This window comes from Spinacia oleracea, chromosome 3 (assembly GCF_020520425.1).
Source record: "Spinacia oleracea cultivar Varoflay chromosome 3, BTI_SOV_V1, whole genome shotgun sequence".
In the NCBI taxonomy this organism is placed as follows: domain Eukaryota; kingdom Viridiplantae; phylum Streptophyta; class Magnoliopsida; order Caryophyllales; family Amaranthaceae; genus Spinacia; species Spinacia oleracea.
The window spans coordinates 145,807,133-145,951,311 of NC_079489.1; the positions used below are offsets into that span (position 1 = coordinate 145,807,133).

A 144,179-nucleotide genomic window follows, 5' to 3' on the forward strand; every position below is an offset into this window, starting at 1 on the left:
TTGGAGGCTTTCCAAACCATAATTCGTATGGAGTCTTTTCGACAGCTTTAGACGGAGCTCTATTTATAGTGAGTGCAGCTGTATTTAGTGCATGTCCCCAAAATTCTAATGGAAGTTCGGCCTGACCCATCATTGACCTGACCATGTCTAGCAAGGTTCTGTTCCTCCGTTCTGACACACCGTTCCATTGTGGTGTTCCAGGAGGAGTCAATTCTGATAGAATTCCACATTCTTTCAGATGGTCATCAAATTCATAGCTCAGATATTCACCGCCTCTATCAGACCGCAGTGCCTTAATCTTCTTGCCTAATTGATTCTCTACTTCACTATGAAATTCCTTGAATTTGTCAAAGGATTCAGACTTATGCTTCATTAGGTAGACATAACCATACCTACTGAAGTCATCAGTGAAAGTGATAAAGTAGCTGAAACCACCTCTAGCATTTGTACTCATTGGTCCACATACATCTGTATGGATTAAACCCAATAGTTCATTTGCTCTTTCTCCGACTTTAGAGAAAGGTTGCTTTGTCATTTTGCCAAGTAAACATGATTCGCATTTACCATAATCCTCTAAGTCAAATGGTTCTAGAATTCCTTCCCTTTGAAGTCTTTCTAAGCGTTTCAAGTTTATATGGCCTAATCGACAATGCCACAGATAGGTGAGATCTGAATCATCCTTTTTGGCCTTTTTGGTATTTATGTTATATACTTGTTTGTCGTGATCTAATAAATAAAGTCCATTGACTAATCTAGCAGATCCATAAAACATCTCTTTAAAATAAAACGAACAACTATTGTCTTTTATTATAAAGGAAAATCCCTTAGCATCTAAGCAAGAAACTGAAATGATGTTTTTAGTAAGACTTGGAACATGGAAACATTCTTCCAGTTCCAAAACTAGCCCGGAGGGCAACGACAAATAGTAAGTTCCTACAGCTAATGCAGCAATCCGTGCTCCATTTCCCACTCGTAGGTCGACTTCACCCTTGCTTAACTTTCTACTTCTTCTTAGTCCCTGTGGATTGGAACATAAGTGTGAGCCACAACCTGTATCTAATACCCAAGAAGTTGAATTAGCAAGTATACAGTCTATAACGAAAATACCTGAAGATGGAACGACTGTTCCGTTCTTCTGATCTTCCTTTAGCTTCAAGCAATCTCTCTTCCAATGCCCCTTCTTCTTGCAGTAGAAGCATTCGGATTCAGAAGTGGGTTGACTGACCTTCCTCTTTGCAGATTTGGCGCCAGTTTGCTTAGTTGGGCTGGCCTTGTTGCCACCTTTCTTAGCATTCCTCTTCTTTCCAGATTTCTTGAACTTGCCCCCACGCACCATAAGCACATCCTGCTTATCACTTTTGAGCGTCTTTTCAGCGGTCTTCAGCATACCGTGAAGCTCAGTGAGCGTTTTGTCCAGACTATTCATACTGTAGTTCAGTTTGAACTGATCATACCCGCTATGAAGAGAATGGAGGATGGTGTCTATAGCCATTTCCTGAGAAAATTGCTGATCCAGCCGACTCATATTCTCAATGAGTCCAATCATTTTGAGAACATGTGGACTTACGGGCTCGCCTTTCTTAAGCTTGGTCTCAAGAATTTGCCTATGAGTCTCGAATCTTTCGACTCGAGCCAGATCTTGGAACATGTTCTTCAACTCACTGATGATTGTGAAAGCATCTGAGTTGATGAACGTTTTCTGCAGATCCGCACTCATGGTGGCGAGCATTAGACATTTCACATCCTTGTTGGCATCAATCCAACGATTGAGGGCAGCCTGAGTGACCCCGTCGCCAGGAGCTTCGGGCATCGCCTCATCTAGGACATACTCCTTTTCTTCCTGCATAAGAACTATTTGCAAGTTCCTTTGCCAGTCAAGGAAGTTTTTCCCGTTCAACTTCTCCTTTTCGAGAATTGATCGAATGTTGAATGAATTGTTGTTTGCCATATTAAAAACTACAATTGAAAAGAATAAACAAATAAATAACCATTCACAGTTTCTCTTAATAAACTTAAATTCTAGCATACATGCATAATTCAATGTTTATTAAGCATTTTATTCAAGTTACGTGTTCCGGCAGGTGTGAATAAAATGATTCCAAGATCCTAAAATCATTGAAGAACTAAGCACAGTTTGTCGACTTAATCCTAGAACATCTTAGGTAAGCAAAAGCCTTTTGCTAATAGTCTAGAAACTATTCTTGGTTGATAGGTACGTCTAAGAACTTATTAGGTAAACCTATCGAATTTGCCACGACATAAAAGGACTCCTTACTTATATCGTTGAGTTTCACCAAAACTAACTTGTACTCACAATTATTTGTGTACCTTGCCCCTTTAGGACCAATAAGTAACACCTCGCTGAGCGAAAACTATTACTAGATTGATGTAAAGGATATCCAAGCAAGTGTATATTTTGGCATGGCACCTTTTAACTCAATTTTTAAGTTTGGAACTTAAGGCTCTTACTATGTTGGTTAGATTTTAAGTGAACTAAAATCCTTAATCATGCAACATAATCAAGCTTATGATCTCATGCATTTTAAGACATATTTAAAACAATAAATAACTTAAAACATGCATAAGATATTTGTGATCTAGTATGGCCCGACTTCATCTTGAAGCTTTGACTTCAAAGTCCGTCTTGAAAATCTCCGTGGGAGGCACCATTTTCTTCAAATAGGATAAGCTATAACTAATTACAACTATTTGATGGTACGCAGACCATATTTGAATTGAAAAATAACTTTGGTGCTTTAGACCAATTACATTCAAATTAATGGTACGCAGACCATATTTTCTATCCTATTTGGGCCATACTAGTCACTTCATAACCTGCAAAACAGTACATATATAATATATACCATTCACCCATTCATTATCATGAATGGCCCACATAGCTGGTTAGTAAAACACATTATGCATCACGTAAACATTTGCAGCAATTAATCAAGGGCACCAATAATCTACCAATTATTCAGTCCTTATTAATTCTAATCGAGTTGTTTTAACCTTAAGGATTTGTAGACCTAATCAAGAGTTTATGACTAAAAAGCGCTCCCACTTAAACCAATAAATTCATATGCTTTACTAATTTTAAACATAAAATTGTATTTCTAGTCTAACCGGAAACATACAAATTTAATTAAAATTTAAAGCTCATATAAATTTATAATTGAATCCAAAAATTTAATTTAATTTCAGTCGCATTTAAATTAATTCATGATTTTAATTTTAGTAAAATAATTAGAATAAATTCCATTTATTATAATTATAATATTCAAAATTAAAATCCAAGAAATTAATTCAAATTAATAATTTTAAAATTAATTAAAATTACGTGAACTTGAAATTTTCAAATTAAACATTCAAAACGATCTAATCGTAACGCAAACACCCTACGCGTTGCACGCCCATGGGTCGCACGCACACAGCCATTGCTGGCCATGTGCGCGCAGCTCATGCGCTCGTCGCATAGCTGCTGCTATCCTATCGCAAGCCTCCGCACAGCGCCCCATCGCACGCGAGCTATCGCTCGCAGTGCGCGCGCGCGAGATCGCTCGCTGGGCGCGCTGGCTCGCTCGCTGTGCGCGCGAGCCATCGCTCGCTGGGGCGCGACATCGCTCGCTGGGCGAGCGACATCGCGCGCTGCGCGCGCGAGCCATCGCTCGCTGGGGGCGCGAGCAGTGCTGGGCGCAGCGCTCGTGGCACGCGAGCTTGCGCTCGCTGCGCGCGAGGCTGCGCGCACTTGTGCGAGGCAGCGCGCGTTGTGGCGCAGCTTGCTTGCTGCCCACACGCGACTGCCTTGGCTCGCCCCTCGCCCATGCCCATACGTTCATTGCTCGTGGCACACGACACAAGGCAGGGCTGCTGCCTTGCGCTCGTGCACTACGCCCTTGCTCATTGCATTCGTGCCGCACGGGCGACGAGCTCCCTTGCTCGTCGTCGCATGCCCGCATTATACAACACCCCTTAAGGGTAACACGAAGCGTCCATTGCTTCGTGCGTGCAAGTTATTTGAACGAATCGCATAAAAATTTAAAATTTATATTTAAAATTAATGACAAATTAATAAATATTATTAATTTCATAATTTTAGGGCGAAAAATCGAAAATTTATTATCCAATTGATTTCCGATTGATATGGATTCAAGTCTAGGTCATAAAAATTTAAAATTTATCGTAAATTTACAATTTTTATGGTGGTTTTTAATCATAGGTTTCTAATTAAATTACAATTAATTATGAAAATCAAATTAATTCTAAATTATTCTAATTTTCACCAAATTAATCATAATTACAAATTAGATTGCATAATTAACAAGACTAGGCATTCAAACTTGTTAAACATATGCAGTAGGTCAATCAAAAATTCAAGATTTATCAACAGGAATAGCAAATATTTAATTTAACATCTTAAATTTACGAAATTTTGCATTCGAAAAACTAAAACCTTCGAAAAGTCATAGTTAGGCTTCGAATTTGAGAATTCTGGGTTCGGCAGAAAAATACTATTTTTGTCAAAATTTTAGAATGCCTTTTACATGCGGAATTGACACAAAAATCACTCAATTCGGATGAGTAATGAAGAAACTGCCGAAAAACTGCGTACATATAATTAAATAAACGCAATTTGCAATTAATTAACAATTACGAAAATTAATCACCCCTTTTAATTCTTGCAAATTTGTAATATTTAACCATGTTCATGCAATTTAGATTATGAAAATAATAAGGGGCTCGTGATACCACTGTTAGGTTATGATACATATGACATTTACATAAATCATGCGGAAACAACCATTAACCCAGGAATCATATTATTTACACATAATCATATAGCATAATTAGATGCATACTCTTTGTTGCGTGCCCTCCCTAGCTGCGCCCGAACCGAACAAGAACAAGTCTTTTAGGACTCCAAATGTCGTCCCTCCGTAGATAGTCCACAGCACGTCCGGATCCGCCTTAAGATTGACCAACTAGAATCGCCCTTAAGGTACTAGAAAATTCGGCACTTTTATGAGCAAGATGTGTTTTAATTTTTTCTCAAAAACTCACTTTTGAATACTTTGAAACTTGTGTATAAATTATGACCCCTAGGCCTTTATTTATAGAGTTATGGAAAAGGAATCGTAATCCTAGTAGGATGCGAATTAATTGGAATTAGAATCCTACATGAATTCTATTTAATTAATTTATCCAATTAGGAATAGAAATTTAATCATACACTGACTCTTGTAGATTCAGGAATCACGCATGAGCACAAACTCACACACACACGGCAGCCACAAGGGCTGCCCATGCGCGTGCGAGCAGCAGCCCCGCGCAGCACGGCCCACGCATCCGTGGCCTTGGCGCGCGCTGGGCCTGCCTTGCGGTAGGCCTGGGCGCTGCCTTGGCTGGGCTTGTGGCGCGCGTGCTTGCTGGGCGATGGCCCCAGCTTCGTGCTGGGCCTTCGTCCGGCAAGCCTCGTCCGATGCTAATTCGTACGATACGCTTCCGTTTAAATTTCCATTTCCGGAATCTATTTCCGATACGAACAATATTTAATATTTCCGATTCCGGAATTAATTTCCGTTTCGAACAAATATTTAATATTTCCGTTTCCGGAATTATTTTCCGATTCCGGTAATATTTCCGATTCTGACAATATTTCCGTTTCCGGCAATATTTCCGATTCTGGTAATATTTCCATTTCCAATAATATTTTCCGATACGTACCATGTTTCCGTTTCCGGCAACATCTACGACTTGGATAATATTCATATTTCCGATACGATCCATATTTCCGTTTCCGGCAATATCATCGTTTCCGGAGTATTCATTTCTTGCCTGTGACGATCTTAGCTCCCACTGAAACCAAGATCCGTCGGTTCCGAATATTCATAGATGGAGTATTTAATGCCATTAAATACTTGATCCGTTTACGTACTATTTGTGTGACCCTACGGGTTCAGTCAAGAGTAAGCTGTGGATTAATATCATTAATTCCACTTGAACTGAAGCGGCCTCTAGCTAGGCATTCAGCTCACTTGATCTCACTGAATTATTAACTTGTTAATTAATACTGAACCGCATTTATTAGACTTAACATAGAATGCATACTTGGACCAAGGGCATTATTTCCTTCACAAAGATCTCTCTCTCTTTCACGGTTCTTCCTCTTTACAAGGTGATTTTTTTTCGATTTATTGTCTTTCTCCAGAATCTTTGCTGTTTTCTCCTTGTAATGCCAATTTGGAATAGGACGTTCATTGGCTTTCTGTTTAGTTGATAGCTCACATGAGATTTATGGCCAAGGAATTGAAGGGAACTGTGAAGGATATTCTGGGTACTTGTGTTTCTGTTGGGTGTACTGTTGATGGCAAAGATTCTAAGGATTTGCAGCAGGAGATTGCTGATGATGAGGTTGAAATTCCTGAGAACTAAATTTTATAGTTTTATTGTAATGTGATGTTTTTTTTAATGAAATTTTTAACCACATTTTGTGTGTTCTTAATGTTTATTTGATTTTGGTGAATTTCTGAAATCGGAGTATTGGTTTAGGTGATTTGGAGACATAGTTGTGGATGAGACTGGTCAGATATATGGTTCAATGAACAACGAAATCACGGTAGCTTTTTAATCGGTATTCCTAAAAAAAATCAATCATCCGCCGCATTTCTCAGGCTTCCCGGTCTATGGTTCTGCTATTTTTATCTTATGGTTTTGTCTAAAGTTCTTAAAAATTAAATCTTTCTGTTTTTGCAAATCTGTCTTTTTATACAATTGAAAAACAAATCAGATTCCATGGAAAACAGAGCTTAATTTGTTGGTTGATACGGAGAATATATATTCCTATTGACTCGTTCCCTTAAAACGTTCATTAATTCGTGGTGTTTTGATATTTGTAATGAACACATATTTCAATAAAGAAGAAGGAAATTTACAAATTAAGTTTCAAAAGTTGTATTATGGTATAATTTCACTTTTTAGAATTGTTTCATTTCGTAATATATTATTATCCATGTGTCTAGAATCCTTGAAAAGAAATACATAATACAAAATTAAAAAATAACGCATACGCCTTTAATTTAAATAACGCATACTCCTTTAATTTAAATAACGCATACGCCTCGAATAGTCTACGCATAATAAATCTGGTTGCAAATATAAATTTAGATAATTAACAAAATGATTATTACGACGAGTATTTTGGTCGCCAATATAACTATTCACGATGAGATAATAGACTCGTCGTAAAATAATATTGTAAAGTATTTATTTTCTAACATAAATACAATACTCCGTATTATTAGAATTAAAAGAACGTGTAGGAATTGAAATCTTTAATATTCGAATTTAAAATAGTTTATATAATTTATGACGAGTCACATCAAGTATAGATGAATCGAGTGTCCAATTAAAAGTAAACAAATGACAACTTATAATTTGAAATGGCATATTTACATATGGTCTTTTTGACAGTTTTGTTTTAAGAGTTATTCAAGTGTAAATAAATACGTATATGAAAGTCAAACCTTGAAACACTTATGTTTGTATCATATTTGATATTGCGGGTTATAAACAGTTTGAATTAAACGGGTTATAAACGGGTTACGGGTTGTAAACAGTTCGGGTTGTAAACGGTTCGGGTTGAAACAGTTCGGGTTGAAACAGTTCGGGTTGTAAACGGTCCGGGTTGAAACGGTTCGGGTTGTTAACGGTTCGGGTAGAAACAGTTCGGGTTGTGAACGGGTTTTCCCCGGGTTGAAACGGTTCGGGTTGAAATAAATCGGGTCATTAACGGTTTTCGGGTTCATTCGGTTCGGGTAGAAACGGTTTCGGGTTGATGCAAACGGTTTGTTATCGGGTATCGGGTCTTAATCGATTTAATATTTTCGTGACGGTTCGGGTTCGGGTTGATTGTTATCGGTTCGGTTAGTTTTCGGGTTCCAACTAACGGTCTATTAACAGTTCGGGTTCTTAACGAATCGGATTAACCCAGCGGGTTCAACGGTTCGGGTTGAGATTTGACAGCTCTAGTTGGGCCCTTTTATTTTTTGTACATGTGGGCATGTAGCCCAGGTCTGCCAAATGGGTTGCGTGATCTTCAACAGCAAACGAAATAAACGTAACTCCATTCTCCAGCAAAAGGATACAATCTTTTTCTTTCTTCCAACCAACCAACCAACCAACCATTTCCCTTTATCTCTACATCCACCTTGTTGACATTTGTGGTAATTGTTTTAATTTTGCTCTATATATATATACATATACATTTTTTTACATTTTATTTTTTTATGTGAAGTTTTTCCTTCTCTTTGGTAAAAGAAGTGCGGAGCAAATATTGTTCTCACCGCCAATGATAATGACCAATGTCTTCTACAATCTGATTCCAATGGTCTCAGTTATGTTCGCCGGTCATCTTGGCCAACTACAACTAGCTGGCTCTACTCTTGCCAATTCTTGGGCTGCTATCACTGGTATTGCTTTCATGGTCAGCTTTCCTCTCTTTTATTCCATATTAAACTAAGGCAAATTTGTCAAAAACTACCTTATAAAATTAATTATTTGTAAAAAACTACCTTATAAAAAAAATGTTGCAATTAACTACCTTATAAAAAATTTATGTAGTAAGATACTACATTTTTCCGAATTACGAACGTTTGATCGATATTCCAGGATTGACTTTACCATATATATGTCACGTGCCATTTAATTACATCTTTCCCGTTAGATGTCGCGTAAGATGCACCTAGTAAAGTCAACGTCGTAATTTTGAATTAATGCTCATAATCCGGCCAAAGGTAGTATCCTACAACATAACATTTTTATAAGGTAGTTTATTACAATATTTTTTTTATAAGGTAGTTTTTCACAAAAATCATATTCTATAAGGTAGTTTTTGACAAATTTGCCTTAAACTAACTTAACAATGGTTCCAGGTTCCTCTTCTTTTTCTTTTTGTCACAAACTTGTGGTTTAGGGTCTTTGGGTTGGCTTATTAATCTGCGGCCTCGCCATTCAATCTAGTTCGCTCTTTCTGATTACACGACTCCATAAATGGACAACACTTGAGGTTTCTCCTATTAGCAATGAAAATTCAGTTCCATAAAAATAAAATGCTTGATATTTCATATTTGAGCTTCTTTTGAGTTGTTGCGAGCTTAACCTAGATAAGCCAAGCTTGAGCTCAGCTAACTCTACTGACTGTTGCCGTTGTGGGAGAAATGCATTGACAAAAGAAGGTATGCAAAGTAGGATTGGAAAGAAAAGTATTCACCAAAATGAGAAGATGAAGAAACAATTTTTGTATTATTGTTTTTTCTAAGTTGCACCCATTGTTTTAAAGTTTCATGTATACCTCTCAACTACATCAATTGAAAAAACAGTATTCTATATAAGGATTTTTTGGATAAAATCACCTTTTAAAGTTCAACTTTTTGAAATAACCACCTTATATGTTTTTTTTAAAAAAAAAACCACCTTAAACTTCCAAAGTTTAAGAAATCACCACCTTCTGTTAACTTCCGTCAAATATTCCGTCAGTGGGGCCCACATCCAATGGCCAAACATTCAGATGTTAACGGAACATTTGACGGAAGTTAACAGAAGGTGGTGATTTCTTAAACTTTGGAAGTTTAAGGTGGTTTTTTAAAAAAATAACATATAAGGTGGTTATTTCAAAAAGTTGAACTTTAAAAGGTGGTTTTATCCAAAAATTCCTCTATATAATGATCCAATATGATGAAATGTTAAAAAAGTTAATCTTAGTACCGGTATGGCGGCTCGAAAATACACCAATACTAACTAACTAATACAATTACTAAACATCAAAGTTGAGAGAAAGGTTATGGTGCATAAAATAATTGCATCTGTGGAATACGACGTATTACTTTTCAAAATAATGGGTACAACTTAGAAAACTCAATAAAAGAGGGGCGCAACTAGGGATGTTAACAAGTCGAGCCTGCTCACCAACTACTTGATGCTCAACTCGACAAACTCGGTCAAGTCTCGCCTCGACAGGCTCGACTCGAGATCTTAACGAGTCAAGCCTGAGCTATCAATGACTTGGCTCGAAAGCTCGTAAACAAGGCCGAATTCTTTTTAATACATTTATTTTTTATAACGCATCAATTAATTTTTAATAGATATTTATTTTTAACATATAAAACCTGGAAAATTGAAAAACATATTTTTTTAATTAAATATTTGATAATCAACTTCGAACGCGCCTATCAAGTTTCGAGCCGAATCGAGATCAAACCCAATTTCCCAGACTAGACGAGCTTTGAGCTCGAGCTCGAGCCAACCCTGAGCTCACGAGCTTCGAGTTAACACCCCTAGGCACAACATAGAAAAACCCAACAATCTTCCATAAATCAAGCAACCAACTACCGGTTCAACTCATTGTACTAGCCGTGTATAAAGTGAATGCAACTCGCAATAGTTTAAACTTCCACAGGTTCCACACAATAATAAGAAACTCAAAAGAAATTTAACATTGTAAACTGCAAATTATCGATTAAACAAGACTAAAAGCTCTCCTAATTAGTTTTCAGTTTTTTGTTGTCAGTTTTCAAAATCAATATGATTATTATAAGTATGACTATTTTTTAAGTTCATGATTCAATCTAAATCACATAACTTTTAAAATCAAAAAAACCCCAAAAACTAGAAACTGACAGTGATACCGAACAAGTCCAAGTGCAATGTTCATTTTATGTTGTGTTAAAAAAATTAATATTCCACGTTTAACAACACTTTAATTTTTCCTTCTCCACCGTTAATGTTGGGCCCTTTTTTTTTGGGTTCATGTGGCCCAATCTATCAAGTAGGTTGTGTGATCTTCATCAGCAAACGAAATAAAAGTAACTCCTCCAACCAACTAACCAAGTATATCATCTCAATACTCAGTTGCAATCAGAAAACCAATCATTTCCCTTCATCTCTACATCGACCTCGTTGCTCGATTCCCGATACATTTGTGGTAATTATTTTAATTTTCCTGTATGTATATTTTTTTCCACATTACGTCTTTTTATATGTAAAGTTTTTGTGTGGAAACAGTAGTATATATAAAGTGGTTTACTTGTTTCTGCTCATTATTATTATTATAGAACGATTTTCGGAAATAATGTTAAAAGAACGAAACAATCAATTCATACTATGCCCTATATTATGTTAATGGATAATTATATAATAGTTACATTAAAATTGTAGCCATGGTAATCATTTCCAATCCATACTGTATATTTTAATATTTAATTTTGGTCATTCATAGAGTTCACCAACAATCAATTGAATCTTGGAAGGTTTTCTTTATTGAAGAGGGGAAATTGAATGAGGTTTTCTTTATTAATACAGACATGATTATCTTTACATCCACAATTAATTTGTAGGATGATCAGAAATAGAATATCAGATTCACATTTGACGAGGGGAGGTTTAATAAGTATAATTTTTAATTTTCAGGAGCAAAACCTAAGAATGGTTGAGATTATTCATTGGAATTTGACGGTTAATATGAACAGACTTATTATGACTACAATTTTATTGTAGCCGTTGAAAAACCTTCGTACGTTAATTATCATACTCCGTAACTTCTTTATTGCATTCACATGTACTCCCTCCGTCCCTTAATACTCGCATTTTTTAAATGATTTTTTGTAGGGAATAGAGGTGTAGGTGGGGTAGTAGGTAAGTGTGAGAAATAATATAATATTGGTAAAGATTTTCATTTATAGAAGCAGTGCAAGTATTAAGGGACGGCCCGAAAAGAAAAGCGGTGCAAGTATTAAGGGACGGAGGGAGTATCTCGTAACTTCTTTATTGCATTCACATGTATCTGGAGTAAGGTGTACATCAAAAGTAGACTTTTTGGGCTCATTTGGTGATTTCAAAATCATACTCTCCAAATGCAAATGAGAAAAAATAGAAAAAATAAAAAACAATCCTTTCGGTACACCTACCTCTCTTCCACTTGAAGTGTAAGATGGAGGTGCTCCCAATCCGACATCTATCTAGTGCACCTAGCTCTAGTCCACTTGAAGTGTAAGATGGAGATGCTACCAACCAGACATCTGTCTATCTATCTATCTATCTATCTATCTATCTATCTTATTCTGGTTATATATAGAATGATTTCACATTAACATGGTCTCTATATGATAATAGTTAAGTTGTTGTTATGTGCTATCAGTAGTGTGGTGTCACGCGTTGTTTATTTCCAAGCTCTAAGCACGCTGTCCACTAGCATTACAATCCCGGCGGATCACTAGTCAAAGCGGCTTTAGCATAAGAAGGGCGGCCGGATGAGAGGAAATGGAAGGAAATGGTTGGAGAAGGTTGTGAATGTGAAGGAAGCCAAGGAGCAAATATTGTTCTCACTGCCAATGATAATGACCAATGTCTTCTACAATCTAATTTCAATGGTCTCAGTTATGTTCGCCGGTCATCTTGGCCAACTACAACTAGCTGGCTCTACTCTTGCCAATTCTTGGGCTATTGTCACTGGTTTTGCTTTCATGGTCAGTTTCCTCTCTTTTATTCCATTCAACTAACTTAATACTTATTAGGGCTCTATTATGTATTACCTCCGTTTCAAAATGATTTTTACGGTTACTATTTGCACATATATTAACACCAAGTAGGAAAAGTGTGTAAAAAGGTGACTGACTGAGTGGATATAATAAAATGTCGATAAAGTATGGTAGATAGGTAAAAAGGTGATTAGATGTAATAAAACAATAAATAAAGTAAGAAAAAGTGAGTCGAAAGTTATAAAAATTGTAGGGTAAGATAGTAATTTTCCATGTCCAATAATTGAATAAAGCAAAGTGTAAATAACATTACGAAACGGACTAAAACGAAAAGTATAAATATCATTTTGAAATTGAGGTAGTACATCTTTATCATGTAATCTTAAGGGTGTTTGGTTCGCGGATTGTTGGCATGAGATGAAGTGACAAAATTTATACCTTTTGTTTGGTTTAGAAAACTTTATTTCCTAAATTTATACCTCAAACTCACAAGGTACGTTAGAAACCCAGCGGGGGAGATGAGTATGGCTCATATCAAACTTCTAGTTATCAAATAAAAGCAAAATATTCATTCTCAGATATAGCCAAACATATAGTATTAGTAATCAAGTTCCAACACCATACCATCGCAGTTTCATTCCTGATTTCAAACTCATACCAACCACTATGCGAACCAAATGCCCTCTTATAGTCTTTTACTACAGACTACTTATACCTTCCCTAGTTACAATTTGTCAACTTTTGTCATTGTAGGTTGGGCTGAGTGGTGCACTTGAGACATTATGTGGGCAGGGGTTTGGTGCAAACATGCACAAAATGCTAGGGATTTATCTCCAAGCATCATGCTTAATTTCATTCGTGTTCTCTGTTTTAATATCCGTATTATGGTGGTTTACAGAACCTATTTTAAACTTACTCCATCAAAACCCAGATATTTCAAAAGAAGCAGCACTTTACATTAGATTTCTAATACCAGGAATTTTTGCATTTGGCCTTTTACAAAACATATTAAGATTCCTCCAAACACAGTCTGTTGTTTTTCCCTTAGTTATATTCTCACTTGTTCCATTGCTCTTGCATTGTGGCCTTAACTATTTGCTGGTTCATTTCACGACCTTTGGTTATAAAGGCGCGGCATTGGCTACTTCACTCACGTTTTGGTTATCGGTTATACTTTTGATGATTTACGTGAGTTGCTCGAAAAAATTCGAGCATACATGGAAAGGGTTATCAAAGGAATCATTCCTTCATGTCTTTGCCAACTTGAAGTTGGCATTGCCTTCTGCTGCTATGGTTTGGTAAGTACATTTCCTTTAGTTTTGCCACAACTTGACACTATCATTTTTAATGTCTTATTCTATTGGAAAGCTCTGTTCCGTTCACTTTATTTTAGAAAAAATAAATTCAGATAAGATAAGTTCAGGAAAAATAAGAGTTACCCAAATGTAAGTTATAACTCAAATAAGTTCAGATAATTCCATTTAAGTTCAAGTAAAATAAGTGAAAATCAGGTGAATAAAAATAGACCCTTACTTAGTGCTTGTTTTTCCTCAGTTTGGAGTTCTGGGCATTTGAAATTTTGGTGTTATTGGCTGGTCTCATGCCAAATTCCAAAACAACTACTTCTCTCATTGCAATCTGGTAGGATCAATTCCTTTCTTCTCTTTTTCTCGACTTTTTTGCGAAAGAATCTTTGGTGTTGTTTGGTTGACATGAAAAGTGTAACTTCCTAAGAAGTGGAATATTGTGACGTTGTTACCTAGTCCCCTTAGGTAAGTTGAACTTCATAACATTTCTTACTTCCTAGGAGTAAAAAATGTCAATACATGGGAAAATCTCATTTCCAAGAACTTTACTTTCTACAGTCAACCAAACAATACATTTGATAAATACGCTAATCACGCACCTTCCTCTTAATTAACAGCGTAAATACAGAAACAATTGCTTATATGGTTACTTACGGCTTGAGTGCTGCAGCAAGGTATTATTATTATGGCAGCATAAATACATGATCTTTATTTTGTCAAGGTTTATTTTCTTTGATCACAATCCTTAAACGTTAAAAACTTGTGATGATATAGTACAAGAGTTTCAAATGAACTCGGAGCTGGACAAGTGAATCAAGCAAAGGTTGCAATGTGTGTAACATTAAAGTTGTCAATTCTCCTAGCAGCTGTTGTTATTCTTGCTTTAGGTTTGGGGCATGATATTTGGGCAGGCTTCTTCAGTGGAGATGCTAGTATAATCAAAGCATTTGCTTCTATGACTCCTCTACTCTGTATTTCAATATTCTTGGACTCGATTCAAGGCATATTATCAGGTCTTGTAATTATCAAATTATTCCAGTGTCATTTTTTCCTCGTAGGGAGTGTTTGGTTTGACGTTAAACCTTTTCACAGAAAACGATTTCCTCATTTTCAATCATTTTATGTTGTTTGTTTTGACAGGGGAATGGAAAACAATTTTTCATAACTCCCGCAAATGTGAAAAGACCTTTTTCATTTTTTTTTCCATTTGAAAGAAAGGGAAACCAATTTTCTATTTCTCATCCTTACCTCCCTTTTCCTTCTTCTCATCACTTTTCATCCATCTTTTTCCATTTTTCTCTTTCTTTGAATTTTCTTGCAAGGAATCAAACGAACGAGGGCTAGCTTGAAATTGTGCTTCTCCTTAAAAAAATTGATTTTTCATACATTTTTCACTGAAAACGTTTTAAGCCAAACCAACCAAAGCTTTAACTCCCTTGTTTATTCATCATTTTTTTGCTGATTTTTTTGGCATGAAACAGGGGTATGCAGGGGATGTGGTTGGCAGCATTTAGCAATGTTCGTAAATTTGGGAACATTTTATCTCATTGGTATGCCCATTGCATGTATAGTTGCCTTCAAGCTTCATTTGTATGCCAAGGTAATAACACAATCTTCATGGTTATGGTTTACCACATTGAATATTTCCTAACAATGGTTCCTCTTCTTGTTCTTTTTGTCACAAACTTGTGGTTTAGGGTCTTTGGATTGGCTTAATCTGCGGCCTCGTCATTCAATCTAGTTCGCTCTTTCTGATTACCCGACTCCATAAATGGAAAGCACTTGAGGTTTCTTCTAATGGCAACGAAAATTCGATTCCATAAAATGCTTGATATTTGAGCTTCTTTTGGGTTGTTGCGAGCTTAACCTAGATAAGCCAAGCTCGAGCTTGAGCTTAACCTACTGACTGTTGCCGTTGTGGCCTTGTGGGGGAAATGCCTTGACAAAAGAATGTATGTTTTCAGGATTGAAAAGAAAAGTATTCTTCCAAAATGAGAAGATGAGGAAACAATTTTGGAATTATTGTACCCAATGTTTTAAAAAGTTTCATGTATACCCCTCAACTTTATCAATTGAACAAACAATACTGTATATAATGATCCAATATGATGGAAGTTAAAAAAGTTAATCTTAGTATTGGTATGGCGGCTCGAAAATACACCATCATAGCACTCTACTCCCATCATGTGGCAATAGAGGAGATATAATAATCAATACTATTTTCGTTTCTGAAAGTTCTTTACGCTTTGGAATATGTGTCCAGATTATGGAAACTTTGACCGTAATTTCTCACTATTATGTACATCAAAACGTTACATGTAAGATCTTAGATTGGTCATGTTATGTATTTTTCAGAATATCAACTTTTTATAATTTTTTCACATATAAATTGGATATATTAATACCTCTTCGCAATGGGGTAATGATGAATGACGAATTGGATATATTAGTATTTAAATATTGCATTAGAATCCATGCAAATAGTAATTGTAAAGAACTTTATGAAATGGAGTAGTACTAACCAACTAATACTATTACTAAACATCGAGTTGAGAAAAAGGCTATGGTGCATAAAATAATTGCATCTGAGGGGTACCACGTATAACTTTTCAAAATAACGGGTACAACTTAGAAAATTCAATAACATAGGGGCACAACTGGGGGTGTTAACAAGTCGAGTTTGTTCACCAAACTACTCGATGCTCAGCTCGACAAAGCTCGGTTAACTTAACTCTCGCCTCGAGCAGGCTCGACTCGAGATCTTAACGAGCCAAGTCTGAGCGATCAATGACTTGGCTCTAAAGCTCGTGAACAAGTTCGGACTCTTTTTAATTGCATGTATGTTATATAAATATTTTTTTGCATCATTAATTTTTAATACGTACCAGATTTTTAGTTTGAACATATAAAACCTGGTAAATTTGATAAACATGTTTTTAATTAAACATTTGAATCTTGATAATCAACCTCGAACGAGTCTATCGGGCTTCGAGCCGAATTGAGCTCAGATTTAATGTTTCGAACTCGAGCCCAATTTCCCAGGCTAGACGAGCTTTGAGCTCGAGCCGAGCCTGAGCTCACAAGCTTCGAGTTAACACCCATACGCACAACATAGAAAACCCCAACAATCTTCCATAAATCAAGCCACTACCGGTTCAACTCATTGTACTATCCGTGTATAATATAGTGAATGCAACTCGCAATAGTTTAAACTTCAACAGGTTCCACACAATAATAAGAAACTCAAACCAAATCAAGAAATTTAACATTGTAAACTACAAATTATCGATTAAACAAGACTAAAAGCTCTCCTAATTTGCCGACTTGCACCCACGGCCATTGAAGATTTGAAGACTTTCTAGCTACATCATCCTCCACTTACGACTTACACCTAAACAAGAAACACTAAATTCTAAAAACATCACCACTAATCTCCATTTTCTTCCACAATCCACAAAACATGATGACCATTTTCCTCATAATACTCTCCATTACCATTTTAATGGCGGCCTCCCATTTCATCGGACATGTGGTGCGTAAATTCCGAAACCTCCCACCTAGCCCGTTTTCGTTCCCCATTCTCGGCCACCTCCACCACCTCAAAGACCCACTACATCGAACTTTATCAAAAACCTCTGATAGGGTGGGCCCGGTTACTCTCCTCTACTTTGGACAACGACGGGTACTCCACGTCAGCTCACCATTGGCGGCCGATGAGTGCCTGCGTCAAAACGACGTCGTTTTTGCCAACCGCCCCCGCCTTCTAACCGGTGATATATTCGGGTATAATTGCAAAACTCTAATATGGGCACCCTACGGAAATCTATGGCGAAATCTACGGCGAATCTCCACCGTCCATATATTCTCTCTCCCTTCACTGCAACTCTCCTCGGGAATACGATCAGAGGAGGTGAAGTCCCTGGTTAGAGGGATCAGTCAAGAATCGGAGAGAGAAAATGGAACAGTGGAAATCGGGGAGGCTCTGTTTGGGATGACTCAGAAAGTAATGATGAGGGTTTTGGCAAAGGAAGGGTATAAAGGAGAGGAAGCGAAGAGGTTTAGGGCGGTAGTGGAGGAGATAATGAGGGTTGAAGGGAGTTCCACCATTGTTGATGTGTTTCCATGGTTGAGGTTTTTTGGGGTGAAGTGGAGATTGAAGGAGAAATTCAGGGGTTTGGTTGAAGAGAAGGAGAAGTTTCTGGATGATTTGCTAGAGAAAAACAAACTATCTTTTAGTTCAAAATCGAATGGGTTGAAGAAGACATTAATTCAGGTTTTGTGGTCATTGCAGAAGTCGGAGCCTGAGTTTTACAGTGATGAAATGATCAAAGGCCTTCTACAAGTTAGTTCCCTTCCTGCTTTCTCTTTTCTCTCATGTTCGCTTTTCTGAAATGATCCCGGAATCTCCGAATTTGGCCAAAATTTTGGGAGATCCCGACACCGGGTCCCGGAAACTACGAGTGTAAAACTAGGCTTGTTAAACTAACTTCTAAAACTACGAAGTTTCTGCGATTTTTCACATTATTTCTAAGAGCTTCTATGAAGAAAGGGAAACAGGGTATCATAAGAAAAAAATAATGCAGACATATCTATAAAATAAAAATAAAAAGATGACATACAAATGACTGCCTATCCTGCTTTTAAATTAGAGCAAAATTTCACTTCAATAAGTAATGAATTAGATCCAAATGTCACATTCAGGCTCTGTTGTGTTCTACTTATTTTAACTTATTTCAAGACAAAATAAGTTCATATAAGATTAGATAAGTTTAAATAAGATGAGTTTTTTTCAGACATTTTCACAAACAAGTTTTTTTTTCAGATAAACAAGTTCAGATAAGTTCAGACAAGTTCGGAAAATATAAGTTTAGATAAAATAAGTCGAATAAAACGGAGCCCACATGATGATGATTAGCCTCGGGCCGGTAGCTCTGCTTCCTCAGCCGTAAGCCTTGCATTATCAACAAAGAGAATATAGCTACAGCCTACAGGCAACATATAAAACTAAAAGATAAAAACGCTAAAAATTGAGCAATATCTTAAACAGCTGACAAAACTCTAGGACTTTGGCAATCATCTCATGACTAAAGTTTTTTAAAGTATAGGTCCATTTAGCACATCTAATCTATCTTATTGCTCCCTTTAAAAAAGGTGCTTAATCCACCTTCCAAACTAAACTAAGGCTAATTAAAAGCATTTTGATGGTGAATTAGGTATTGCTATTGGCGGGAACGGACACTTCAGCAGGGACTATCGAGTGGGCGTTATCACTAATGCTCAACAACCCACTGATTCTCAAGAAAGCACAACATGAGATTGCTTCACAAGTAGGATATGATCGACTTATTGAAGAATCAGATTTGAGCTATTTACCTTATTTACGTTGCATTGTATACGAGACTCTAAGGTTATACCCTGCAGCTCCACTTCTAGTCCCTCACGAGTCATCAAAGATGTGTGTGGTCGGGGGATATACAATTCCACGTGGCACTATGCTATTGGTGAATGTTTGGGCTATTCATAACAGCCCAGACTACTGGGCCGAGCCTGAAGAGTTCAGGCCCGAGAGGTTTGAAGGGGTGGAGAAGGATGACGAGCAGATAAAGTATAAATTCATGCCTTTTGGGTTAGGAAGGAGAGCTTGCCCTGGAGAGGGCATGGCTATGCGGATGGTTGGGCTTACGTTGGGGTCACTACTACAGTGTTTTGAGTGGAAAAGACCGGGTCATGAGTTAGTTGACATGAATGTCAAGAATGGGCTTAGTATGCCCAAAGCAAAACCCCTTCGGGCCAACTGCCTGCCTAATAAAACCATGGTCCACCTCATCACACAAATTTCATAATATGATGGAATGATATGAAATACTATGAATTATGAATGCATGTATAGTTTGCTGGAATCTTAAACAAAAACAATCTCATATGATTATACATTTGCAAGTAGGAAATCAATGTTTTGGTTAGATACATCAAGCAATGCAAGAAAATCTTATCGGGTGAATATGTGTTCCCAGTACTGACTGTTGTAAACTAATGTTACACAAAAAACAATGGAGGCTCCGTGTTCTTCTTCCTAGGCCACATTGTATGATGAAGATGAATAGTATACTCTTTAAAAAATAAATACGCACCTTGAATTTTATGATGAATTTGGATCACGTGTTACGGTATTAGTACTGTCCTTCAAATAAAGCGGAATCTTAACACCTTGCTCTCTAAGCCGATCCACCAAGCCATAGAGGAACTCAAATGTAAGTGTCGATTGTGCATTTAGATCTTCTCTCACTTCCGGTTGCAACCGAAACCACTCCCCGAGCATCTTGTGGACGTGGGCCCGAACAATTCTCCATGGCACGGGGTACTTTTCACAAAGTCTTAAATATTCAACTAGCAGATCTGCTTGGTCTATATTTCCGTCTTTACAACTTTCTTCACCTTCATCTACCCATTCAGGGGTCCGAAACCCAGCAAAGAGGGCTGGGTTTTCAAGGAGAGCATCAGCTGAGAGTACCCCTTCTGCACCAGTTGCCTCCAAACAGCTGTGAACATCATCTATGTGTCTAATGTTCCCATTTGCAAGAACTGGAATCCTGACTGCATTTTTAACCTCCCTAATAGCACTCCAGTCGGCCCGAATTTTCCTTTGGTCCTTCTGATCTCTAGTTCGGCCATGAACAGCTAGAAGAGAGCACCCGGCTTCCTCCAACATTTTTGCATAGTTAATTGTATCTTGTAGATTTGGGAAGATTCTGATTTTGCAAGAAACGGGTACCTCGAGGTTTTGAGCCAGTTTTTCCACTAAAGATTTAACAATAGGGAGCTTCTCCATCAAAAAGGCTCCATAATTACCTCTTCGAGCAATACGCTGAGGACAGCTGCATACAGATCACATAATGATGTTACATCAAGGAAATAACACTAATACTCCCTCTGTCCCTAAAAGATTGCCCCAATTTCCTTTTCAGTCCGTCCCTTTAGTATGCCCCATACCATTTAAATTAGCAAAAAGACAAAACTACCAACCCACATGCTTTCATTTAGCATTCTATCTTAATAACGTGAAAAAAATGGTATGGAGCAATCTTTTAAGGACGGAGGGAGTACATGTTAAGTCTCATTACTAAATTCTTCAAAGTGGAACTATTAATGTTACCAAATTGTGATGGCACTTATCAACCGCATAATGCAATATACGGAGTAGTTGGAAACAAACTAGTACTTAAAAAGGACTAAAAAAATTATAAAAAACAAAAACAAAAATACGCTCTAACCAACTGACGGATGTGTAGATACAACCGTACAAGACACAAAACAATTATTCCTTCAGATCTAAATAAACTCAGCAATGGTCAGTCAACAATTCATACCCCAAATTGATATCAACGTAGTCACAAAATGGTTCCACCATTCGAGCTGCTTCAAGTAAAACATCTGGATCATTTGCACAGAACTGGACAAACAACGGCCGGTCCTCCTGTACGTATTCCCAAATGCACATCAGCTAAAGAATGAAACTGACATTTGAAAACAAGGACTCATGTAATCCCTTTGATATTTCATGAAAGAAACATAAAGTTTACTAGTCTATGACTGTGAAAGTGTTTAAGATGGGAGGTCGATGATCCGGTAGTTGTTAGCAAATATAGATAGTAATTTAAGTGAAAGGAAACCTATTTAGAAAGGTACTAAGGATGGCATATGGTGTTTTCTGTCTATATCAACTACTACAATGAAACTGACATTTGAAAACAAGGACTCATGTAATCCCTTTGATACTTCATGAAAGAAACATAAAGTTTACTAGTCTATGACTGTGAAAGTGTTTAAGATGGGAGGTCGATGATCCGGTAGTTGTTTGCAAATATAGATAGTAATTTAAGTGAAAGGAAACCTATTTAGAAGGTACTAAGGATGGCATATGGTGTTTTCTGTCTATATCAACTACTATGTAATTCTAAAATTCTTAGGATAAATTGTTTTTTACCACCCAAAAAAATCAAAAATTATTTTTTACCACTTTATAATTTGTTAGTTAATTAAAATTACTTGGAAAATTGGAAGAGAAATTGATTAAATTGGGAGAATTTGGAGAGAAAAAAAATGAGCAAGGTTTGTTAATGGAGGAACAGGTGAATTGGAGGAAGAAAGGAGGGAAAGTTAAAAGAATCGTTGGATGTGGGCCCCACTAACGGCAGTTTTGACGGAAGTTAAAATTGAGTGGCGAAAGTTTAAGGTGGTTATTTAAAAAAAGAACTTAAAAGGTGGTTATTTCAAAAGTGGTAACTTTAAAAGGTGGTTTCATCCGAAAAATCCAAAAACAATTGTCCAAATTCTTAAGGTGATCGAAGCTTTTCTGCCTACATCAAGGACATGACCAGCAAAATAGAAGTATATAAAGCTACCTCCTAGCAAAATAAAATCATGGAGACGTACTATTGCGACACAATGATGATCTTATAAACCAGACGACAAATAGAAGAAGTGAAACGAATCAACACAAGCAAAGTTCATGCATACTACATTACATCACTGATACAGCAATATGTCAGTAAAACAAGTACAAACTCGACCAAAAGTTTTCTCTCTGAAAGTGTACTTGGTTAGATCCTACCTTAGAAATCATAATTCTTTTATGAAATTTGAAATAGACCAAGGAAGCAACGCCAGTTAAGGCACGAAGAATTAATTATCAAACCAAATAATGGTACTACGCGCTAGATTCTGGCATTTGCTTGTAGGTCAAACCAGGGGGGGGGGGGGTTCAGTGGTATATATCTCAAATTTCTCAAAACTTAGGCGCCTTGCCGGTTGATATTCCTAGTTAAGCAACATATAAACCAAATATCAGCTGCTAATCCAAATAAACACCGCATACCAGCCGAGTACCGAAGGCAAATCAATGAGACCCCTAACGACCCGTAGCCGGCCATAAATGGTGTCAATGGGATTTGTTTGTAAATTTGCAAGGAAAATCAATATCCATTCCCATGGTAATGCTAATTCACTCAAAATTATCTCTTTTTTTTTATAAAGTTCCATTACCATCCATTACCATTTGGGGAGTGGTATTAGGTAAGGATGTAAATTTATGAAGAAAAACACCAAGTTTGAAACAAAATTTCATTAACATGGACATCATGATGTTATTTTCTTGCCAGATGATACTTAGATTTGTTCCCATACCCACCGTTTATTACCGGCTACCAAACGTGCCGTAAGTGCTCAAAGTCACATAGTTTACAACAAGCAAGGCAGGCCCATTTAATGTTCCCCATCATTTCTTAAAAATAATTCCTTGCTTAACTTTCTAAATCATCCTCAAAACCATTGAGCAAACTAGCAAAGCTTTTGCTCAACCCTACCAATTATACTTTGGATGTCGTTCTATAATTCACCTATTATTCAACTTTCAAGTAGTCTTTTACATCGAAAAGAACTAATTCTTCCCCGAATCACCCGAAAAAACAAATCCCCCTTTCCTTCGGACAGCTAGCACTCGTGTGGAGTTGAATAATTTCAATCAGGCAGCAAATCAAAAATTGAACAAATTTGCAAACAACAACAAATGCTTCGATGGTAAATTAAACTACTTCAATTACGCAATGAAACAAGTAAAGCCCTAATTCATAAATAGCATTAAATCAAGTAAGAAAGACTTTCAACAATTCATTAAAACCCTAATTTTAGTAAGGATGGAGGAAGAAAAACCTGGCAGGTGGTGAACTCAGCAGAGCGATACTTCTCAGTCTCAGAGAAGATTCTAGAATGCAACATTGGCGTATAAGCACCCTGTGCACCATACTTGCGACAAAGCATCCTAAAAGGAAGCTCAGAACAATCCACCATGGGAGCAACTATCAATTTAGGCCGACCTAATTTCTTCCAGTGGGCCCAAGCCCTCTCTATTCGGGCCTCCCCGCTTAAGTACCCATTTGGCTGACCCAAAGTGTTTCCGTTTTCATTCGCCTTCTCTTCTCTCCCTTCAGGAAGTGTTGTGCCGGACGAACAGATGAGGTCGTCAAGGTTTTCTTCTTGGGACGGCGGCGGCGGTGGTGGTCTTGGGTCTTGAGTAGTGTTAGAAGCCATGAATGACAGTTTTGGCAGTTGGGGGTGATGGTAGTTGCGGCGGAGGAGGGGGAATCTCATCAGCAACTCATTCCCGGCGGTTTCAGGTTTTTGGGAACAACAGTTTACTGAGGACAAGGATTTTTTGTTTTTTAATTTTATTTTAATTTTGTTTTAATTTGCTTTCGTGTATTTTGGACCTTTTTGGTGACTTATACAATTACTCTTGTGTGTTTTTAAGCCCAGTATTCTCATATCCCTAATTGCTATACCCAGGTACAGCCAAGATGGCTGTACCCCCTGCCCAAAACGACGCGCAGCGTCGTTTTGGGTAAAATACCCAGGTACAGCCAACTTGGCTGTACCCCCTGCCATTGTTAGGCGCGTGGAACCCACGCGCGGGTAAGTAAATATTGTGGCACGTGATGGGAATAAATTTCGCGCAAGAATCGCCTATAAATACAAAAAAAAAAGAGAAAAATCATTTCGAAAACATTTCAAATTCTCAGCACGCAAAAAATTTTCTCTCTCCTCTGCCCACTCTTCTACTTCGTTGTTTTCTCTCTCTTAAAACCGCCATTAAACTTCCTGCAACCACCTCAATCAACTTTCTCTCTCTTCAAACCGCTACTAATCTTCATTATTAAAGCTGAATTTCCACAAAATATCAAGAGAAGAAATCTGTGACTTCTTTTTACTGAAAAAAAAGAGAAAAATGGATGTTCGTGACGCAATTGACATGAACAAGCTTCAAAATCCACCGAAAAGCAAAAAGTAAGTAATTACAATTGATTCTGATGTTTCGATTTTATTTTCGAACTAAAATGAAATCTAATTTTGCTTATTTTCGTTCTATTTCAGAAAAACGAAGATGCCGAAAGAAAAAAAGGAAACGTATGTAATTTAATTTCAGATTTCGAACATGCAACTGTTTTATTACTTAAATATTTGTTTAATTCAGTTATTTTCAGTATTTTTCTTTATAATGTTCAAATAATTTCATTATAATGGTCAATTTTTTGGTTTATGATGTTAGCAAACCCTAACTTCTGATTTTTTGGCTATAGGACTGGAAGATCTAGTGAAGAGCAAAAAATCGGGAATGCAAAGCAACCAGACATGAAGGAGTAAGTTATTTTAAGTTTTCGTAGATAAATTCATTTTAATTTACATATGTTCAATCAATTTTATGTTAATGTTCAATCGTTTTTAATTTAATGTTCATTTTCGTTGCGTGATGATTTAACCAAACCCTAACTATTGGTTTTTTTATCACAGAACTGGAAAATACGAAATTGAGAAGGAAATTGAAGCTGAAAAGCAAATAGACACATTCCAGTAAGTAATTTTTATGTTTTTGAATATCTATTTCTATTTAATTTGCGAATGTGCCGTTTTTGACATTTGATACAATACAAATACAAATTAATGATACATTGTTCATATTCATAGAGATTTAACAATAATCTTATTGATGATTAAAATTTGGATTGGGAATGTCAATTAATTTAAATATTATTATAATAATGTAAATGTGATGAACTTTTGTTGAGTTTTTCTAATCTTATGTTAGATGTTCAATTTATGTGTAAAATGTTCATATTGTTTAAGCTAGATATTCATTTTGGTCCACTGAGTTTTGTTCATTCCTCTGTAAAATAAATTAAGTCTTGAGAACTCATGATAACTATCTTATGCAAAATGTTCAATTGATTATAGCAGAATATTCAATATCTTTTTGGAAAATGATCATATATTCCAAACTGGATATCCTTTTTGGTCTACTGAGATTTTCTTTAGGAATACTGAATTATTTCGAATGTTATATATATAATTAAAATAATTTGAACATTTGTTCATTCATATGTCCAAAAACTAAATCCAGAAATCATGGTAACTGTCTGTCTCCAAAATGTTCAATATATTTTGATAAAATATTCATTTTCTTTTTATAAAATATTCAATATATTTTGATAGTTCATTTTCTTTTTATAAAATGTTCAATTTTTTTTCTGGAATATATTTTGTTACAGAGTTTTGTTTTGGAATATACTATGAATTATTTCTAGTATTATATTCATAATGGAAATGTTCTTTGTACTAATATTCAATTTTTCTACAGTAAAATTTTAAATCTACACTCATCTGCGAAAAATGTTCAATTTATTTTGCTAAAATATTCAATTCTTTTTAATAAAATGTTCGTTTACTCTGATATACTAAGTTTGGTTTAGAAATCTTCAATTATTTCAACTACTATATTCATAATTTCAATGTTTGAACTTTTGTTCATTTCTTCAGTCCTTTTTATTATTAAAACTCATGATAACTGTTTTTATGTTAAATGTTCATTTTGTTTTCATAAAATATTCATTTCTTCAAACTGAATTTTGCTCTGGACACTCATTAGTTATACATTTATAAAATCTAGAGAACAACCACAAAGGTTAATACTCAAATTTAAGCGAAGACCAACTAAATCCCAGCCAGAGGTTCAGAAAGTATTAAGGTATAAGATAATATCAATTTTTTTATTAAATTTGAATGATTTTTAATATTATATAATATAATGTGTGCATTAACATCATATTAATAAAAAATACAGTGAAGGAGATGGGAAGGCATGTACAACTTCTGAGACAGAAGTTCAAAAACCATTGAGGTATAATATAATGTCCATTTTTTTACTACATTATGCATGTAATATAAATGTTCTTTTTCTTAAAGTTATTTGTTCAATTGTGTATGGCTTAATATTCATTCATAAATTGAAAGTTTATCTCATCTGCGTTTATGAATTATGTTCAAAAAATTTCCTCCTTGTGTTCAAAGTTTTTATGAATTATGATCAAAAAATTTACTTATTATGTTTAAAGCTTCTCCTATATGTTCAAAGCTTTTCTCCATTGTTCGTTCAAATTTTTTAACCTTTATGTTCAAAGTTTTTAGTCATATGTTCAAAGCCTTTCTTTCTGTTTATATCTCAGTCAAACTATTTGGTTATATGTTCAAAGCTTTTCTCCATTTTGTTCAAAGTTTTTAACCTTTATGTTCAAAGTTTTTAGTCAAATGTTCAAATTTACCTATTATGTTTAAAACTTTTCTCCATTTTGTTCAAAGTTTATTACCTTTATGTTCAAAGTTTTTACCCTAATGTTCAAGTTTTTAGTCATGGGTTCAAACTTCACAGTATAATATAATGTCCATTTTTAGCTTTTTAAATAATTTTTTATTAATTTTATATAAAATGACTTGTACGTTTACACCTTACTATTCAAATTACAGTGAAGGAGATAAGAAATCTTCATCAAAATCACAGCCTGAAGTTCAAAAAACATCAAGGTAAAAATTAATATGAATTTTCAATTTAGTTGAATCCTTCATAATTTTTATATAAAATAGCATGTATATTAAAAATATATTATTCAAATAACAGTGAAATAGATCAAGAAGAGTCTTCAAAATCTTTGGTACAAAGAAAGATTGCTACAAAAAATAGGTAGAATTTGGCATTTTTTTACAATTCATTTTCTTCTGCATATTTGTTCATAATGGTTTCATTGTTTGTTCATTCATTTGGAATTGTTTGTTCTTTATTTTTTATGGTTTATTCTTTATTATTGAACAACTCTTTCTTTCTTCTTTATTTGTAACTTTATATATAAATGATATTTTTCATACGTTTTCATATATATGATCACACATTTGTCGTTTTAATTTATTGAATTTTTTTGTTCTTTGTTTATCAGGGGCAACAACTTACTGAAACAACTTTTAGCAAAGAGCATAAAGCAGAACAACAAAAAAAGGCTGCACAAATGGTAGCTGCAGCTGCTGCTGCTGCAATGGCCAGCAAAGAAGCTGACAAAAGGATAGATACAGCTGCCGTTGCAGCACAAATAGAAGCTGAGAAAATGGCACCTGCAGCTGATGCAGAAGACAAAAGAGTCGCTCAGGAAAAGGCGTCTGCAGCTGAGAAAGAAGCCAAAAGAGTGGCTGAGGAAAAGGCATCTGCAGCTGATGCAGAAGCGAAAAAACTGGATGAGGAGAAGGCATCTGCAGCTGATGCCCAAAGAGAAGCTGAGCTGAAAGAAGCTGAAAACAAGAGGATCGAGGCTAATAAGAAGAAGGAAGAAGAAGATAAAGCTGAAGCAATGAAGAAGGATTTAGAGGAAAGAAAGAAAGAATATGAAGAAAAAATGAGCCAGCTTATGGCTAAAAACAACAAAGAGTTGATAGAGGAAGCGGAAAGGAAAGAAGCTGAGAGAAAGAAAAGAGAAGATTAGAGAAAGAAAAAAGAAGACGATGATGCCACAAAAGCAATTGCCATGGTGGTTGAAAATGTAAATGCTTCAGAGAGTGAAGCTCAAACCATTGGTGGTAAAGGCACAAAAAGAGGAAAGAAGACAACAGCTATCAAGAAGAACACCATTCTAAGTATTACTATGGATGAAGAACTACAAAAGAAGTTGCACAACATATCAGATTCATACAATCCGAGAAGAAGTACAAGATCAATAGTGAAAGTGCAACAAAATGTTTGTGCTGAAGTAGTTAGCAAAGAAGAATTTGAAGGCAAAGGTAACTATTTACATTGTTCAATCTTATTTCAATAAATATTCAAAATATATTATTATGTAAGTTGTACTTAGTATTTGTTAATAATGTAGATGTTTCTGGAGTTACTTCCAAAGTAACAAATACTCCAAAGAAAAGGAAAGCGGCTGAGAAAGAAGATGAGGATGAGCCTTTGGATGTTGAGATAATAAAAATAAAAAAATAAAAAGGTAAACATATTTACAAAAAAACATTGTTAAAAAATAATCTAAGATAATTGATAAAATGTTAATATGTTAAATACATTGTAATTTTTTTTACAGGAGTTGAAAAAAAAGCACCTGTTAAGGGAAGAATTCTTCCTCTTAGGAGTGCATTGAAAAGAAATAAGAAAAATGATATTGAAGAAGTGAAAGAAGAACAGAAAACAGGTATTACATTTAACATTGTTCAAAGTTTTTTCAAGGAACGTTCATTTGGTTATCATAAAATGTTATTTTTGTTTGGATAAAAATTCTTTCTGTTTTTATCTCACAGTTATTTAAACTATTTGGTTATATGTTCAAAGTTTTTCTCCATCATGTTCAAAAGTTTTCTATATTAAGTTCAAAGTTTTCTCCATTATGTTCCAAGTTTATTATCTTATGTTCAAAGCTTTACTATTTCGTTCAAAGTTTTTGGGTAATATGTTCAAATATTTTTACTATTTTGTTCTGTTCACGGAACTTGCAAAAGTCAATGTTAAAGGGAAAAGGAAAATGAAAAAAAGAAAGGAAGAAGAAGAAGAGGTTCAAGAAGAAGAGGAGTTAGAGGGAAATGATGAAGAAGAGCAAGAAGAAGAGGAAGAACAAAATGAGGAAGAAGAGGAAGAAGAGGAAGAAGATGAGGAAGATGAGGAAGATGAAGAATGGGAAGAAGAAGAAGAAAAAGAACAAAACAAGATGCCAAAAGGTATATTTAGTATACTAAAATATTAAACATTGTATTACATGTTTATCAAAACTTCTTAATTGTATGTTCTTCTCCAACAGAGAAAACCGTACCGGTGAAAGATAGGTTGGTTCAGTTTGAAAAACAAAGATAAAAAATAGGTAAAATTAAAATTTATTTGTTCTCCATAAAATTAAAAATTCTACAATTGTTATTAAAACTTACTTATATGTGTTCCTTTTCCAGCATCAAAAAGAACAGTAGCAAAAGCAAACCTACCTGCTGAAAGAAAAACAAAAAGGAAAATAACTGATGAAGAATATGAAGTGAAGGAAGAAAATATAGAAAAAGGTAAAATAAAAATACTTGAATGAATCTATGTAATTTATTTTTATTCTTATTATTCCTGCATTAATTTTTGGTTTTGTTAATCAGCTTTAATTGTGGAACGGGAGGTTTCCCCTTTGGCGATGATTACCAAAGAAGTTCCTACAAAAAAGAAACCAAAGAAATCAATTGCTGTTTACAAGGAAAATGTAGCAGAAGAAGAGGAAGAAAAAACTGGAGTTAGAGGAGGACATGGAAAATTCATCACTTTCATTTCCATGATGAATGAACAGAAGAAGGAGGCCGTTCGGAATATCGGTCTAGGAGCATTGCTAGATTTCTAGCTACCTACTTCATCCCAACAATTTGTTACATGGCTATGTAACAACTTTGAGGAAAACAGCCAATATCTTTATCTGCCGAAGAATGAGAAAATCCTGATAGAATTTGAGGACGTGAAAAAGATATATGGCCTTCCTAGCGGTGAAGTAGACATAGTTGAGGCAAAGTCTGACAAGGCTAGTGAAGAGTTTTCTGCATTCATGGCAAGGTAAATGATCTTAAATCTATACTTATATTTTCAATATATTATAGACTTCAAAAATCTAACTGCATTATGCATGTACTACAAATGTTCTTTTTCTTAAAGTTATTTGTTCAATTGTGTATGGCTTAATATACATTCAGAATTTGAAAGTTTTACTACAATTATAATGAGAAAAAGTTTTTTCTGTGTTTCTCATAGAATTACTCATAGTTTTTCCTTCTTATGTTCAAAGTTTTTATCAATTATGTTCAAAAAATTTCCCTAATATGTTTAAAGCTTCTCCAATATGTTCAAACCTTTTCTCCATTATGTTCAAAGTTTTTTTCCTTTATGTTCAAAGTTTTTAGTCTTATGTTCAAAATGTTTTCCTTAATTAAATTTTGTTCATTAACAAAAACAGATGGAAGAAGACAGTAATACATGAAAAGTGGAATCCTAAATAAATTTTGTTCATATTTAATTAAATTTTGTTTTTCTTAATTAAATTTTGTTCATATGTCTATGCTTGTTCTTTTTCTATAACCCTGATTCATATAATTGTTCATAATTGTTCATAGTTGTTGTTGAGTTTGTTCTTTCTTTTTATATTGGTTGTTCTTTCTGTTTGGGAATGTTTATCTTAATTAAATTTTGCTCATTTAAAAAAACAGTTGGAAAAAGATCTTTATAGATTCAAAGTGGAATCCTAATGGGAATAAGGTCCCATCAGTTCAGAAAATTTTAAAGTACTACAGTCAAGAAGACCAAATTGAGGCTGGACCGGATGCAAATTTCATTACAAGCTTCTTGGTGGTCACTGTCAACACGTTGATCAAGAGCACGTTGTCAAACCAAGCATACTTCAAATTTTTGTTCTCAATGATGAATCATGAGCAGATCCGGAACTTGAATTGGTGCAAGTATGTGTGGGAGGCACTGCTCTCAACTACTGCACAGTATAAGAAAAACCTCAAACAAAAGGACAAAGCAACATTTTTCACAGGACCATTGCCGTTATTGACGGTATAACTTCATTTACACCTTCTAAATTGATGATTTTAATGTACTTGATCAATCTTAGGGATTTTCTAACACTTATACTTTGTATGTCAGGTTTTCTATTTTGACAGAGTTCAAAGAATGAACTTTTTTCCTCCAAGACGAATTCCACTTGTGTCCTGCTGGACAAAGGAAATAGGACACAAACGGAATAAATTGGAGGAAAGTGGCTTTGGATTGGGGAAGGTGTTACCCAAAATCAATATTGAAGAAAAACAAACTCGCAAGGTATTACTAAATACATCAAATTCTAATAGATTAAATTTAATTCTTCTGCCAAATATAAATATGGGTAATATTAATTTTATGTTCCTTCCTTTAATATGTTAAATAATATTTTTAGAACATATATAAATAAATGCTCATAACCCTTTGCTTAAATGTTCTTTATTTTTGCATAAAATGCTCATACCTCTCTAAGACATATCATAACATAACATAATGAAGAATTAGTGCAATATATAAAGATAAAATGTTCAAACTTCTTAAGTTATTTATTCAAACTGTATCAATAAATGATAAAAAATAAGTGTTCAAGCCTATTTATTTATATATTGTATATGTGCACAAGTGTCATTCAGTATATATAGTTGTTCATACTTTTACTTTTAAATGTTCAAACTGAAACACCTAAAAGTTTACTATTCCCTAATATATGTCAATGGGTTTTAAAACACAGGAGTTTATGGATGAGTTTGTCGGTATAATTCAAGCTGTTGGTGACAATTTGTCAAAGCTTTCTGATTCACTGAAGAAGGCGCAAGAATTCTTCCCAGGAAATGAGTTGGTATCTAAAGTGGAAGAGTTCTTGTCAAAAATGGCAAAAGAACCATCATTAAGCCAAGATGAGTGGTCTGATGACTTCATTAAGGCTCTGTTGGAAAAAGAAAAAGAGTTGTTGGATGCAATTGAGCTGGAGAAAAACAAAGCAAAAAAGGATAAGCAGAGATATGAGTATGATATCAAGAATGCATTCGACTTGGGACTTTCACCATCACCGATAATAGATGATGACAAGTTGAAACGTGAGAAAGCTGGTACATCCACCTCTACGCCAAGTTTGTCACTTGAAGAAATAGATGAATCTTTGGCTTCTGCTATGCTGAATCTAAAACAAAGAAGGGAGGAAGAGAAAAAAGAAAATGAAATTGCAAAAGCTAAGAAAATGATGCAAGCAGAATCAGAAGTGAGTGAACCAGCTTCAGAAAAACCAAAAACAACAGTGGAGGAGATTGTTGTACAAGAAGAGAAGATTGTGAGCTCGGATGAAGCTACAGTGGAGCCTTAGTTGCATGTATCAGAAATGATGCCTGTAACTAATGTAATTGAAGAGGAGCCTGCACCAGAAGTGAGAAATGAAGAGGATTCCGCACCACAAGTGATTGAGAAGAAGGTTACACCAGATGGGGTCGAGGAGCAGCCTGCAAAAAATAAGACAAATGAAAGTGCTGAACCACAAGTGCTTGAGAACACGGTTGCACAACAAATGGTTGAGGAGCCAGCAGAACCTCATACTCCTACACAGTCGCAGGTGCAACAACCAGTGGAAGCTGAACTATCTGTTGGTGCAGAACAATCTTCTCTTCCTTCACCAAAAACTCCATTGAATGAAGTCTCAATATCAACATTAATTTCAAGCACAAAAACAGATTTGAAATTGGACGAAATTTTTGAAGACAAAGGAGAAAAAGAAGATGAAGGAGAAGGGTAAATTTTAACTGTATTAAAACTGAATTAGTATTTGTGAAACTTTGGTTATATTATGAAAACTATTTTAAAGACATAATAATGTTTTGGTTATTTAAAATGTCATAATAATATGTCATACTCTTCTAGTTTTTGTTCTATCTTTTTCAAACCTGTTAAATTTTTTTGGATCATTCTTTTTGAATGTTATGTTCTTTCTTTTTGTACCTTTTGTTCATTCTTTTTACTTTATATGTTCATACTCTTAATCTTATATGTTCATACTCTTAATCTTATATGTTCATTTTATAATTATGTTGATTTTTTGTTAAATTTTTGGTACTCTTAATCTTATATGTTCATATTATTAATCTTATATGTTCAATTTATAATTATGTTGATTTTTTGTTAAATTTTTTGTATATACAGAAATGAGAAAGGTGACAAAGGAAAAAGACCTCAAAGGATTCACAAACTACCGGCTGCCTTCTCTTCTCCATATTTGGTCAAGTATCGAGACTTGTTCAAAAATCTGGACACAATGCATCAAAGCCTAGCAGATTATGTCTTAAGTGGTCAGGACAACAGGTATTTTCTTTAATTTCACGTAAAAATAATTTAAAATTTAAATTCTTATACTTCCTCCTAATTTACTTCCTGTTTGTAGTGAGGTTCTTTATTTTGATGGATACAACTACATCAATAGAGAGGACATGAAAACACTGGTTGATGAAGCGGAAGTGGTTGACTGTGTGATTGATTCATGGTCAAAGTATCTAAATGCAAAGGGCCATAAAGATAAACTCTTCCTTTCAACAGTTCCATATGTAAGTATAATAATTGATGTTATTTAAAATGTTCATTTTGTTTATATAAAATGATCAATTTTCTTAAAAAGAATGTTCAATATTAAAACAAGTAATGTTTAATATATTTAAATAGAATGTTCATAATTACAATACATAATGTTCAAAATTTTGAAATACAATATTCATTATTGAAATAATTAATGTTCTACAAAATTAAGATAAAAATTACAAATGATTAAATTGAAATTTTCATTATCATTGTAACTAATTTTACATATATTTATAATTGAATGTTGATTATGTTTAAATGCAGCATATTATGTGCACAAACAAGGTGTGTCCAGCAGGATCCTCCTACGAAAAAAGGCTTGAGGATTTTAACAGAAGGGTTAACGAAGAACTGGTTAACTATAATTTCAAAAACATTCATCAATTTAAACAGGTAAACCTATATAACTACTAACCCATTCTTCAAACTTTAATGTTCATTTTAATGTATGTAATTTGTTCATTGTTTTTAAGTTAAATAATTACCTCTTTTTCAGATATTCATCCCTGTTCTTGCTGCAAAACACTTCTATCTCCTAGTCATCAACCATTACAATGCAACTGTGGATGTAATTGACAACAGGCCTCTACCAAGAAATGTAAAATTTGAGGATAAATATGAGGGACACCCAGAAGTTGTGGTAAGAAATAAATCATTCATAAAATGTATATTTGAAACATCGTAGATAATTATCTTACATTTATGAACATAAATTCCAGTTGGATGCTTTTGCAAAATATATGGGCACATTTGGTTATGAGGTAGAACCAATGCAAAAGTATGAAATGAATTTGGTCAAGATGAAATGGAGAAGCATGAAAGACTATACAAACTGCGGTGTGTATGTCATGAAGCACATGGAGACCTATACTTGTGATCCAGAACATGAATGGATATGTGACTTGAAGGCAAATGATGTAAGTTGAATTTTGTTCATTCTTCTTTTGTATTTTGTTCATTTATTTTTATTGTTTTGGTCTTTTCTGTTTTATTGTTCTGCCTGTTGAATTTCTTTTATATTCCTCAAATTTATAATTTAATATTTGGATTTTATAAAACATTTTTTATTTTTTTATTTTTATTTTGATATACAGACAAATCAAATAAGGAAGCTTCGTGTCACTTTCTGTGGTCTCCTAATGCTTTCAAAGCAAAATGAAATGCATGAGTCAAACATAAATGAAGCATGGAGGAGTTAATGAAAAATTAAGCAGATAGTATTTCAAGGTTAACAAACAATAGATAGATTTTTAGTACAATGTAAAGACAATATTTTGGTATTTTGGTGGTTTGTTCAAAAACATATAACTTGGTGTTCATTTCTTTTATGTTTAATATTCAGTTTCCTTTGCTGTAGAAAATCCAATGCACAAACAAATACTCCAAATCAATAATGCATACAAAATAAATGTTTTTTAACTGCTTGATTTATGAAAGTTACATATAATGATTAATATCGTTAAACAATGTTCATTGTAAAAATAGGTAATAATCAATATGATTCATACAACGTTCAATTATTAAATTACTGATATTTATTGTATTTCAATAAAATGTTCATTATTAAAATACTTAATGCTCAAAATTTTCATATAGAATATTCACTTTGAAATACGTATTGTTCAAAACCTTTAAAGAAAACACATTGACAAATACGTATTGTTCAAAATCAAGTGAACAAAAGTAGATAATGTTGAATATATTTGACTAAAATGTTCATAAACTTCAGAAGGATGCCTTAAAAAAAAAAAAATTCAAACATAAAATATTATGAAAAAGGTGATGTTCAAAATGTTTGACCTCAATGTTCATTCTATTAAAACTAAATGATCAAACAGAAAAAGAGCACGTACTACTTGAACTCAATGTTCATTCTATTAAAGCTATATGTTCAAAATGTTTGAACTCAATGTTCATTCTATTAAAACTAAATGTTCAACTCAATAATCAACAGTTACTAAATCCTTGACTTTTAATGGCTTCTTCAGCAGCCATTGATTCATCAAAAAGAGCTAAGAAAGCATCATACTTAAATTTCAAATAAGCTTGATCATTAGCAGATTGATGAGATCCTTTAGTACCCAACGGAGGTTTAGTAACCAATGAAACTTGAGGTCCTTGAACCTTAGATCCAACTTGAGTAATTTTTTCAGCCTGAATAGATCCGTGAACTGTAGGTACTACTTGAATAATTTCTGAAGCATGAATAGGTCCTTGTGAAGGAAATAATGCCCTTGGTCCAAGTATGCATTCTATGTTAAGTCTAATAAATGCGGTTCAGTATTAATTAACAAGTTAATAATTCAGTGAGATCAAGTGAGCTGAATGCCTAGCTAGAGGCCGCTTCAGTTCAAGTGGAATTAATGATATTAATCCACAGCTTACTCTTGACTGAACCCGTAGGGTCACACAAATAGTACGTAAACGGATCAAGTATTTAATGGCATTAAATACTCCATCTATGAATATTCGGAACCGACGGATCTTGGTTTCAGTGGGAGCTAAGATCGTCACAGGCAAGAAATGAATACTCCGGAAACGATGATATTGCCGGAAACGGAAATATGGATCGTATCGGAAATATGAATATTATCCAAGTCGTAGATGTTGCCGGAAACGGAAACATGGTACGTATCGGAAAATATTGTTGGAAATGGAAATATTACCAGAATCGGAAATATTGCCGGAAACGGAAATATTGTCAGAATCGGAAATATTACCGGAATCGGAAAATAATTCCGGAAACGGAAATATTAAATATTTGTTCGAAACGGAAATTAATTCCGGAATCGGAAATATTAAATATTGTTCGTATCGGAAATAGATTCCGGAAATGGAAATTTAATCGGAAGCGTATCGTACGAATTAGCATCGGACGAGGCCTGCCGGACGAAGGCCCAGCACGAAGCCAGGCCATCGCCCAGCAAGCACGCACGCCACAGCCCAGCGCGCACAAGGCCGCGCATGCGTGGGCCGCGCTGCGTGGGCTGCTGCTCGCATGCGTGGGCAGCCCTTGTGGCTGCCGTGTGTGTGTGAGTTTGAGCTCATGCGAGATTCCTGAATCTGCAAGAGTCAGTGTATGATTAAATGTCTATTCCTATTGGATAAATTGATTAAGTAGAATTCATGTAGAATTCTAATTCCAATTAATTCGCATCCTACTAGGATTACGATTCCTTTTCCATAACTCTATAAATAAAGGCCTAGGGGTCATAATTTATATACAAGTTTCAAAGTATTCAAAAGTGAGTTTTTTGAGAGAAAATTCAAACACCCATCTTGCCCCAAAAGTGCCGAATTTTCTGAGTACCTTAAGGGCGATTCTAGTTGGTCAATCTTAAGGCGGATCCGGACGTGCTGTGGACTTTCTACGGAGGGACGACACTTGGAGTCCTAAAAGACTTGTTCTTGTTCGGTTCGGGCGCAGCTAGGGAAGGCACGCAACAAAGAGTATGCATCTAAACTATGCTAAATGATTATGTGTAAATAATATGTTTCCTGGGTTAATGGTTGTTTCCGCATGATTTATGTAAATGTCATATGTATCATAACCTAACAGTGGTATCACGAGCCCCTTATTATTTTCATAATCTAAATTGCATGAACATGGTTAAATATTACAAATTTGCAAGAATTAAAAGGGGTGATTAATTTTCGTAATTGTTAATTAATTGCAAATTGCGTTTATTTAATTATATGTACGCAGTTTTTCGGCAGTTTCTTCATTACTCATACGAATTGAGTGATTTTTGTGTCAATTCCGCATGTAAAAGGCATTCTAAAATTTTGACAAAAATAGTATTTTTCTGCCGAACCCAGAATTCTCAAATTCGAAGCCTAACTATGACTTTTCGAAGGTTTTAGTTTTTCGGATGCAAAATTTCGTAAATTTAAGATGTTAAATTAAATATTTGCGATTCTTGTTGATAAATCTTGAATTTTTGATTGACCTACTGCATATGTTTAACAAGTTTGAATGCCTAGTCTTGTTAATTATGCAATCTAATTTGTAATTATGATTAATTTGTTGAAAATTAGAATAATTTAGAATTAATTTGATTTTCATAATTAATTGTAATTTAATTAGAAACCTATGATTAAAAACCACCATAAAAATTGTAAATTTACGATAAATTTTAAATTTTTATGACCTAGACTTGAATCCATATCAATCGGAAATCAATTGGATAATAAATTTTCGATTTTTCGCCCTAAAATTATGAAATTAATATTATTTATTAATTTGTCATTAATTTTAAATATAAATTTTAAATTTTTTATGCGATTCGTTCAAATAACTTGCACGCACGAAGCAATGGACGCTTCGTGTTACCCTTAAGGGGTGTTGTATAATGCGGGCATGCGACGACGAGCAAGGGAGCTCGTCGCCCGTGCGGCACGAATGCAATGAGCAAGGGCGTAGTGCACGAGCGCAAGGCAGCAGCCCTGCCTTGTGTCGTGTGCCACGAGCAATGAACGGATGGGCATGGGCGAGGGGCGAGCCAAGGCAGTCGCGTGTGGGCAGCAAGCGAGCTGCGCCACAGCGCGCGCTGCCTCGCACAACAGCGCGCAACCTCGTGCGCAGCGAGCGCAAGCTCGCGTGCCACGAGCGCTGCGCACAGCATCACTCGCGCGCACAGCGCGCGACGTCGCCCGCCCAGCGAGCGATGTCGCGCACCAGCGAGCGATGGCTCGCGCGCGCGCAGCGAGCGATCTCGCGCGCCAGCGAGTGATGGCTCGCGCGCACCAGCGAGCGATGCAGCGCCCCAGCGAGCGATGGCTCGCGCGCACCAGCGAGCGATCTCGCGCACCAGCGAGCGCGGTAACGCGCGCGCGCTGCGAGCGATAGCTCGCGTGCGGTGGGCGCTGTGCGGAGGCTTGCGTATGGGACAGCAGCAGCTATGCAACGAGCGCATGGGCTGCGCGCACATGGCCAGCAATGGCTGTGTGCGTACAGCCCATGGGCGTGCAACGCGTAGGATGTTTGCGTTTCGATTAGATCGTTTTTGAATGTTTAATTTGAAAATTTCAGTTCACGTAATTTTAATTGATTTTAAAATTAATAATTTGAATTAATTTCTTGGATTTTAATTTTGAATATTATAATTATAATAAATGGCATTTATTCTAATTATTTTACTAAAATTAAAATCATAAATTAATTTAAATGTGACTGAAATTAAAATTAAATTTTTGGATTCAATTATAAATTTATATGAGCTTTAAATTTTAATTAAATTTGTATGTTTCCGGTTAGACTAGAAATACAATTTTATGTTTAAAATTAGTAAAGCATATGAATTTATTGGTTTGAGTGGGAGTGCTTTTAGTCATAAACTCTTGATTAGGTCTACAAATCCTTAAGGTTAAAACAACTCGATTAGAATTAATAAGGACTGAATAATTGGTAGATTATTGGTGACCTTGATTAATTGCTGCAAATGTTTACGTGATGCATAATGTGTTTTACTAACCAGCTATGTGGGCCATTCATGATAATGAATGGGTGAATGGTATATATTGTATATGTACTGTTTTGCAGGTTATGAAGTGACTAGTATGGCCCAAATAGGATAGAAAATATGGTCTGCGTACCATTAATTTGAATGTAATTGGTCTAAAGCACCAAAGTTATTTTTCAATTCAAATATGGTCTGCGTACCATCAAATAGTTGTAATTAGTTATAACTTATCCTATTTGAAGAAAATGGTGCCTCCCACGGAGATTTTCAAGACGGACTTTGAAGTCAAAGCTTCAAGATGAAGTCGGGCCATACTAGATCACAAATATCTTATGCATGTTTTAAGTTATTTATTGCTTTAAATATGTCTTAAAATGCATGAGATCAAAAGCTTGATTATGTTGCATGATTAAGGATTTTAGTTCACTTAAAATCTAACCAACATAGTAAGAGCCTTAAGTTCCAAACTTAAAAATTGAGTTAAAAGGTGCCATGCCAAAATATACACTTGCTTGGATATCCTTTACATCAATCTAGTAATAGTTTTCGCTCAGCGAGGTGTTACTTATTGGTCCTAAAGGGGCAAGGTACACAAATAATTGTGAGTACATGTTAGTTTTGGTGAAACTCAACGATATAAGTAAGGAGTCCTTTTATGTCGTGGCAAATTCGATAGGTTTACCTAATAAGTTCTTAGACGTACCTATCAACCAAGAATAGTTTCTAGACTATTAGCAAAAGGCTTTTGCTTACCTAAGATGTTCTAGGATTAAGTCGACAAACTGTGCTTAGTTCTTCAATGATTTTAGGATCTTGGAATCATTTTATTCACACCTGCCGGAACACATAACTTGAATAAAATGCTTAATAAACATTGAATTATGCATGTATGCTAGAATTTAAGTTTATTAAGAGAAACTGTGAATGGTTATTTATTTGTTTATTCTTTTCAATTGTAGTTTTAATATGGCAAACAACAATCAAAACATCATCATGGGTTCTGAGCTTATGGTCAAGCTGAACCTGACAAATTTTCTTGAATGGGAAGCTAAGCTAGTTGAAATAGTCAAACTCAATGGACTTGAGTATGTACTATCACATCCCATGCCAAGCTACTATGCCAGAGACATGACCCCTGAGAGATTTTACGCCTGGGATGCGGATCTCAAAAAGGTTATGAGTCTCATGCTGAACAATATCCCTGATGATTGGGCTAGAAGGTTTGTAGCCTATGAACCTTTTACGCTCATCAAGAATCTGAGGGATATCTGTCGTGGAAGTACGGAGGACAGGGACCTGAACGTCCATGAGTTGATTGAATCAATGTCTGGACTAAAGGTTAGTTCTCCCAACAGGTGTTATAGGATGGAGGTCCAAGAAACACATGTTCAGCTCCTTCGCACTAAACAGAGGGTAGGCGTCCCACTGAGGTTCCATGTGGATCTTATGTGTTCATATTTTGATCGCCTAAGTCTACTAGGAACACCAATAAGCGAAAGGATGGCAGTCTCTGTCTTGCTCAATTCACTACACAGTGGGTTTGGTCGCTTCAAGCAACAATACCTAAGTGAACCAAGAGAAGAAACAGTTGCAGAATTTATTCACCTTGTCAGAAAGGCTGAAATAGTACTGGACTGTGAAGCCAAGGATTTACTCAAGGCTAGAAAGAGACCATTCAAGAAAGGTGGAAAGTCCAAGGGCAATGCTAAATCAAAGCAGGACAAGTCCACATCAAGCTGTCTTTATTGTGATGGAATAGGCCATTACAAAAGAGAATGTCCAAAGCTAAAGGAAGATCAGAAGAACGGAACAGTCGTTCCATCTTCAGGTATTTTCGTTATAGACTGTATACTTGCTAATTCAACTTCTTGGGTATTAGATACAGGTTGTGGCTCACACTTATGTTCCAATCCACAGGGACTAAGAAGAAGTAGAAAGTTAAGCAAGGGAGAAGTCGACCTACGAGTGGGAAATGGAGCACGGATTGCTGCATTAGCCGTAGGAACTTACTATTTGTCGTTGCCCTCCGGGCTAGTTTTGGAACTGGAAGAATGTTTCCATGTTCCAAGTCTTACTAAAAACATCATTTCAGTTTCTTGCTTAGATGCTAAGGGATTTTCCTTTATAATAAAAGACAATAGTTGTTCGTTTTATTTTAAAGAGATGTTTTATGGATCTGCTAGATTAGTCAATGGACTTTATCTATTAGATCACGACAAACAAGTATATAACATAAATACCAAAAAGGCCAAAAAGGATGATTCAGATCTCACCTATCTGTGGCATTGTCGATTAGGCCATATAAACTTGAAACGCTTAGAAAGACTTCAAAGGGAAGGAATTCTAGAACCATTTGACTTAGAGGATTATGGTAAATGCGAATCATGTTTACTTGGCAAAATGACAAAGCAACCTTTCTCTAAAGTTGGAGAAAGAGCAAATGAACTATTGGGTTTAATCCATACAGATGTATGTGGACCAATGAGTACAAATGCTAGAGGTGGTTTCAGCTACTTTATCACTTTCACTGATGACTTCAGTAGGTATGGTTATGTCTACCTAATGAAGCATAAGTCTGAATCCTTTGACAAATTCAAGGAATTCCAGAGTGAAGTAGAGAATCAATTAGGCAAGAAGATCAAGGCACTGCGGTCTGATAGAGGCGGTGAATATCTGAGCTATGAATTTGATGACCATCTGAAAGAATGTGGAATTCTATCAGAATTGACTCCTCCTGGAACACCACAATGGAACGGTGTGTCAGAACGGAGGAACAGAACCTTGCTAGACATGGTCAGGTCAATGATGGGTCAGGCCGAACTTCCATTAGAATTTTGGGGACATGCACTAAATACAGCTGCACTCACTATAAATAGAGCTCCGTCTAAACTGTCGAAAAGACTCCATACGAATTATGGTTTGGAAAGCCTCCAAATGTGTCTTTTCTTAAGATTTGGGGATGTGAAGTATACGTCAAACGATTAATTTCAGACAAACTTCATCCAAAATCTGACAAATGTATCCTTGTGGGCTATCCAAAGGAAACAAAGGGGTATTACTTCTACAATACATCTGAGAACAAAGTGTTTGTTGCTCGAGATGGTGTCTTTTTGGAGAAAGATCACATTTCCAAAATGACAAGTGGGAGAAAAGTAGACCTCGAAGAAATTCGAGTCGAACAACAAACTCTAGAGAATGCTCAAGATGACATTCAGGATGAAACTCAGAGATCTTTAGAAGAATCTGGTGAGAATCATGGTCAATCTAGAAATGTTACCCCGCGTAGATCGCAAAGATATAGATCTCAACCGGAAAGGTACTTAGGTATTTTGACGAACGAGAGCTATGACGTTCTATTACTTGAAAGTGATGAACCTGCGACTTACAAGCAAGCTATGACGAGCCCTAGCTCCAAGCAGTGGCAAGAAGCCATGCAATCTGAATTAGACTCCATGTCTGAAAACCAAGTATGGGATTTGGTCGATTTGCCAGATGGCTACCAAGCCATTGGAAGCAAATGGGTTTTCAAACTGAAAAAGGACAAGGATGGGAAACTTGAAGTTTTCAAAGCTAGATTGGTTGCGAAAGGTTACAAGCAAGTCCACGGTGTGGATTACGATGAAACCTTTTCACCAGTTGCAATGCTAAAGTCTATTCGAATAATATTAGCAATCGCTGCATATTACGATTACGAAATATGGCAGATGGATGTCAAAACTGCTTTCTTAAACGGCGTTTTAACAGAAACTGTGTTTATGACACAGCCTGAAGGTTTTGAGGATCCAAAGAATGCTAAAAAGGTATGCAAGCTAAAGAAGTCAATCTACGGATTGAAGCAGGCATCCAGGAGCTGGAATATACGTTTTGATGAAGCAGTCAGTGACTTTGGTTTCATCAAGAACGCGGACGAATCTTGTGTATACAAGAAGGTCAGTGGGAGCAAAATTGCTTTCCTAGTATTATATGTCGACGACATATTGCTTATCGGAAATGACATTCCTATGTTGAACTCTGTCAAGATTTGGCTTGGGAAATGTTTTTCGATGAAGGATCTAGGAGAAGCACAGTACATATTGGGCATCAAGATTTACAGAGATAGATCTAAAAAGATGATTGGACTTAGTCAAAGCACTTATATCAATAAGGTGCTTGATAGGTTCAAGATGGCGGACTCCAAGCGAGGCTACCTACCCATGTCTCATGGAATGACTCTAAGCAAGACTCAGTGCCCAAAAACACTTGATGAGCGTAGACGAATGAATGGGATTCCATATGCATCATTGATTGGTTCAATAAATGTATGCTATGATATGTACACGCCCGGATGTTGCGTACGCACTCAGTGCTACGAGCAGATACCAGTCAGACCCAGGAGAGGCGCATTGGACTGCTGCCAAGAATATTCTGAAGTACCTGAAAAGGCACAAAGATGACTTCCTGGTCTATGGTGGAGATGATGAATTAATTGTTAAAGGCTATACGGACGCAAGTTTCCAAACCGACAAAGATGATTTCAGATCACAGTCTGGGTTTGTCTTCTGCCTCAACGGAGGAGCAGTAAGCTGGAAAAGTGCTAAGCAAAGCACCATTGCGGATTCTACAACTGAAGCGGAGTACATTGCTGCACATGAAGCAGCAAAGGAAGCTATATGGCTAAGGAAGTTCATAGGAGAACTTGGTGTAGTCCCCTCCATTAAAGGACCAATAGCCCTGTATTGTGATAATAACGGAGCTATTGCACAGGCAAAAGAGCCTAGACACCACCAGAGAGTCAAGCATGTACTTCGTAGATTTCACCTTCTACGAGAGTTCGTTGAAAGAAAAGAAGTCGAGATAAGCAAAATTGGAACTGATGACAACATATCAGATCCATTAACTAAACCTCTGCCGCAAGCGAAGCACAACTCGCACACTGCAGCTATGGGAATCAAGCATATTGGAGAATGGCTTTGATGTCTCTGTTTAATGTTTTAAAGTTTTAGAGTTTAAATCTTTGTAAAACATTATTGGTTAATCATTCACAATAAATGAAAGGAATTCATTTTTCCATTTAATTTGTGGTTTATTAAATGATGAGTCCCTTCAACTTGACGATATATTCAAGATAGACTGTCAGGACCAGTCCTGTGACTAAGAAATGTCTATCAAGTGAACTTGAATGTCAAAGGTTGAAAATGGTCCCTAGTCGGAGTTTTCTATAAAATTGGACGCATAGAAAACGTTAGACGATTAGAATGCAAGATGACTAGTAGTTCTGTTTCTTGAACTATGTGGACATGGCAATGTTATAATCATTTGCATAGATACTTACTTTGGGAAGACTAGTATCGGACAAGACCTATGAAACTTTACTGTAAGAGATGAAAGTCTGTCATAAGTAAATTTCATTAAATTATTAGACACTAAATCCTCAATACCTGAGTGATTTGAGATTACTTGTTTGAGAACTGGTTGCTTTGACGTTGACCAACCGTCGCACCGTAAAAGGAGGCTATAAAGGCAACGCTCAGGTAATCACCTATCAAACGAAGTCTAATCTCAAGATCGCAAGATTGGGATTGTCCTCCCATAAATCGGGATGAGATGCTTAAAAGTTGTACAAGGCCACTCGGAGAGCTAGAAACTGTGAAATGCATGGCCGTGCTCGGATGAATCATAGGCTATGATTATCTGTTTATTTGATCAGTTGAACTCTGAAACCGAGGAACACCTCTGGACATAATAAGGATGACAACTCTTACCTTATGTTCAAGAGCAAGCATCGAGCGACAAAGGAATTAGGAAATGCACACTTGTCCCTAAGGACAAGTGGGAGACTGAAGGAAATAATGCCCTTGGTCCAAGTATGCATTCTATGTTAAGTCTAATAAATGCGGTTCAGTATTAATTAACAAGTTAATAATTCAGTGAGATCAAGTGAGCTGAATGCCTAGCTAGAGGCCGCTTCAGTTCAAGTGGAATTAATGATATTAATCCACAGCTTACTCTTGACTGAACCCGTAGGGTCACACAAATAGTACGTAAACGGATCAAGTATTTAATGGCATTAAATACTCCATCTATGAATATTCGGAACCGACGGATCTTGGTTTCAGTGGGAGCTAAGATCGTCACAGGCAAGAAATGAATACTCCGGAAACGATGATATTGCCGGAAACGGAAATATGGATCGTATCGGAAATATGAATATTATCCAAGTCGTAGATGTTGCCGGAAACGGAAACATGGTACGTATCGGAAAATATTGTTGGAAATGGAAATATTACCAGAATCGGAAATATTGCCGGAAACGGAAATATTGTCAGAATCGGAAATATTACCGGAATCGGAAAATAATTCCGGAAACGGAAATATTAAATATTTGTTCGAAACGGAAATTAATTCCGGAATCGGAAATATTAAATATTGTTCGTATCGGAAATAGATTCCGGAAATGGAAATTTAATCGGAAGCGTATCGTACGAATTAGCATCGGACGAGGCCTGCCGGACGAAGGCCCAGCACGAAGCCAGGCCATCGCCCAGCAAGCACGCACGCCACAGCCCAGCGCGCACAAGGCCGCGCATGCGTGGGCCGCGCTGCGTGGGCTGCTGCTCGCATGCGTGGGCAGCCCTTGTGGCTGCCGTGTGTGTGTGAGTTTGAGCTCATGCGAGATTCCTGAATCTGCAAGAGTCAGTGTATGATTAAATGTCTATTCCTATTGGATAAATTGATTAAGTAGAATTCATGTAGAATTCTAATTCCAATTAATTCGCATCCTACTAGGATTACGATTCCTTTTCCATAACTCTATAAATAAAGGCCTAGGGGTCATAATTTATATACAAGTTTCAAAGTATTCAAAAGTGAGTTTTTTGAGAGAAAATTCAAACACCCATCTTGCCCCAAAAGTGCCGAATTTTCTGAGTACCTTAAGGGCGATTCTAGTTGGTCAATCTTAAGGCGGATCCGGACGTGCTGTGGACTTTCTACGGAGGGACGACACTTGGAGTCCTAAAAGACTTGTTCTTGTTCGGTTCGGGCGCAGCTAGGGAAGGCACGCAACAAAGAGTATGCATCTAAACTATGCTAAATGATTATGTGTAAATAATATGTTTCCTGGGTTAATGGTTGTTTCCGCATGATTTATGTAAATGTCATATGTATCATAACCTAACACCTTGAACTTTAGCTTCAGTACAAGATGGAGCTTTAGTAACAGATGAAACTTTAGTAAGCATCGGTGTTGGTGAAAGTCCCAAGTCAAATGCACTCTTGATATTATACTCAAATCTCTGCTGATCCTTTTTTGCTTTAGTGGCTGATGTTAGCCAATGGTGCTTTATTAACCGATGGTGCTTTAGTAGCCGATGGTGCTTTATTAACCGATGGTGCTTTAGTAGCCGATGTTGCTTTAGTAGCCGATGGTGCTTTAGTAGCCGATGGTGCTTTAGTAGCCAATGGTGCTTTAACTTTTGTACATGCATCGGTTTTAGTACTTCCATGAACATATGAATCATTTGATGTTTCATTTGTTGAATTGTTTTCCTAAAATTGACACAAAATGTAAAGACATTCAAAAACAGAAATTTAAATATTCACTTTAAAGAATTAAATATTAATATCTACCTTGTCCGATGATTCTACATTTTTATCAACAGCAGCACCTCTTCTAAAATATTTTGGAGGTGGCTTCGGAAAAGAAGCATCAACCTGAAATAATATAGTGATCATTTATCAAGTAAATGTTACTATATTTATAACTAAATGTTCAAACTTCGCAAGAAAAAAACCCTGAAATAGTGATGGATCTAGTACAACTAGATCAGATGAGTCATTAAGAGAATTAGAAAAAATCACAGGAGCACCAACTTCATCCAACTCCTGCAAAAACCAAGCAAAAAAAAAAAAAAAAAACAAAAATGTTCAATTAGTTATAAGCAAATGATCAGTTTTTAAAACATATATGTTCAATATTAATAAATATTTACCATGACTGCAGATTGAGCCTTAAACCTTGTTGCATCTGTAAATTTTGCTTTCCTCCTCCTCCAATTCCCTTTAGCTTTATTGTAGATTTTCTCAACTGTACCCTTCAATCTGTCATTCCTCTCACCTTTTTTCCTTAAATTCTGTGGGTTTTTTTACTAACGGCACAAAGATATCTTCACCCTCTTTAGGATCAGAAAAATCAATAGTACCCCTAATACTCTCCACTTTTTCTTTTAAAAGACCAAAGGCAGAATCAACCTCAGCCCTAGCTTGAAGAGAATCTTGACCAGACATAACAAGCTTAACAAAATTCCTAAGGGTCTGTGCCCTCCAAACAGAAGCCGCAACTATATTAGACTTTTCACCATCATCTTCAACCAAATGACTGCACATAGCCGCTTTTGTCCACCTCTTCAATATATAAAGATTGGGAATCTCTGGGACACAATGCACATGATAAACACGAAGCGCATGAGAACATAAAAAACCCATTTCAGTAAAGTACTGACAAGTACAATCCACTGCAAAAGTCTCTTGGTTAAACCGAACTTCATGTTTAATCAAGTCTTTTTTAGGCCTCCACACATAATAACTTTTCTCTATAGCTGTGTTTCCACGTATTTCTTCTTGAGAACATGCCATCCCTTTAAGAAATTGTTCTTCAAACAAAACATATGCTTCTATAGTGTAAATCTTTCTCGCATGAAGAAGAATTCCGCAATTTGCAGCTGCAACTTCTGGTCTACCTTTCCAATTTCTGTAGTCATGACCATTCTCTTTGCTCCTCCAATCAGAAATAACATCCAAAAAAACATGATAAAAATCACATAACCCTTGTGTCTTATCAAGTCGATGGGAAACTGACTTGTTGGTAGTTTCACATCGCTGTGATGATAACACACCACCAGACCAATAATTCTTAGAATAAGCAGGACACCACATCTCTCTAATTGTATATAAATTCTTCAACCATGGATTTTCAACGCATTTATAGTGAGTCAACATTCTGAAAAACAAAATGTTCAATATAAAAATCAAATTTGTTCATCGGAATATACCTATTTGATCAAAGTCAGAAAGCATATAACTTAGTAATAACATGAAATTCCTAAATGTTCATTTGTTTGTAAGTAGATGTTCATAAGGTTAAAAGTACATATTATTTATTAATTAAAAGTAAATAAGTAATCCAAATTAATTACCTTGGCCAATGATATTCAAACTCAGCAGCAGTTTCACAATACTTCAGAAGATAATTGAATATGTCAGAAAAACCATCTAAAGCTCTATACTGCCCAATATGCTTCTTTGAATTCTCCCCAATATGCCACGTACATAATCTATGTCTAGCATCTGGAAAAACATTCCTTATCCCAGCAGCAATGGATGGAGCTTGGTCTGTCATAATGGTTATTGGGGGATTTCCACCCATGGATGTAAGGAAAGTTTGAAAAAGCCAATTAAAAGATTCGGTTTTTTCATTGATAACAAAACCCATTCCAAACATAACATTATTAGAATGATGGTTCATACCAACAAAAGGAGCACAAATCATATCATATTTATTGGTCCTATAAGTAGTATCAAAAACCAATAAATCCCCAAAATAATCATAATCTCTCTTCATCCGACCATCACGCCAAAAGAAACTTAAAAGTCCCTCTTCTTCACTAAGCTCAAAGTCATAATAAAAACCTTCTTCACTGGAATTTCTCTGAGCAAAATACTTGATTAACTGATGACAGTCATGACCTTCAAGTTTATTAGCTTTTGCACGTGATAAAGCATTATAAGCATCACTAGCTGTAAAACCGACCATAGGTGATCCGCCTACTTCTTTCCTCAAAACCCTCAAGGTATCAGACACTTTAACACCACTAGCTTTTAAAGTAGACATAAAGTAAAGAGCCTCCTTACTAACCTTCCTTTGTGATCTTATCAAATGCCTCTTATTTAGAGGAACCATAGCATGATTATGAATCATATTATGATTCACAACCGTCCATACACCATCTTTACCAATAGAAAACTGAACAAAAGCAGTACACCCAGTACGCGTATCCAATCTAGCATAAGACCTTGTTCTCTTCCTTTTTTCATCTTTAACCCCTTCGCAGCTACACAAGAACCGTTTCATAGTATAAAATTCACTGTTTTGACGCTTCCGACCTTTCCCAACCCTAATACCAAAACCTTTACTAAAAGCATATTCATTATACAAATCATAAGCTTCGTCTTCATTTTTAACTTCCTTCACCATTAACATAGATTCTGACCCTTCAACAAAAAGACTTACTTCCTTATTCACTGCGAAAGGAAGAAATGTTCAATGTTAAACTAGTGATTGTTCAATGTTAAAATATTGAATGATCAATTTCAATAATAACTAACAATGGAAAATTGAAATGTTCAATATCCTTAAATAAAATATTCAATATTAAAATAGTAATGTTAAAAATAGAATGTCCATTGCTTAATTAGGTGTTGTTCAATGTACTTAAATAAAATGGTAATTACGAACATAGGTAATATTCAAAATCATTAAATAAAATGTTCATTATAAATTATAAATAATGATAAAATACTTGAATTAAATGTTCATTGTAACATAGGTAATGATCAATAACTCTTAATAGAAAGTTCAATATAATACAATACAATGTTCATTATCTAAATAAAAAATATTCAATATATTTTAATGCAATGTTCATTACTAATATACGTAACATTCAAAGTCATTCAATAAAATGTTCATTATTGTTGTAGACAATGTTCAATTTCCTTGAACTGAATATTCATATATTTGTTAAGAATGTTATAAGTAAACAATGAACAATATTTTCTTTTGGGACAGAACAATTCAAAAATTCATAACATAATATGTATTTTTATCAAAATATATAATGTTCATAAGATCTGAGCTAAAAATTCATTAACATTATATACATTGATAATAAATAAAATTATGAATAAAAATCGAACAAAAAATAACGTACAATTACAAAAAAATAAGAAAATCTGCAGAAAACAAAAACAAAGAAACAAATCAAAATCGAAATATCCAGCGAAAACACGAAAAATAACAAAATTCTAAACATATTTTATCCAAAATCAAAATATAAAATCGAAAACAATCAAAACCAAAAACATTGAAATCAAAACAAATAAATGAAAATAATAAAAATATAAACTTACGTTCTGACATCAATGTACTTAAAATTCCAGAATTAGATTCGAAAAGAGCTTCAGAATTTTCCATAACTGCGAGATCCATGGAAACAGAGGAGAGAGAAAATAGGAGAGAAAAAATCGAAATAAACCCTAAGAACAAGATATATCGCAACTTGAAGAAGAAGAAACAAAAAATTAAAGAGTTGTCTAACTTAGGAAACTCAGGAAGGGGATAAAAATACGCTGAACGACGTCGTTTTTGGGGGGGGTACAGCCAGCGCTGGCTGTACCCGCATCACACGACGTCGTTTGATTAGGGGTACAGCCAGCTTGGCTGTACCCGAGGGCAGCCAAAAAATTGCGCAGTATTCTCAATAAGTCACAAAAGGAAACCCAACATTCTTCATTTACTATCAAGCCCAATTTTGAGTTCCTAAACGGATTCCTAACATATAGCCTTATACGGGTGAGCAAAAGTAAAGATGGCACCAGGTCGGGGCGGTCCGGCCTGAGGCACGACAAGAAAATAGTACGACCTGGCTAGAGCGGAGATCCATGGGCTGGGTTTGGGAAACTTTTTTTTTTGGAAAGAGCATAACAGGGCACGATCCGACAAGCCAAAGCAAGTTACATTGAGTGAAACTAGGCTTAGGCACGAAGGCGCGACCCGACCAGTACGAGGGAACATGGGCTTGGCCCATGTTTGCGCTGCAGTTTGGAATTTTCGCAACGACCATGTTTGGGACGTGACAAGTGGGCTTGGCATGAGTCGGACCGTTCAGGGCTTCAGGCCCATGACATGTAGGCTCGGTATGAAACACGGTTCAGTCCAACCCGACCTACAATGATCTTTAGTCAAAAGCTATCAAAATTTTGAGTTATTGACATAATCCAACCTATCAAAAGAATTTGTATTGAGATTAGAAAATGATCATATGCAGGCATGCAGCCCAACTCGCCCCAAAAAATGACGGGGTTGGGCAGCTTTTTAGGCTTCAGGTCCGACCTAATTTTAATACTGTTGGGAGAGTTTTGGGCGGCTCAAAACTGAATTTTTAGTTATAATTTAGGTTATATCCAAAATGGTTTGAAAAATTTGCGGGCACAAACTTTCGGCCCGGTATTTGGCATGGCCCAGCCCAACATGATGGGATAATTGTTGTAACCGGGTACCAGGGTCGGTCCTGGCATTTTGAGGGCCCTAGGCGAAATAAGGGATTTGGGCCCCTTCCAAAATAATACGGAGTACGTCTTTAACTGAAATAATATCTTTTTTTTTTTTGTAAAATCCATTATATTGTTAAATTCAAATCAATAAAAACTTACTATATCTCCTTTGCAGGATCTTAGAATTTCAAAATCCGGCTCTAGTCGATTTCTTGAAATATTTCAATAAAATAAATACTCACTTAATTACAAGATAATTAATATGCGTAAAGAGATATTTTTTGAAAATAAAGGTTCCTTTTGAGCATATAAATATATCAGTTAATTTTGTCTTCATTAAAATGCTTATCTATTTTAAAACTTATAAACCCATAGTCCATCAAATAAGCATTTTTTTGCTCACATATAGTTATATCAATTAGAACTGAGTACTAAAAGTCAAATATATACTACGTACATAAACTCAACGTAAAACACAGAAATAAAATTTTTGACAAAGTTTAAAAAGAAAAGAAAAGAGTTAGTAAGGGGAGTCGAACCCTAGACCTCTAGTAGATATCAAAACTTTAGAACCTACTTTCTACCAATGAGCCAAGGAAATAACATGTGTATTTAATGCGTTGTTTATTACTAGTACTAAATTACTGGATAGACAATTATTTTGGGCCCCTTTCCGCCTTGGGCCCTAGGCGGTCGCACCCCTTGCCTACCCCCTATGGCGGGGCCTGTCGGGTACAACCAGCTCTGGTTGTACCCCCGCCAAAAAGCGACGCGCTTGTATTATTTGTTCTTTCTTGTTGTACTGTTTGTTCTTTCATATTGTTTTTTAAATTCATCATAAAATTGTTCATAATTGTTGTATTGTTTGTTCTTTCTTCTGGAATTTTATGTTCTTTTTTATATTGTTTGTTCTTTTTTGTTGAATTATTTGTTCTTTATTCTTTATTTGTTTGTTCATAATAATCATTTGGTTAATGTTCGTAATGAAATTAAACTCTTCATTGATCTTTTATGGTTTTACAAGCGCTTGTATTGTTTGTTCTTTCTTTTGTATTGTTTGTTCTTTCTTATTGTACTATTTTTTCTTTCATGTTGCTTTTTAAAATTCATCATAAAACTGTTCATAATTGTTGTATTGTTTGTTCTTTTCTTCTGAAATTTTATGTTTTTTTTTATATTGTTTGTTCTTTTTTGTTGAATTGTTTGGTCTTTCTTGTTTATTTATATGTTCATGATAATCATATAGTTAATGTTCATAATGAATTTGTTCATACTTTTTGTTTTATTTGTTCATACCTTTTGTATTCTTAGTTCTTTCTTGTTCTATTACTGAGCATCTTATAAACCCTTGTATCTTTTTAACCTATTTGTTTTCTTTGCATGCTCATCATTTTAAAATCAGTAAATGTTCATTTTTAAATTAGTTGTATCATCATATCAAATTACTTACTGTTTTCATTTTCAGCCTCCAACGATGAGGATATCGAAACCGTGAAAGTCAAATATTGTGTTCAAATCACACTTCATACACACAGTCAAAATTATAAGAACTCGAGACTACATCAAAAGCAAGATTCAAGATTGAAGATATAGAAAAATAAGTGGATGCTTTCTACCAATATTTTGTAATTCAAATACAAACTTACATAGGCAATGTCTAAAATATTCAATTTTTTGGTAAAAGATGTTATTTGACATGTTTTATTTGCTCATATATGTAAATATATGTTCAAAGTAATAATAAAATAATGCAATAACTAAGTTCATTTAAAAATTAGTAACGACTCATTTCACAATCAGTAGATAAATGTTCATTTCTAAATGGTTGAATAAATGAGGATTGCCAAATAATTAGATAAATGTTCATATTCGAATGAGTAGATAAATGTTCATTTCCAAATAAATAAATAAATGTTCATTTACAAAATAGTAAATGTTTATTTCCAAATAAATACATAAATGTTCATTTATGAAGTAGTAAATGTTCGTTTTAGATGGGGGGTGCAGCCAACTCTGACTGTACCCGGGTACAACCAAAAATTTGCGGATTGGTCAATCCTACATTTTGATCAGGTCTAATTGAGACCCAAGCCAGCTAAAACTCAATTGTAATTGAGTGAAGATTAGAGATGGCAATGTGTAGGATCTGGACCGGATCCTACTAGATCCAGATCCATTTTCCACACATGGAACCAGTTTCAGGTCCGTATCCGAAGATCTAAAATTTTTGGATCCAGATCTGCGGGTAGGATCTGGATCCACATATACTTTTTTTTTCCTTCAAAAATAATATTTTTATGCTACTTTTACAAAAAAAAAAAAAAAAGCTTTCAGCGTTTGATGCAAAATATATTCTAACGGAATAAAGAAAATAAATATCAAAATTATGAAAAAAAATCAAACTCGTATGATTTTATACATATTTTTTACGGGTATTCCATGAAATATCCCCGAGTTTTGCCTTAATTCACCAAATGCCCATCAAGTTCTAATAATTCACCAAATACCCCTCACAAATGACTTGATACCCCAAATACCCCTTCATGACGTCATCATCCTCAATTAACTCAATTACCATCTAATTAACCCAGCCATTTACCCATTTTTCCTAATTAACCCATTTTTCCTAATTAACCCACCTTCTTCCTCTCACTTCTTCCGCCACCACCCCTTCTTCCTCTCCCTTCTTCTGCCACCACATCACCCTCGATTTCTCCCTCCTCGACCCCATCACCGCCGCCACCACCTCGCCCCCATTTACCATTGAAGCCCCTCGCCTTTTCCTCCTCCCGTACGCCCTCCCTCCTACATTACCACCACTGCCGCCACTCATCATCATCACCTGATCTCCTCCTCCGACAACACCAACACCACCAGCCTCTTCTTGGTGGTGGTGGTTGTTGTTGAGGGGACCAACTGATGTCGGGAGGGAGAATTGAAGAGAACAAGCGTTGCCACCCACCTCAAGGATTTCCTTGGTTTCCCCCCTTATGAACAAGCGCCGCCTTCATCGAACCCAGAACCACAACCAAAATCGACGCCGGAAGAATCAAAGAGAACAACCGTCGTCGTCGTCGTCAAACCTAGAACCACAAAAAACAGCCGAAAACGACGCCGGAAGAGTCGAAGAGAACAACCCACAAGAACGAAGTTGGATTCTCTTTCCTCCATCAATCCCACACTCAATTTCCTCAATAAAAAACACCTGTTTTTCGCACAAACCCCCTTTCATTTTCAGCAAAATTATCCATGTTCTTCACCCATTTCTTCAATGCTCGATTTTGGGTATTATTAATCTTCACCCGATTTTTTGTATGTTGGGATTGCAATTGATGGGTGTGAATTAGCCGTAAATAGAAGAAGGAAGGGGGGAGAGAGAAAGAGCTGGGAAGGTCAGGGAAGAAGGAAGGTGGTGGTAATGGAGTAGGAGAGAGAGTGAAGAAGGGGGGCTGCCATGGAAATCCCTGAGGTGGGTGGTGGGTTAATGGAAGAAGGAAGGGGAGTGAGAAAAGAAAAAGAAATGGGTTGGTTAATGGGTGGGTTAATAGGTGGGTAATTAGGGATTAGGGATTAAGTGAGTAATTAGATCGTAATTGGTTGAATATGAGGATGATGACGTCATGGAGGGGTATTTGGGGTATTAAGTCAGTTGTGAGGGGTATTTGGTGAATTATTGGAACTTGATGGGCAATTGGTGAATTAAGACAAAACTCGGGGGTATTTCATAAAATATCCGTATTTTTTTATTACAAATAAAAATTTTATTTTAAAATATATCAATGGGTAGGATCTGGGCCGGATCTGGATCTCAAAAACGAGATCCAGATCCTATCTGCCACAAATGGATCCAGATCCGCAGGGTCCAAAATTTGAAGATCCAAATCCTGTAAAACGGATCTAGATCCACCGAATCTGGACAGGGTCCAGCTCCATTGCCATCTCTAGTGAAGATACTTTAAAAAGTTCGAGTATAAAATTTAGAACTAAAAGACATTACAACCCTGAAAATCAGAATTGACCATATTGAATCTGACTACATATACGAATTTGACAAGAGAAGTCATTCTCTTCCCTTCTCTAGTTCAATTTCCACTTAGGCTCCGTTTGGTAAGGCGTAAAACGGTTTCATTGTAAAACAATTTTCCAAAAAACATTTTTCAATGGAAAACACAATTCCAAACTAGTTTTCCTTTGTTTGGTACATTAAAGAAAATGAGAGAAGATGGTGAAGATTGAGGGGAAGAAAGGAGAGGGAGGTAACGAGGAAAGAAGGAAAAGTGGTTTCCCTCCCTTTCAAATGGAAAAGGGTTTTCCACCTTTGAGGGAGTCATGGAAAATTGTTTTCCACCCCTTACCCAACCAAACAACGTAAAATAATTGAAAGAGGAAAAATCGTTTTCCATACAAACGTTTTACATTCTATCAAACGGAGCTTTATTCAAACAAACAAAGTACTAAAGTAACCGATTATCTTTGCTTTTTGCAAGCATAGACTATCATATATATTAAAGTCTCAAATATATTAAAGTCTCATGTCAAACTCACTAATTGGACGAAGCTCTCTTCCTATTTTCCTAGAGTCGATGAAGAATCTTGAAAAAAAAATCCCTCGGTTAAGAGAAATTCAATCTTAAAAGAGAAGAAAAGCAGTATGAGTGAAGCTAATGGAACTTTATGGGTAATAATCATTAGACATCATATTTATAATTGATGTTATCTAAAGCCAAAGCAAAAGACATCAAAAACAATCTTGAAATAAAGCATCTGCCCAATTTGTAGCCTATCCTTTCTTTGACTTCATCATCCCCATCCACCTCATTTCTTCCCATTATGGTTTTACCGTTGATTTCTGTCATACTGTATACTACTCTTCCGGTTTAATTTAGTTGAAACGCTTTAACTTTTATAATATTTATATCGGAGTAATCGTTTTGATAATATTTAATGATTTAAACCTAAGAAAAAAAATATAGTCTTGTATGTAGGGGCGGAGTCAAGAGGAGCCGGGTAGCCCATGGCCCCCCTATGGCGAAAAATAATTCTTAAATGCTGCAGTTATGAACACAAGTCAGTGGCGGTGCCAGGATTTTCTCATTAAGGGTTCGAAATCCTCTGACGCATATAATAAAATATTAATCCAAAATCCAAAATTCAAATTACAACTAATAATTCGTGGGGCCCATATTCTTTTACAATAATATTAAAAAAAATTACAATTGAACTCGACGAGTTTTCATATTTTGAAAGCGATCTATTACATCATCATCCTTAACTAGAAAAAAAAGATCTTTCTCAATAAATGTTACTAAACTATCATTCAATAAATGTTACTAAACTGTCACTCAATAAATGTTACTAAACTGTCAAGTGGCCTTGAATTTGGGGATGAACAAGCAGATGATTTTTGTGACTTTGAAATATGATTTTTCCAAAAATGTTCTATACCCTTCATCTTGTATCAACAAAATCAACCTATAATTCAAAATCATATATTTCAATTTAGCAATTACAACACAATTACACAATATTTAAAGTTCAAACCCTAACTTAATTCATCTATTCACGAATTGAACATTGAAATTGAACATTCATAAATTCATTTCACGCATTCATTTATTGTTGAATTGTTCAAACAATTTTAATTTGCATAAGTAAGGAAATTAATTATTAATGAGTAGAGTTTATTAGTTTATACTTTATACCTTTGGGGGGAGACGAGAGAAGCCGAGTAGCCGACTGCCCGAGTTGCCGCCGGCGCTGACCAGTGACCACAGTCCACAGACCACCTTGCCCGGGTTTCCGCTGCGCAGCCGCCTCGACCGAAGCCCGAGCCACCGATAAGAGAGGAGAGGAGAGGAGCTGAGGGGAGGGGAGAGGAGAGTTAGGGTTTTAGATTTGAATTGGGGGTTGTTACTGTGAGAGTGTGAGTGTCGTGGACTCGTGGGCTGCTTGCCTGCTTTAGAAACCAAAAAAAAAAAAAAAAACAATTCAACAGGAGAGCCGAAAAAAGGGTATAGGGAGTCGAACCCCTGACCTTTGATTTAATAACTTAAGCAAAAACCGCTGCAGCGCCAGTGATGTTTGTGTCATATTGGGCTTTCACTATTACTTAACCCGTTTTTTTTTTCCCTTTAAATCTGCCTGATTTTTTTTTTCGCTAGTAAGGGTTCAGTTGAACCCACTGAACCCTTACTAGCACCGCCACTGACACAAGTCAGTAGTAGTTGAGATGGTAATCCTAAACTTATAGGAAAATTGTTAGGTTATGATACATATGACAATTCATAAATCATGCGGAAAAACCATAAACCCAGGAATACATATTATTTACACATAATCATATAGCATAGAATAGATGCATACTCTTTGTTGCGTGCCTTCCCTAGCTGCGCCCGAACCGAACAAGAACAAGTCTTTAGGACTCCAAGTGTCGTCCCTCCGTAGATAGTCCACAGCACGTCCGGATCCGCCTTAAGATTGACCAACTAGAATCGCCCTTAAGGTACTATTATTTTCGGCACTTTATAGGCAAATGTGTGACTGAATTTTTTTTCTCAAAAACTCACTTAGAATACTTTGAAACTTGTGTTATAAATTGTGAGCCCTAGCCTCATATTTATAGCGGTATGGAAAGGGAATCGAAATCCTATTCAGATACAAATTAATCAAACCTAGAATCCTACAAGAACTCTAATTTAATTAATTTATCAAATAGAATTAGGAATTTAATCATTAACCGAAATCTGCATGTTTTAGGAAACGTGCACGAACACAAACACTTGCACACACACGCACGACAGCCACGATGGGCCTCATGCGTGCGCGCGAGCAGCAGCCCACTCAGCGCCCGCGCGCGCTGCGCGCTGCGCGCGCTGTGCGCGCTGTGCGCTGCGCGCGCTGTGCGCGCTGTGCGCTGCGCGCAGCCTGCTGGGCCTGGCCTTGCTGTTTGTGCGGCGCGCTTGGCTTGCTGGGCGATGGCCTGGCTTCGTGCTGGGCCTCGTCCGGCAGGCCTCGTCCAATGCTTATTCGTACGATGCGCTTCCGATTAAATTTTCCGATTCCGGAATTCATTTCCGATACGAACAATATTTAATATTTCCGATTCCGGAATTAATTTCCGTTTCGAACAAATATTTAATATTTCCGTTTCCGGAATTATTTTCCGATTCCGGTAATATTTCCGATTCTGACAATATTTCCGTTTCCGGCAATATTTCCGATTCTGGCAATATTTCCATTTCCGATAATATTTTCCGATACGTACCATGTTTCCGTTTCCGGCAACATCTACGACTTGGATAATATTTATATTTCCGATACGATCCATATTTCCGTTTCCGGCAATATCATCGTTTCCGGAGTATTCATTTCTTGCCTGTGACGATCTTAGCTCCCACTGAAACCAAGATCCGTCGGTTCCGAATATTCATAGATGGAGTATTTAATGCTATTAAATACTTGATCCGTTTACGTACTATTTGTGTGACCCTACGGGTTCAGTCAAGAGTAAGCTGTGGATTAATATCATTAATTCCACTTGAACTGAAGCGGCCTCTAGCTAGGCATTCAGCTCACTTGATCTCACTGAATTATTAACTTGTTAATTAATACTGAACCGCATTTATTAGACTTAACATAGAATGCATACTTGGACCAAGGGCATTATTTCCTTCAGTCTCCCACTTGTCCTTAGGGACAACTGTGCATTTCCTAATTCCTTTGTCGCTCGATGCTTGCTCTTGAACATAAGGTAAGAGTTGTCATCCTTATTATGTCCAGAGGTGTTCCTCGGTTTCAGAGTTCAACTGATCAAATAAACAGATAATCATAGCCTATGATTCATCCGAGCACGGCCATGCATTTCACAGTTTCTAGCTCTCCGAGTGGCCTTGTACAACTTTTAAGCATCTCATCCCGATTTATGGGAGGACAATCCCAATCTTGCGATCTTGAGATTAGACTTCGTTTGATAGGTGATTACATGAGCGTTGCCTTTATAGCCTCCTTTTACGGTGCGACGGTTGGTCAACGTCAAAGCAACCAGTTCTCAAACAAGTAATCTCAAATCACTCAGGTATTGAGGATTTAGTGTCTAATAATTTTAATGAAATTTACTTATGACAGATTTTCATCTCTTACAGTAAAGTTTCATAGGTCTTGTCCGATACTAGTCTTCCCAAAGTAAGTATCTATGCAAATGATTATGACATTGCCATGTCCACATAGTTCAAGAAACAGAACTACTAGTCATTTTGCATTCTAGTCGTCTAACGTTTTCTATGCGTCCAATTTTATAGAAAACTCCGACTAGGGACCATTTTCAACCTTTGACATTCAAGTTCACTTGATAGACATTTCTTAGTCACAGGACTGGTCCTGACAGTCTATCTTGAATATTTCGTCAAATTTGAAGGGACTCATCATTTAATACTAAACCAAGATTAAATGGAATATGAAAATACATTTCATATATGATAAATGTTCAACCCCAATGTTTTACAACCATGGGCCTCAAACCCATTTTCTAAAACAATTCATGGAATTCAAAGCTATGCTTGATTTCCAGTGCGACAATGTGAGTGTTGCTTCTCACTTGTTGCATAGGTTTAGTTATCATGCTTTGCCAATCTTAACATCCTTTTCATCGAATGTTCTTTGAGATATGATGATAAGATCTTTTCGAGTTTGTTTATTATGTGATCTAGTCTTTCTTACTACATTAGTGGTTCTACGCATTTTGCAATGAAGAACCATTAAGTTAGCAGACGTTTTTCTTGCTTCAAGAGTGGTTCCACGCATTTTTCAATGAAGAACCATCAAGCCAGCAGATAGGTGATCTACCCAAGTTCAGTGAAGAACTTTAAACAACCCTGTTTTATTGCTTCTTAGGCAATAATTACTTTTACTTCAACTGCATAGGTTGCTAGTGATGCTTTGTTTGGATTTACCTATCCAAGCAGTTCATAGATATGTGGAAGACTCTCCAACTATATCTTAGAACATAGAAATTAATATTTTAATTTCCCACGCAACAACTCATGGTCTCCAATCCATGTTGCCATTTCAAAACACGATGCTCTATAGCTCGTCCTTATCAATGGTTAACTCCAAAGGGTCTTGCTTGATCCTTTGCCAGTGTTTATGCGTGTAGCATCAATATTTAGCGTATCTTTATTTCCTTGAATCAAGAACTATTCCTATGTACCTTTTCAAGTACCATAAGTATTCTTGGTCTCAATCTAGTTGATCTTCACTTAGATCAATAGAGATTGGTATATGTTCGTCATGCCTAAAGTCATACGATACGTTTTTGGCGATCCTCATATTATATCATACATGATAAATTCTTTTGCAGAATAATTCCCAATTGAATTCTATTCATGTAACTTTAGCTCATTCAATTTTAGTAGATACTGAATCCAGCTAAATTCTTTGACATATAATATAGGTTAAGAATCTCATTTAGACTCTTTGATGTTTAACTTAGTAAATGCTTATACATAGTTCAAACATTCTTTACTTAGATTTATTCACATGGGTCGAATATCTCCAATGGAGACTTTCGTGTTTGATTTAGTAAATGCCATTACTTAATCTAAAACAATATTATAAGATCTTTGTAAATAGATCTTAATACCCAATATGTACTAAGTTTCGCCATGGTCCATCATTGATGAATAATTTCAAATCTAAGTCATTAGCATTTGAATGTTATTTCACAATAGAGAGATATGTGTGTGATACACATAGGACCAAATAAGTTTTTATGTACTCCCACTAAACTTCTTATACATCTATAAGAATCATGTACATTTTATGAAACTAAAATACTTATTAGCTTCACTAAAATACAGTTCCAACTCCCAATTGCTTGCTTAAATCTGTACTTAGATTTTATAAGCTAGCTTTCTCTTTCAAGCATTTATTTGGATCCACAAATCCTATGACATACCATGTACATAGTTTATTCCAACATTTGATTGAGGAATACGTTTTGTCATCCAATTGCTATATGTACCAATATGCAATCATTGCTTGAATTATAGACTTGAGCATTACGATTATGCATGAGGTTTCAACACAATTTACACCATGAATTTGCTTGTAACCTTTAGCAACTAATCTAGCTTTGTGTGTGAACACAATTCCATGTTTGATGGTTTTTATCCTTAAAACAAACTTGCAACCAATAGGTGTGAACCCATTCTTGCAAATCAACAAAATTTCAATTTTGTCATCAAAACATTGAGTATGTTTTATGGCCTCTAACCATTTAAAACATTTGAGTCTATATATGGCCTCTAACCATTTTAGGGCATCTAGGTTTCGTCATAGCTTTCTTACAAGTCACAAACTCATTAATCTACATGATAATAGTTTGACTGCAAGTTGTAGGTTTCTTCACTATTTAATAGAAGAATCTCATAGTTTCATTGACCTGATCTCTATGTTTCTTTACTATCTAATAGAAGAATCTCATAGTTTCAGTGACTTGAATTCTATGCCTACTTGGGTATAGAACATCAAACATTAGAATATCAATAGCCACTTAAAGTCCTTTGAATATTCTGTTCTCCTTGAAGCACTTGTAAAGTCTTCTAAGAGATGTCTATTCTTTAAAGCCACTTCTAAAGTTTTAAAGAATAAGTTCGGATTTTCTGAAGCACTTCGAAAAGCCTCCGGAATGTCCGTTTATGTTTGTTGTTCGCCTCGAAAACTTTCGAGGTCTATTTTCTCCCACTTGTCATTTTGGAAACGAATCTCCAAAAGGACATTATTTCGAGCAAACAAACATTATGTTCTCAAAAATTCGTGGTAGAAACAATACCCTTGTGTCTCATTTGAATAAATCACAATGAAACATATATCTATTCTTGGGCCTTAGTTTGTTGAATAACAAACACTAAGCTCCCACTGAGTTTAGGAACTCTTTAGATATATTATAAAAAGATATTCTGAAATTACTTTTCAATAGCTTTGACGAATTTGGTTTAGTTTGGTGGTAGTTGAGCATTTTGTTTTAGAAATTATAGGAAAAGTCTTTATGATTCATCATTGATCGAATCAAGTACTAATTGACTTCGATCATTCCAACGTAGATATGCCATATCTTATGGAGCTAGATTGTGAAATTACAACACACAATCATTGATGATCATATTTGGTCTCAAGTAATCATCAACATGATCTAACCTAGATCTTTATGATTTCTTGCCAAGTGGATTTTATACTTCTGAATCTTTGAACTAGCCAAACAGATTCAACTTATATCACATTTGAGTAAATATACCTATATTCACTCGAATCCATGTGAAATAATAAAGTCATAAAATCTTTCTTTAGCTTTGAACTCTATTGTCTAGGCGTTCTAACAATAGTTCATATCTTTTGTTACTTTCAACAAGTAAGACTAGTTGTCTTAAATTGATCTAGAAATCAATGAACTTTCAAAAGTCCATTAAAATAGAGCTTTTGAATGTTAACTTGTTGATATAGTCTAAGTAACAATGCCAAAGATTAGTGGAACTCAAATCAAGGGGTTGATTTGAACCTAGTAAAGTTCTTTAAAGAGTTGTTTGTTTTAATCAAGCATATTGACTCATTCCGTAAATTCAAATAAACAAACAAACAAGCATTTTTTTGTTCTTCTGAATGTGAGTCTTTCTGTGTTTGAAGCAGAAATTTAGGTATGCTGATTATGGAACAAAATAGCCATTTAGTTCCAGCCTTTGAAAGGACTTAAAACAAACTAGATGACCCTACAATTAATGTAGCAATGCCATGCTTCATTTCCCACTTGTAGGTCATTAGTGTATCCTAGCTTCCATTGTTTGAGTTATTACCGAAGTAAGAACCTCAAGCGGTATATGATACCAAGGAAGTTTGATTGCTAGGTCACTTCTCTTTAAACATAAATTTATAGGTAGAAACGGAATCGTAAATTCCTTTCATTTGTTCCTCGTTTTCCTATTTCTTGTACCCTTTCTTATAGTCTTATTGAATTCTTTAGTGTTGACTTTTATACTTTGTTAGACATGTCCAATGTCACCAACAAGGTTCTTTACCATTTTGATTTATGTTGAATATTTTGTTTCAACTAGATGATCTTACCAGAAGCTTCTAAAGTTCTCTAAGCATCGATCTATTCGAATGTCTAGGGACTAGACTCATTCGAGAATTAAATGGACAAAGATATTAGGTTGTTAACCATTGGTAAAGCTGAGCGTATTAAACTCAATGCTTTATGATCTCAAAACTACAGTGTATTTTGAATTCACAAGCACCAATAGGTTTGCTATTCAATTTTGATATTCGAAAACAACCATAAAAGTCGATATAAGAAACGTACATTTTAAATTGCTCACTTTCTCTCTTTTCCGTGAATCGTTCTTGGATTCACTACCAATCGAGGAAATTTACTGTTACCTTTCTAAAAGGATTTATTGCAGTGCAAGATATTTAATTATAAACAATAATTAAAACATACATTGAAGCATGCAAAGTCTAAACATTTATCATGAATAATAACTTGAAATTAAAGCAACCATGCAATTCAAACAAGTTATTAGCATTTTATTCGATTTTATTGTTCCGGCAGGTGTGAATAAAATGATTCCAAGATCCTAAAATCATTGAAGAACTAAGCACAGTTTGTCGACTTAATCCTAAAACATTTTAGGTAAGCAAAAGCCTTTTGCTAATAGTCTAGAAACTACTCTTGGTTGATAGGTACGTCTAAGAACTTATTAGGTAAACCTATCGATTTTGCCACGACATAAAAGGACTCCTTACTTATATCGTTGAGTTTCACCAAAACTAACGTGTACTCACAATTATTTGTGTACCTTGCCCCTTTAGGACCAATAAGTAACACCTCGCTGAGCGAAAACTATTACTAGATTGATGTAAAGGATATCCAAGCAAGTGTATATTTTGGCATGGCACCTTATAACTCAATTTTTAAGTTTGGAACTTAAGGCTCTTACTATGTTGGTTAGATTTTAAGTGAACTAAAATCCTTAATCATGCAACATAATCAAGCTTTTGATCTCATGCATTTTAAGACATATTTAAAACAATAAATAACTTAAAACATGCATAAGATATTTGTGATCTAGTATGGCCCGACTTCATCTTGAAACTTTGACTTCAAAGTCCGTCTTGAAAATCTCCGTGGGAGGCACCATTTTCTTCAAATAGGATAAGCTATAACTAATTACAACTATTTGATGGTTCGCAGACCATATTTGAATTGAAAAATAACTTTGGTACTTTAGACCAATTACATTCAAATTAATGGTACGCAGACCATATTTTCTATCCTATTTGGGCCATACTAGTCACTTCATAACCTGCAAAACAGTACATATACAATATATACCATTCACCCATTCATTATCATGAATGGCCCACATAGCTGGTTAGTAAAACACATTATGCATCACGTAAACATTTGCAGCAATTAATCAAGGGCACCAATAATCTACCAATTATTCAGTCCTTATTAATTCTAATCAAGTTGTTTTAACCTTAAGGATTTGTAGACCTAATCAAGAGTTTATGACTAAAAAGCGCTCCCACTTAAACCAATAAATTCATATGCTTTACCAATTTTAAACATAAAAATGTATTTCTAGTCTAACCGGAAACATACAAATTTAATTAAAATTTAAAGCTCATATAAATTTATAATTGAATCCAAAAATTTAATTTAATTTCAGTCGTATTTAAATTAATTCATGATTTTAATTTTAGTAAAATAATTAGAATAAATAACATTTATTATAATTATAATATTCAAAATTAAAATCCAAGAAAATAATTCAAATTATTAATTTTAAAATTAATTAAAATTTCGTGAACTGAAATTTTCAAATTAAACATTCAAAACGATCTAATCGTAACGCAAACACCCTACGCGTTGCACGCCCATGGGCCGTACGCACACAGCCATTGCTGGCCATGTGCGCGCAGCCCATGCGCTCGTCGCATAGCTGCTGCATCCCTATCGCAAGCCTCCGCACGCATTGGTGCTCGCTGCGCGCGCCAGTGCTCATCGCACGCGGGCTATCGCTCGCAGTGCGCGCGCGACATCGCTCGCTGGGCGCGCGACATCGCTCGCTGGGCGCGCGACATCGCTCGCTGTGCGCGCGAGCCATCGCTCGCTGGGGCGCGACATCGCTCGCTGGGCGGGCGACATCGCTCGCTGTGCGCGCGAGTAATGCTGGGCGCAGCGCTCGTGGCACGCGAGCTTGCGCTCGCTGCGCGCGAGGCTGCGCGCTCTTGTGCGAGGCAGCGCGCGTTGTGGCGTAGCTCGCTTGCTGCCCACACGCGACTGCCTTGGCTCGCTCTTCGCCCATGCCCATTCGTTCATTGCTCGTGGCACACGACACAAGGCAGGGCTGCTGCCTTGTGCTCGTGCACTACGCCTTTGCTCATTGCATTCGTGCCGCACGGGCGACGAGCTCCCTTGCTCGTCGTCGCATGCCCGCATTATACAACACCCCTTAAGGGTAACACGAAGCGTCCATTGCTTTGTGCGTGCAAGTTATATGAACGAATCGCATAAAAAATTTAAAATTTATAAAATTAATGACAAATTAATAAATATTATTAATTTCATAATTTTAGGGCGAAAAATCGAAAATTTATTATCCAATTGATTTCCGATTGTTATGGATTCAAGTCTAGGTCATAAAAATTTAAAATTTATCATAAATTTACAATTTTTATGGTGGTTTTTAATCATAGGTTTCTAATTAAATTACAATTAATTATGAAAATCAAATTAATTCTAAATTATTCTAATTTTCAACAAATTAATCATAATTACAAATTAGATTGCATAATTAACAAGACTAGGCATTCAAACTTGTTAAATGTATGCAGTAGGTCAATCAAAAATTCAAGATTTATCAACAAGAATCGCAAATATTTAATTTAACATCTTAAATTTACGAAATTTTGCATTCGAAAAACTAAAACCTTCGAAAAGTCATAGTTAGGCTTCGAATTTGAGAATTCTGGGTTCGGCAGAAAAATACTATTTTTGTCAAAATTTTAGAATGCCTTTTACATGCGGAATTGACACAAAAATCACTCAATTCGGATGAGTAACGAAGAAACTGCCGAAAAACTGCGTACGTATAATTAAATAAACGCAATTTGCAATTAATTAACAATTACGAAAATTAATCACCCCTTTTAATTCTTGCAAATTTGTAATATTTAACCATGTTCATGCAATTTAGATTATGAAAATAATAAGGGGCTCGTGATACCACTGTTAGGTTATGATACATATGACAATTCATAAATCATGCGGAAAAACCATAAACCCAGGAATACATATTATTTACACATAATCATATAGCATAGAATAGATGCATACTCTTTGTTGCGTGCCTTCCCTAGCTGCGCCCGAACCGAACAAGAACAAGTCTTTAGGACTCCAAGTGTCGTCCCTCCGTAGATAGTCCACAGCACGTCCGGATCCGCCTTAAGATTGACCAACTAGAATCGCCCTTAAGGTACTATTATTTTCGGCACTTTATAGGCAAATGTGTGACTGAATTTTTTTTCTCAAAAACTCACTTAGAATACTTTGAAACTTGTGTTATAAATTGTGAGCCCTAGCCTCATATTTATAGCGGTATGGAAAGGGAATCGAAATCCTATTCAGATACAAATTAATCAAACCTAGAATCCTACAAGAACTCTAATTTAATTAATTTATCAAATAGAATTAGGAATTTAATCATTAACCGAACTCTGCATGTTTTAGGAAACGTGCACGAACACAAACACTTGCACACACACGCACGACAGCCACGATGGGCCTCATGCGTGCGCGCGAGCAGCAGCCCACTCAGCGCCCGCGTGCGCTGCGCGCTGCGCGCGCTGTGCGCGCTGTGCGCTGCGCGTGCTGTGCGCGCTGCGCGCAGCCTGCTGGGCCTGGCCTTGCTGTTTGTGCGGCGCGCTTGGCTTGCTGGGCGATGGCCTGGCTTCGTGCTGGGCCTCGTCCGGCAGGCCTCGTCCGATGCTTATTCGTACGATGCGCTTCCGATTAAATTTTCCGATTCCGGAATTCATTTCCGATACGAACAATATTTAATATTTCCGATTCCGGAATTAATTTCCGTTTCGAACAAATATTTAATATTTCCGTTTCCGGAATTATTTTCCGATTCCGGTAATATTTCCGATTCTGACAATATTTCCGTTTCCGGCAATATTTCCGATTCTGGCAATATTTCCATTTCCGATAATATTTTCCGATACGTACCATGTTTCCGTTTCCGGCAACATCTACGACTTGGATAATATTTATATTTCCGATACGATCCATATTTCCGTTTCCGGCAATATCATCGTTTCCGGAGTATTCATTTCTTGCCTGTGACGATCTTAGCTCCCACTGAAACCAAGATCCGTCGGTTCCGAATATTCATAGATGGAGTATTTAATGCTATTAAATACTTGATCCGTTTACGTACTATTTGTGTGACCCTACGGGTTCAGTCAAGAGTAAGCTGTGGATTAATATCATTAATTCCACTTGAACTGAAGCGGCCTCTAGCTAGGCATTCAGCTCACTTGATCTCACTGAATTATTAACTTGTTAATTAATACTGAACCGCATTTATTAGACTTAACATAGAATGCATACTTGGACCAAGGGCATTATTTCCTTCAAAAATAAGTCAGGAAAGTATTTTAAAGGTCAAAAAAGGATAAAAGAGTATATTTTGAAACCGCGATATTTTTTTTATTCTCGAAGGGATATGAATAAATTTTGTATATCATATATCGTAGTATATTTGGCCCCCAAATTAAAAATTTCTGAATCTGCCCCTGCTTGTATGATCTAGCTGGTTAGACTAATTAATTTCAACATATAAAGTCAAAATAGTTTTAGGAAGTTTTTATTTTTTATTATTGATAATTAGAGATACTAGTGATTGAGATAACGCGTTGGACCAGTAGGAGAATATAAAAAGGGAAATGTTACAACAAAATAAAAACGGATGAAGTACATACCAAGTATAATGACTATGATATTTTATTTTGTATTGTCACCCCGATTTGATTTGTTAATGTATAAATATATCCAAAAATCTACTCTCACATTCTCAGGAGGAGGTGTGCTTGACTTTAACATGTATCTTAATTTTTTCAATTTTATTTAAAAAAATTCACTTTAATAGTTTAATGTACTTACTATAGTACATTATACATGTATCAATTGGTTTATTGATGTAATAAGATGAGGGCATTGAAACTTTTAGAGAATACGGAGTGTGGAGTACGAAGTATGAACTGATGGAGTTGTTAATTTAGTCGACACAATATATGCATGGATTGTCCTTCTTGACGAAGAAAAACAAATATTGATTTTTTAAGTCTTACAATCCCATGATACAAAAGTCAACAATCACGAATGAAATCTCTTGTCAAACCATGTGTTATAATAACTAGTGGTCAACACATTGTTGGTCCATTTTCAAGCTTATATCTTCCCCCTCCTAATTAAAGAATTATATATTTCTTCCGTCTCTTAATACTTACATCAACTTTCTTTTCGGGACGTGTCTTAATACTTGCACCACTTCTATAAATAATATTTTTTACCAATATCATATTATTTATCACACTTACTTATTAACCCACATACATCCCTACTCCCTACAAAAAAATCATTTAAAAATTCACACCTTCCACTCTCCACCCCATACACATTTCCCACTAACTATATTAAAAAAAAATACTCCATTACGAACTAACACCTATTAAATTAATAAGTCAATTCAAGTATCTTAAACTCCGCACCGGTCAAACCGATGCGAATATTAAGGGACGGAGGGAGTACTTATGTACTAAAAAAGACTGCACTAAAAGAAGTAATCAATTAGAAGAATCTTCTACCAAAACCATAATTTTTTTCCTATGTACTCCCTCCGTCCCGGAATACTCGACCCGGTTTGACCGGCACAGAGTTTAAGGAATTTGAATTGACTTATTTAATTTAATAGGTAATAGTTGATAGTGGGGTATTATTTTAATGTAGTTAGTGGGAGGTGGGTTAAGAGGTGGGGTTGGGGGAGAGTAGGGGTTGAATTTTTAATTATTTTTTGTATGGAGTAGGGGGTAGGTGGGTTAATAAGGGTGGAGTGAAAAATAATATAATATTGTTAGAATATTTCCATTTTTAAAAACAGGTCAAGTATTAAGGGACGACCCGATAAGGAAAACAGGTCAAGTATTCCGGGACGGAGGGAGTATATTTAAGTCATACAATCCCATGATAAAAAAAAAAAGTCAACAATCACGAATGAAATATGTTGTAAAAAAAACACACATTTTTAAGTCATACAATCCCATGATAAAAAAAAAAAAAAAAAAAAAAAAAAAATACAATCACATGATATAAAAAAAACACACATTTTTAAGTCATACAATCACATGATATAAAAAAAAAAAGAAAAAAAAAGGTCAACAATCACGAATGAAATCTCTTGTCAAACCATGTGCTATATTGTTGGTCCATTTTCAAGCTTATAGCTTCCCCTCCTAATAAAAGAATCATATACTTGCGTACTAAAAAAGACTACACTAAAAGAAGTAATCAATTAGAAGAATCTCCTACCAAATCCATCATAATGTTTTTTCTATGTATATTTGATATTTATATTTGAAGTTTCTCATGCATGCATATGTATACAACAAAAAAGAAAGTAATTTAATCAATCAATTAAGTAAAATATTACATACTTAACCACTAATGCTAAATTAACTAACCTAACCCCACTAATTAAAACCTCCTTCGAGATAATAATTGTAAACTATCGATCATCTTTACTTGGCTTAAAAACTTTCTTTCTCTTTCTCAATTTGTGCTCCATAACAATCAACTAATTAAACTAATTAATTAACTTTGATCAAATTAATACTAATTAAGAAGACTCGAGGATGAGGGTGGAGGCTTCGACGACGGAGAGGGAATGGTTGTGCTCCCCTTCGTAGGTGACCACCAGCATATTTGGATCATCTAAAGCCCTCTCTACATGTTTCCTTGCCGGGCACCCTCTCACTGTACTACACTTGTAGTATCCTCTGTTTTTCACAATTCGAGTATCATTAATTAGCAATAACATAAATAATAATAAGTCACGTTTTTTTTATGAACGTGAATATACGTAGTATAAAATAATTAATTAACAAATCAGAGTTAACCCGTAGTTATTATATAGGAATAAAAACTAATTGTCTGTTGGTTTAGTGGTGATTGGGGCTAAACTTGGTAGGGATAATCCGTGTTCGATCCCCAACAATAACAATTGGGAGAGGACTAGAACCTATCCACCCAGAACTTGCCCCGGATCCGAATTAGCCCTAAGGGTGAACCGAGTACTAACACCAAAAAATAAATTATATAGGACTAAAATATATGACTTTCAGTGTGAAACATGGTACTCTTAACTAGGAAGAATTGGATTATTGCAATTAATCAAACTTATTATAATTAGTTGTCGCATAATCCTAAAACTCCATGCATACCGTCCCTCAACTCACAATTGAACCTAGGACGTAGTTTTGTAAAAGGAAGATTTTGCAATAGATACAATAAAATGGTAGCCACCATAATAAAATGAATCTCAACCTTTTATTTTTGTTGACTCCTTAGAACCGTTGATTGTGCTGACATTTTATTTTTTATTTTTTAATTAAAATTAGTTTTTCAATAAAAATAAAAGTATTAAAAATACCCCACTTTCATACTCCAATTATCCACGTTCCGGAGAAACAGTTTCTCTCTATGACAAAAAAAATGAATTTTTTTTCTAAAACTTCAATTCAAATTGATGTTCTTGTTAATATTCATAATCGGGGGGTTTGTAAAATTTCTAAAACTTTAATTCAATCTATCTCTAAGTAGTAACGGTTTAGTTAAGAAACTCAATTAATTCCATCATTTCCTTTCTTATTAACAATGAACGTGGGTGTGATTTTTATTGCTTTTTGTACAGTACTCCGTATCATTTTTATTAACAAGGAAGAACTTACATATTGAAATTGAACGTTTAGGGGGCAAAAAAAAAACGGTTATCAATTGGGTACCTGATTAATCGATCAAAAATAATACGAAGTACTTCGTATACATCTTTTATAAAGATTCTGAAATCCAAGAGAAGAAAGATATGTGAAGGATGAGCAGAGAAAGTAGGCGATTATCAAGAAGGATTTTATCCAGGAATAAGAAAATACAGAAAATTAAAATAAGAACGTGTTAAGATAATGGGGGGAGGAATCCTACTTTTTTGTTTTAAAAAATATTTATTTATTAATAAAAATTCAATAAAATCAACGGTTATGAAAAGTCAACAAAGATGAAAGGCTGAGATTCATTTTATTATGGTGGCTACTATTTTATAAAAGGGCAATCATACTTTTAAAAGGAAAAATTAACATGAACGGATAAAAATAAGGATGGCAGGATTGCAGGATAAAAATAAGGATGGCAGGGTTCAAAAAATCCAATTATAAAAGGGCAATCATACTTTTAAAAGGAAAAATTAACGTTAATAGATTTTATGAGCAGTGTGCTTTTAAAGATATCATCTCAAAACAATCCTCACCCATAGCTAAGTTGATCTATCGGAGAATATAGCTACGTGAAAGTAAGCAAGAACATGAACGGATAAAAATAAGGATGGCAGGATTGCAAGGGTAGGTTTGGTGGTTAAAGTTTAGATCTTTTAAAATAGATAACTATATAACAGCCCAGCTTTGCAGGTCATCACTTGAGTCACTCCCAAACATTTCGCAGATGGTGGAGCTCGAACTTGTGACCTCCAAGTCACAAGATGAGTACCCCACCAACTTATGTTAGTTTGTGGTTAATCTTATTAGTAATACTACTTCACTGTGCCTTTATTTTCTTTTTTCTATTTTTTTCCGATTCCCAACATAAAATAAAATTTCTGACTCCGCAATGGAATATGAAAGCAACTAAAATACGAGGATTAATTTAGGATGAAAGGAGCATAGTGATAAGTCATGACATGTCATACACGCAAGGTGGGGCTTAAGGCCATCAAAGTTGACAAAACGTCTAGAATTGATGGAATGCCCAAGTACAGTTACGTTATTACGTATGCATTTGCATGAGTGATTGGATTAACAAGTCAAAACAGGCAAGTTAAAGGTTCAATGATGCGTTTGCGTCAAAATAAGGGTCACACAAATTCTTATTTACAATGGTTGTACAATAAATATTGTACACCGGAGTAAAAGTTGACTCAAAATGCTTAAAAGTTACATTTATATATGTAAAAGTTATCTATTTTCTAATGATAAATTTTTTCATTTGAATCAAAATTATTTCTTCAAAATCACTAATAATGTATAAATTAATCATTTAACCCTTTAAAATGTTTATCTATCAACTTTTTATTTTTATAATATAAAAGTTACAGAAAAATAGGTTAAAGTTACAAAAAACTGTATAAAAGTTATCTTGGTGTACAATAAATTTATTGTACACCTTGTGCGCGCAAGATCTTTTGTAAGGGTCAAACCCGTCATTTTTCAGATGAGAAAGTATGCGTGGTTGGTCAGACTTTAGTGTGTACTCCAACGTCTCCAAGTCATTACGTTTGCAGCCAATTTGGACTTCTATCATAAAGAAAAAACGGCATCCCATTGGATTGTCTATCACTTCTTCGTTCTAAAAAAAAATTGCCTATTTTGAGTTAAAATTTAAAAACTTTGACCGTGAATTATCATTAGTCTATAAAAAAATAATAAAGAGATGTGGAATTTTATTAAGAAAAAGGTATCCCATTGGATTGTCTATCCCGTTTTTAAAAGATTGTCCATCGTATTATTTTAAGTCAAAATTTAAAAACTTTGACCGTGAGTTTACTATTAGACTTATAAGAAATAATATACTCATTTGGACTTGTGGAGTTTTTAAATTTGTTTCAATGATATATTTTTAGAATATAATATTCTATTATTTTTAATGTGTAGAATTAAAGATATTTATGTTTTAAGTCGTGTATTAGAGACTGTAAATGTCGAATGGGATAATTTTTTTGGGACTGAGGGAGTAGACCATAAGAGTTGATTGAAAGGTGATTTTGGCACATTATTTTGTTGATTTTAGCAAACTTTTATATAAGTAAGACTCAGTTTTGTACTCTCACACCGAATGTGCCAAAATTACTCAGGTGTCCAAATCACTTCCTATGTTTATCAATATCCTTCTTTTTATGTTTTTTGTTTGCAGTAATGCACTACTCCTTAACAATGTGTTTTGAATTGATATAGAACAAAGTAATTATTTAGTCGTATATTTAAAGTCCAAACTCGAATTTTAGAAAAGGCCCAATAAATAATTGGTAGGAAAATGATTATAGTAATATAGTGTAAGAAAGACAACTTTTTAGGAAAAGTTACATAGGATACTAATCCATCACTATTCACTTGGCATTACTAGGAGTAAAATTTTGTAGCTATTCTACCCATTTCTTCCTCTATTTTTGTCAAAATTGAGCTTTGACTATTGTTTTTGTTAGGTTAGCGTTGGATATAACTTCCATGATATAAATAACAATCAAATTTTGACCTCAAAAATTAAGAACTATTGTCCCTAAAAAAGAAATTATTGGATTATAAAAAATAAAAAATATAGTCTAACGATTATGGATTACGTAGTTATTCAAGATGATAATATCCTATGAGATAAAGTTATGTTATATGATATGAGATAGAAATCTATAGAATTTAAAAATCCTACGAAATATAAGACATCTAGACACTAACCTTGGATGTGGAGAACCCTTGATTGGCTTTTGACCGTACTTTCTCCATGAGTAATCATCGGGTGGTATGTCGGCCATCTTCGCGCTTATAGCCGGCACTCTCACTATCCTCTTTAGCCTTGTTTTCCTATTTTCACATATCCAACATTAATTAGTTGACGTCAACTGAGTAGTTATAATTAAAGTGTTTGTGATAATATTTCAAACATTAACGGATTCTATTTACTCCGTATATTATTATACTTCCTCCGTTCCACAATAGATACATCATTTCTCATTTGCGCACTATTCATTAGTCAACTTTTACGACCTTTCTTTCACTGCTGTGTAAGAAAAAATTTAGTCAAGTGAGATCTTGTTAAATTCGTATTAATGCAAAGACTCCAAATATCAACTTTTTGTAACTTTTACTCATACGCATTTAGAGATATTAATGTTCAAATAAGCGCGTTGGTATACGTGCAATGAGAAATGATGCATCTATTGTGAAACGGAGGAAGTATGACTTCCAACTTTGATTTTTGACATTATCACAAATTTTAATTTGCCTATCACTAGTGTTTAAGGTTTTTTAAATTATAGTACTCTCTTTTGTTTATCAATATTTATAACAGTTTGACGGACATACTTGGCAATGCAATAGTTTTGGCCGTAGTTACATACGGAGTATATTTATATATTACTCCCTCCGAATCTATATGTTTTTCTCATTTAGAATTTTGATATTGTTCATAATGAAATAGAATTTTGACATAAGAAAAAACATACTAGTTATCTGGGTCTTTGTTTGATTTGTCTCACTAAATACTTTGACAATATGAAAATTTTATAATTATTAATAACAAGTAACTAAAGATATTAACGATGTAAATGTGCATTGACATATTTGCCAAAAGAAAATGGAAAAAATATTTAGATTAGGAGAAATTAGTAAAAAAAATTAAAAATATATATATTTGAAAAATACACATTAATACTAATTCATCAATTACAAATATTAGTAAATTTATGAATTAGTAAGAAAATTTGATCAAAATTAATGTAATAAATAGTGTAAAAATAAATTATTGCACATATATAAGAAGAGCATTAACAAAATTCAAACATCACATTTTTGGGAATTGATTTTCGTGAAAGAGTGAAATTCTTCTTTAAGATAATCATTTGTCGAAAATCACTTGAAAGTTAAAACGGGAAGGAATAGTCCGTAATATAAATGAATACCTCTTCTTAGAACAGTGACAACGACCAGAGGGCCCACCACACTTGCCATTTGCGGAATAACACTTCCTAATTTTAAACGACGACGTATGAGAGAGGGGCGGTCTTCCCACCGACGAAGCCATCCCGGAGTAATTCGTCATCTGAAACGACGTCGTTGTGCTGGTAGTAGTATTAATAGCACCACTAGGAGTCCCTGCACGACTCATCGAAATATCATGCTTGTTAGAAATAGAATCCATGTCACCGGTCAACGTTGACTTAACGGAGTTACCCACGGAGATAACGGGAGACGAGTACGAATAATTAATCTTAGCCGTCGGCGTTCCCGTAGCGTAATCAAACCCGTTCAACTTCATCATCGGCGGCGGCACTTGCTGAAGTGGCTTAGGGCATAAAACGACACCGTTCTGGTGCGGCTTCTGATCAACGACTATGGGACCCCGACGGAACCTAGCATGACCCGTCCTGGCCCGACCCAAGAGCGAAATAACCTTCTTAAACCTCAAAACGGCGTCGTCCGCCACCGCTTGGCAGTTCAAATCAATCTCCGTGTTCGGCGCAGGAGGGAATTGGGGTTGTTTTTGAAGAGAGAGAAGTTGGAGGAAATTATGAACACTTTGAAGGCCAGCAGCAGTTTCATTTGCTATGGCTTCCTCCATTCGATAAGAAGAGGAAGAGAGAGAAAGAGAGAAGTTGGAGGGAGAAGAAGTGGTGGTGGTGGTTCTGGTGGAGGAGGAGCTGAGCATGAGATCTACTCCTGCCATGGTTGTTCAGGGGACCATTAAAACACATACACAGAAAAAGAAGAAATGAGTAACGTTTCTTTTGTTAACGATAAAAAAGAAGAGGAGAGAGTGTTTTGTTATGCTGGACTTTTTTTCTCTTTTTTCATTTTTGATTTTGATTTTGATTTTGATATGGGGTTGTCCTACGTTTTGGTCAAAATTAGATGCCACCGGCTATGTTTAAAAGAAGGGTTAAAGGAGAAAGGAGAGAAAGAATTGCGGGGTCTAGTGTTGGATGACTAACCTTATACTTTAAGACCAAATTTTGATTTGGTTTTTGTCAAACTTAGGTACGAATTTATCACTATGGCTCATGTCCCTATGTTTAGGTCTTTATGACACTAAATATGTACGGACTACTCTGTATTATTCAGTCCGTCCCTAAAATATTGCTCGATATAACAAACTTCGCTAATACAGTAGAACTGTTTAGAGCATATCCAATGGTTATAGCTAGGGACTAGCTTGAAATTTATAAAAGTTTCAAGCTAATAGCTAGACCATTGGAGTGAAACTAATAAATTAACTTGACCAAGCAAATTAGCTTAAACAAGCTAATTTGCTTGACAACTAGCTCCCAAAATTGTCAAATAATTAATTGACAAGTGGACAAGTGGGACAAATTTAAATAACAAGCTAGTTGCTAGCCATTGGAGCACAAATTAGCTAAACAATAAAATAGCTTGAAATCTTATGTGGCATAACAAGCTAATTATCAAATTAGCTTACCATTGTAGATGCTCTTATAATCGGATACTTTGTTTGTTAGTTACTCAAAGAAGTGGTACCCATATTCGCGCATTTTTAAAAGGTGATATGAAGTTATATTATGATTTCAAAATCGGCTTACGGTCTTTATTATTGAAATGATTACATGAGTGATTTTCTTTTATGGTGAAGAAAACGTCACTACATATCTAGAGTTTTTTTGTTTTTTTTTTTGTGTGTACCACTTGGTTCGCCCTTAGAGTTAATCCGGATTCGGGGCGAGTTTTGGGTGAATAGGTTTCAATCCCTCCTAATTAGACCTGTCAAACGGGTCGGTCGGGTCGGGTTGTAAAAATTTACTTTCGGGTTCGGGTTGAATCGGGTCGGTCACTTTCGGGTTCGGGTTTACAAATGCTTGTTCAAGACCCAGAACTTTCGGGTTCGGGTCGACCCAACGGGTTGAGAGATTTTAAAACGCGCATTATATTTTCATTAATTTAGGTGAAAAATATACAAAATATTGGCACAAGTTAACAAATTTTCCTACGAAAGTTTATATTTTGTCAAATTCAATCATAAAATGGCGTATAATTCAAATTAAAATCATATTACACAGAACAATAGTAAAAACAACGTGTCTTTTATGCTTAAATTTTCTCATAATCTCATTTATTACTATAAATACAATGATTTTCAATCGGTCGGGTCTAAAACGGGTTCGGTCGGGTTTTGACCCATTCCTTTTCGGGTTGTTCGGGTTCGGATAAAATCGGGTTACGGGTCACAAAATCTTGTTCAGGACCCAGTATTTTCGGGTCGGGTTCGGGTCGGTTTTCGGGTCGGGTCGATTTTTGACAGCTCTACTCCTAATTGTTGTTGCGGGGGATCGAACACAGTGTACTTTCTACCAAGTCCAACTTCAATCACCACTAAACCAATAGACAATTGGTATATCTAGTGTTTAATGATTTGTATCAAATTTGTGTGTAAAATTTGAGTGTGATGACTAGATAATCAAGTACTTTTACGGAATACGGAATATAGTAATGTTACCTTGCTATATCACCTGCAATACAAATGAAGTACTCTCTCCGTCTCTTTTTGTTTTTTAAGTTTTCCTTTTTGGGTATTTCAAAATGTTCTTTACATTTCCTTTTATATTATCACATAAATAACTTAGTATTCTATCAAAATTTGTGTCCAATTATTATTTTAACCAATCAAATTCATTGAGTCATTTAATCTCTCACACTTTTCCATTGGGACATTAATTTTTTTCTCATTTCCCAATATCAGAATTTTGATAAAAGTGAAAACATTATAAATAAACGTAATTTATCTCGTTTAAATAAAAAAAATTGAGGGATTTCAATGCAAATTAATTATTCTTAAAAACGCGTGAAAAATACAAAACGTAAAAAACAAAAAGAGACGGAGAGAGTATCAAACAAAACCTTAATTCACTTGGTAAAAGTCTTACCTTAAATCTTAAAAGTTTGAAATTCAAGTTCTTCCAAGTGAGTTTCTTAGGGGTATGGGTCCACCTACCTCCCCTACTCCCCGGTAAATTTATCAAAAGTTAAAAGTTAAGAGCATCAATTATAGATAGCTCTTAGCCCCTCTTAAGAAGAGAGAAGATATAAGAGATAGCTCTTAATAAATAAGAGCTAACTCTTAGCTTCCTTTTATTTAGAGGTTGATTTAGACATCCTCTAAATAAGAGGTAGCTCTTAGAAATAAGAGGGGAGGTGATGTGGAGGATTAATGGGTGGTTGTTCTAGCTTTTTGACATTTTTGTTTTTTTTTTTTAAAAAAAACATCTAAAAGATACGTAGTATTTAAGAGGGAGTAAATAAGAGATAGTGTATTTCTTGAGTTTTTTGATAGGTAACTCTTATTAAGAGATGGTGATGAGGTGTATGAAGAGAGAGATTAAGAGTGGGGAAGTAAGAGCTAGCTCTAAAATTGATGCTCTAAATAATAATTATATATATAATAAATTTATTTACCTTCTTTTTACACTTCTCTAGTTTCTTAATACTCGCTCCATTTTTATCGGCACAAAATTTTAAGCAATTTATTGACTTATTAATTTATTAGGTGGTAGTTGAAAGTAAGGTCTTTTTTTATAATATTGTTAATGGAAAAAGCGTCAAATAAAAGAGTGGGTTGAATTTTTTAATATTTTTTAAGAAAATAGGAATACATGTGGTCCATGTTTAAGAGAGAGAAATTATATAATATTAGTAAAAGTATGTCATCTATAGAAACGATTCGAATATTAAGAGACGACTTTATAAAAAAAAATCGGAGAGAGTATTAAAGGACGGGATAATTCGTGCTAACACCGTTTGTTGAAGTAATTCGTTTTCGTTTTGTAGTTAACCTGATTGCTGAGTATGCTGACAAGATTTGTCATCTATTTGACTAGTATTTTCAGTGGCTCGACCCACTAAAGTTGAAATATTTTAAAATCAGATGTATAACGACGGAAGTAGCGGCAAACGACAAAGCATTATGGCGTGGTGGGAGACTTCACGTTTACTAAAATTAGTCATTCCAAATTAACCTAAATAGAAAACTGTACATTTCCCATGTACGGTAAATTGGTTATCCTTTGGTTTCATAATTTCGTGGAATACTAATGGTTTTGGATCGGATTTGGATCGGACTTTTCAAATACAAAAAAATTGGACAAGATTGGATTCGAAATGCGAAATTGAACACCCCTACTACACAATCAACAACTATTAAATATATTTACTCGATTACTTACCGATAAACAATATTGTGTTTTAATAATTCACTAACAGAATCCCGACAAAATCAGAAACTTGGTAGCACAAGGTTTGGGAACTTCGACACCTCCAAGAATAAGTTATAGGTAGATTTGGAATCTCGACATTCTTCTAAAAAAATATAAAAAATAAATTGAAAAACTTAAAAAGAACGTTTGTAGAAGCCGTATTTTTGCCCCGCTTGAATGCCCCCTTTGTAACCATCTTCGAGAAGATACTTTACATTTATTGTTCTCTCGCCCTTTCAATTTGAACCTCGTGCGCTCGTTGATATTTGAAGGAAGAAACAAAATGGCCAAAGCCATTACCTGCTGTACTTTCCTTAAACTTGGTTGCTAACCTATACCATTGAAAAGACACGTTAGGGTTAAAATCCTTACAAAAATAGTATTGTATGGTGGATCGCATGGTTCGTCCGTAATAGTATTAATTTTAAAAATGAAAGTTTCACTCTTAGTGGGGGGGGGGGGGGGGGGTGGGGTTAAGAAACTACAAACATTGGGCATTCACAAACTTCGTGGCTATAAATAATTATGGGCCAACTATCTCTCCTCCGATGTCTAACTTAAAAGAAAATAGTGACTTGAATAAAAAAAAAAAACTCATTTGGCAAGCCTCTTCATCTTCTAGTCACTTCAAATTAAACTTTGATGTAATCCCTTCACAAATGAGAAATCGGCTTTGGATTTGGTTATTAGAAATCATCTTGGCATCCTTAATATAGCGGGTGTCGAATTCATCAGTTTCAAGTCGAGAATTATATTAGCGGAAAATTTGGCTCTTCGAGAAGGCATCAAAGGAGCGCTCTTTCTCATAATCAAACACCTTGTAGTTAAAGGCGTCAATTTTTGTTCATCAACACTATTAAGCGACAATAGAAGTTTCCTTAGGCGATCTACATACAACATCATTGTCGATGTGGAGATGGAAGGTTCAAGTCGATATCTTTTCACCATTGTTTTTGGGAGACAAATTAGGCGACAAATTCTATGGCTAATCAAGACCGTAATTACCCTTCCATGCTTTATTGGTTTAACTCTTGTAATGATTTACTCTCTTCTATCATCCGAAAGAATGAGTTATGTTGGTCCTATCTTAGGCGTTAATCTAGTTTTTATTTCTTATAAAAAATATATATAAAAAAATACATCAACATACATAGAGTATAATGTCAACAACAATTATATATTATACTGTTAACACCTACGTACAACTATAAAGAAAATAACTACGTAACGAATAAGATTATACCATCTATGATTTCCCAGCAAAATATCATGTCATTTGATGGGAAAATTTTCTCAATTAATGAGATTAACTCGGAATTTCTCATATGATGGTGTTGAGAATTTTAGTGAGAGATTGACGTTGATCCAGAAGAACCAATGGAAGGAGCTAAGGAAAGGAAAAAAAAACCATAAGTAAGGACGTAAAAGAACAAATTATATATAACGAATGGTTCCATGACGCACTTATATTGGGTGCATTAAAAGTTAATGGGGTAAAAGGATTGGAGTATAAAATAGTAATCCGAATGTTGGATTATCAATGGGAAACCATCGAAATAATCCAATTTTAAAAAGAATGTTTACATTAACTTATTAAATCATAGGTTTAAGGGGGCGTTTGGTTGAGGGTCTTTAGGAAAGGGAAAGGTAATTAACTACCTCCATTCCCTATCATGTTGTTTGTTAGACCAATTCAATCATTCCCTTTACCCACTTGATTCCCCAACATCCCTCTACCGTGATTTCCCACCCCCCATAGGAATCATCCGAACCCCCAAACTCCTCTTCACCCAACCAACTTAACTACCACTTTGACCATCCTTTACCACCACACCACCACCCGTGCCGCCCCCACCAAAACGCCCAAAACCCATTGAACCTCCTACCGAACCACCAACCAACCCCACTCTACAACCACCGTACAACCACCATACCACCACCCAACAACCCTCTACAGCCACCGAAACCACCATATATACCACAACCAAAACAACCCTAATAACCATCGATATCATCTTACCAGGCAAAAAAACCAAGCATCCAACCCCCAAAATTGACCCCAACTACCCGAAATAAACCCTAATCTCGCCGGAAAACTAGATCTAAAAGAGAGATGAAAATAGAAGAGAGAGAAAGAGGGGGGAACTAGGGAAGGGGCGCGAGACAGCAGCGGCTGAAGGCATGGGCGACACTCGTAGTTGCTTCGCGGTGAGGAGGCAGCGCTCGTAGTTGCTTCGCGGTGGGAAGGCGGAGCTCACAGTTGCTTCGCGATGGGTGGGGAGGCGACGCTCATAGTATGTTTCGCGGTGGGTGGGGTGGAGGTGGAGGGGGCGGGATGAAGTTCAGTGGTGATTGTAGATTGATGGAAGGGTGGTGGGAAGAATGAGTTTCCTTTTGATTTTTGTAAACCAAACAACTTGTGATAATCTAGGGATTTCCTTTCTATTCCTGTCCATTCCCTTTAATTATACCCTTTTGTAATTGGACTCACCTTTTTTCCTTAACATCAAATTTGTCTTTGTTAACGTGTTATAGCCCCAATAAAAAGTGTTAAATTGGTCTACAAGGCTAAGAATACATTTCATACTTTTTTGTTTCTAGTTTTCTATTTTTTTAGAAAACTAAAAAGAGAAATATGGAACCACTTAAGTACTTTTCAAATTTATATTGCCAGTTTTCAAATCAATAGGAGTATTATACGGATAACAAAATTTTAGTTCATAATCCAACTAAATCTTATGACTTTAAAAATTACAAAAGCACAAAACGGAAAATGATCGAGAATAATGCCTAACACCCCTAAGTAGTTATCGTCATATTATTTAAGGTGTAATTCTCTTTCTCTTGATGACGGGTGTAAAACGAACTCAAATTTAATAGAAACAACCCAAATTCAACTTTAACCCTAAGCATGTTTCATATTCTCATCGGTTCAATTAAGGGTGTGTTCTCTTCAATCTATAAGACACTGAACTTATCTGATCTTATTTAACTTAAGGTGTGTTCTAATAACCTGATTTTCACTTACTTTTTCTGAACTTATCTAAACGTAATTGAATTTATATGGACTTATTAAAACTTATTTTAGTTACAAATTGTACTTGGTCAACCCTTATTTTTTCTGACTTTAGACTTCGTTCTATTCGACTTATTTTGTTTGAACTTATATTATCTAAACATATCTGAAAAAACCTTATTTTGTCTGAAATAAACTTATTTGTGCGTGAAAGTGTCTGAAAAAAACTTATTTTCTTCAAACTTATATTATATGAACTTGAACTTATTTGATTTTATTTTATTTAAAAGAAACGTATAATTATCTGAAATAGTCTTACTTGTATGTAAAAATGTCTGAAAAAAGAATTATCTAAACTTTTATGAACTTAAGGCTTTGTTCTGTTCGACTTATTTTGACTTATTTCAGATAAAATAAGTTCAGATAAGTTCAGTTAAGTTCAGATAAGTTCAGATAAGTTCAGATAATATAAGTTCAGCAAAAATAAGTTTTTTTCAGACATTTTCACACACAAATAAGTTTATTTTAGACAAAATAAGTTTTTTCATATAAGATAAGTTCAGATAATATAAATTCAGCAAAAATAAGTGTTTTTCAGACATTTTTTTTTGGCAAATAATAAGGGATATTATTACCAAAGTGGTGAAAACACCAACACCATTACACCAAGTAGTTCCAGCCAACAGGGAGGGGAACCACAGCAACAAAGCTCAAAGAGCACACTACTTACTCATATCTACAAGCCACTATGAAAAGTATTCTCCTAATAATACAATCAACAGAATATGTTTTGTTCTTGAAAATCTTAGCATTCCTCTGAAGCCACAAAGCATACACAGTTTCAGCAAAGGCAATGCTTCTCCTAGTATCAGCTGCTTTAGTGCTTCTGCTCTTTACTGAGCACCACTGCACCTCCAAATCCCACTGCATTACTGATCTGTTAACCTCCATATGCTGCAAAACACCACCCCAAACCTCCTTGGAGAAATAACAATCAAAGAATAAGTGCTCAAGGCTCTCATCAGCAGCCTGACATAGCTCACAGAGTCCAGCTATGTTAATCCCCCACCCTCTCAATCTATCTTTTGTAGGAAGTCTTTTATGCAATGCCAACCACACAATGAAAGCAGCTTTAGGGGTAGCATGACTATTGCAGATGATTCTCTTCCAGGCCACATGCCCTCCAGTATCAAGCAAGTATTTATACATTTTGTTGATCTTGAATTTGCCAGCATAAGTAAACTGGTCAAAGTTACCAGCTTGCATCACCATGTCCCTACTGTGCCATATCTTCCTAAGAGACCAAGTGAGACCATTGGGAACAGGCATAGTCCGGAAATTCTGGTTTTTCACATAGTAAACATGAATCCATTTAACCCACAGTCTATCTTGCTTCATAGAAAGAGCCCAAAGATGCTTCACAACAGCTGCTTTGTTCCAGATAATCAGATTGGTCAAATTCCACCCTCCACAACTCTTGGGGAAACACATCTGTTCCCAAGAGACAGGAGCTTTTTTTGAACCTAACTCAGAACCTGTCCAAAGAAAGCATCTACAGATCCTTTGAATTTCCTTCATTACTTTCTTTGGCATTACAAAAATCTGACTCCAGTACATCTGAATACCAAATAAGACAGATTTGATCAATTGCAATCTCCCTGCATAAGACAAAAATTTTGCAGACCGGCTTCTCACTCGAGCAACAATCTTTTCAATGAGAGGTTTGCAGTCTGCAAACTTAAGTTTCCTGGTTGTTAAGGGAACACCAAGATACTTGAAGGGAAAGGAACCCTTTGGAATGCCAATTTGCTCAACAATCTGATCAGATAAACTATCAGAAACACCAGCAGTATATACCTCACTTTTATGAAAATTAGCTAGCAGACCAGAAGCAAGAGAGAATTTAGTGAAAGCCCCAAACAAAGCAGTTACAGAAGGCATATCAGCTCTTGCAAACATCAGAAGATCATCAGCAAACATCATATGTGTTATATTCAACTTCTTGCATCTTGGATGGTACTTAAATTGCTTATTACTTGCAACACTACCCAGGAATCTTGATAAGTACTCCATTCCTATTGCAAACAGATAGGGGGACATAGGATCCCCTTTCCTCAGCCCTTTCTTAGCAGGAATAGGAGGAGTAGGAGCTCCATTGACTAGGATAGAATAAGAAACTGAACTCAGACATTGCATAACCCAGTGAACAAACTTACTAGGAAATCCCAACTCCTGCAGCATCTGTTTAAGAAAAGGCCACTCAATAGAGTCATAGGCCTTCTTTAAACCCACTTTAATCATACATCTAGGAGAAATGTACTTTCTGGAGTAGCATTTGACTAATTCTGAGGCCAACAAGATATTATCTGAAATGTTTCTACCAGGGATGAACCCTGATTGAGCATTGCTAATCACATCACCAATCACTCCCTGCATTCTTGCTGTTAGGATTTTAGAAATAAGCTTGTAAACTATAGAGCAACAAGCAATAGGTCTAAAATCCTTGATACTTGTAGCATTCTGAATCTTAGGAATCAAAGTCACTGAGGTGTTGTTGACTTGCCTCAGCATTTGGCCAGTTTCAAGAATTCCTTCACAGCTGCATAAACATCATCTTTAACTATTCCCCATGCCTTTTTAAAGAAAAAGCTATTGAAACCATCTAGGCCAGGGGCTTTGTGGATATTGATACCAGCCAAGGCAACATCAATCTCCTCATTTGTAACAGGAACTACTAGACCTTGAGCAGCATTAGCAGTCAGTTGATTCCCCTTCCTAACAACATCCAGATCAATACCCACAAGATTATCTGCAGCAGACCCAACAAGCTCCTTATAAAAATCACAAATCTCCTTCTGGATTTCCTCTGTGGTGACCAGTTTCCTTCCAGCAGTGTCATACAACAAGTCAATGCTATTCCTTGTGTATCTCTCTTTCATAGCACTGAAGAAGAATTTAGAATTTGAGTCACCTGTTTTCAGCCATTGAATTCTTGATTTTTGCCTATATGCACTTTCCTGAATTCCTAGAAACTTTTTCAGCAACTCTAACTGTTTCTTTTCATTCACCTGTAACTCAGAGTCAGTGGGAGTAGCAGCCAGCAGATGTTGGATGCCATCAAGATCAGTTCTAATATTGTCAATTCTTTCCTCAAGCCTTGCAAACTCCTTCTTGTGTAAAGTTTTCAAACCCTGCTTAACACATTTCAACTTTTGCCACACCTGGTACATTGCAGTGCCATGAATATTAACCTTCCAGCCATCTTGGACCACTTGAGTAAAGCTAGGGTGGCCAGCCATATAGTTGAAGAACCTAAAAGGCCTCCCTTTAGAATGATCCTCTGCATTACAAGTGAGAACAAGAGGAGAATGGTCAGAAATTCCTGGGTTAAGATAATCCACAATAGCACCATCAAACACTGTATGCCAAGCAGCACACCCTAAAGCTCTATCAATTCTAGAACTGATTCCCCTATCCCCTTGCCCTTTATTACTCCAGGAGAAGAAGTGTCCACAACTCTTCAGTTCAGCCAAACCAGCAGCATCAATACACCCCTCAAAATCCCTTGTTTCACTATCTTGAACTTGACTACCATTAATCCTGTCCCCAGAATATAAAACAGAATTGAAATCCCCCATAAGCAGCCAAGGCTTACTCACAGTGCTTGCAATGTTAACCAAATCAACCCACAATGGTTTTCTATGATCTATAGTGTGAAGTCCATAGACAGCAGTAAATTCAAAAGTAGTTAAGCCAGTCTTAGTGCAAATGACTCCATGAATAAACTGATCTGTTTTATTCACCACCTGATAAGTAACCAAACTATGTCTCCAACCAACCCAAATTCTGCCTTTAGGAGAGTAGGAATAATTCATTTCCCACTTCCACTCACCTCCAAGTTTAGTCTGGATTTTCTTGATATTATTGTCTCACGGTTATATCGCTCTTATTTTTCCTCGAACCAGAGAAAGGCGGAGAACTCTTGTTTATTGGAGCGCCGGAGTGCAGAGGTTGTTCCCATCATTGAAGTCCGAGTGTGGGACTGAGCCTTCCGAATGAGAAAGACAATAAAGTGCTTTGTTTCGTTGGAAAAACCAACGCAAATACAAATATCAAATTGACTTAACCCTAGTCTCCACCAAAGCTACAACATCTATTTCATTCTTCTGCAAAAATCTCCTCACCTCCACCACCTTTGAAGGAGCATTAAGCCCCCTCACATTCCATGAGCATATTATCATGGGGGGAACTCCACAGTACCTTCACCCCCACCTATTCCCCCACCTCCATCATCATCCTCAGAAGAACTCACCACAGCAGAGTGAACTTGAGCCAAACCAAGAGCAGATGTATGCAATCTAGTCTCCTTTTTCCTCCTAGATACTACCCTCCACCCATCATCACTAGGTGGAGCAGTAGCAGCTGGAGTGTTCTCAACAACAGTAGAAGCCACCTCCTTCACAGTTTCAGCACAAGTCTCATCCTCCACATTTACAGAAGCCACATTAACCCTTGGTTCTTTAGGCCTCCAAACTTTCTGGATCTTTTGAGTGGGCTTAACAAACACTGCAGGTTGAAATCTAGTAGTATTACTCTTTTTAATGCTACAATCATGACCCATGGCCTTACAGGATTTGCAGAAGGGTGGAAGCCAGTCATATTCAACCTTTTGCCTAATAACCACACTTTCACTATTCTGAATCTGCACAGTTTTTGGTAACTCCTTGGTGATGTCTACTTCAATCAACATTCTAGCAAATGAGATCCTTAACTGCTTAGAAGTGCACTCATCAGCAAAGAGTGGCACTCCTATCAAGCTTCCAATCCTGCTAAGGGAGTCAGTACCCCAGCAGCTCAAAGGGAGATTTGGAAGCCTCACCCACACAGGGATAACCCTCAAAATCTCCTCCTGAAAGTCAAAATTAGCAGTCCAAGGTTTGGTAATCATAGATCTACCAAAGAAAGAATGAGGGCCAGAGAGTAACATGAAGGAAATAATGCCCTTGGTCCAAGTATGCATTCAATGTTAAGTCTAATAAATGCGGTTCAGTATTAATTAACAAGTTAATAATTCAGTGAGATCAAGTGAGCTGAATGCCTGACTAGAGGCCGCTTCAGTTCAAGTGGAATTAATTATATTAATCCACAGCTTACTCTTGACTGAACCCGTAGGGTCACACAAATAGTACGTAAACAGATCAAGTATTTAATGGCATTAAATACTCCATCTATGGATATTCGGAATCGACGGATCTTGGTTTCAGTGGGAGCTGAGATCGTCACAGGCAAGAAATGAATACTCCGGAAACGATGATATTGCCGGAAACGGAAATATGGATCGTATCGGAAATATAAATATTATCCAAGTCGTAGATGTTGCCGGAAACGGAAACATGGTACGTATCGGAAAATATTATCGGAAATGGAAATATTGCCGGAATCGGAAATATTGCCGGAAACGGAAATATTGTCAGAATCGGAAATATTATCGGAATCGGAAAATAATTCCGGAAACGGAAATATTAAATATTTGTTCGAAACGGAAATTGATTCCGTAATCGGAAATATTAAATATTGTTCGTATCGGAAATGAATTCCGGAACCGGGAAATTAATCGGAAGCGTATCGTACGAATAAACATCGGACGAGCTTGCTAGATGCAAGGCCTAGCACGAAGCTAGGCCCAACGCCTAGCAAAGCCCGCGCGCGACCAAAGCAAGCAAAGCCCAAACGCGAGAGCAAGGCCAGCAGGCGCGCGCGCGCGCATGGCGCCCCTCGTGGGCTGCTGCGCTTGCGTGTGTGTTTGTGCTTGCGTACGAAACCTTGATCGGTTAGGATTCGTATAAGATTGATTTCCTAAGTCTACTAGATAAATTAAGTGATTGAATTTTAGATTAATTCAGATTCACTAAATCGTTTCCTAGTAGGATTCTAATATCCGATACCCATGCCCTATAAATAGGTGATCAATGCTCACAATTTATAGAGTGTATTCAAGTATTCAAAGTGATTTTTGAGAGCAAAAATTCAGTCACACAATTGCCTATATGTGCCGAAAATTCTAAGTACCTTAAGGGCGATCCTATTTGGTCAAGCTTAAGGCGGATCCGGACGTGCTGTGGACTATCTACGGAGGGACGACACTTGGAGTCCTAAAGACTTGTTCTTGTTCGGTTCGGGCAAAGCTAGGGAAGGCACGCAACAAAGTGTATGCATCTAAACTATGCTAAATGATTATGTGTAAATAATATGTTTTCCTGGCTTTATGGTTTTTCCGCATGATTTATGAATTGTCATATGTATCATAACCTAACAGTGGTATCACGAGCCTCTTATTATTTTCATAATCTAAATTGCATGAACATGGTTAAATATTACAAATTTGCAAGAATTAAAAGGGGTGATTAATTATCGTAATTGTTAATTAATTGCAAATTGCGTTTATTTAATTATACGTACGCAGTTTTTCGGCAGTTTCTTCGTTACTCATCCAAATCGAGTGATTTTTGTGTCAATTCCGCATGTAAAAGGCATTCTAAAATTTTGATAAAAATAATTTTTTTTGGCCGAACCCAGAATTCTCAAATTCGAAGCTTAACTATGACTTTTCGGAGGTTTTAGTTTTTCGAATGCAAAATTTCGTAAATTTAAGATGTTAAATTAAATATTTGCGATTCTTGTTGATAAATCTTGAATTTTTGATTGACCTACTGTATATGTTTAACAAGTTTGAATGCCTAGCCTTGTTAATTATGCAATCTAATTTGTAATTATGATTAATTTGTTGAAAATTGGAATAATTTAGAATTAATTTGATTTTCATAATTAGTTATAATTTAATTAGATACCTATGATTAAAAACCACCATAAAAATTGTAAATTTATGTTAAATTTTAAATTTTTATGACCTAGACTTGAATCCATGTTAATCGGAAATCAATTGAATAATGAATTTTCGATTTTTCGCCCTAAAAATTATGAAATTAATATTATTTATTAATTTGTCATTAATTTTGAATATAAATTTTAAATTTTTATGCGATTCGCTCATATAACTTGCACGCACAAAGTAATGGACGCTACTTGTTACCCTTAAGGGGTGTTGTATAGTGCGGGCATGTGACGACGAGCAAGGGAGCTCGTCGCCCATGCGGTACGAATGCAATGAGCAAGGCCATGGTGCACGAGCACAAGGCAGCAGCCCTGCCTTGTGTCGTGGGTTGTGTGCGATGGGCGAATGGGCGAGGGCGAGAACAAGGCACGAGTAGTCGCGTGTGGGCAGCAAGCGAGCTGCGCCACAGCGCGCACTGCCTCGCACAAGCGTGCGGAGCCTCGTGCGCAGCGAGCGCAAACTCGCGTGCCACGAGTGCTGCGCCAAGCATCGATCGCTCGCGCGCAGCGAACGCTATTGTGCGTGCGACGAGCGCTGCGCCCAGCGATGGCGTGCGAGTGCTTGTTGCGACGTGCGACGAGCGCTGCGCCCAGCGATGGCGTGCGATTGCTTGTTGCGACGTGCGACGAGCGCTGCGCCCAGCGATGGGCTGCGGCAGCATGCTCGTTGCGCCGAGCGCTGGCGCGCGCAGCGAGCCCCAGCTCGCGTGATGCCTTGCGATGGTGAGCAGCAGCGATGCGACGCAGCGCATGGGCTGCGCGCACATGGCCAGCAATGGTTGTGTGCGTGTGGCCCATGGGCGTGCGATGCGTGGGATTGTTGCGTTGCGATTAGATCGTTTTGAAATTTTTAATTTGAGATTTTCAGTTTACGTAATTTTAATTAATTTTAAAATTGATAATTTAAATTATTTTCTTGGATTTTAATTTTGAATATTGTAATTATAATATATTTTATTTATTCTAATTATTTTACTAAAATTAAAATCATGAATTAATTTAAATACGACTGAAATTAAATTAAACTTTTGGATTCAATTATAAATTTATATGAGCTTTAAATTTTAATTAAATTTGTATGTTTCCGGTTAGACTAGAAATACATTTTTTATGTTTAAAATTAGTAAAGCATATGAATTTATTGGTTTAAGTGGGAGCCCCTTTTAGTCATAAACTCTTGATTAGGTCTACAAATCCTTAAGGTTAAAACAACTTGATTAGAATTAATAAGGACTGAATAATTTGTAGATTATTGGTGCCCTTGATTAATTGCTGCAAATGTTTATGTGATGCATAATGTGTTTTACTAACCAGCTATGTGGGCCATTCATGATAATGAATGGGTGAATGGTATATATTGTATATGTACTGTTTTGCATGTTATGAAGTGACTAGTATGGCCCAAATAGGATAGAAAATATGGTCTGCGTACCATTAATTTGAATGTAATTGGTCTAAAGTACCAAAGTTTTTTTTTTTAATTCAAATATGGTCTGCGTACCATCAAATAGTTGTAATTAGTTTTAATTATAGCTTATTGTATTTGAAGAAAATGGTGCCTCCCACGGAGATTTTCAAGACGGACTTTGAAGTTAAAGCTTCAAGATGAAGTCGGGCCATACTAGATCACATTTATCTTATGCATGTTTTAAGTTATTTATTGCTTTTAAATATGTCTTAAAATGCATGAGATCAAAAGCTTGATTATGTTGCATGATTAAGGATTTTAGTTCACTTAAAATCTAACCAACATAGTAAGAGCCTTAAGTTCCAAACTTAAAAATTGAGTTAAAAGGTGCCATGCCAAAATATACACTTGCTTGGATATCCTTTACATCAATCTAGTAATAGTTTTCGCTCAGCGAGGTGTTACTTATTGGTCCTAAAGGGGCAAGGTACACAAATAATTGTGAGTACATGTTAGTTTTGGTGAAACTCAACGATATAAGTAAGGAGTCCTTTTATGTCGTGGCAAAATCGATAGGTTTACCTAATAAGTTCTTAGACGTACCTATCAACCAAGAATAGTTTCTAGACTAGCAAAAGGCTTTTGGTTACCTAAGATGTTTTAGGATTAAGTCGACAAACTGCGCTTAGTTCTTCAATGATTTTAGGGTCTTGGAATCATTTTATTCACACCTGCCGGAACACATAATTCGAATAAAATGCTAATGACTTGTTGAAATTGCATGATTGCTTTAATTTTCAAGTTATTATTCATGATAAATGTTTAGACTTTGCATGCTTCAATGTATGTTTTAATTATTGTTTATAATTAAATATCTTGCACTGCAATAAATCCTTTTAGAAAGGTAACAGTAAATTTCCTCGATTGGTAGTGAATCCAAGAACGATTCACGGAAATGAGAGAAAATGAGCAATTTAAAATGTACGTTTCTTATATCGACTTTTATGGTTGTTTTCGAGTATCAAAGTCGAATGGCAAACCGATTGGTGCTTGTGAATTCAAAATACAATGTAGTTTTGAGATCATAAAGCATTGAGTTTAAACGCTCAGCTTTACCAATGGTTAACAACCTAAAATCCTTTTTCCATTTAATTCTCGAATGAGTCTAGTTCCTAGACATTCGAATAGATCTATGCTTAGAGAACTTTAGAAGCTTCTGGTAAGATCATCTAGTTGAAACAGAATATTCAACATAAATGGTAAGAAATTTGATAAAATGACATTGGACATGTCTAACAAAGTATAAAAGTCAACACTAAAGAATTCAATTCTTAAGACTATAAGAAAGGGTACAAGAAATAGGAAAACAAAGGAACAAATGAAAGGAATTTATAATTCCGTTTCTACCTATAAGTTTATGTTTAAAGAGAAGTGACCTAGGAATCAAACTTCCTTGGTATCATATACCGCTTGAGGTTCTTACTTCGGTAATAACTCAAATAATGGAAGCTAGGCTACACTAATGGCCTACAAGTGGGAAATGAAGCATGACAATGCTACATTAGCTGTAGGGTCATCTAGTTTGTTTTAAGTCCTTTCAAGGCTGGAACTAAATGGCTATTTTGTTCCATAATCAGCAGACCTAAATTTCTGCTTCAAACACAGAAAGACTCACATTCAGAAGAACAAAAACAATGCTTGTTTGTTTGTTTATTTGAATGAAATGGTCATTTACGGGATGAGTCAATATGCTTCATTAAAACAAACAACTCTTTAAAGAACTTTACTAGGTTCAAATCAACCCCTTGATTTGAGTTCCACTAATCTTTGGCATTGTTGCTTAGACCATATCAATTAGTTAACATTCAAAAGCTCTATTTTGATAGACTTTTGAAAGTTGATTGATTTCTAGATCAATTTAAGACAACTAGTCTTACTTGTTGAAAGTAACAAAAGATATGAACTATTGTTAGAACGCCTAGACAATAGAGTTCAAAGCTAAAGAAAGATTTTATGACTTTATTATGGATTTGAGTGAATATAGGTTTATTTACTCAAATGTGATATAAGTTGAATCTGTTTGGCTAGTTCAAAGATTCAGAAGTATAAAATCCACTTGGCAAGAAATCATAAAGATCTAGGTTAGATCATGTTGATGATTACTTGAGACCAAATATGATCATCAATGATTGTGTGTTGTAATTTCACAATCTAGCTCCATAAGATATGGCATATCTAAGTTGGAATGATCGAAGTCGATTAGTACTTGATTCGATCAATGATTGATCATAAAGACTTTTCCTTTAATTTCTAAAACAAAATGCTCAACTACCACCAAACTAAACCAAATTCGTCAAAGCTATTGAAAAGTAATTTCAGAATAACTTTTCATAAAATATATCTAGAGAGTTGAAAAACTCAGTGGGAGCTTAGTGTTTGTCATTCGACAAACTAAGGCCCAAGTATAGATATATGTTTCATTGTGATTTATTCAAATGAGACACAAGGGTATTGTTTCTACCACGAATTTTTGAGAACATAATGTTTGTTTGCTCGAAATAATGTCCTTTTGGAGATTCGTTTCCAAAATGACAAGTGGGAGAAAATAGACCTCGAAAGTCTTCGAGGCGAACAACAAACATAAACGGACATTCCGGAGGCTTTTCGAAGTGCTTCAGAAAAACCAAACTTATTCTTTAAGGACTTTAGAAGTGGCTTTAAAGAATAGACATCTCTTAGAAGACTTTACAAGTGCTTCAAAGAGAATAGAATATTCAAATGACTCTCAAAGTGCCTGTTGATATTCTATTGTTTGATGTTCTATACCCAAGTAGGCATAGAGTTCAAGTCACTGGAACTATGATATTCTTCTATTGGATAGTGAAGAAACATGGAGTTCAGGTCACTAAAGCTATGCCATTCTTCTATTAGATAGTGAAGAAACCTACAACTTGCAGTCAAACTATTATCATATAGTGAAATGAGTTTATAACCTGTGAGAAAGCTATGACGAAACCCAGATTCCCTAAAATGGTTAGAGGCCATATATAGACTCAAATGTTTTAAATGGTTAGAGGCCATAAAACATACTCAATGTTTTGATGACAAAATTGAAATTTTGTTGATTTGCAAGAATAGGTTCACACCTATTGGTTGCAAGTTTGTTTTAAGGATAAAAACCATCAAACATTGAATTGTGTTCACACACAAAGCTAGATTAGTTGCTAAAGGTTACAAGCAAATTCACGGCGTGGATTGTGTTGAAACCTCATGCATAATCGTAATGCTCAAGTCTATAAATCAAGCAATGATTGCATATTGGTACATATGGCAATTGGATGACAAAACAATTCCTCAATAAAATGTTGGAATAAACTATGTACATGGTATTGAAGGAAATAATGCCCTTGGTCCAAGTATGCATTCTATGTTGAGTCTAATAAATGCGGTTCAGTATTAATTAACAAGTTAATAATTCAGTGAGATCAAGTGAGCTGAATGCCTAGCTAGAGGCCGCTTCAGTTCAAGTGGAATTAATGATATTAATCCACAGCTTACTCTTGACTGAACCCGTAGGGTCACACAAATAGTACGTAAACGGATCAAGTATTTAATGGCATTAAATACTCCATCTATGGATATTCGGAATCGACGGATCTTGGTTTCAGTGGGAGCTGAGATCGTCACAGGCAAGAAATGAATACTCCGGAAACGATGATATTGCCGGAAACGGAAATATGGATCGTATCGGAAATATAAATATTATCCAAGTCGTAGATGTTGCCGGAAACGGAAACATGGTACGTATCGGAAAATATTATCGGAAATGGAAATATTGCCGGAATCGGAAATATTGCCGGAAACGGAAATATTGTCAGAATCGGAAATATTATCGGAATCGGAAAATAATTCCGGAAACGGAAATATTAAATATTTGTTCGAAACGGAAATTAATTCCGGAATCGGAAATATTAAATGTTGTTCGTATCGGAAATGAATTCCGGAATCGGGAATTTAATCGGAAGCGTATCGTACGAATTAGCATCGGACGAGGCCCGCTAGACGAAGGCCCAGCACGAAGCCAGGCCATCGCCCAGCGAGCCGCACGCAACGCACGCCTCGACCAGGCCCAGCGCAAGGCCAGGCCCAGCCAAGGGCGCGCGCGCGCACGCAGCACCGCACATAGGCTGTGCGCTTGTCGTGGGCCGCAAGGCTTGCGCGGGTGCACGGCTTGTGCGATGCGTATGCCGGAAATCCTAATTCTATTGGGATTCGTGCGAAGATTAAAATCCTAATCTTATTAGAATTGCTTTGTTATTTAGAGTCCTAATAAAGTTCTAATTAACAAATCCACATCCTAGTAGGATTACAATTCCTTTTCCATACCTCTATAAATAAGGGCCTAGGGGTCATTATTTATACATAGGTTTTCAAGTATTCAAAACTAGGATTTTTAAGCAGAAAAATCAGCCATAACTCTTGCCCATTAGCCGAAAATTCTAAGTACCTTAAGGGCGATCCTAGTTGGTCAAGCTTAAGGCAGATCCGGACGTGCTGTGGACTATCTACGGAGGGACGACACTTGGAGTCCTAAAGACTTTTTCTTGTTCGGTTCGGGCGCAGCTAGGGAGGGCACGCAACAAAGTGTATGCATCTAAACTATGCTAAATGATTATGTGTAAATAATATGCTTTCCTGGCTTTATGGTTTTTCCGCATGATTTATGTTTTGTCATATGAATCATAACCTAACAGTGGTATCACGAGCCTCTTATTATTTTCATAATCTAAATTGCATGAACATGGTTAAATATTACAAATTTGCAAGAATTAAAAGGGGTGATTAATTTTCGTAATTGTTAATTAATTGCAAATTGCGTTTATTTAATTATACGTACGCAGTTTTTCGGCAGTTTCTTCGTTACTCATCCAAATAGAGTGATTTTTGTGTCAATTCCGCATGTAAAAGGCATTCTAAAATTTTGACAAAAGTAGTATTTTTCTGCCGAACCCAGAATTCTCAAATTCGAAGCCTAACTATGACTTTTCGAAGGTTTTAGTTTTTCGAATGCAAAATTTCGTAAATTTAAGATGTTAAATTAAATATTTGCGATTCTTGTTGATAAATCTTGAATTTTTGATTGACCTACTGTATATGTTTAACAAGTTTGAATGCCTAGCCTTATTAATTATGCAATCTAATTTGTAATTATGATTAATTTGTTGAAAATTAGAATAATTTAGAATTAATTTGATTTTCATAATTAATTATAATTTAATTAGAAACCTATGATTAAAAACCACCATAAAAATTGTAAATTTATGATAAATTTTAAATTTTTATGACCTAGGCTTGAATCCATGATAATCGGAAATCAATTGAATAATAAATTTTCGATTTTTCCCCTTAAAATTGTGAAATTAATATTAATTTATTAATTTGTCATTAATTTTAAATATAAATTTTAAATTTTTATGCGATTCGTTCATATAACTTGCACGCACAAAGCAATGGACGCTTCGTGTTACCCTTAAGGGGTGTTGTATAGTGCGGGCATGCGACGACGAGCAAGGGAGCTCGTCGCCCGTGCGGCACGAATGCAATGAGCAGGGGCATGGTGCACGAGCACAAGGCAGCAGCCCTGCCTTGTGTCGTGGGCCACGAGCTATGGATGAATGGGCATGGGCGAAGGCAAGGCATGGCAGTCGCGTGTGGGCAGCAAGCGAGCTACGCCACAACGCGCACTGCCTCGCGCAAGCGCGCGCAGCCTCGCGCGCAGCGAGCGCAAGCTCGCGTGCCACGAGCGCTGCGCCCAGCGCTGATCGCGCGCAGCGCGCAATTGCTCGCGCACAGCGAGCGATGGCTCGCGTGCATCAAGCGCTGGAGCGCGCGCAACAAGCGATGGCGAGCGCGCACAGCGAGCGATGGCTCGCGTGCGTCGAGCGCTGGCGCGCGCGCAGCGAGCACCACTTGTGTGATGGCTTGCGATGGGAAAATGCAGCAGCTATGCGACGAGCGCATGGGCTGCGCGCACATGGCCAGCGATGGCTGTGTGCGTGTGGCCCATGGGCGTGCGATGCGTAGGGTGTTTGCGTTGCGATTAGATCGTTTTGAATGTTTAATTTGAAATTTTCAGTTTACGTAATTTTAATTAATTTTAAAATTAATAATTTAAATTATTTTCTTGGATTTTAATTTTGAATATTGTAATTATAATAAATTTTATTTATTCTAATTATTTTACTAAAATTAAAATCATGAATTAATTTAAATACGACTGAAATTAAATTAAACTTTTGGATTCAATTATAAATTTATATGAGCTTTAAATTTTAATTAAATTTGTATGTTTCCAGTTAGACTAGAAATACATTTTTATGTTTAAAATTAGTAAAGCATATGAATTTATTGGTTTAAGTGGGAGCGCTTTTTGTCATAAACTCTTGATTAGGTCTACAAATCCTTAAGGTTAAAACAACTTGATTAGAATTAATAAGGACTGAATAATTGGTAGATTATTGGTGCCCTTGATTAATTGCTGCAAATGTTTACGTGATGCATAATGTGTTTTAACTAACCAGCTATGTGGGCCATTCATGATAATGAATGGGTGAATGGTATATATTGTATATGTACTGTTTTACAGGTTATGAAGTGACTAGTATGGCCCAAATAGGATAGAAAATATGGTTTGCGTACCATTAATTTGAATGTAATTGGTCTAAAGTACCAAAGTTGTTTTTCAAATTCAAATATGGTCTGCGTACCATCAAATAGTTGTAATTAGTTTTAATTATATCTTATCCTATTTGAAGAAAATGGTGCCTCCCACGGATATTTTCAAGACGGACTTTGAAGTCAAAGCTTCAAGATGAAGTCGGGCCATACTAGATCACATTTATCTTATGCATGCTTTAAGTTATTTATTGCTTTAAATATGTCTTAATTATGCATAAGATTGTGGCTTGATTATGTTGCATGATTAAGGATTTTAGTTCACTTAAAATCTAACCAACATAGTAAGAGCCTTAAGTTCCAAACTTAAAAATTGAGTTAAAAGGTGCCATGCCAAAATATACACTTGCTTGGATATCCTTTACATCAATCTAGTAATAGTTTTCGCTCAGCGAGGTGTTACTTATTGGTCCTAAAGGGGCAAGGTACACAAATAATTGTGAGTACATGTTAGTTTTGGTGAAACTCAACGATATAAGTAAGGAGTCCTTTTATGTCGTGGCAAAATCGATAGGTTTACCTAATAAGCTCTTAGACGTACCTATCAACCAAGAGTAGTTTCTAGACTATTAGCAAAAGGCTTTTGCTTACCTAAGATATTTTAGGATTAAGTCGACAAACTGTGCTTAGTTCTTCAATGATTTTAGGATCTTGGAATCATTTTATTCACACCTGCCGGAACACATAATTCGAATAAAATGCTAATGACTTGTTTAAATTGCATGATTGCTTTCATTTTCAAGTTATTATTCATGATAAATGTTTAGACTTTGCATGCTTCAATGTATGTTTTAATTATTGTTTATAATTAAATATCTTGCACTGCAGTAAAACCTTTTTGAAAGGTAACAGTAAATTTCCTCGATTGGTAGTGAATCCAAGAACGATTCACGGAAATGAGAGAAAATGAGCAATTTAAAATGTACGTTTCTTATAGCGACTTTTATGGTTGTTTTCGAATATCAAAATCGAATGGCAAACCAATTGGTGCTTGTGAATTCAAAATACAATGTAGTTTTGAGATCATAAAGCATTGAGTTTAAACGCTCAGCTTTACCAATGGTTAACAACCTAAAATCTTTTTTCCATTTAATTCTCGAATGAGTCTAGTCCCTAGACATTCGAATAGATCGATGCTTAGAGAACTTTAGAAGCTTCTGGTAAGATCATCTAGTTGAAACAAAATATTCAACATAAATTAAAATGGTAAAGAACCTTGTTGGTGACATTGGACATGTCTAACAAAGTATAAAAGTCAACACTAAAGAATTCAATTCTTAAGACTATAAGAAAGGGTACAAGAAATAGGAAAACAAGGAACAAATGAAAGGAGTTTATGATTCCGTTTCTACCGATAAGTTTATGTTTAAAGAAAAGTGACCTAGCAATCAAACTTCCTTGGTATCATATACCGTTTGAGGTTCTTACTTCGGTAATAACTTAAACAATGGAAGCTAGGCTACACTAATGACCTACAAGTGGGAAATGAAGCATGGCAATGCTACATTAGTTGTAGGGTCATCTAGTTTGTTTTAAGTCCTTTCAAGGCTGGAACTAAATGGCTATTTTGTTCCATAATCAGCATACCTAAATTTCTGCTTCAAACACAGTAAGACTCACATTTAGAAGAACAAAAACAATTTTTATTTGTTTGTTTATTTGAATGAAATGGTCATTTACGGGATGAGTCAATATGCTTGATTAAAACAAACAACTCTTTAAAGAACTTTACTAGGTTCAAATCAAACCCTTGATTTGAGTTCCACTAATCTTTGGCATTGTTGCTTAGACCATATCAACAAGTTAACATTCAAAAGCTCTATTTTAATGGACTTTTGAAATTTCATTGATTTCTAGATCAATTTAAGATGACTAGTCTTACTTGTTGAAAGTAACAAAAGATATGAACTATTGTTAGAACTGTTAGGTTATGATACATATGACATTACATAGATCATGCGGAAACAACCATTAACCCAGGACAACATATTATTTACACATAATCATATAGCATAATTTAGATGCATACTCTTTGTTGCGTGCCCTCCCTAGCTGCGCCCGAACCGAACAAGAACAAGTCTTTAGGACTCCAAGTGTCGTCCCTCCGTAGATAGTCCACAGTACGTCCGGATCCGCCTTAAGATTGACCAACTAGAATCGCCCTTAAGGTACTAGAAAATTTCGGCACTTTTATGAGCAAGATGTGTGTTTTAATTTTCTCTCAAAAAACTAACTTTTGAATACTTTGAAACTTGTTATAAATTGTGAGCCCTAGCCTCATATTTATAGGGGTATGGAAAGGGAATCGAAATCCTATTCAGATACAAATTAATTAAACCTAGAATCCTACAAGAACTCTAATTTAATTAATTTATCAAATAGAATTAGGAATTTAATCATTAACCGAACTCTGCATGTTTTAGGAAACGTGCACGAACACAAACACTTGCACACACACGCACGGCAGCCACGATGGGCCCCCATGCGTGCGCGCGAGCAGCAGCCCAGTCAGCGCCCGCGCGCGCTACGCGCTGCGCGTGCTGTGCGCGCTGTGCGCGCTGCGCAGCCTGCTGGGCCTGGCCTTGCGCTGGGCCTGGCGTGACTGTTTGTGCGGCGCGCTTGGCTTGCTGGGCGATGGCCTGGCTTCGTGCTGGGCCTTGTCCGGCAGGCCTCGTCCGATGCTTATTCGTACGATGCGCTTCCGATTAAATTTTCCGATTCCGGAATTCATTTCCGATACGAACAATATTTAATATTTTCGATTCCGGAATTAATTTCCGTTTCGAACAAATATTTAATATTTCCGTTTCCGGAATTATTTTCCGATTCCGGTAATATTTCCGATTCTGACAATATTTCCGTTTCCGGCAATATTTCCGATTCTGGCAATATTTCCATTTCCGATAATATTTTCCGATACGTACCATGTTTCCGTTTCCGGCAACATCTACGACTTGGATAATATTTATATTTCCGATACGATCCATATTTCCGTTTCCGGCAATATCATCGTTTCCGGAGTATTCATTTCTTGCCTGTGACGATCTTAGCTCCCACTGAAACCAAGATCCGTCGGTTCCGAATATTCATAGATGGAGTATTTAATGCCATTAAATACTTGATCCGTTTACGTACTATTTGTGTGACCCTACGGGTTCAGTCAAGAGTAAGCTGTGGATTAATATCATTAATTCCACTTGAACTGAAGCGGCCTCTAGCTAGGCATTCAGCTCACTTGATCTCACTGAATTATTAACTTGTTAATTAATACTGAACCGCATTTATTAGACTTAACATAGAATGCATACTTGGACCAAGGGCATTATTTCCTTCAGTCTCCCACTTGTCCTTAGGGACAAGTGTGCATTTCCTAATTCCTTTGTCGCTCGATGCTTGCTCTTGAACATAAGGTAAGAGTTGTCATCCTTATTACGTCCAGAGGTGTTCCTCGGTTTCAGAGTTCAACTGATCAAATAAACAGATAATCATAGCCTATGATTCATCCGAGCACGGCCATGCATTTCACAGTTTCTAGCTCTCCGAGTGGCCTTGTACAACTTTTAAGCATCTCATCCCGATTTATGGGAGGACAATCCCAATCTTGCGATCTTGAGATTAGACTTCGTTTGATAGGTGATTACCTGAGCGTTGCCTTTATAGCCTCCTTTTACGGTGCGACGGTTGGTCAACGTCAAAGCAACCAGTTCTCAAACAAGTAATCTCAAATCACTCAGGTATTGAGGATTTAGTGTCTAATAATGTAATGAAATTTACTTATGACAGATTTTCATCTCTTACAGTAAAGTTTCATAGGTCTTGTCCGATACTAGTCTTCCCAAAGTAAGTATCTATGCAAATGATTATGACATTGCCATGTCCACATAGTTCAAGAAACAGAACTACTAGTCATCTTGCATTCTAATCGTCTAACGTTTTCTATGCGTCCAATTTTATAGAAAACTCCGATTAGGGACCATTTTCAACCTTTGACATTCAAGTTCACTTGATATACATTTCTTAGTCACAGGACTGGTCCTGACAGTCTATCTTGAATATATCGTCAAATTGAAGGGACTCATCATTTAATAAACCACAAATTAAATGGAAAAATGAATTCATTTCATTTATTGTGAATGATTAACCAATAATGTTTTACAAAGATTTAAACTCTAAAACTTTAAAACATTAAACAGAGACATCAAAGCCATTCTCCAATATGCTTGATTCCCATAGCTGCAGTGTGCGAGTTGTGCTTCGCCTGCGGCAGAGGTTTAGTTAATGGATCTGATATGTTGTCATCAGTTCCAATTTTGTTTATCTCGACTTCTTTTCTTTCAACGAACTCTCGTAGAAGGTGAAATCTACGAAGTACATGCTTGACTCTCTGGTGGTTTCTAGGCTCTTTTGCCTGTGCAATAGCTCCGTTATTATCACAATACAGGGCTATTGGTCCTTTAATGGAGGGGACTACACCAAGTTCTCCTATGAACTTCCTTAGCCATATAGCTTCCTTTGCTGCTTCATGTGCAGCAATGTACTCCGCTTCAGTTGTAGAATCCGCAATGGTGCTTTGCTTAGCACTTTTCCAGCTTACTGCTCCTCCGTTGAGGCAGAAGACAAACCCAGACTGTGATCTAAAATCATCTTTGTCGGTTTGGAAACTTGCGTCCGTATAGCCTTTAACAATTAATTCATCATCTCCACCATAGACCAGGAAGTCATCTTTGTGCCTTTTCAGGTACTTCAGAATATTCTTGGCAGCAGTCCAATGCGCCTCTCCTGGGTCTGACTGGTATCTGCTCGTAGCACTGAGTGCGTACGCAACATCCGGGCGTGTACATATCATAGCATACATTATTGAACCAATCAATGATGCATATGGAATCCCATTCATTCGTCTACGCTCATCAAGTGTTTTTGGGCACTGAGTCTTGCTTAGAGTCATTCCATGAGACATGGGTAGGTAGCCTCGCTTGGAGTCCGCCATCTTGAACCTATCAAGCACCTTATTGATATAAGTGCTTTGACTAAGTCCAATCATCTTTTTAGATCTATCTCTGTAAATCTTGATGCCCAATATGTACTGTGCTTCTCCTAGATCCTTCATCGAAAAACATTTCCCAAGCCAAATCTTGACAGAGTTCAACATAGGAATGTCATTTCCGATAAGCAATATATCGTCGACATATAATACTAGGAAAGCAATTTTGCTCCCACTGACCTTCTTGTATACACAAGATTCGTCCGCGTTCTTGATGAAACCAAAGTCACTGACTGCTTCATCAAAACGTATATTCCAGCTCCTGGATGCCTGCTTCAATCCGTAGATTGACTTCTTTAGCTTGCATACCTTTTTAGCATTCTTTGGATCCTCAAAACCTTCAGGCTGTGTCATAAACACAGTTTCTGTTAAAACGCCGTTTAAGAAAGCAGTTTTGACATCCATCTGCCATATTTCGTAATCGTAATATGCAGCGATTGCTAACATTATCCGAATAGACTTTAGCATTGCAACTGGTGAAAAGGTTTCATCGTAATCCACACCGTGGACTTGCCTGTAACCTTTTGCAACCAATCTAGCTTTCAAAACTTCAAGTTTCCCATCCTTGTCCTTTTTCAGTTTGAAAACCCATTTGCTTCCAATGGCTTGGTAGCCATCTGGCAAATCGACCAAATCCCATACTTGGTTTTCAGACATGGAGTCTAATTCAGATTGCATGGCTTCTTGCCATTGCTTGGAGCTAGGGCTCGTCATAGCTTGTTTGTAAGTCGCAGGTTCATCACTTTCAAGTAATAGAACGTCATAGCTCTCGTTCGTCAAAATACCTAAGTACCTTTCCGGTTGAGATCTATATCTTTGCGATCTACGCGGGGTAACATTTCTAGATTGACCATGATTCTCACCAGATTCTTCTAAAGATCTCTGAGTTTCATCCTGAATGTCATCTTGAGCATTCTCTAGAGTTTGTTGTTCGACTCGAATTTCTTCGAGGTCTACTTTTCTCCCACTTGTCATTTTGGAAATGTGATCCTTCTCCAAAAAGACACCATCTCGAGCAACAAACACTTTGTTCTCAGATGTATTGAGAAGTAATACCCCTTTGTTTCCTTTGGATAGCCCACAAGGATACATTTGTCAGATTTTGGATGAAGTTTGTCTGAAATTAATCGTTTGACGTATACTTCACATCCCCAAATCTTAAGAAAAGACACATTTGGAGGCTTTCCAAACCATAATTCGTATGGAGTCTTTTCGACAGCTTTAGACGGAGCTCTATTTATAGTGAGTGCAGCTGTATTTAGTGCATGTCCCCAAAATTCTAATGGAAGTTCGGCCTGACCCATCATTGACCTGACCATGTCTAGCAAGGTTCTGTTCCTCCGTTCTGACACACCGTTCCATTGTGGTGTTCCAGGAGGAGTCAATTCTGATAGAATTCCACATTCTTTCAGATGGTCATCAAATTCATAGCTCAGATATTCACCGCCTCTATCAGACCGCAGTGCCTTAATCTTCTTGCCTAATTGATTCTCTACTTCACTCTGAAATTCCTTGAATTTGTCAAAGGATTCAGACTTATGCTTCATTAGGTAGACATAACCATACCTACTGAAGTCATCAGTGAAAGTGATAAAGTAGCTGAAACCACCTCTAGCATTTGTACTCATTGGTCCATATACATCTGTATGGATTAAACCCAATAGTTCATTTGCTCTTTCTCCAACTTTAGAGAAAGGCTGCTTTGTCATTTTGCCAAGTAAACATGATTCGCATTTACCATAATCCTCTAAGTCAAATGGTTCTAGAATTCCTTCCCTTTGAAGTCTTTCTAAGCGTTTCAAGTTTATATGGCCTAATCGACAATGCCACAGATAGGTGAGATCTGAATCATCCTTTTTGGCCTTTTTGGTATTTATGTTATATACTTGTTTTTCGTGATCTAATAAATAAAGTCCATTGACTAATCTAGCAGATCCATAAAACATCTCTTTAAAATAAAACGAACAACTATTGTCTTTTATTAAAAAGGAAAATCCCTTAGCATCTAAGCAAGAAACTGAAATGATGTTTTTAGTAAGACTTGGAACATGGAAACATTCTTCCAGTTCCAAAACTAGCCCGGAGGGCAACGACAAATAGTAAGTTCCTACGGCTAATGTAGCAATCCGTGCTCCATTTCCCACTCGTAGGTCGACTTCACCCTTGCTTAACTTTCTACTTCTTCTTAGTCCCTGTGGATTGGAACATAAGTGTGAGCCACAACCTGTATCTAATACCCAAGAAGTTGAATTAGCAAGTATACAGTCTATAACGAAAATACCTGAAGATGGAACGACTGTTCCGTTCTTCTGATCTTCCTTTAGCTTCAAGCAATCTCTCTTCCAATGCCCCTTCTTCTTGCAGTAGAAGCATTCGGATTCAGAAGTGGGTTGACTGACCTTCCTCTTTGCAGATTTGGCGCCAGTTTGCTTAGTTGGGCTGGCCTTGTTGCCACCTTTCTTAGCATTCCTCTTCTTTCCAGATTTCTTGAACTTGCCCCCACGCACCATAAGCACATCCTGCTTATCACTTTTGAGCGTCTTTTCAGCGGTCTTCAGCATACCGTGAAGCTCAGTGAGCGTTTTGTCCAGACTATTCATACTGTAGTTCAGTTTGAACTGATCATACCCGCTATGAAGAGAATGGAGGATGGTGTCTATAGCCATTTCCTGAGAAAATTGCTGATCCAGCCGACTCATATTCTCAATGAGTCCAATCATTTTGAGAACATGTGGACTTACGGGCTCGCCTTTCTTAAGTTTGGTCTCAAGAATTTGCCTATGAGTCTCGAATCTTTCGACTCGAGCCAGATCTTGGAACATGTTCTTCAACTCACTGATGATTGTGAAAGCATCTGAGTTGATGAACGTTTTCTGCAGATCCGCACTCATGGTGGCGAGCATTAGACATTTCACATCCTTGTTGGCATCAATCCAACGATTGAGGGCTGCCTGAGTGACCCCGTCGCCTGCAGCTTCGGGCATCGCCTCATCTAGGACATACTCCTTTTCTTCCTGCATAAGAACTATTTGCAAGTTCCTTTGCCAGTCAAGGAAGTTTTTCCCGTTCAACTTCTCCTTTTCGAGAATTGATCTAATGTTGAATGAATTGTTGTTTGCCATATTAAAAACTACAATTGAAAAGAATAAACAAATAAATAACCATTCACAGTTTCTCTTAATAAACTTAAATTCTAGCATACATGCATAATTCAATGTTTATTAAGCATTTTATTCAAATTATGTGTTCCGGCAGGTGTGAATAAAATGATTCCAAGATCCTAAAATCATTGAAGAACTAAGCACAGTTTGTCGACTTAATCCTAGAACATCTTAGGTAAGCAAAAGCCTTTTGTTAATAGTCTAGAAACTATTCTTGGTTGATAGGTACGTCTAAGAACTTATTAGGTAAACCTATCGATTTTGCCACGACATATAAGGACTCCTTACTTATATCGTTGAGTTTCACCAAAACTAACATGTACTCACAATTATTTGTGTACCTTGCCCCTTTAGGACCAATAAGTAACACCTCGCTGAGCGAAAACTATTACTAGATTGATGTAAAGGATATCCAAGCAAGTGTATATTTTGGCATGGCACCTTTTAACTCAATTTTTAAGTTTGGAACTTAAGGCTCTTACTATGTTGGTTAGATTTTAAGTGAACTAAAATCCTTAATCATGCAACATAATCAAGCTTTTGATCTCATGCATTTTAAGACATATTTAAAACAATAAATAACTTAAAGCATGCATAAGATAAATGTGATCTAGTATGGCCCGACTTCATCTTGAAGATTTGACTTCAAAGTCCGTCTTGAAAATTTCCGTGGGAGGCACCATTTTCTTCAAATAGGATAAGCTATAACTAATTACAACTATTTGATGGTTCGCAGACCATATTTGAATTGAAAAATAACTTTGGTACTTTAGACCAATTACATTCAAATTAATGGTACGCAGACCATATTTTCTATCCTATTTGGGCCATACTAGTCACTTCATAACCTGCAAAACAGTACATATACAATATATATACCATTCACCCATTCATTATCATGAATGACCCACATAGCTGGTTAGTAAAACACATTATGCATCATGTAAACATTTGCAGCAATTAATCAAGGGCACCAATAATCTACCAATTATTCAGTCCTTATTAATTCTAATCAAGTTGTTTTAACCTTAAGGATTTGTAGACCTAATCAAGAGTTTATGACTAAAAAGCGCTCCCACTTAAACCAATAAATTTATATGCTTTACTAATTTTAAACATAAAAATGTATTTCTAGTCCAACCGGAAACATACAAATTTAATTAAAATTTAAAGCTCATATCAATTTATAATTGAATCCAAAAGTTTAATTTAATTTCAGTCGTATTTAAATTAATTCATGATTTTAATTTTAGTAAAATAATTAGAATAAATAAAATTTATTATAATTACAATATTCAAAATTAAAATCCAAGAAAATAATTTAAATTTTTAATTTTAAAATTAATTAAAATTACGTGAACTGAAATTTTCAAATTAAACATTCAAAACGATCTTTAATCGTAACGCAAACACCCTACGCGTTGCACGCCCATGGGCCGCACGCACACAGCCATTGCTGGCCATGTGCGCGCAGCCCATGCGCTCGTCGCATAGCTGCTGCATCCCCATCGCAAGCCTCCGCACGCATTGGTGCTCGCTGCGCGCGCCAGCGCTCATCGCACGCGAGCTATCGCTCGCAGTGCGCGCGCGACATCGCTCGCTGGGCGCGCGACATCGCTCGCTGGGCGCGCGAGCCATCGCTCGCTGGGCGCGCGACATCGCTCGCTGGGCGGGCGACATCGCTCGCTGTGCGCGCGAGCAATGCTGGCTGTGTGCGCGAGTCCTCGCTCGTTGTGCGCGCGAGCAATGCTGGGCGCAGCGCTCGTGGCACGCGAGCTTGCGCTCGCTGCGCGCGAGGCTGCGCGCTCTTGTGCGAGGCAGCGCGCGTTGTGGCGCAGCTCGCTTGCTGCCCACACGCGACTGCCTTGGCTCGCCCTTCGCCCATGCCCATTCGTCCATTGCTCGTGGCACACGACACAAGGCAGGGCTGCTGCCTTGTGCTCGTGCACTACGCCCTTGCTCATTGCATTCGTGCCGCACGGGCGACGAGCTCCCTTGCTCGTCGTCGCATGCCCGCATTATACAACACCCCTTAAGGGTAACACGAAGCGTCATTGCTTCGTGCGTGAAAGTTTTATGAACGAATCGCATAAAAATGTAAAATTTATATTTAAAATTAATGACAAATTAATAAATAATATTAATTTCATAATTTTAGGGCGAAAAATCGAAAATTTATTATCCAATTGATTTTCGATTGTTATGGATTCAAGTCTAGGTCATAAAAATTTAAAATTTATCATAAATTTACAATTTTTATGGTGGTTTTTAATCATAGGTTTCTAATTAAATTACAATTAATTATGAAAATCAAATTAATTCTAAATTATTCTAATTTTCAACAAATTAATCATAATTACAAATTAGATTGCATAATTAACAAGACTAGGCATTCAAACTTGTTAAACATATGCAGTAGGTCAATCAAAAATTCAAGATTTATCAACAAGAATCGCAAATATTTAATTTAACATCTTAAATTTACGAAATTTTGCATTCGAAAAACTAAAACCTTCGAAAAGTCATAGTTAGGCTTCGAATTTGAGAATTCTGGGTTCGGCAGAAAAATAATTTTTTTGTCAAAATTTTAGAATGCCTTTTACATGCGTAATTGACACAAAAATCACTCAATTCGGATGAGTAACGAAGAAACTGCCGAAAAACTGCGTACGTATAATTAAATAAACGCAATTTGCAATTAATTAACAATTACGAAAATTAATCACCCCTTTTAATTCTTGCAAATTTGTAATATTTAACCATGTTCATGCAATTTAGATTATGAAAATAATAAGGGGCTCGTGATACCACTGTTAGGTTATGATACATATGACATTACATAGATCATGCGGAAACAACCATTAACCCAGGACAACATATTATTTACACATAATCATATAGCATAATTTAGATGCATACTCTTTGTTGCGTGCCCTCCCTAGCTGCGCCCGAACCGAACAAGAACAAGTCTTTAGGACTCCAAGTGTCGTCCCTCCGTAGATAGTCCACAGTACGTCCGGATCCGCCTTAAGATTGACCAACTAGAATCGCCCTTAAGGTACTAGAAAATTTCGGCACTTTTATGAGCAAGATGTGTGTTTTAATTTTCTCTCAAAAAACTCACTTTTGAATACTTTGAAACTTGTTATAAATTGTGAGCCCTAGCCTCATATTTATAGGGGTATGGAAAGGGAATCGAAATCCTATTCAGATACAAATTAATTAAACCTAGAATCCTACAAGAACTCTAATTTAATTAATTTATCAAATAGAATTAGGAATTTAATCATTAACCGAACTCTGCATGTTTTAGGAAACGTGCACGAACACAAACACTTGCACACACACGCACGGCAGCCACGATGGGCCCCCATGCGTGCGCGCGAGCAGCAGCCCACGCAGCGCCCGCGCGCGCTACGCGCTGCGCGTGCTGTGCGCGCTGTGCGCGCTGCGCAGCCTGCTGGGCCTGGCCTTGCGCTGGGCCTGGCGTGGCTGTTTGTGCGGCGCGCTTGGCTTGCTGGGCGATGGCCTGGCTTCGTGCTGGGCCTTGTCCGGCAGGCCTCGTCCGATGCTTATTCGTACGATGCGCTTCCGATTAAATTTTCCGATTCCGGAATTCATTTCCGATACGAACAATATTTAATATTTCCGATTCCGGAATTAATTTCCGTTTCGAAAAAATATTTAATATTTCCGTTTCCGGAATTATTTTCCGATTCCGGTAATATTTCCGATTCTGACAATATTTCCGTTTCCGGCAATATTTCCGATTCTGGCAATATTTCCATTTCCGATAATATTTTCCGATACGTACCATGTTTCCGTTTCCGGCAACATCTAGGACTTGGATAATATTTATATTTCCGATACGATCCATATTTCCGTTTCCGGCAATATCATCGTTTCCGGAGTATTCATTTCTTGCCTGTGACGATCTTAGCTCCCACTGAAACCAAGATCCGTCGGTTCCGAATATTCATAGATGGAGTATTTAATGCCATTAAATACTTGATCCGTTTACGTACTATTTGTGTGACCCTACGGGTTCAGTCAAGAGTAAGCTGTGGATTAATATCATTAACTCCACTTGAACTGAAGCGGCCTCTAGCTAGGCATTCAGCTCACTTGATCTCACTGAATTATTAACTTAATTAATACTGAACCGCATTTATTAGACTTAACATAGAATGCATACTTGGACCAAGGGCATTATTTCCTTCAAGAACGCCTAGACAATAGAGTTCAAAGCTAAAGAAAGATTTTATGACTTTATTATTTCACATGGATTTGAGTGAATATAGGTTTATTGACTCAAATGTGATATAAGTTGAATCTGTTTGGGTAGTTCCAAGATTCAGAAGTATAAAATCCACTTGGCAAGAAATCATAAAGATCTAGGTTAGATCATGTTGATGATTACTTGAGACCAAATATGATCATCAATGGTTGTGTGTTGTAATTTCACAATCTAGGTCCATAAGATATGGCATATCTTAGTTGGAATAATCGAAGTCAATTAGTACTTGATTCAATTAATGATGAATCATAAGGACTTTTCCTATAATTTCTAAAACAAAATGCTCAACTACCACCAAACTAAACCAAATTCGTCAAAGCTATTGAAAAGTAATTTCAGAATAACTTTTCATAAAATATATCCAGAGAGTTGCAAAACTCAGTGGGAGCTTAGTGTTTGTCATTCGACAAACTAAGGCCCAAATATAGATATATGTTTCATTGTGATTTATTCAAATGAGACACAAGGGTATTGTTTCTACCACGAATTTTTGAGAACATAATGTTTGTTTGCTCGAAATGATGTCCTTTTGGAGATTCGTTTCCAAAATTACAAGTGGGAGAAAATAGACCTCGAAAGTCTTCGAGGCGAACAACAAACATAAACGGACATTCCGGAGGCTTTTCGAAGTTCTTTAGAAAATCTGAACACGTATTCTTTAAGGACTTTAGAAGTGGCTTTAAAGAATAGACATCTCTTAGAAGACTTTACAAGTGCTTCAAGGAGAACAGAATATTCAAAGGACTTTCAAGTGGCTATTGATATTCTATTGTTTGATGTTCTATACCCAAGTAGGCATAGAGTTCAGGTCACTGAATCTATGCGATTCTTCTATTAGATAGTGAAGATACCTACAACTTGCAGTCAAACTATTATCATGTAGGTTAATGAGTTTGTGACCTGTAAGAAAGCTATGACGAAACCCAGATTCCCTAAAATGGTTAGAGGCCATATATAGACTATATGTTTAATTGGTTAAAGGCCATAAAACATACTCAATGTTTTGATGACAAAATTGAAATTTTGTTGATTTGCAAGAATAGTTTCACACCTATTGGTTGCAAGTTTGTTTTAAGGATAAAAACCATCAAACATGGAATTGTGTTCACACACAAAGCTAGATTAGTTGCTAAAGGTTACAAGCAAATTCATGGCATGGATTGTGTTGAAACCTCATGCATAATCGTAATGCTTAAGTCTATAATTCAAGCAATGATTGCATATTGGTACATATGGCAATTGGATGACAAAACGTATTCCTCAATCAAATGTTGGAAGAAACTATGTACATGGTATGTCATAGGATTTGTGGATCCAAATAAATGCTTGAAAAGAAAGCTATCTTATAGAATCTAAGTACAGAACTACAGATTTAAGCAAGCAATTGGGAATTAGAAATGTATTTTAGTGAAGCTAATAAGTATTTTAGTTTCATAAAATGTACATGATTCTTATAGATATATAAGAAGTTTAGTGGGAGTACATAAAAACTTAACTGGTCCTGTGTGTATCACACACATATCTCTCTATTGTAAAATAATATTCAAATGCTAATGACTTAGATTTGAAATTATTCATCAATGATGGACCATGGCGAAACTTAGTGCATACTGGGTATTAAGATCTATTTATAAAGATCTTATAATATTGTTTTGGATTAAGTAATGGCATTTACTAAATCAAACACGAAATACTCCATTGGAGATATTCGACCCATGTGAATAAATCTAAGTAAATGAATGTTTGAACTAAGTATAAGCATTTACTAAGTTAAACATCAAAGAATCTAATGAGATTCTTCACCTATATTATATGTCAAAGAATTTAGTTGGATTCAGTATCTACTGTAACTGAATGAGCTAAAGTTACATGAATAGAATTCAATTGGGAATTATTCTGCAAAAGAATTTATCATGTATATAATATAATATGAGGATCGCCAAAAACGTATCGTATGACTTTAGGCATGACGAACATATACCAATCTCTATTGATCTAAGTGAAGATCAACTAGATTGAGATCAAGAATACTTATGGTGCTTGAAAAGGTACATAGGAATAGTTCTTGATTCAAGGAAATAAAGATATGCTAAATATTGATGCTACACGCATAAACACTGGCAAAGCATCAAGCAAGACCCTTTGGAGTTAACCATTGATAAGGACGAGCTATAGAGCATCGTGTTTTGAAAATGGCAACATGGGTTGGAGACCATGAGTTGTTGCGTGGGAAATTAAAATAATAATTTCTATGTTCTAAGATATAGTTGGAGAGTCTTCCACATATCTATGAACTGCTTGGATAGGTAAATCCAAACAAAGCATCACTAGCAACCTATACAGTTGAAGTAAAAGTAATTATTGCCTAAGAATCAATAAAACAGGGTTGTTTAAAGTTCTTCACTGAACTTGGGTAGATCACCTATCTGCTGGCTTGATGGTTCTTCATTGAAAAATGCGTAGAACCACTCTTGAAGCAAGAAAAACGTCTGCTAATTTGATGGTTCTTCATTGCAAAATGAGTAAAACCACCATCAAAGTAAGAAAGACTAGATCACATAATAAACAAACTCGAAAAGATCTTATCATCATATCTCGAAGAACATTCGATGAAAATGATATTAAGATTGGCAAAGCATGATAACTAAACCTATGCAACAAGTGAGAAGCAACACTCACGTTGTAGCACTGGAAATCAAGCATAGCTTTGAATTACATGAACTGTTTTAAAGATGGGTTTGAGGCCCATGGTTGTAAAACAATGGGGTTGAACATTTATCATATATGAAATGTATTTTCATATTCCATTTAATCTTGGTTTAGTATTAAATGATGAGTCCCTTCAATTTGACGATATATTCAAGATAGACTGTCAGGACCAGTCCTGTGACTAAGAAATGTCTATCAAGTGAACTTGAATGTCAAAGGTTGAAAATGGTCCCTAGTCGGAGTTTTCTATAAAATTGGACGCATAGAAAACGTTAGACGATTAGAATGCAAGATGACTAGTAGTTCTGTTTCTTGAACTATGTGGACATGGCAATGTCATAATCATTTGCATAGATACTTACTTTGGGAAGACTAGTATCGGACAAGACCTATGAAACTTTACTGTAAGAGATGAAAATCTGTCATAAGTAAATTTCATTAAAATTATTAGACACTAAATCCTCAATACCTGAGTGATTTGAGATTACTTGTTTGAGAACTGGTTGCTTTGACGTTGACCAACCGTCGCACCGTAAAAGGAGGCTATAAAGGCAACGCTTAGGTAATCACCTATCAAATAAAGTCTAATCTCAAGATCGCAAGATTGAGATTGTCTTCCCATAAATCGGGATGAGATGCTTAAAAGTTGTACAAGGCCACTCGGAGAGCTAGAAACTGTGAAATGCATGGCCGTGCTCGGATGAATCATAGGCTATGATTATCTGTTTATTTGATCAGTTGAACTCTGAAACCGAGGAACACCTCTGGACATAATAAGGATGACAACTCTTACCTTATGTTCAAGAGCAAGCATCGAGCGACAAAGGAATTAGGAAATGCACACTTGTCCTTAAGTGGGAGACTGAAGGAAATAATGCCCTTGGTCCAAGTATGCATTCTATGTTGAGTCTAATAAATGCGGTTCAGTATTAATTAACAAGTTAATAATTCAGTGAGATCAAGTGAGCTGAATGCCTAGCTAGAGGCCGCTTCAGTTCAAGTGGAATTAATGATATTAATCCACAGCTTACTCTTGACTGAACCCGTAGGGTCACACAAATAGTACGTAAACGGATCAAGTATTTAATGGCATTAAATACTCCATCTATGGATATTCGGAATCGTCGGATCTTGGTTTCAGTGGGAGCTGAGATCGTCACAGGCAAGAAATGAATACTCCGGAAACGATGATATTGCCGGAAACGGAAATATGGATCGTATCGGAAATATAAATATTATCCAAGTCGTAGATGTTGCCAGAAACGGAAACATGGTACGTATCGGAAAATATTATCGGAAATGGAAATATTGCCGGAATCGGAAATATTGCCGGAAACGGAAATATTGTCAGAATCGGAAATATTATCGGAATCGGAAAATAATTCCGGAAACGGAAATGTTAAATATTTGTTCGAAACGGAAATTAATTCCGGAATCGGAAATATTAAATGTTGTTCGTATCGGAAATGAATTCCGGAATCGGGAATTTAATCGGAAGCGTATCGTACGAATTAGCATCGGACGAGGCCCGCTAGACGAAGGCCCAGCACGAAGCCAGGCCATCGCCCAGCGAGCCGCACGCAACGCACGCCTCGACCAGGCCCAGCGCAAGGCCAGGCCCAGCCAAGGGGGCGCGCGCGCACGCAGCACCGCACATAGGCTGTGCGCTTGTCGTGGGCCGCAAGGCCTGCGCGGGTGCACGGCTTGTGCGATGCGTATGCCGGAAATCCTAATTCTATTGGGATTCATGCGAAGATTAAAATCCTAATCTTATTAGAATTGCTTTGTTATTTAGAGTCCTAATAAAGTTCTAATTAACAAATCCACATCCTAGTAGGATTACAATTCCTTTTCCATACCTCTATAAATAAGGGCCTAGGGGTCATTATTTATACATAGGTTTTCAAGTATTCAAAACTAGGATTTTTAAGCAGAAAAATCAGCCATAACTCTTGCCCATTAGCCGAAAATTCTAAGTACCTTAAGGGCGATCCTAGTTGGTCAAGCTTAAGGCGGACCCGGACGTGCTGTGGACTATCTACGGAGGGACGACACTTGGAGTCCTAAAGACTTGTTCTTGTTCGGTTCGGGCGCAGCTAGGGAGGGCACGCAACAAAGTGTATGCATCTAAACTATGCTAAATGATTATGTGTAAATAATATGCTTTCCTGGCTTTATGGTTTTTCCGCATGATTTATGTTTTGTCATATGAATCATAACCTAACATGTATGTCATAGGATTTGTGGATCCAAATAAATGCTTGAAAAAGAAAGCTAGCTTATAAAATCTAAGTACAGATTTAAGCAAGCAATTGGGAATTGGAACTGTATTTTAAGTGAAGCTAATAAGCATTTTAGTTTCATAAAATATACATGATTCTTATAGATATATAAGAAGTTTAGTGGGAGTACATAAAAACTTAACTGGTCCTGTGTGTATCACACACATATCTCTCTATTGTAAAATAATATTCAAATGCTAATGACTTAGATTTGAAATTATTCATCAATGATGGACCATGGCGAAACTTAGTGCATACTGGGTATTAAGATCTATTTATAAAGATCTTATAATATTGTTTTGGATTAAGTAATGGCATTTACTAAATCAAACACGAAATACTCCATTGGAGATATTCGACCCATGTGAATAAATCTAAGTAAATGAATGTTTGAACTAAGTATAAGCATTTACTAAGTTAAACATCAAAGAATCTAATGAGATTCTTCACCTATATTATATGTCAAAGAATTTAGTTGGATTCAGTATCTACTGTAACTGAATGAGCTAAAGTTACATGAATAGAATTCAATTGGGAATTATTCTGCAAAATAATTTATCATGTATATAATATAATATGAGGATCGCCAAAAACGTATCGTATGACTTTAGGCATGACGAACATATACCAATCTCTATTGATCTAAGTGAAGATCAACTAGATTGAGATCAAGAATACTTATGGTGCTTGAAAAGGTACATAGGAATAGTTCTTGATTCAAGGAAATAAAGATATGCTAAATATTGATGCTACACGCATAAACACTGGCAAAGGATCAAGCAAGACCCTTTGGAGTTAACCATTGATAAGGACGAGCTATAGAGCATCGTGTTTTGAAAATGGCAACATGGGTTGGAGACCATGAGTTGTTGCGTGGGAAATTAAAATAATAATTTCTATGTTCTAAGATATAGTTGGAGAGTCTTCCACATATCTATGAACTGCTTGGATAGGTAAATCCAAACAAAGCATCACTAGCAACCTATACAGTTGAAGTAAAAGTAATTATTGCCTAAGAAGCAATAAAACAAGGTTGTTTAAAGTTCTTCACTGAACTTGGGTAGATCACCTATCTGCTGGCTTGATGGTTCTTCATTGAAAAATGCGTAGAACCACTCTTGAAGCAAGAAAAACGTCTGCTAATTTGATGGTTCTTCATTGCAAAATGAGTAAAACCACCATCAAAGTAAGAAAGACTAGATCACATAATAAACAAACTCGAAAAGATCTTATCATCATATCTCGAAGAACATTCGATGAAAATGATATTAAGATTGGCAAAGCATGATAACTAAACCTATGCAACAAGTGAGAAGCAACACTCACGTTGTAGCACTGGAAATCAAGCATAGCTTTGAATTCCATGAACTGTTTTAAAGATGGGTTTGAGGCCCATGGTTGTAAAACAATGGGGTTGAACATTTATCATATATGAAATGTATTTTCATATTCCATTTAATCTTGGTTTAGTATTAAATGATGAGTCCCTTCAATTTGACGATATATTCAAGATAGACTGTCAGGACCAGTCCTGTGACTAAGAAATGTCTATCAAGTGAACTTGAATGTCAAAGGTTGAAAATGGTCCCTAGTCGGAGTTTTCTATAAAATTGGACGCATAGAAAACGTTAGACGATTAGAATGCAAGATGACTAGTAGTTCTGTTTCTTGAACTATGTGGACATGGCAATGTCATAATCATTTGCATAGATACTTACTTTGGGAAGACTAGTATCGGACAAGACCTATGAAACTTTACTGTAAGAGATGAAAATCTGTCATAAGTAAATTTCATTAAAATTATTAGACACTAAATCCTCAATACCTGAGTGATTTGAGATTACTTGTTTGAGAACTGGTTGCTTTGACGTTGACCAACCGTCGCACCGTAAAAGGAGGCTATAAAGGCAACGCTTAGGTAATCACCTATCAAATAAAGTCTAATCTCAAGATCGCAAGATTGGGATTGTCTTCCCATAAATCGAGATGAGATGCTTAAAAGTTGTACAAGGCCACTCGGAGAGCTAGAAACTGTGAAATGCATGGCCGTGCTCGGATGAATCATAGGCTATGATTATCTGTTTATTTGATCAGTTGAACTCTGAAACCGAGGAACACCTCTGGACATAATAAGGATGACAACTCTTACCTTATGTTCAAGAGCAAGCATCGAGCGACAAAGGAATTAGGAAATGCACACTTGTCCTTAAGTGGGAGACTGAAGGAAATAATGCCCTTGGTCCAAGTATGCATTCTATGTTGAGTCTAATAAATGCGGTTCAGTATTAATTAACAAGTTAATAATTCAGTGAGATCAAGTGAGCTGAATGCCTAGCTAGAGGCCGCTTCAGTTCAAGTGGAATTAATGATATTAATCCACAGCTTACTCTTGACTGAACCCGTAGGGTCACACAAATAGTACGTAAACGGATCAAGTATTTAATGGCATTAAATACTCCATCTATGGATATTCGGAATCGTCGGATCTTGGTTTCAGTGGGAGCTGAGATCGTCACAGGCAAGAAATGAATACTCCGGAAACGATGATATTGCCGGAAACGGAAATATGGATCGTATCGGAAATATAAATATTATCCAAGTCGTAGATGTTGCCGGAAACGGAAACATGGTACGTATCGGAAAATATTATCGGAAATGGAAATATTGCCGGAATCGGAAATATTGCCGGAAACGGAAATATTGTCAGAATCGGAAATATTATCGGAATCGGAAAATAATTCCGGAAACGGAAATGTTAAATATTTGTTCGAAACGGAAATTAATTCCGGAATCGGAAATATTAAATGTTGTTCGTATCGGAAATGAATTCCGGAATCGGGAATTTAATCGGAAGCGTATCGTACGAATTAGCATCGGACGAGGCCCGCTAGACGAAGGCCCAGCACGAAGCCAGGCCATCGCCCAGCGAGCCGCACGCAACGCACGCCTCGACCAGGCCCAGCGCAAGGCCAGGCCCAGCCAAGGGGGCGCGCGCGCACGCAGCACCGCACATAGGCTGTGCGCTTGTCGTGGGCCGCAAGGCCTGCGCGGGTGCACGGCTTGTGCGATGCGTATGCCGGAAATCCTAATTCTATTGGGATTCATGCGAAGATTAAAATCCTAATCTTATTAGAATTGCTTTGTTATTTAGAGTCCTAATAAAGTTCTAATTAACAAATCCACATCCTAGTAGGATTACAATTCCTTTTCCATACCTCTATAAATAAGGGCCTAGGGGTCATTATTTATACATAGGTTTTCAAGTATTCAAAACTAGGATTTTTAAGCAGAAAAATCAGCCATAACTCTTGCCCATTAGCCGAAAATTCTAAGTACCTTAAGGGCGATCCTAGTTGGTCAAGCTTAAGGCGGACCCGGACGTGCTGTGGACTATCTACGGAGGGACGACACTTGGAGTCCTAAAGACTTGTTCTTGTTCGGTTCGGGCGCAGCTAGGGAGGGCACGCAACAAAGTGTATGCATCTAAACTATGCTAAATGATTATGTGTAAATAATATGCTTTCCTGGCTTTATGGTTTTTCCGCATGATTTATGTTTTGTCATATGAATCATAACCTAACATGTATGTCATAGGATTTGTGGATCCAAATAAATGCTTGAAAAAGAAAGCTAGCTTATAAAATCTAAGTACAGATTTAAGCAAGCAATTGGGAATTGGAACTGTATTTTAAGTGAAGCTAATAAGCATTTTAGTTTCATAAAATATACATGATTCTTATAGATATATAAGAAGTTTAGTGGGAGTACATAAAAACTTAACTGGTCCTGTGTGTATCACACACATATCTCTCTATTGTAAAATAATATTCAAATGCTAATGACTTAGATTTGAAATTATTCATCAATGATGGACCATGGCGAAACTTAGTGCATACTGGGTATTAAGATCTATTTATAAAGATCTTATAATATTGTTTTGGATTAAGTAATGGCATTTACTAAATCAAACACGAAATACTCCATTGGAGATATTCGACCCATGTGAATAAATCTAAGTAAATGAATGTTTGAACTAAGTATAAGCATTTACTAAGTTAAACATCAAAGAATCTAATGAGATTCTTCACCTATATTATATGTCAAAGAATTTAGTTGGATTCAGTATCTACTGTAACTGAATGAGCTAAAGTTACATGAATAGAATTCAATTGGGAATTATTCTGCAAAAGAATTTATCATGTATATAATATAATATGAGGATCGCCAAAAACGTATCGTATGACTTTAGGCATGACGAACATATACCAATCTCTATTGATCTAAGTGAAGATCAACTAGATTGAGATCAAGAATACTTATGGTGCTTGAAAAGGTACATAGGAATAGTTCTTGATTCAAGGAAATAAAGATATGCTAAATATTGATGCTACACGCATAAACACTGGCAAAGGATCAAGCAAGACCCTTTGGAGTTAACCATTGATAAGGACGAGCTATAGAGCATCGTGTTTTGAAAATGGCAACATGGGTTGGAGACCATGAGTTGTTGCGTGGGAAATTAAAATAATAATTTCTATGTTCTAAGATATAGTTGGAGAGTCTTCCACATATCTATGAACTGCTTGGATAGGTAAATCCAAACAAAGCATCACTAGCAACCTATACAGTTGAAGTAAAAGTAATTATTGCCTAAGAAGCAATAAAACAGGGTTGTTTAAAGTTCTTCACTGAACTTGGGTAGATCACCTATCTGCTGGCTTGATGGTTCTTCATTGAAAAATGCGTAGAACCACTCTTGAAGCAAGAAAAACGTCTGCTAATTTGATGGTTCTTCATTGCAAAATGAGTAAAACCACCATCAAAGTAAGAAAGACTAGATCACATAATAAACAAACTCGAAAAGATCTTATCATCATATCTCGAAGAACATTCGATGAAAATAATATTAAGATTGGCAAAGCATGATAACTAAACCTATGCAACAAGTGAGAAGCAACACTCACGTTGTAGCACTGGAAATCAAGCATAGCTTTGAATTCCATGAACTGTTTTAAAGATGGGTTTGAGGCCCATGGTTGTAAAACAATGGGGTTGAACATTTATCATATATGAAATGTATTTTCATATTCCATTTAATCTTGGTTTAGTATTAAATGATGAGTCCCTTCAATTTGACGATATATTCAAGATAGACTGTCAGGACCAGTCCTGTGACTAAGAAATGTCTATCAAGTGAACTTGAATGTCAAAGGTTGAAAATGGTCCCTAGTCGGAGTTTTCTATAAAATTGGACGCATAGAAAACGTTAGACGATTAGAATGCAAGATGACTAGTAGTTCTGTTTCTTGAACTATGTGGACATGGCAATGTCATAATCATTTGCATAGATACTTACTTTGGGAAGACTAGTATCGGACAAGACCTATGAAACTTTACTGTAAGAGATGAAAATCTGTCATAAGTAAATTTCATTAAAATTATTAGACACTAAATCCTCAATACCTGAGTGATTTGAGATTACTTGTTTGAGAACTGGTTGCTTTGACGTTGACCAACCGTCGCACCGTAAAAGGAGGCTATAAAGGCAACGCTTAGGTAATCACCTATCAAATAAAGTCTAATCTCAAGATCGCAAGATTGGGATTGTCTTCCCATAAATCGGGATGAGATGCTTAAAAGTTGTACAAGGCCACTCGGAGAGCTAGAAACTGTGAAATGCATGGCCGTGCTCGGATGAATCATAGGCTATGATTATCTGTTTATTTGATCAGTTGAACTCTGAAACCGAGGAACACCTCTGGACATAATAAGGATGACAACTCTTACCTTATGTTCAAGAGCAAGCATCGAGCGACAAAGGAATTAGGAAATGCACACTTGTCCTTAAGTGGGAGACTGAAGGAAATAATGCCCTTGGTCCAAGTATGCATTCTATGTTGAGTCTAATAAATGCGGTTCAGTATTAATTAACAAGTTAATAATTCAGTGAGATCAAGTGAGCTGAATGCCTAGCTAGAGGCCGCTTCAGTTCAAGTGGAATTAATGATATTAATCCACAACTTACTCTTGACTGAACCCGTAGGGTCACACAAATAGTACGTAAACGGATCAAGTATTTAATGGCATTAAATACTCCATCTATGGATATTCGGAATCGTCGGATCTTGGTTTCAGTGGGAGCTGAGATCGTCACAGGCAAGAAATGAATACTCCGGAAACGATGATATTGCCGGAAACGGAAATATGGATCGTATCGGAAATATAAATATTATCCAAGTCGTAGATGTTGCCGGAAACGAAAACATGGTACGTATCGGAAAATATTATCGGAAATGGAAATATTGCCGGAATCGGAAATATTGCCGGAAACGGAAATATTGTCAGAATCGGAAATATTATCGGAATCGGAAAATAATTCCGGAAACGGAAATATTAAATATTTGTTCGAAACGGAAATTAATTCCGGAATCGGAAATATTAAATGTTGTTCGTATCGGAAATGAATTCCGGAATCGGGAATTTAATCGGAAGCGTATCGTACGAATTAGCATCGGACGAGGCCCGCTAGACGAAGGCCCAGCACGAAGCCAGGCCATCGCCCAGCGAGCCGCACGCAACGCACGCCTCGACCAGGCCCAGCGCAAGGCCAGGCCCAGCCAAGGGGGCGCGCGCGCACGCAGCACCGCACATAGGCTGTGCGCTTGTCGTGGGCCGCAAGGCCTGCGCGGGTGCACGGCTTGTGCGATGCGTATGCCGGAAATCCTAATTCTATTGGGATTCGTGCGAAGATTAAAATCCTAATCTTATTAGAATTGCTTTGTTATTTAGAGTCCTAATAAAGTTCTAATTAACAAATCCACATCCTAGTAGGATTACAATTCCTTTTCCATACCTCTATAAATAAGGGCCTAGGGGTCATTATTTATACATAGGTTTTCAAGTATTCAAAACTAGGATTTTTAAGCAGAAAAATCAGCCATAACTCTTGCCCATTAGCCGAAAATTCTAAGTACCTTAAGGGCGATCCTAGTTGGTCAAGCTTAAGGCGGACCCGGACGTGCTGTGGACTATCTACGGAGGGACGACACTTGGAGTCCTAAAGACTTGTTCTTGTTCGGTTCGGGCGCAGCTAGGGAGGGCACGCAACAAAGTGTATGCATCTAAACTATGCTAAATGATTATGTGTAAATAATATGCTTTCCTGGCTTTATGGTTTTTCCGCATGATTTATGTTTTGTCATATGAATCATAACCTAACATGTATGTCATAGGATTTGTGGATCCAAATAAATGCTTGAAAAAGAAAGCTAGCTTATAAAATCTAAGTACAGATTTAAGCAAGCAATTGGGAATTGGAACTGTATTTTAAGTGAAGCTAATAAGCATTTTAGTTTCATAAAATATACATGATTCTTATAGATATATAAGAAGTTTAGTGGGAGTACATAAAAACTTAACTGGTCCTGTGTGTATCACACACATATCTCTCTATTGTAAAATAATATTCAAATGCTAATGACTTAGATTTGAAATTATTCATCAATGATGGACCATGGCGAAACTTAGTGCATACTGGGTATTAAGATCTATTTATAAAGATCTTATAATATTGTTTTGGATTAAGTAATGGCATTTACTAAATCAAACACGAAATACTCCATTGGAGATATTCGACCCATGTGAATAAATCTAAGTAAATGAATGTTTGAACTAAGTATAAGCATTTACTAAGTTAAACATCAAAGAATCTAATGAGATTCTTCACCTATATTATATGTCAAAGAATTTAGTTGGATTCAGTATCTACTGTAACTGAATGAGCTAAAGTTACATGAATAGAATTCAATTGGGAATTATTCTGCAAAAGAATTTATCATGTATATAATATAATATGAGGATCGCCAAAAACGTATCGTATGACTTTAGGCATGACGAACATATACCAATCTCTATTGATCTAAGTGAAGATCAACTAGATTGAGATCAAGAATACTTATGGTGCTTGAAAAGGTACATAGGAATAGTTCTTGATTCAAGGAAATAAAGATATGCTAAATATTGATGCTACACGCATAAACACTGGCAAAGCATCAAGCAAGACCCTTTGGAGTTAACCATTGATAAGGACGAGCTATAGAGCATCGTGTTTTGAAAATGGCAACATGGGTTGGAGACCATGAGTTGTTGCGTGGGAAATTAAAATAATAATTTCTATGTTCTAAGATATAGTTGGAGAGTCTTCCACATATCTATGAACTGCTTGGATAGGTAAATCCAAACAAAGCATCACTAGCAACCTATACAGTTGAAGTAAAAGTAATTATTGCCTAAGAATCAATAAAACAGGGTTGTTTAAAGTTCTTCACTGAACTTGGGTAGATCACCTATCTGCTGGCTTGATGGTTCTTCATTGAAAAATGCGTAGAACCACTCTTGAAGCAAGAAAAACGTCTGCTAATTTGATGGTTCTTCATTGCAAAATGAGTAAAACCACCATCAAAGTAAGAAAGACTAGATCACATAATAAACAAACTCGAAAAGATCTTATCATCATATCTCGAAGAACATTCGATGAAAATGATATTAAGATTGGCAAAGCATGATAACTAAACCTATGCAACAAGTGAGAAGCAACACTCACGTTGTAGCACTGGAAATCAAGCATAGCTTTGAATTCCATGAACTGTTTTAAAGATGGGTTTGAGGCCCATGGTTGTAAAACAATGGGGTTGAACATTTATCATATATGAAATGTATTTTCATATTCCATTTAATCTTGGTTTAGTATTAAATGATGAGTCCCTTCAATTTGACGATATATTCAAGATAGACTGTCAGGACCAGTCCTGTGACTAAGAAATGTCTATCAAGTGAACTTGAATGTCAAAGGTTGAAAATGGTCCCTAGTCGGAGTTTTCTATAAAATTGGACGCATAGAAAACGTTAGACGATTAGAATGCAAGATGACTAGTAGTTCTGTTTTTGAACTATGTGGACATGGCAATGTCATAATCATTTGCATAGATACTTACTTTGGGAAGACTAGTATCGGACAAGACCTATGAAACTTTACTGTAAGAGATGAAAATCTGTCATAAGTAAATTTCATTAAAATTATTAGACACTAAATCCTCAATACCTGAGTGATTTGAGATTACTTGTTTGAGAACTGGTTGCTTTGACGTTGACCAACCGTCGCACCGTAAAAGAAGGCTATAAAGGCAACGCTCAGGTAATCACCTATCAAATAAAGTCTAATCTCAAGATCGCAAGATTGGGATTGTCTTCCCATAAATCGGGATGAGATGCTTAAAAGTTGTACAAGGCCACTCGGAGAGCTAGAAACTGTGAAATGCATGGCCGTGCTCGGATGAATCATAGGCTATGATTATCTGTTTATTTGATCAGTTGAACTCTGAAACCGAGGAACACCTCTGGACATAATAAGGATGACAACTCTTACCTTATGTTCAAGAGCAAGCATCGAGCGACAAAGGAATTAGGAAATGCACACTTGTCCTTAAGTGGGAGACTGAAGGAAATAATGCCCTTGGTCCAAGTATGCATTCTATGTTGAGTCTAATAAATGCGGTTCAGTATTAATTAACAAGTTAATAATTCAGTGAGATCAAGTGAGCTGAATGCCTAGCTAGAGGCCGCTTCAGTTCAAGTGGAATTAATTATATTAATCTACAGCTTACTCTTGACTGAACCCGTAGGGTCACACAAATAGTACGTAAACGGATCAAGTATTTAATGGCATTAAATACTCCATCTATGGATATTCGGAATCGACGGATCTTGGTTTCAGTGGGAGCTGAGATCGTCACAGGCAAGAAATGAATACTCCGGAAACGATGATATTGCCGGAAACGGAAATATGGATCGTATCGGAAATATAAATATTATCCAAGTCGTAGATGTTGCCGGAAACGGAAACATGGTACGTATCGGAAAATATTATCGGAAATGGAAATATTGTCGGAATCGGAAATATTGCCGGAAACGGAAATATTGTCAGAATCGGAAATATTATCGGAATCGGAAAATAATTCCGGAAACGGAAATATTAAATATTTGTTCGAAACGGAAATTGATTCCGGAATCGGAAATATTAAATATTGTTCGTATCGGAAATGAATTTCGGAACCGGGAATTTAATCGGAAGCGTATCGTACGAATAAACATCGGACGAGCTTGCTAGACGCAAGGCCTAGCACGAAGCTAGGCCCAACGCCTAGCAAAGCCCGCGCGCGACCAAAGCAAGCAAAGCCCAAACGCGAGAGCAAGGCCAGCAGGCGTGCGCCCCTCGTGGGCTGCGAGCACTTGCTGGGCCGGGGCTCAGCGCGCGCGCGCGCATGGCGCCCCTCGTGGGCTGCTGCGCCTGCGTGTGTGTTTGTGCTTGCGTACGAAACCTTGATCGGTTAGGATTCGTATATGATTGATTTCCTAAGTCTACTAGATAAATTAAGTGATTGAATTTTAGATTAATTCAGATTCACTAAATCGTTTCCTAGTAGGATTCTAATATCCGATACCCATGCCCTATAAATAGGTGATCAATGCTCACAATTTATAGAGTGTATTCAAGTATTCAAAGTAATTTTTGAGAGCAAAAATTCAGTCACACAATTGCCTATATGTGCCGAAAATTCTAAGTACCTTAAGGGCGATCCTAGTTGGTCAAGCTTAAGGCGGATCCGGACGTGCTGTGGAATATCTACGGAGGGACGACACTTGGAGTCCTAAAGACTTGTTCTTGTTCGGTTCGGGCGCAGCTAGGGAAGGCACGCAACAAAGTGTATGCATCTAAACTATGCTAAATGATTATGTGTAAATAATATGTTTTCCTGGCTTTATGGTTTTTCCGTATGATTTATGAATTGTCATATGTATCATAACCTAACATAACACTGAATCTGTATCTTTCTGAGCAGCAAATTTAATCACAAAGTACCCCTCATCATGAAGAAACACATAGGGCTTACTAAGATTTTTCCACTCATTAGCAATATATCTAATGACAGCCCCAATGGAAGGTTTCTCTCCTACAACATACAAAATAAGAGCTGCATCCCACTGAGCAGCCATACTCTTAATGTCTAAGCTATCAAGCACAGCAACAGGACAACCATCTGAAATTGTGGGGGGAATGAAAGAGAGTGCATTACCTTTACCAGTGAGTTGAGTACCTTTAAAGAGACTCACCCAAGGTGTTGGTGGAGGGGCACCACTCTCACACTGCTCCTTTGAAGAACTAGGCCTATGCTGAGTAGTGTTTATGCCAAATTTCGTCTAAGGGCGATCTTTGGCTTAGGTCGACACTAACTAAGCGATAATCAAATAAGGGAAGACAAAAAGAGACACGACACAGAGAAGTGTTGACGCGGAAAACCCAGGAATAAGGTAAAAAACCGCGGATAGCTATGAGGCTATCAATCCACTAAGTTTCCTATATGATTGTTTTTATCTTATTCTAGAAATCAATGTAGCAAAATTAAAGAGCGAGTACAAGAATAATATGAACGCTTAATAGCTTGAGAATGTGAGTGCTTGAGTTAACATGTCCCTCGCTTGTCATCGTCTTCATGCTTTTATAAGATATTTCCAACGGTCTAGTTGGTTGAGAGAATCCCACAAAGATAGGGATATCTTTGTTACACGTCTCTTTAGTCTTCAACCACCTCCGCGCTTCTCGCGCATGTCTTGGACTCATTCCTGCTAGTGTGACGGCGCTGCCTATCATGGGCTTTAGGTTAACTTATCTTTATCAACCTGTTCCTTGAGGAAGCGTCTCTGTTGCCTGTGCGTTGTCGCCCGTCCTTCGTCGTTTATGCCTCGTCGTACGATGCTACGTCGGATGTATCTCCCTGGAACTATGTTTACCTGCGACACGACAGAACCTGGTTGACACGACATGATCAAACGTTAGAGCGGTTATGTCGTTAGTCCAAAAAGTGGGATAACAGTTTGCCCCCAATTGTGAATTTGCGGAGTCACACAGAGCAAAAGAAACAATTCAAATTTAAAAAGCAAAAACCGTCTTCAACTGCCTAGTTCGTGGGACAAAACCGTTCAGAATTCCAGAGTAATAAATATCAATTCACGACATGCAATAAAGTTCTTCACACCAAGATTTTTCAAAAAATTTCTAGATCTGAAAGCAGGAGAGAGAAGAGGGAGAAAGCGAAGTCGATTTTCGCACTGAGTTTGCTCGATTTCAGGTAAAATTTGCTTTCTTTTTTCGATTTTCTTGTAGATTTTTGTAAGTGAGATGGGTAGATCTAAGTCGGTTGTAGCGAGAGGAAAGGGGGAGTTGGGATCCACTCGGGTTAAGTCCCTTAACCCGATATATTCTACTGTGGTGGATCCGGCGGCGTTTGTTGAACTTGCTGGTTTGCCGCCGTCGGCGGAAGTGATGATTCCCGGCTCGGACGAGGAATCCTTTGACTGTCTAGAGGGGTATGTGGTTATGTATGAGTATCCGTTCACAATTGGCTTCAAATTTCCTTTCACTCCTCTAGTTAGGTCCTTTATCGAGGTTTTCCATTTGAGCCCGGGTCAGTTGATGCCCCAGATATGGCGGGTTTTCACGGTGGTGCACGGAGTTACTGCAAACTGGCGTATGCCGTTTGACCTGTCTGACTTGATGTATACTTACGACCTAGCGCTGCAGAAGTGTTGTAGGTATACCTTGGTCACGAAGAAGGGGAAGACGAACTTAGGTGTTGGTTTAGGTGTGAACGACAGGGGTTGGCAGAGTCGTTTTGTCTTCGTAGGCAAAGATTCTCTGGGAGATAAAGGGCGGTTTCTGGTCGAGGGATGGACGACGGAAGGTAAATGTGTTGTTTTGTCTTTGTTTCTCGTCGTTTTACTGAACGTCGCCTTACTTGGTTTTGTTTTGCAGTTGTCAAGGAGTCGTCGTTGAATGAGTTGAGTGCTGATTCTGAGGATAAGTATCGGAAATTCTTGGGTTATTCTGTCGAGGATAGGTCTTTTAGTCGCGACGGGGAGTTTTTAGACGAGCAGGAGGTGAACCGGTCAGGCGACGTCGCCGAGAAGGAGGAAATAGACGAGGAATCAGGTCAACTGACTCGTCGTCGGAAAAGGTTGGATTTGCTTGAAGAGGTAGTGGCAAACTCGTCGTCCGCCGAAGGTGAAGTAGGCGATATGGCTGACAACTCAGGTATTTGACGTTTGTTTATTTCGGGGTTTGTAATATTTTTGTTTTTGCTTTGGATAGTGTTTGACCTTGATCTTTTGTATTGGGTGTAGAGCACACTTTGTCGTCTAGGCCTGTGTCAAGGATGTCTCAGAGCGAGATTCAGGAGCGTGCGAGGAAGCGATTGAGGTCGTCCTCGACTTCTGGTGGACAAGGTATGACGGTCGTACCTCGGTTTTCTGCGATAGGTTCGTCGGCCGAGACGCCTGTCGTCATAGGAGCCGAAGGCTTTCATCCGATTGCTTCGTCATCGCCCCCACAGCCGTTCAAGGCGTCGTCTGCTGCTGTCGACGTTAGTAAAGTGTCTGCTTCGTCGGCCAAGAAGCGTCCTGCTGAGACGAATCCTGTCGAGGATACGGTTATCACTTTGCCCCCAGGCTTCTTGGGTGATAAAGAGGCGTTTGTTATATGGCCTTTCGCTGATCGCTTGATCTTGCCTACGACGTATCGACGATATCACGAGGTGGATCCTCTTCCTGTCGCGTCGGACGCCGCTGAACTTAGTCTGCGGGTGAGTTTTATTTAGTTTTTTCTTCTTTTTTGTTTGCAAAAGATACGTGTTGTGTAAATCTTTTTTGGCATTGGTTTTGCGCAGGCGTCGCAGGCTGCCTTGGCTGTACGTAGGCAATGGTCGTTGCTGTGCGACGAGGTGACGAATGCGAGGCAGCTGATGGCGACGGCGAAGAAGGCGGCCGCGTCGTGGGAAGCGAAGTGGAAGGCTGCTGAGAAGAAGGTCGTGGACCTTGCTGCGGTGGTTAAGGCCAAGGGTGATCAATTGAAAGGTAAGGATAAGCAGTTAGCCGACGTGGCTAAAGATCTGGAGAAAGTGAAGGAAGAGCTGGCCTCGACAACGGAGGAGTTAGATGGATTGAGGAGCTTGTACGACGCCCTGCAGGAGGAGGCGAAGGACGTCGAGGCTCTCGCTATATGGAGGACGCGGGCGCAAATGATGTACTCTTGCTTGATTGGGGAGACTAGCCTTTGGCCGTGTCAGAAGGAGGTGGACGACTATCTGGCTAATGGCGGTACCATGGCTGACCTGTCGGTGCCTGTGGTGGATTCGGAAGAGTTAGCGAAGACGGCTGACACCGCCAGTACTGAGGCGACAGAGGTGGATGCGGCCTTGTTGGTGGTGGATGCGCCTGTTCCGGACCAAGAAGGGGAGGTGTTAGCTGTTAAGTGCGAATAGGAGGCTCTCGTCGTCGTTTCTCAAGACGAGACGTAGGACGTGGCGTCGGTGGAGGTTCCAGTCGTGACTGACGCCGTCGTGCCCCCAGAGCAGGAGTCGGAGCAGGAGGTCGTGGCCTCTACACAGGAAGAAGGGATGTAATAGTTTGTAGTTTTCGAATTTTTGTTGGTTTTTGTGTTTTGTTTGTGAATTTCTTTACTCGTCGTCGATGGCGACGACGAGGTGGTTTGGATGACTTGTGTTTTGTTTTCGTGTTTTGGATGTTTTTACTCGTCGTCGGTGGCGGCGGCGAGGTGTTTGGATAATTCTTGTTTGAATTTCAGAAGTTGTGGCCTTAGGGGTCGCGCAATTTGTATTTTGCTATATAAGTGTGTTCCTCTTTTTTTCTTATTTGCGTGTGTTCTTTGTGACTCTTGTGTTTTGAAGCTTTCGTCGTGCGTCGTGTGGCATGTGTCTTACGGGTAACAAATATTGAAATGGTGGCATTACATGTATGTAAAACCGTACCTGTATCGGTTGCTCGTTGTTAATCACTTGGGATTCACTTTCTGTCATGCGTCGTGTGTTATCTTCTGCAAAAGAAAACATGGGTTGCTAGGAGGATTCGCCGTTGGGGATGCCAACGGCCCTCCGATGCCTAAGTCAGTAATAATTCCAAACAAATAAAGCGATAAAAAATAAGGAAGAAGGTAGGAACGATGGTACGACAACTGATAAAATTGGCTACGACGGATATTTTAAAAGTGATAGAGTTTAAGATGTGTAGCGTTCCAGCTTCGGGGGACCGACTTGCCGTCTTTGGTGACGAGCCTGTATGCCCCCTTTCCGACGATTTTATCGATCAAGTATGGTCCTTCCCAAGCTGGCGCGAGTTTACCTGCGTTTAATTCTTTTGTGTTTTGGAACACTTTGCGCAACACCCAGTCGCCCTCCTTGAACATTTTTACTTTGACGTTTTTGTTGAAGCATTTTGCCACAATCTGCTGTTGCGACGCCATTCTTATCAACGCTGCTTCTCTGAAGTCTTCTGTGTTGTCGAGGTTTTCACTAAGTTCGACGTCGTTCTGCTCTGGCGTCATGAGTCCATATCGTGCACTGGGCAGCGTCACTTCGGGGGGTAGTACTGCTTCGCACCTGTAAACGAGTGAGAAGGGAGTCTGTCCCGTCGCCGTCCTAGGCGTTGACCTGTTGGCCCATAGGATGGATGGCAGCTCTTCTGCCCATCGTCCCTTCTTATCTTCCAGCCGCTTCTTTAGCGATGCGATGATTGTTTTGTTGCTGGATTCCGCCTGTCCATTTGCTTGGGGGTATCTTGGCGTTGACGTCTTTAGCTCGATGTTCCACGTCTTGCAGAAAGCCCTAGTTTTGTCGCTGATGAATTGGGATCCGTTGTCGCATATGATTTCCGATGGCACTCCGAATCTGCATATAATGTTAGTCCATATGAACGAACATACCTCTTTGTCTCTTACCTGTTGGAACGCACCTGCTTCTATCCACTTAGAAAAATAATCTGTTAGAGCGAGCATGAAGACCTTTTGTCCTGGGGCGACGGGTAGTTTACCGACGATGTCCATTCCCCATTTCATGAAAGGCCACGGAGTTAAGGTGGGGTGTAAAAATTCAGATGGTTTATGTGTCATACCTGCGTGTCGTTGACATTTGTCGCACTTAGCTACGTACCTCATTGCGTCCTTGAGCATCGTTGGCCAATAGTATCCGTTTCTTTTGATTCTGGTTGACAGGCTTCGTCCTCCTTCATGTCCGCCACATTCTCCTTCGTGGTATTGCTTTTGTAGTCTTTCCCATTCTGTTTTTTCTGCGCATCGCATCAACATTCCGTTCGCTGATCTTTTAAATAATACACCCTGCAAAATAACATATCGTGAAGCTTTGAAAAGTATCTTCCTGGCTTCGAGCTTGTCGTCGGGTAGGGTTTCATGTGTTAGGTAGTCGAGGATGGGCTTGGTCCAGCTGTCGGTGTTTGTGGTTGATAGGACAAGGCTGGCATCTTGTGGTATGTCTTTTTCAATAGCGGGTGACAATAGGTGTACTAGAGGTATGGTCGAACTTGTTTAATGGAGAGGGGTTTGAATTTGGAGGCTAGTTTTTTTGCTTTTTCGAGGTACAAGGTCATTTTCAGGTCTTTAGCCTCGTAGTCGCTGTTGATCTGCTTGACGACTAATTGTGAGTCGCTAAAGATGTTGAGTCCACTTGCCCCCAATTTTTCAGCTAGCGTCAACCCGGCGATTAATGCCTCGTATTCTGCTTCGTTGTTTGTCGCTTTGAAGTCGCAGCATATGGCTTGTGCTATCATGTCCCCTTGTGGTGACTTTAGCACGACGCCTAGACCTGCACCGCGAAAGTTAGACGAGCCGTCGACGAAGAGCGTCTATATCTCTTCTACGTTATTGATGAGTTTGACTTCGTCGTCCGCTATTTTCTCCAGGTCGGGGCTAAAGTCTGCCACAAAGTCTGCTAGTGCCTGCGATTTCACCGCCGTTCTTGGTTGGTATTTGATGTCGAAGCTTCCTAGCGCCATCGTCCATTTCTCCATTCGACCTGTTAGTTCTGGTCTACGCATCACAGACTTGATTGGATAATTAGTCATCACCACTATTTGGTGAGTTTCGAAATAATGCCTTAGTTTTCTAGCTGCAGTAACGAGTGCTAAAACGAGTTTTTCGAGGGAGGAATACCTGGTTTCCGCTTCTAGTAGCGACTTACTTATGTAGTAAATAGGTAGCTGTTGCGTTTCGTCTTCTCGGGCTAGGACCGCGCTGACTGCTGTGGAGCTGACGGCTAGGTACAGTTGTAGGACTTCGCCTTCTTTGGGTTTGGACAGGAGGGGTGGCGACATCATGTATTTTTTGAGGTTTTGCAAGGCTGCTTCGTGGTCGTCGGACCAGTCAAAACCTTTGTTTTTACGCAAGACGTCGTAGAATAGACGACACTTGTCCGACGACCACGAGATAAAACGATTTAGCGCCGCCACTCTTCCTGTCAAGCGCTGTACCTCTTTTATGTTCCTGGGGGATTGAATGTTGATGATTGCGCGCACCTGGTCGGGGCTAGCCTCGATTCCTCTTTGGGTGACGATGTAACCTAAAAATTTCCCTGCAGACACTCCGAAAGAACATTTAGTTGGGTTGAGTTTCATACCGTATTTTCTCAATATGTCGAAGGATTGTCGTAGGTGTTCGACATGGTCGTCGGCCTTCCTTGACTTTACTAGCATGTCGTCGATGTAGACCTCCATCGTGTCTCGAAGTTGGTCTTTGAACATTTTGTTGACCAATCGCTGGTACGTTGCACCTGCATTTTTAAGACCAAAAGGCATGACTTTATAACAATAAATACCTCTGTCTGTTACAAAAGATGTTTTCTCCTGGTCGTCTGGGTGCATAAGGATCTGGTTGTATCCGGAGTAGGCGTCCATAAATGTTAGTAGCTCGTGTCCAGCAGTGGCGTCGACCAGGGCGTCGATGTGCGGCAGCGGAAATGGGTCTTTAGGGCATGCTTTGTTGATGTCTGTGAAGTCGATACAGACTCTCCACTTCCCATTCTTTTTACTGACGACGACGACATTTGCTAACCAATCTGGATACTTGACTTCTCTGATTTTCCCGGAGTCTATCAGTTTTTGGATTTCTTCGTCTATGATTTTATTTCTCTCAGGTGCGAATTTTCGCCGCTTCTGTTTCACTGGTTTGAAGTTGGGGTCGACATTGAGTTTGTGCACTAGTGGAAAAAGGGTCATTTGCATCGCACTTTTAAGCACATTTGCGTCGCACATCGTGCGTGGCAAAAGCTCTCGACGCAAATGACTAAAAGTCATTTGCGTCGCACATTTGTGCGACGCAAATGAACCTTATTTGCGTCGCACAATTAGCTAATGTGCGACGCAAATAACTTTTCAGGCATGGTGCTGAAAAGTCATTTGCAACGCACATTAGCTAAATGTGCGACGCAAATGACTTTTCAATATGTTAAAAAAAAATGTCATTTGCAACGCACATTAGCTAAATGTGCGACGCAAATGACTTTTCAATATGTTAAAAAAATGTCATTTGCAACGCACATTAGCTAAATGTGCGACGCAAATGACTTTTCAATATGTTAAAAAAAATGTCATTTGCGTCGCAGATTAGCTAAAGTGCGACGCAAATGACTTTTGGATATTCTAAAAAAAATGAGCTGCTGATTTTATTTAATCCATAGATTAAATAAAATAAGCAGCTTTCAGTACTAGTATATTCAGAGCATAAAAATAAAAGTAAACTAGGTGAAAATTTTGACAATATTTCCTTTGTAATTTGACCCTCCCCAATACCGGGAATGTTATAATACATTAATATATACCTGTCAAAACAGTTTACAACCCAATAAAAGGCAAATTCACCATAGATCAACCAACATGTTGATAACCTAACTACACTTTAAACATAAAAGTTTAAGTAAATATCTCTATCCTGGATATAAAAATGGAAGATGTTAGAAATCAAATCTATGACAAATCAAGATATGACTTTCAATACAAAGATGGGATGCATTACCAACGGTGATAGTCACAGTTAAGGCAGAGAACTTCAAGAAAGTCCAGCAACTGGTGAAAATAAACACTCTTTAGGCTGGCTTGGTTTTGTTCTTGTTTCAACTGGCTGCTGCCAGAATTGCTGCTTTCTACTTCTGCCAGAACTGCTGCTGCTGCTTCTAGCTTGTAATCGATAACTGTTGTTGCCAGAACACCTGCTGCTGCTGCTGCTGCTGAAGCTATGTTCACCAGTGCTCGGACGCTCAAGGGATGAAAGATGTCACCCAATGGATGACCGAACCAGGCAGAGTCGGCCAGCAGATAATTGACGGCCTTAGAAGGATTACATGAGCTGTACTTTGGTTGCAAACCATCTCCATGGTGTCGCACCCCGATGCTGCTCCATGCCACCCTATTCCACAACATGCTCCTCTTGTTTCCTTGATGCCTACCACCCAAAAATTCACATACCATCACTACCAACATCACAACAGAATCAGCTTAGAGACATAATTATGCATATATAACTGCATAAGTAACACTAAGTATTGTACAACATTATAACCAGCATTGTTACAAGATCATAGGTTAAAAACAGTTCCACCAATGTAATGTAATGAAAGTGCTTACCATAGTGTTTAGGGTTGGACAAGATACGCATGAAGCCTTGGTAAACATCACAGAACACAAACTGGGCATCAGAGAGCTCCAAAGGTCAGTTATGTGATCCAACAAAAGCTGATTATGTTGCGAAATATACTGATTGATCTCATTGACACAACCTCTTGTACTTTTAATATTTCTGCCGGAATGAAAGTACCAGTCAACCACCGTCCTAGTAGCTCATTCCATCTGCAAGACACGTGGATGCTTCTTAGCGAGTTTACTGGCTTCAATCTTAACCATTTCCTTGTATTCTTAGCGAGTTTACTGGCTTCAAACCCTAGCTTCTTCTTGCTCCGGCCATCTTTCTCTTCTTTTCCTCAAGTAGAGACAAAAGGTAGTCAAGATCCTTCAGAGACACGTCAGTGCCCTGTCTACATATTATAGATTATTCAAAGAGTGAACTCCAATTTAAAAAGCGATAAATCACTATTAAAACATCCAACTCCACAGAGTTTCCACAGAGTTTCTGACAACGATTGTAACTAAATTTTATGCTAAAATTTATCATTTGCGTCACATGTTTAGATTGGCGATGCAAATGCAGCGATGCAATTAAACGTTTTTGCACTAGTGTCAACAATACGATCCCCATGGTCAAAAAACTTTCCGAATGAAACAAATTCTAATTCTAACTGAGTCTCCGAACTTAATTGAGGTGAAGCTAATTTAACTTGATCATAAGTTAGAGCTAACAGAAGCAACACACATATTTGGTACAATTATGCTTTGGAAAATGGAGTGGGTAAGAGCATTGAGTTCTAGCAGGAAAATGGGCCAATGTCTATATCAGAAACCACTATTCTAAACATCTTTTTGGTGGAAGCAAAAATAAATAGATACACTAAAACCTAATAGAGAATCAAATGTTTAGATAATGATCATTTGATCTAGTCTGCCAGACTAATGTGACCGATGGCATGTATGAGCATAACAGCAATTTTATTTATGAACATCAAGCAGAGACTACAAAACAGAGGACAAGTTGTCCCATAATAGAAAGACAAAAGCATTGTTATTAGGCTATTTCTATCCTAGGAGGCTAGGACAATGGCCTTAAACACCATCACAGTAAGACAAAAGCATTGTTATCAGGCTATACACTGTATATATTTAACCTACCAGTTTATCATAAACTTATCATGAACCTAGACCAAAAGATTTGGGTATAACGAACCTTGTTCTCTTTGCCACAGAAACAAAAAATCTTAAGACTACAAGTGGGATCCGTACAGGGGATTTAAAGTTATAATCCTTATAGGAACACTCATATAACCAAGAGACCAATATAAAGTGAAGCATCAAATCAAAACCCAAAAACACCGAACTATCAACCTAATGTCTCTAAAATGAGATAAGTAAACATAATCTCACCATTTGAGAAAAGGGTTCCCAAAACAGAAGTTGTCACCAGTAAACAAAGCTTGTACAACTCCATCGTAACACCTCTGTAAATGGATGGCAGACGATTATTAAAGAAATAACATAAATTGGATGTCTGGTATCTCATATCTCATAAGGTTGGACCTCAGCTCAAAATAACCCCTAGAAAAATCAATTTTTCCACAGAAACAGGAACACCAATCAAACTTCCACCATGTTTACATAAATCAAGCTATTTAGTCTTAAGAACGAAAAAGGAGACACAATCGTCAACCATTCATCATTAATCCAGTTCAATTTCCATTCAAAGTCAAGTTCAATCACAATAAAACAGAATCAAGAACATTAATTTCAAAGCTGAAGAGAAAATGAGCAAACTCAATAGAATTCAAACGAAAATCCAAAATTACATAAACTGAAGTTCAAAACCCTAACTAAATGAAGAATGAAGGAGACAGATGGAAGCATTACAAAATTCTCACCTCCGACTAACCGTCCCGCCTCCTTCCTCCACCTCGCCGCCGTCAATCTAGTTTCTCCAGAAACCTCCGCCGTCAAGCTTCCCTTTCCAAGGATTTCGAAATAGATGCTTCGATTGCGACAGTAGCAAGGGTGCGACGCCGGCGGTTTCAATGACGCTTCCACCTCCGACACCCTCCTCCACCTCTTCTACGGCCCCGATTCTCCCTCTTCCGTTGTCGAAACCTATGATTTATCTCAAAAAATTGAAGAATCAAAAACTTAAACAAAAGTGAAAGTTCTAAAACCTAAAAGAATTGAAGAAAGGAGGAAAGAGATGGAAGACTTACCTCATTTACAAACCGAATTTTTGTGCAAGAACCTTGCCGGAGGAAAATTTGAGCGGCGAGGTTGAGGAGAGAGAGGCAGAAACTGGATCGAGTTTGAGGAGAGAGGAAGAAGCAGGGAGTTTAGGAGAGAGAGAGAGTGTTTGAGGAGAGAGGTAGAATTAGGAGAGAGTGTGTTTGAGGAGAGAGGTAGAAACCCATTGACACGTCCGAATTTTTTTTACCTCATTTGCGTCGCAGAATTACTAATCTGCGACGCAGATGACTCTTAGAGTCATCTGCGTCGCAGATTAGTAATTATGCGACGCAAATGAGGTAATATTTTGCGTCGCATTATTACTAATCTGCGACGCAAATGACTCTGAGATCATCGTAGAGTCATCTGCGTCGCAGATTAGTAATTCTGCGACGCAAATGACTAATTTTAATGCTTAAAACTGTGAATTGCGTCACATGTTTAAATGTGCGAGGCAAATGCGGTGATGCAAATGATTGTTTTTCCACTAGTGGTGGGTGATGACGTCTGAACTGATTCCTGTCATGTCCTCGTGCGACCAAGCGAAGCAGTCCGAGTTTTCTCTTAGGAATGACACTATCTGACTTCTGATATTGTCAGGCAGCGACGCTCCGATCCTTACTACTTGGTCTGGCTTTGCCTGATCTAGCATAATTTCGTCGATCTGTTGGTCGTCGGGGTCGTCTACCGTCGACCCTGGCTGTAATTGCTAGATGGATGACTTTGATGGTTTCAGCGCCGTTTCGTAACATTTCTTTGCGTCCCTTTGCTGTCCTTTGATTTCCATGACTCCCCATTTGGTTGGGAACTTGATTGACTGGTGGTATGTCGACGGCACCGCCTTCATTTTGTGGATCCATGGTCGTCCCAAAATGACGTTGTATGCTGATGGGCAGTCGACGACGTTGAACTTGGTTATCACATTAACACCTTCTGCGTACGTAGGCAGCGATATCTCTCCTACTGTTCGTAGCGATTCTCCACTGAATCCTACTAGGATTGTCGACCTTCTGATTATACTCTTTTCGTCTAGTCCCATTTCCTGCAGAGCCTCTAGGAACAATACGTTTGCTGAACTGCCGTTGTCGATCAATATCCTTTTGATGAGAGCGTTGCCTATTGGGAGCGATATGACTAGCCCGTCATGATGTTCCTGTATTGTGTCGGTTGAATCTGAGTCGTCGAAGGTTATTATCATCGCCGCTAATGACTTGTCGAGTGCTACTTCGTCTTCGGTCTGCCCCTCTTTGACGGCTTCAGATTCGCCCCTGTTGATTTTTTTAGCTGCAGAAGAAGTTAGTCCACATATATCTGAACCACCAGAAATAACGTTTACCACTTTTTCGAACGTGGGCGGGGCTGGTCGGTCGCTGCTTGGTGCTGGGTTGGGTTGGGAGCTGCTATCCTTGTTGTACGTCTCCTTTCCTTTGTCGCTCAGTAGGTCCTTCAGGTGGCCTCTTTTCAATAGATATGCCACCTCCTTTTTGAGGGAGATGCATTCCTCGGTTGTGTGGCCATTGTCGCGGTAGAAGTCGCACCACTTGCTCATGTCCTTCATAGAGTCTGGTCTGTCACTCTTCTTAGGCCATCTGACGGTACCACCTACACTTTGAAGGGCGTTTACCACGCCTCCGATGTCGACGTTGAAGCCATACTCGGAGATGGGGGGATAAACGACCCATTCATTCCTGTAAACACTGTTAGTATCATCATATTGATTGACATTTTGTACCTGACCCTGGCGGTTGTATGGTTGGTGTCTCCAGCCGTTGTTCCTTGGGGTGTACGACCTCCTGTCGCTGCTGCCCCCTGCTGGTCGCTGAGAAACCATTCGTGTAATCTCGTCGTCTTCAATCCGCATCTGGGCCGTAGCCCTCGATCTGACTTCTTCGAAGTTTGCACAGGGATATTTGGTTAGTTCTCGGTACAGCTCTGAGTTGGGGACGAGACCTCTCTTGAATGCTTCGATGGCTGTTCTGACATCACAGTTTTTTATGCTAATTTTTTCACAATTAAAACGGTTAAAATAATCGCGTACCGACTCGGTAGGTCCTTGGACCAACCGATAGAGGTCACTTGTTTGTTTCTCCAATTGGCGACTGCTGGCGAATTGTTGGTAGAAGGCGTTGATGAGGTCGAACAGGCAGAAGATAGATCCAGGTGTTATGTTCATGAGCCATTCCAGGGCTGCTCCGTCGAGGGTTCCTCCGAAGGATTTGCACATGACGGGCTCGACCAGGTCGTAGGGGATGCCGATCTGCCACATTCGCTGCTTGTAGAAGTTGACGTGTCTGTATGGATCAGACGTTCCGTCATACAGGGTGGTCCAGGTAGGGAGTCGGAGCTGGTGTGGTACCGTCACCCTAGTGATCGCTTCACAGAACGGGGATGCTGCATACCCGTCGGTCGGCTCGGTCTCCACGGGTGTGGGTGCCCCCGGCAGTTTGGTCATCAGCTTCATCATCAACGAGCATCGCTTCTTCATGTGATTTTCCATCTTATTTAGGCGCTTAGTGACGGGGTCCGGTATTGCTCCATCCTTTTCCTCATGTGGCTCCTCGCCGTCGGACAGGTCTTCAGAGTCGCCAGTCATCTCGAATATCAACTTCTTCGGTTTTGCACCTGGCTTGTAACGCGATTGATACTTGTTACTTTTCACGGATTCGAGTTCCTTCTGGAGGTTTTCAATGAAGGCCCTTTCTTGGGCCAGCTCTGCTTGGGCCTTCTCGTAGGCCGCTTTCATCTCTGCGAGCGTCATCTCTTCAGTAGTCATGGTGTGTAGGGTGATTTTGTGTGAAACCTAGTTAATGTCCCCACAGACGGCGCCAAACTGTTTATGCCAAATTTCGTCTAAGGGCGATCTTTGGCTTAGGTCGACACTAACTAAGCGATAATCAAATAAGGGAAGACAAAAATAGACACGACACAGAGAAGTGTTGACGCGGAAAACCCAGGAATAAGGTAAAAAACCGCGGATAGCTATGAGGCTATCAATCCACTAAGTTTCCTATATAATTGTTTGTATCTTATTCTAGAAATCAATGTAGCAAAATTAAAGAGCGAGTACAAGAATAATATGAACGCTTAATAGCTTGAGAATGTGAGTGCTTGAGTTAACATGTCCCTCACTTGTCATCGTCTTCATGCTTTTATAAGATATTTCCAACGGTCTAGTTGGTTGAGAGAATCCCACAAAGATAGGGATATCTTTGTTACACGTCTCTTTAGTCTTCAACCACCTCCGCGCTTCTCGCGCATGTCTTGGACTCATTCCTGCTAGTGTGACGGCGCTGCCTATCATGGGCTTTAGGTTAACTTATCTTTATCAACCTGTTCCTTGAGGACGCGTCTCTGTTGCCTGTGCGTTGTCGCCCGTCTTTCGTCGTTTATGCCTCGTCGTACGATGCTACGTCGGACGTATCTCCCTGGAACTATGTTTACCTGCGACACGACAGAACCTGGTTGACACGACATGATCAAACGTTAGAGCGGTTATGTCGTTAGTCCAAAAAGTGGGATAACAAGTAGCATGCATGTGCTTTGTTTCTGGAAATTGCAAACCCCCATTATCAGTGAGGGTTTCCGTACCATTCTTCAATCCAAGCACAGCATTCACATTCCTCATCATCTCCTTCACCTTTTCCAAAGCAGAGCCTCTAAGAACTCTATTGTCTTGCACACCTTCCACAGGCTCCAAGATCTTTGGAGAAACCACCTGGGTTTGCGTTGGGAGAGAAGGGGTGTAGTTAATAGCAGCGTGATAGGCATCAATGGCTTCCTGCATCTCAGGAGAAGGTGGCTCAGTGTTTGGGTGCGACGGAAACGGAGAAATGACCGGCGGCGATTTCCGAGTTTCCCCACCATAGCTGGGTGTCACATTTCTCAGTTGATGCTGGTTCTTTGGTCTCAAACTTACAGTGTTGAGAAGAGAGGAGGCCTCCTTATTGATTTCTCGAACTTCATGCTTCTGATTCTTCTTCTTCCTCGTCATTTTTCGAAGGGGTGCGCACGATAGCAAGGAACCTTATCCTACGCTCTTTCCATGGCAGAGAGAAAAAGTTTTTTTTTAATCCTCCTTTTTCTGTTTTTCAGACATTATCACACACAAATAAGTTTATTTTAGACAAAATATGTATTTTCATATAAACTAATCAAATAAGTTCAGATAAATTCAGTTAAGTTCAGATAAATTCAGATAATATAAGTTCAATCAAAATAAATCCAATAAAGGAGAGTCTTAACTGAACTTATCTGAATTATACTATTTAAAATAAGTTAAAATAAATCAAACATAACTTAAAGCTAAATTGCTGTCTTATTTTTTCTTGAAAATATTTACAATGGTCCCCGTGAATAATTAAATGGTGTGAAAGACGTAGCCAAGTGCGCAACATGTTAGCTGAAGCTTGGAGATGTATGCGATTATGTCCACGTGATCCATGCAGCAGAAACATGACAAATCTTAAAATTGGTTTTGGTCATCAGACACAAAATTAAGTCAAAGACGGCAAAAGGCATTTAGCAAACTAAAGCTATCTATACTAATATATTAAAAGGCGTTGAGAAAAATGTCTAAATACAATGAGATTTGAACTCTAGACCTCAAGTGTGGAGGATAAGTCTCATTACCATCTTAACCAACAACCATTTGTGGTTTATCTCTTCACATTAATTTATAAATGAATGTTAACATGAAGTTTACAACAACTAAACTTTTATGTGACTTTTTATTTTCTATTGACTATTTTGGAAAAAAAAAAAAAAATTAAAGAATTAGGACAACCATGAATAAACATGATGTCATAAGTCTCATAAGCATCAACTACAAAAATGCCTTGCATGACTGCATATGTCTAATTTGGTGTTTGTTAATTTTGAATCATTTATTTCCACTAGAAAACAAATTATACAAATTGTAAGATGATGCAATTGAAAAATTATTTCTCATGAGTCATGATAAATGACTTAGTGTGTTTGTGTAGTTGACGAACTTGATGAATGCTTTCACTTAATGCTATACATGTATCTTATCAAATATTTTGCTCAAAAAAAATCTAAAATTTTAACTATTCAATGTAGCAATCGGGACAACGCCCGAGCCACACACTAGTTCAATTTCAAAAACTGCTTAATTGCATCAATTTATACGAAGCCATAACAAGAAAAGAGTCGTCGTAGATATGCCGCCAATTTTGGAAAACCAAAACCAAGAACAGAGAATACGTGATGGACTTATCTTGCTTTGATTAACTACCCATCTAACTTTGTATGTACACTACTCCCATCTTCCACTTGTCCCACACTCACAAGGAAGTCAAAACGGCAGTCTATTATATTTTTGTAAAAACATAATAATAATTTTTTTTTAATGAAATAGTACATTTTTTTAAGAAATGGTACATGTTTTTATCGAAATGGTACATGTTTTTATTGAAATGGTACTCTGTTTAACGAAATGGTATTATTTCTTTAATGAAATGGTACTTTTTTTTAAAAGAAATGATACATGTTTTTATCGAAATGGCGTTGTGATGTGTTTGCTCACACATCACAGCATGTCGCCTCGCCGATCTCTACAACTCACACGTCACAAGTCACAACTACTTTAATGAGGGCGGAGAGGCCCATCTCAGTGATGTGTTTCCAAACACATATCTGAGGGTTAGGCGGTAATTTTACTATTATTTTGAAACTTTTGAGTACCATATTTGAAAAATGAACACCATTTTTGAACTTTTGAGTACCATTCTTGATATTCTGAGTATCATTTTTTAAATTATGAGTACCATATTTGAATCTATGAGTACCATTTTTGAACTTATGAATACCATTTTCGAACTTATTTTGGTTTGATACGTTTTTCTGATATTGGAAAATACTTTCTCCTATTTTAATAAGCTTCTTCAAAGGAGGGCGGAGATGCCCATCTCAGAGATGTGTTTCCAAACACATATCCGAGGGTTAGGCAGTAATTTCACCATTATTTTGAAAACTTTTGAGTACCATATTTGAACTTCTGTGTACCATTTTTGAAATTCTGAGTACCATATTTGAACTTATGAGTAGCATGTTTGAACTTATTTTTCTCTGACATGTTTTTGTCAAAACATATATGAGATTGGAATATAGTTCCTCTCTTCAAAGTAGCAATATTGTCTTAAACAATTTGGAGGTTTAGTGCCAACTATATATCAAAAGGTCTTGCATGTATAAGGTGTACAATAAATTTATTGTACACCATGATAAGTTTTACCAAATTTTTTGTAACTTTTATCTAGTTTCTGTGACTTTTAATATTATATAAAAAAAAGTTGTTAGATAAATATTTTAAAGAGTATATTATTAGTGATTTTGAAGAAATAAATTTTATTAAAATGAAAAAATTTATCATTAAAAAATAGATAACTTTTACACATATAAGAGTAACTTTTAAATATTTTGAGTTACATTTTATTCCAGTGTAAAATATTTAGTGTACACCCCCTGTAAATAAGAATTTGTGATTATACATGTACTCTTTCCGACTCTTTTTGTTCTTTAATTTTGGTATTTTGCACACGTTTTAACGACTAATTAATGTGCATTGAGATTTGTCTATTTTTTTTATTAATTTAAACAAGGCAAATTACGTTTATTTATAATGTTTTCACTTTTATCAAAATTCTGATATTGGAAAGATGAGAAAAATTTAATGTCCCAATGGAAAATTGTGAGAGATTAAATGACCCAATGAATTTAATTGGTTAAAATAATCACTGGGCACAAATTTTGATAGAATATTAAAACATTTATGTGATAATAGAAAAGGAAATGTAAAGAAAATTTTAGGACAACCAAAAAGGAAAACGTAAAGAACAAAAAGAGACGGAGGGAGTACTAAATTGAATTGGGGCCCTGTCC

General features: G+C 37.1%; 10 protein-coding genes across 14 annotated transcripts; 4 read left to right on the forward strand and 6 right to left on the reverse strand.

The window, feature by feature from the left end:
• The first annotated feature begins 10,829 nt into the window (after window positions 1-10,829).
• Window positions 10,830-15,973, forward strand: LOC110779165 (protein DETOXIFICATION 19). Of its 2 annotated transcripts, none has more exons than XM_021983697.2 (8): window positions 10,830-10,978; window positions 12,191-12,518; window positions 13,284-13,828; window positions 14,085-14,171; window positions 14,455-14,511; window positions 14,612-14,850; window positions 15,319-15,437; window positions 15,535-15,973. In XM_021983697.2, the coding sequence occupies exons 2-8, from the start codon at window positions 12,303-12,305 to the stop codon at window positions 15,658-15,660; spliced, it is 1,389 nt and encodes a 462-aa protein (XP_021839389.1). In that variant the 5' UTR covers window positions 10,830-10,978; window positions 12,191-12,302; the 3' UTR covers window positions 15,661-15,973. The 2 variants fall into 2 exon arrangements, with proteins under 2 accessions (XP_021839389.1, XP_021839391.1); XM_021983699.2 differs by having other exon boundaries at window positions 10,836-10,978; window positions 12,194-12,518.
• An 855-nt stretch (window positions 15,974-16,828) lies between these two features.
• LOC110779164 (cytochrome P450 81Q32-like) lies at window positions 16,829-19,680 on the forward strand. The gene is made up of 2 exons (XM_021983695.2): window positions 16,829-18,179; window positions 19,051-19,680. Exons 1-2 carry the CDS (start codon window positions 17,298-17,300, stop codon window positions 19,678-19,680), a joined length of 1,512 nt encoding a protein of 503 aa, XP_021839387.1. The 5' UTR covers window positions 16,829-17,297.
• A 59-nt stretch (window positions 19,681-19,739) lies between these two features.
• On the reverse strand, window positions 19,740-24,097 carry LOC110779166 (uncharacterized). Its single transcript, XM_021983700.2, has 3 exons — window positions 23,546-24,097; window positions 21,205-21,311; window positions 19,740-20,712 (listed from the first exon to the last, which is right to left on the reverse strand). The coding sequence occupies exons 1-3, from the start codon at window positions 23,981-23,983 to the stop codon at window positions 19,977-19,979; spliced, it is 1,281 nt and encodes a 426-aa protein (XP_021839392.1). The 5' UTR covers window positions 23,984-24,097; the 3' UTR covers window positions 19,740-19,976.
• Window positions 24,098-24,404: 307 nt separating this feature from the next.
• On the forward strand, window positions 24,405-27,730 carry LOC110779163 (uncharacterized). Of its 4 annotated transcripts, XM_056839055.1 has the most exons (9): window positions 24,405-24,676; window positions 24,764-24,796; window positions 24,970-25,029; window positions 25,181-25,240; window positions 26,334-26,411; window positions 26,508-26,564; window positions 27,188-27,244; window positions 27,339-27,401; window positions 27,652-27,730. In XM_056839055.1, the coding sequence occupies exons 1-9, from the start codon at window positions 24,618-24,620 to the stop codon at window positions 27,725-27,727; spliced, it is 543 nt and encodes a 180-aa protein (XP_056695033.1). In that variant the 5' UTR covers window positions 24,405-24,617; the 3' UTR covers window positions 27,728-27,730. The 4 variants fall into 4 exon arrangements, with proteins under 4 accessions (XP_056695033.1, XP_021839386.2, XP_056695034.1 ...); XM_021983694.2 differs by lacking the exon at window positions 27,339-27,401; XM_056839056.1 differs by lacking the exon at window positions 26,334-26,411.
• A 4,874-nt stretch (window positions 27,731-32,604) lies between these two features.
• LOC130470151 (uncharacterized) lies at window positions 32,605-33,841 on the forward strand. Its single transcript, XM_056839766.1, has 3 exons — window positions 32,605-33,008; window positions 33,417-33,575; window positions 33,655-33,841. The coding sequence occupies exons 1-3, from the start codon at window positions 32,605-32,607 to the stop codon at window positions 33,839-33,841; spliced, it is 750 nt and encodes a 249-aa protein (XP_056695744.1).
• A 1,951-nt stretch (window positions 33,842-35,792) lies between these two features.
• Window positions 35,793-50,537, reverse strand: LOC110792427 (protein FAR1-RELATED SEQUENCE 5-like). Its single transcript, XM_056839767.1, has 8 exons — window positions 50,474-50,537; window positions 48,481-49,585; window positions 47,537-48,284; window positions 47,278-47,418; window positions 47,105-47,170; window positions 46,916-46,999; window positions 46,637-46,834; window positions 35,793-35,999 (listed from the first exon to the last, which is right to left on the reverse strand). The coding sequence occupies exons 1-8, from the start codon at window positions 50,535-50,537 to the stop codon at window positions 35,793-35,795; spliced, it is 2,613 nt and encodes an 870-aa protein (XP_056695745.1).
• Window positions 50,538-70,266: 19,729 nt separating this feature from the next.
• On the reverse strand, window positions 70,267-76,673 carry LOC110779009 (probable WRKY transcription factor 15). Its single transcript, XM_021983540.2, has 3 exons — window positions 75,667-76,673; window positions 74,444-74,569; window positions 70,267-70,729 (listed from the first exon to the last, which is right to left on the reverse strand). The coding sequence occupies exons 1-3, from the start codon at window positions 76,428-76,430 to the stop codon at window positions 70,570-70,572; spliced, it is 1,050 nt and encodes a 349-aa protein (XP_021839232.1). The 5' UTR covers window positions 76,431-76,673; the 3' UTR covers window positions 70,267-70,569.
• Window positions 76,674-85,545: 8,872 nt separating this feature from the next.
• On the reverse strand, window positions 85,546-87,222 carry LOC110779008 (uncharacterized). The gene is made up of 2 exons (XM_056839768.1): window positions 87,109-87,222; window positions 85,546-86,787 (listed from the first exon to the last, which is right to left on the reverse strand). The coding sequence occupies exons 1-2, from the start codon at window positions 87,220-87,222 to the stop codon at window positions 85,546-85,548; spliced, it is 1,356 nt and encodes a 451-aa protein (XP_056695746.1).
• Window positions 87,223-133,989: 46,767 nt separating this feature from the next.
• LOC130469655 (uncharacterized) lies at window positions 133,990-135,502 on the reverse strand. Its single transcript, XM_056839065.1, has 4 exons — window positions 135,194-135,502; window positions 135,042-135,102; window positions 134,434-134,859; window positions 133,990-134,349 (listed from the first exon to the last, which is right to left on the reverse strand). Exons 3-4 carry the CDS (start codon window positions 134,835-134,837, stop codon window positions 134,331-134,333), a joined length of 423 nt encoding a protein of 140 aa, XP_056695043.1. The 5' UTR covers window positions 134,838-134,859; window positions 135,042-135,102; window positions 135,194-135,502; the 3' UTR covers window positions 133,990-134,330.
• Window positions 135,503-137,602: 2,100 nt separating this feature from the next.
• Window positions 137,603-140,052, reverse strand: LOC130470152 (uncharacterized). Its single transcript, XM_056839769.1, has 2 exons — window positions 138,300-140,052; window positions 137,603-137,607 (listed from the first exon to the last, which is right to left on the reverse strand). Exons 1-2 carry the CDS (start codon window positions 140,050-140,052, stop codon window positions 137,603-137,605), a joined length of 1,758 nt encoding a protein of 585 aa, XP_056695747.1.
• Window positions 140,053-144,179: the final 4,127 nt, after the last annotated feature.

Coding starts and splice junctions, on each gene's coding strand:
- LOC130469655 (XM_056839065.1), bottom strand. CDS start 134,837: ATGTTGTGGAATAGGGTGGCATGGAGCAGCATCGGGGTGCGACACCAT.
- LOC110779164 (XM_021983695.2), top strand. CDS start 17,298: ATGATGACCATTTTCCTCATAATACTCTCCATTACCATTTTAATGGCG. Junction 18,180..19,050: donor TGATCAAAGGCCTTCTACAA/GTTAGTTCCCTT, acceptor ATGGTGAATTAG/GTATTGCTATTGGCGGGAAC.
- LOC110779009 (XM_021983540.2), bottom strand. CDS start 76,430: ATGGCAGGAGTAGATCTCATGCTCAGCTCCTCCTCCACCAGAACCACC. Junction 74,570..75,666: donor TGTCACTGTTCTAAGAAGAG/GTATTCATTTAT, acceptor ATGTGAAAATAG/GAAAACAAGGCTAAAGAGGA. Junction 70,730..74,443: donor AAGGGTTCTCCACATCCAAG/GTTAGTGTCTAG, acceptor TGTGAAAAACAG/AGGATACTACAAGTGTAGTA.
- LOC110779163 (XM_056839055.1), top strand. CDS start 24,618: ATGGATGTTCGTGACGCAATTGACATGAACAAGCTTCAAAATCCACCG. Junction 24,797..24,969: donor CCGAAAGAAAAAAAGGAAAC/GTATGTAATTTA, acceptor TTTTGGCTATAG/GACTGGAAGATCTAGTGAAG. Junction 25,030..25,180: donor AAGCAACCAGACATGAAGGA/GTAAGTTATTTT, acceptor TTTTTATCACAG/AACTGGAAAATACGAAATTG.
- LOC110779008 (XM_056839768.1), bottom strand. CDS start 87,222: ATGATAATATGCTCATGGAATGTGAGGGGGCTTAATGCTCCTTCAAAG. Junction 86,788..87,108: donor TAGCTTTGGTGGAGACTAGG/GTTAAGTCAATT, acceptor GTTACTTATCAG/GTGGTGAATAAAACAGATCA.
- LOC130470152 (XM_056839769.1), bottom strand. CDS start 140,052: ATGACTACTGAAGAGATGACGCTCGCAGAGATGAAAGCGGCCTACGAG.
- LOC110779166 (XM_021983700.2), bottom strand. CDS start 23,983: ATGAGATTCCCCCTCCTCCGCCGCAACTACCATCACCCCCAACTGCCA. Junction 21,312..23,545: donor CTGAGTTCACCACCTGCCAG/GTTTTTCTTCCT, acceptor GAATACGTACAG/GAGGACCGGCCGTTGTTTGT. Junction 20,713..21,204: donor TACGTTGATATCAATTTGGG/GTATGAATTGTT, acceptor ATCTGTATGCAG/CTGTCCTCAGCGTATTGCTC.
- LOC110792427 (XM_056839767.1), bottom strand. CDS start 50,537: ATGGAAAATTCTGAAGCTCTTTTCGAATCTAATTCTGGAATTTTAAGT. Junction 47,419..47,536: donor CTCTTCAAGCTAGGGCTGAG/GTTGATTCTGCC, acceptor AAAAACCCACAG/AATTTAAGGAAAAAAGGTGA. Junction 46,835..46,915: donor ATGTAGAATCATCGGACAAG/GTAGATATTAAT, acceptor TGTCAATTTTAG/GAAAACAATTCAACAAATGA.
- LOC110779165 (XM_021983697.2), top strand. CDS start 12,303: ATGAGAGGAAATGGAAGGAAATGGTTGGAGAAGGTTGTGAATGTGAAG. Junction 12,519..13,283: donor TCACTGGTTTTGCTTTCATG/GTCAGTTTCCTC, acceptor TTGTCATTGTAG/GTTGGGCTGAGTGGTGCACT. Junction 15,438..15,534: donor AGCTTCATTTGTATGCCAAG/GTAATAACACAA, acceptor CTTGTGGTTTAG/GGTCTTTGGATTGGCTTAAT.
- LOC130470151 (XM_056839766.1), top strand. CDS start 32,605: ATGATGCCTGTAACTAATGTAATTGAAGAGGAGCCTGCACCAGAAGTG. Junction 33,009..33,416: donor AAAGAAGATGAAGGAGAAGG/GTAAATTTTAAC, acceptor TTGTATATACAG/AAATGAGAAAGGTGACAAAG. Junction 33,576..33,654: donor TTAAGTGGTCAGGACAACAG/GTATTTTCTTTA, acceptor TCCTGTTTGTAG/TGAGGTTCTTTATTTTGATG.